Here is a 144,179-nt window from a genome sequence, read left to right as displayed (position 1 = left end):
AAGCACTGCACTTTTGAAATTCATGGAATGCAAATCTGTACCCACAGGCAGCATTCCTGCTAAATTTTATTTCTTCTGTTTTGACCTCCAAGGTCTGTGTGTGGCATCAACTTCCTGAACCAGAAATCAATGCTGCAAATAGTATCAGCATACCATTTGCCGAACATGGATTTACTGAGCAGCTGCACCATGACGTAGCTTAGAGAAAACATTGCCCTCAGGTATCATCTTAGTCAATGTAACAGTGTTTATTTTACTAGTGTAACCTTGTATCCTATTACTATTGTGCAATAAACTAAATCTTATTAAGGCAACAATCTCTTGTTAAGGGCTCCTGTTGCTTGTTCCTGTTCATTATAAACCAGATAGGACCTTAAACCTTGTCAAGGAAAGAGGATTGGTGGCAGAATCTATCTACCCATTGGTAATCAATGGTGGGCAACGTTTCCAAAGGACCAAGTGAGCTTACAGCTTTAAAGATCTTACCACTTTATAAATAATCGTGCACAATCAGCAACCATTAGCACTTGAACAAGTCAGCAGGAACTCAAGGAGGATTAAAAGGGGTAAAATAGCAGTTAATCTAAGTTAAAGCCTTCATTTAAGACCTGTTAAGATATGCAAAAAAAACTAGTGTTGGCTCGAAAGAGTTTCAAGTCTAGTGCACCTGACAATTATAAAATTTACTTGGAATCAAGAGTATTCCCAGTAAGACGTTTAGCTTGGCAGTGAATATATTGGATTTCTGTGTGTAAAACTAAAATTCCTGCGAAGCAAGTTCTAAATTAATGGTGCAAATAGATATAATTTTTTTTTTAAAAGTTGTGCATAGAGCTCACAACATGCATTGCCACCACAGTGAGCTGACAAGGCACAGTCAAGATTAGAGTGGTGCTGGAAATGCACAGCAGGTGAGGCAGCATCTGAGGAGCAGGAAAATCGGCATTTTGGGCAGGAGCCCTTCATCAGGATGATGAGTCACAGGTCCAGTCGGGCAACAAAAAGCCATAGAATTAAAGTCATAGAGCTGTACATTATAAAAAACAGACCCTTCACTCCAATTCATCCATGCCACAGATATTCTAAATAAATCTAGAAATTGCTGGAAAATCTCAGCAGGTCTGGCAGCATCTGTGAAGAGAAATCAATGTTAATGTTTCAGGTCTGGTGAGGAACAGTCACCGGACCCAAAATGTTAACTCTGATTTCTCTTCACAGATACTGCCAGGCCTGCAGAGATTTTCCAGCAATTTCTGTTTTTGCTTCTGATTTACAGCATCTGCAGTTCTGTCAGTTTTTATTAAATAAATCTAGTCCCATGTGCCAACATTTGGCCCATATCCCTCCTAACCTTTCCTATTCATTCACTCATTCTTGTTAAATATTGTAATTGTACCAGCTTCCACCACTTCTTCTAGCATCTCATTTCATACAAGCACCACCCGCTGTGTGAAAATGTTGCCCCTTAGGTCCCTTTTAAATCATTCCCCTCTCACCCTAAACCTATACCCTCTAGTTCTGGATTCCCCAACCTGGGGAAACAACTTTGTCTATTGACCCAATCCACCCCTCAGCCTCCGACGGTCCAGGGAAAATAGCCCCAGCTTATTCAGCCTCTCCCTATAACTCAAACCCTCCAACCCTGGCAACAGTCTTGTAAATCTTTTCCAAACTCTTTCAAATTTCACAACATTCTTTCGATAGGAGGGAGACCAGAATCGCACACAATATTCCAAAAGTGGCCTAACAAATGTCCTGTACAGCCGCAGCATGACCTCCCAACTTCTATGTTCAACACTCCTGACTCCTATGTTCAAATCATACCAAATGCTTTCTTCACTTGCCTATCTTCATGAGACTCCACTTTCAAGGAACTATGAACATGCACTCCAAGGTCTCTTTGTTTAGCAACACTCCCCAGGACTTTACCATTAAATGTATAAATCCTGCTCTGATTTGCCTTTCCAAAATGCAGCACCTGACATTTATCCAAATTAAATTCCATCTGCCACTTCTCAGCCCATTGGCCCATCTGCTCAAGATCCCATTATACTCTGAGGTAACTTTCTTCACTGTCCATGACACATCCAGTTTTGGTGTCATCTGCAAACTTACTAATTATATCTCCTGTGTTCATATCCAAATCACATATAAATGACGTAATGCAGTGGACCCAGCACCAATCCTTGTGGCACACCACTGGTCACATGCCTCCAGTCTAAAAAGCTTCCATGACCACCTCTGTCATCGACCTTTGAGCCAGTTCTGTATCGAAATGACTTGGTCTCCGTATATTCCATGTGATCTAACCTTGCTAACCAATCCACCATGAGGGACCTTGTCAAACACCTTACTGAAGTTCAGATAGATCACATCCACCATGCTGCCCTCATCAATTCTCTTCAGTACTTCTTCAAAAACCTCAGTCAAGTTAGTGTGACATGATTTCCCAAACACAAAGCCATGCTGACTATCCCTAATCAGTCTGTGCCTTTCCAAATACATGTACATCCTGTCCCTCCAACAACTTGCCCACCACCTATGTCAGGCTCACCCATCCATAGTTCCCTGGCTTTTCTTTACCATCTTTCTTAAATAGTGGCACTACGTTAGCCAACCTCCAGTCTTCTGGTACCTCACCTTAACAGGAACATGCTGTCTCTGGACTTTTTGTTATCTCATTTTTGAAGGCAACGAACTGTCATACAATGACAGCTGAAATATAAGAAGTGAGTTGTTGATATATTCCACTCCCTGTCATTGTGGATGAGGGAATATTAATATCAACCCAAGAACTTCTCTAATAAATGTAGCAATTTGACAATAATACAACAATAAAACAATGATAATTCTGTGTTCTATGACCCTTAGCATTTATCAATGTGAGGAACAACATTTTCTGTTATAGAGTCATAGAGATGTACAGCATGGAAACAGACCCTTCGGTCAAACTTGTCCATGCCAACCAGATATCCCAACCCAATCTAGTCCCACCCAGCCCATCCCTCCAAACCCTTCCTATTCACACATCCACCCAGATGCCTTTTAAATGTTGCAATTGTACCAGCCTCCACCACTTCCTCTGGCAGCTCATTCCATACACGTACCACCCTCTGCGTGAAAAGGTTGCCCCTTAGGTCTCTTCTATATCTTTCCCCTCTCACCCTAAATCTATGCTCTCTAGTTCTGGACACCCCCACGCCAGGGAAAAGACTTTGCCTATTTATCCTATCCATACCCCTCATAATTTTGTAAACCTCTATAAGGTCACCCCTCAGCCTCCAATGCTTCAAGAAAAACAGCCCCAGCCTGTTCAGCCTCTCCCTATGGCTCAAATATGCCAAGCTTGGCAACATCCTTGTAAATCTTTTCTGAATCCTTTCAAGTTTCACAACATCTTTGCCCTAGGAAGGAGACCAGAATTGCACGCAATATTCCAACAGTGGCCTAACCAATGTCCTGTACAGCCGTAACATGACCTCCCAACTCCTGTACTCAATACTCTGACTAATAAAGGAAAGCATACCATATACCTTCTTCACTATCCTATCTACCTGCGACTCCACTTTCAGGGAGCTATGAATCTGCACTCCAAGGTCTCTTTGTTCAGCAACACTCCCTAGGACCTTACCATTAAGTGCATAAGTCCTGCTAAGATTTACTTTCCCAAAATGCAGCACCTCACATTTATCTAAATTGAACACCATCTGCCACTTCTCAGCCCATTGGCCCATCTGATCAAGATCCTGTTGTAATCTGAGGTAACCTTCAGACACCTCCAATTTTGGTATCATCTGCAAACTTACTAACTATACTTCTTATGCTCACATCCTGATATTCAAAATTTCTATAATTTATCGTAAAGTGAATGGAATTGAGAGCATTTTTTAAAAATTGAAATCCTTAATGTTAAAAATAACCTTATTCATTCTAATTTGAAATTTACAATATATAAATGTATCTCCAAATTTATGTTTATCTAATATTCTTTTATATAAAGATTCAATTTTGTTAAAATTGTCAAGTTTCTTGCCAATGTCCTCAATGCGTTTTCCAATATTAGCTTGTCTATATCACTTACCTTCTGCTAATTGAATATTCACATAAAACTCTGATACCTGTATCCAGTTTTAGGTCAGGAACATATTTAATTTAAAGGGAGTTGATACTGAAGATAACGTACAATGTACAAACAAATTAATTAGGAACAAAAATTACCATTCAGCCTGTCTTAGCTGTTCTGCCATTTAATAAGATTTTGCTGATCTGATTGTGCTTCTACCTTCCAGTCTATGTTCTATATCCTTCAACTCCCTTGTCATTTAACAATATACCTCGCTCATCCTTAAAAATAATTAATAATCTTGCTTCCAGTATTTTCTGGGAAGAGAATTCTACAGACTCTGAGAGTCATAGAATCATAGAGATGAACAGCAGAGAAACAGCTCCTTTGGTCCAACTCGTCCTTTCCAACCAGATATCCTAAATTAATCTAGTTAAAAATCACGCAACACCAGGTTATAGTCCAACAGGTTTATTAGGAAGCACTAGCTTTCAGAGCGCTGCTCCTTCATCAGGTGGTTGTGGAGAATAAGATCATAAGACACAGAATTTATAGCAAATGTTTACAGTGTGATGTAACTGAAATTCTATATTGTAAAAGTCATGGATTGTTTATTAAGTCTCTCATCTTTTAGAATGACCATGTTGGTTTCAGTTCTTTCATGTGTAAGTCCCTTTTTTTTGAAAGTTACATTCGCAAGTGAACTTTCACAATAAGTACCATGCCGGTTCAGATAATGCATTTCTGAAAAAACTTTTAGAAATAGAATCAGTCTAAAGATTGGGGCACAGACAGCCTCACACAGGGCACTTCACACTTTCAATCCACTATGTGGGCCGACATAGCACATATTGTTAAAATTCACTTGAGAATGTAACTTTGAAAAAAAAGTTCTGAGATTTACACATGAAAGAACTGAAACCAACATCGTCATTTTAAAAGATGAGAGACTTAGCAAACAATCCAGGTCTTTTTCAATTTAGAATTTCAGTTACTGTAAACTTTTGTTATAAATTCTGTGTCTTACAATCTTATTCTCCACAACCACCAGATGAAGGAGCAGTGCTCTGAAAGCTAGTGCTTCTAAATAAACCTGTTGGATGGTAGCCTGGTGTTGTGTGGTTTTTAACTTTGTACACCCCAGTCCAATACGGCACCTCCAAATCATAAATTAACCTAATCCCATTTGCCAGCACTTAGCCCATATCCCGCTGAACCCTTGCTATTCATATAGTCATCCAGATGCCTTTTAAATGTTGTAATTGTACCAGCCCCTACTACTTCCTCTGGCAGTTCACTCCATACAAGCACCACCCTTTGCGTGAAAAGATTGTCCCTTAGGTCCCTTTAAAATCTTTCCTCTCTCATCCTAAACCTATGCCCTCCAGAGAGAAACAAAATTTTTCCTCATTTCAGTCTTAAATGGCAGACCCCTTATTTTAAAACTTCGTAGGATAGCTCTAGTCTTTTCCAGAAGGGATAACATCCTCTCCGTATCCACCCTGTCAGGTTCACACAATGCATTTTACGAACCTCTTCTTCTAATCTCCAATGAATACGCATGAAAACAGGCCTGACATCTCCAAACCTTCCTCGTGGACAATCCAGGAATCAGTCTTTGCTGTTAACTTCAAAGCCAATTCGTAACTGGACAATTGTTAGAAATAGCCAGGTTTTGTGTCCCAAGAACCAACCCGTCTTTAAACTGAACTTTTAAAGAAAACAAGCTAGCTACTGAAGTGAAAGCATTCAAACTAAGACACAAACATGATAAAGTAAATTTATGAATGTGTCAATCAAGGGTAGCTGATGCAATCAGCCCACAAAGTGGTGTGTGTCTGTTCAAAATTAAAAGACATTCTTGACTACTGCATTCCTGCCACTAAACTGTAAGTAGCAGCTGCAGCCTAATCACTGTGTACTGGATTAGTGGTGCTGGAAGAGCACAGCAGTTCAGGCAGCATCCAACGAGCAGCGAAATCGACGTTTCGGGCAAAAGCCCTTCCTCGAAGGGCTTTTGCCCGAAACGTCGATTTCGCTGCTCGTTGGATGCTGCCTGAACTGCTGTGCTCTTCCAGCACCACTAATCCAGTATTTGGCTTTCAGCATCTGCAGTCATTGTTTTTACCTAATCACTGTGGTCAGCATCCACAGCATTTAGAATTGCTGCTTCTAAAACTACCTCAGAGGGTATAATTCATGTTGATACTAATAAACCAGAAAATCTCCATAGAAATACCTTTATGTGTCGATGGGCAATTCACAAACACAGGATATGGAATGCAAAATTTTGAAAGTTCCAATCAATATGGGTTGACTTTTGTACTGTAAATATATTTTTAAGGACTTGAAGAGGTCCCACCTTCCCCAGAAATGAATCAGTGATTCAGGAATTTAAAGACCATTCCCACAACTTGTCAGCCATGCAGTCATCTGTTCCATCCCCCTTTTCCTTTGGTTATTAGCTCATGGCACCAGGAGTAACCCAGAGATTACAATCTATGAGAATTTTTTTTTATCTGTAACATATCTCCATGAATTCTTGTTGTAGGATCTCATCCCGCTTTCTACCAATTTTGTTGGTCCTAAAGGACTGCATGTCCCCAATCATCTTCAGCTCTGTGGTTGAGAATGCCAAGAATTTTCATGTGGCTGTAGCTAATCTTATAACACAGTATTTCAAAGCTTTAACATTCTTACTTTATACAGAGAGACATCTACAATTCATTGTTATTTTTACACAGACAGTTTTCAACCAGCTTAAGTGATTCAGTTTTTGCCATTAATAAGCTTGCTAAAACTTCATATATAATTTTCCCAACATCCAACTACCTTCGCATCTTTCTATTCTGTTCTCCATATTGACTTTTTCTCACTTGACTATAATTCCAATTTCTAATAAAGTTAGATGTTAGGTTTTAATAAAGTTAGGTTTTAACAATTAGAAATCTTCCAAGAAAACTATTAACCATACACCCACCAGTCACATCCTATAGTTCCTCTGGTGTCTTCTTCTCCGAGTGTCTCAGCTTATTGGATTCTTCTTGCTTCCCAATTAAAATCCTTGTTGCCCATTACCCATCAAGAACTATGTAAAGTTTCTAATCTAGCTTTGTTTTCTAACATCTACTGGTTCCCCTTTATCAACTGTACCTATTATATCCTTACAGAGCTCTAGCAAATTTGTCAACAATGATTTTCCTTTCACAAAACCAGTTGCTCAGTTTGATTGAGAAATATTCTGCTACCTCTTCTTCAATAATGGACTCTAGCATTTTCCCAATGACAGATGTTATGTTAAGTGGCCTATAGTTTCCTGCTTTCTGTCTCCTTCCCTTCTTGAATTGGGGTATCACATTAGAAGTTTATCAATCCAATGAAGTTCTCCCGGAATTTGGTGAATTCTAGAGTATTTTAACAAATGCCTCCATTATTTTTCAAACCTTTAAAATATATGGATGTTAGCTGGGTCATGTCCTATTGATTTGTCTGACTTCAGTCCCATGGGTGAAATACTTTGTCCTGTGTGATAGAGACTGTTGCAAGACATTTCCTTCCATTAATACTTTGCTTACCTGTTCTCTTTCGGGTGTTTTTAGTGTCCTCCACCAAGAAAAACAATGCAAAGTACTGTCTTACGTAATCTGCCAATTCCCTGTTCCTCATTATTAATTCCTACATTTACCTCTTCCATCTTATTTAGCCTATGTAATTTGCATGTGACTCCTATGATTATTACCTTTGTGGCAATTTAGCTCTGAGTTGCTTGTAATCCCTCAGCCAATCCTTCTTCCTAGTCCTAAATATGTCATTGGTACCTACGTGGACACTGAAAATTGGATTGTTCCCCACCCACTCCAAATTCCTCTCAGCCCAGAAGAGATGTCCTGAACCTTGACATCAGGTAAGCCACACAGCCTTTGAGACTCTGACTTTGTTGCAGAGAGCAGTATCTATTCTGCTGACTGTACTCTTCCCACCTTCAACTTCAAACAACCACAGGGAAGATGAGCAACATCTCATCCTTGATGATTTCAACTCATATCACTGTCATTATGTTCTCCCTTTGAGTCCACTGCCCTTCTATTTTTCTCTAATTTCACCTACCATATAAACTCCACTGTTCACGTTCATCAGCTGCTCAATATTGTCATTTCACATGGACACCCAACACACATTGTATCACAGGTAAGGCAACCACTAATTTCATTTAAACTGTGTTCCAATTGTGACAGAAATGAACAGACTGTACAAACAAAAAAGGTACACCAACAAATAAGGTCAGCATAGGAAAAATGGGTTAGAAGCTGAGTTAATAGTCTCTGTACCAGAATGCTTCCTGTCTTCGCATAAGATGTTTGAAAATATAACATAAATAGAAATGAATAAATATGGGCATGATAGCTGTTAGAACAAAGCAGTTGCAAGGTGACCAAGGCTGTGACCAGAACATTAAAAGGTATTGATTTTTGAAAGGCCAGGTGGAAAGAAACAGGATGTGGGGTAACACAGTTTATAAAGTTTGAGATCAACTCAATTGCAGGAATTAGTTTGGGGAAAGATAGGAAATTGCAAAGGAAACAAGTCACTGTTTGGAGTAGTTTAAAGGTCCCTGAAACTAACTACAAAGTAGAACAGAGCATGGATCAAGGCTTGCAAGAAAGATGCTGCAATAATCATGGGTGACTTTAATTTTCATACGTTTGGACAAATCAAATAGCCTCAAAGATAAGTTTATCAAAAGTATACAGAAGTGTTTTAACACAATACATCTGGAACCAACCAAGTATCAAGCTATTTTTGACTTAGTAATGTATAATGAGGCAGGATTAATTAAAAATTTACTTGTCGCAGTCCCTCTGGGTAACAATTACCACCAAAGACTTTTGTGCTCAATTTCAAAGATACAAATGTGGGTCTGTTGTTAATATTTAAATTAAAACAGTTTCAAGGCTTTAACAATGAAGACGGCTGAAGTGCCTGATGCTGAATGTAAGTGAGTGAAGAAATAGAAAGTTAAGACAAATTGCAATGTGGTTGACCATTAATTGCCCTCTGGGCAATTAGAGATGGACAATAAATTCTTGTGCAAGCAGCGAAGTCCATATACCATGAAATTATTCTTTTAAAAAGGGCTGGGAAGATGGTACAGCAGGGAGGACTTTAGATTCTTGGGATACTGAACTGACTCTGGAGGAGATGGGACCAATATAAGACAAATGGGTTACACTGTTCAGAGCCTGGACAGAGTTCCTTGCTGAAATTTTGCTAGAGCTGTTGGAGAAAATTTAGACTAACTCTGCAGGATGTGGGCATCAAGGAAAGAATATTAGAAAGTAATACTGGTTTTGCACAAAATTCTGAGAGAGGCAGGTAACACTAACATAGAGAACAGTAAGTTACGAAGTAGAGTTGAAATTGGGAGAAGGGATCAAAACATACATCAGGATTACATTGAATCTGTGTAAATGTAGAGCATATGGTTACTAGGATTGGTGGATATAGTTTGCTTTGTGGAATTATTATATTGTGGCAAAAACTGAGACTGGGCTTAAGAAAGAGTATTGAACTTTGCTGTTTAGAAAATACAGAAAAGAAAATAAAGAAAGAGGGTGCTTAAGGAGAACATTGCAATAATGGATTTTTTTAGCACTGGAAGGTTTGTAATGGAGTTCTCAAAGGGTCAATATTGGAACCTTTGCTTTTATTGATATATATATATATATATATCTATTACTTGTCTAAATATTGTTACTCAGGGGATAATTTCAAAGTTATAGAAGACACAACTTGTGGACAGTTGTATATTGTAGGGAGGACAGTGCAGAATTTCAAAAGGATATTGATACTATACAGAGTGGTTGGATAGGTGACAATCATTTAGGTAATTTTTTTTCTTCTTCCTGCCAACCCAGGTTCAATTCACGCCTCAGGTGACTGACTGTGTGGAGTTTGCACATTCTCCCCATGTCTGCGTGGGTTTCCTCCGGGTGCTTCAGTTTCATCCCACAGTCCAAAACTGTGCAGGTTAGGTGAACTGGCCATGCTAAATTGCCGTAGTGTTAGGTGAAGGGATAAATGTAGGGGAATGGGTCTGGGCGGGTTGCGGGTCGGTGTGGACTTGTTGGGCCGAAGGGCCTGTTTCCACTCTTTAAGTAATCTAAATCTAAGAGAGTAAGGCACTTGGCACAAGAACATGGAGAAACAGTATAAAATACAGGATACAAATGTAAAGAATGTCCAGGAGCAGAAAGCCTTGTGTATAGAGTCATAGAGTCATAGTGATGTACAGCATGGAAACAGACCCTTCGATCCAACCCGTCCATGCCAACCAGATATCCCAACCCAATCTAGTCCCACCTGCCACCACCCAGCCCAAATTCCTCCAAACCCTTCCTCTTCATACACCCATCCAAATTCCGCTTAAATGTTGCAATTGTACCAGCCTCCACCACATCCTCTGGCAGCTCATTCCATACATGTACCACCCTCTGCGTGAAAAAGTTGCCCCTTGGGTCTCTTTTATATCTTTCCCCTCTCACCCTAAACCTATGCCCTCTAGTTCTGGACTCCCCGATCCCCAGGGAAAATGCTTGGCCTATTTATCCCATCCATGACCCTCATAATTTTGTAAACCTCTGTAAGGTCACCCCTCAGCCTCTGAAGCTCCAGGGAAAACAGCCCCAGCCTGTTCAGCCTCTCCCTATAGCTCAAATCCTCCAACCCTGGCAATATGCTTGTAAATCTTTTCTGAACACTTTCAAGTTTCACAACATCTTCCTGATAGGAAGGAGACCAGAATTGCACGCAATATTACAACAGTGGCCTAACTAATGTCCTGTACAGCCGTAACATGACCTCCCAACTCCTGTACTCAATACTCTTGACTGATAAAGGAAAGCATTCCAAACGCCTTCTTCACTATCCTAGCTACCTGCGACTCCACTTTCAGGGAGCTATGAACCTGCACTCCAAGGTATCTTTGTTCAGCAACACTCCCTAGGACCTTACCATTAAGTGTATAAGTCCTGCTAAGATTTGTTTTCCCAAAATGCAGCACCTCGCATTTATCTGAATTAAACTCCATCTGAGACTTCTCAGCCCATTGGCCCATCTGGTCCAGATCCTGTTGTAATCTGAGGTAACCCTCTTCGCTGTCCACTACACCTCCAATTTTGGTGTCATCTGCAAATTTACTAACTGTATGTCTTATGCTCGCATCCAAATCATTTATGTAAATGACAGAAAGTAGGGGACCCAGCACCGATCCTTGTGGCACTCCACTGGTCACAGGCCTCCAGTCTGAAAAACAACCCTCCACCACCACCCTCTGTCTTCTACCTTTGAGCCAGTTCTGTATCCAAATGGCTAGTTCTCCCTGTATTCCATGAGATCTAACCTTGCTAATCAGTCTCCCATGGGGAACCTTGTCGAACGCCTTACTGAAGTCCATATAGATCACAACTACTGCTCTGCCCTCATCAATCCTCTTTGTTACTTCTTCAAAAAATTCAATCACTTTTGTAAGACATGATTTCCCATGCACAAAGCCATGTTGACTATCCCTAAGCAGTCCTTGCCTTTCCAAATACATGTACATCCTGTCCCTCAGGATTCCCTCCAACAACTTGCCCACCACTGAGGTCAGGCTCACCGGTCTATAGTTCTCTGGCTTGTCTTTACTGCCCTTCTTAAACAGTGGCACCACATTTGCCAACCTCCAGTCTTCGGGCACCTCATCTGTGGCTATCGATGATACAAATATTTCAGCAAGAGGCCCTGCAATCACTTCTCTGGCTTCCCACAGAGTTCTCAGGTACACTTGATCAGGTCCTGGGGATTTATCCACCTTTACCCTTTTCAAGACATCCAGCACTTCTTCCTCTGTAATCTGGACATTTTGCAAGATGTCACCATCTATTTCCGTACAGTCTATATCTTCCTTATCCTTTTCCACAGTAAATACTAATGCAAAATATTCATTTAGTATCACTCCCATTTTCTGTGGCTCCACACAAAGGCCTCCTTGCTGATCTTTGAAGGGCCCTATTCTCTCCCTAGTTACCCTTTTATCCTTAATTTATTTGTTAAAAACCGTTTGGATTCTCCTTAATTCTGTTTGCCAAAGCTATCTCATGTCCCCTTTTTGCCCTCCTGATTTCCCTCTTACATATACACCTACTTCCTTTATACTCTTCTAAGGATTCACTCAATCTATCCTGTCTATACCTGATATATGCTTCCCTGTTTGTCTTAACCAAACCCTCAATTTCTTTAGTCATCCAGCATTCCCTATACCTACCAGCCTTTCCTTTCACTCTGACAGGAATATATTTTCTCTGGCTTCTTGTTATCTCATTTCTGAAGGCTTTCCATTTTCCAGCCATCCATTTACCTGCGAACATCTGCCTCCAATCAGCTTTCAAAAGTTCTTGCCTAATACCATCAAAATTGGCCTTTCTCCAATTTAGAACTTCAACATTTAGATCTGGTCTATCCTTTTCCATCACGATTTTAAAACAAATAGAATTATGGTCACTGGCTCCAAAGTGCTCCCCCACTGACACCTCAGTCACCTGCCCTGCCTTATTTCCCAAGAGTAGGTCAAATTTTGCACCTTCTCTCGTAGGTACATCCACATACTGAATCAGAAAATTGTCTTGTACGCACTTAAGAAATTCCTCTCAATCTAAACGTTTAACACTATGACAGTCACAGTCTATGTTTGGAAAGTTAAAACCCCCTACCATAACTACCCTATTATTCTTACAGATAGCTGAGATCTCCTGACAAGTTTGTTTCTCAATTTCTCTCTGACTATTAGGGGGTCTATAATACAATCCCAATAAGGTGATCATCCCTTTCTCATTTCTCAGTTCCACCCAAATAACTTCCCTGGATGTATTTCCAGGAATATCCTCCCTCAGCACAGCTGTAATGCTATCCCTTATCAAAAATGCCAGTCCCACTCCTCTCTTGCCTCCCTTTCTATCCTTCCTGTAGCATTTGTATCCTGGAACATTAATCTGCCAGTCCTGCCCATCCCTGAGCCATGTTTCTGTAATTGCTATGATATCCCAGTCCTATGTTCCTAACCATGCCCTGAGTTCATCTGCCTTCCCTGTTAGGCCCCTTGCATTGAAATAAATGCAGTTTAATTTATTAGTCCTACCTTGTCCCTGCCTGCCCTGACTGTTTGACTCGCTTCTGTTTTCAACTGTACCAGTCTCAGATTGATTTCTTTCCTCACTATCTCCCTGGGTCCCACCCCCTCACCTTACTAGTTTGAATCCTCCCAAACAGTTCTAGGAAATCTCTCTGCCAGTATATTAGTCCCCTTCCAATTTAGGTGCAATCCGTCCTTCTTGTACAGGTCACTTCTACCCCAAAAGAGATTCCAATGATCCAAAAATGTGAATCCTTCTCCCATATACCAGCTCCTCAGCCATGCATTCATCTGCTCTATCCTCCTATTCCTGCCCTCACTAGCTCGTAGCACTGGGAGTAATTGAGATATTACTACCCTTGAAGACCTCCTTTTTAAATTTCTGCCTAACTCTTGTAATCTCATTTTCAGAATCTCAACCTTTTCCATTCCTATATCGTTGGCTTCAATGTGAATAATGACCTCTTGCTGGCCCCTCTCCCCTGTGAGAACATTCTGCACCTTCTCTGAGACAGCCTTGATCCTATCACCAGGGAAACAACACACCATTCTGCTTTTTCGCTGCTGGCCACAGAAATGTCTGTCTGTAGCTCGGACTACAGAATCCTCTAACACAATTGATCTCTTGGAAGCCGACGTACCCCTCGTTGCATGAGAGCCAGTCTCAATACCAGAAACTTGGCTGTTCGTGCTACGTTCCCCTGAGAATCCATCACTCCCTACATTTTCCAAAACAGCATACTTGTTTGAAAAGGGTATATCCATAACAGACTCCTGCCCCAAGTGCCTACCTCTCTTACCTTTCCTGGAGTTAACCCATCTATGTGACTGTATCTCAGATTTTCCCCCCTTCCTATACCTGCCATCCATCACATACTGTTGCTGTTGCAAATTCCTCATCGCTTCTAACTGTCTCTCCAACCGATCCATTCGATCTGATAAGATTCGCATCCAACAGCATTTATCGCAGATATAATCCGCAGTAACCCGCAAACTCTCTTTAAACTCCCACATCTGACAAGAAATACATCTCACTGCAAAGGCCATATTTTCTCCTTCACAATCTACAGTCCCAGAAAATAACACCGTCTTATTCCTCTACAAAACACTGCCCCAGGTTAAATTAAGCGTTATGGCTTATATTTTAAGTTTAATCAAGATATTTATCTCCACAAAACATATAATCAAGAAATAATCCACTGTACACATAAGTTATTTAATATGGCAGGACAATGTTAATAAAGCATACAGTATTCCAAGCTTCATAAATAGGATCACAAATAAGTTTAAGAGCCTGAAGGTTATGGTACATTTGCATAAGGCACTGCTTAGACCTCAATTGGAATATTATGTACAGTTCTGTGTGCCACATTATAATAAGGATGTGATAGTGTTAGAAAGAGTGCAGAAGACATTTACAAGAATAATTCCAGAGATAGTTCAATTAAGGGGACAGATTGGAGATGTTGAGCCAGTTTTCCTTGAAGAGGAAGAGTTATAAAATGCTTTGCAAAACAAGCAAATGTGAGAGTGAGAAAATAGATTCTTCACAGAGCAAGCAGTTATGGTCTGGAATGCACTATCTTGAAGTGTGTGGAGGAAAGTTTAGTTGAGACAGCATTAGGTAATTTTTGAAATAGAAACAATGCACAGAGATATTAGAAAAAAGTCAAAATGCTCAGTGTACCAGTGCAGATATGATGGGTTGGTTTACCTGCACTGCAATGTAACAATCTGGTGGATGCCAAATAATCGTTATAATTAGTAGGAAAATGTAAAGTGGGTTGATATTTTGACAGCCGCTTAGAAAGCTCAACGACCAGTTCTGACTGGCAGAAAGTCTAGTTTTAGCAAGCTGAAAACAAATTTACTAGCTGGCGCAACACTCTATGCTTTCTGAGGCAGCAGTGTTCAGACACCATAAGAAAGAGTATCCTCTGCTTGCAGACCCTGTATCCCTGGTATGGTCTATGAGCTGCATCTCTCTCTGCTGTTCCTAGACAGCTGCTGGTGGTGATATAGATGTTGTTTCCTATCATTTTGGACCTTGACTGATGTCTAGCCTCAGGCAATATGACTAGTACCTATGCTGGTCTGTTAAATCAGATCACACGGAGTGTAGCTCCAAAGTATCAAAGTAATCTCCCAGCATAAACACTGTGATTGACGAACTGGGGACTCGAATCCAACAGCACGAACTTTTGAAACGTGTGTTGGCTGTAATGTGATTACACCGCCAATACTTTAAGCGCTGTTTCTAAATCGCTATTTTTCTATAGCATGGGGTTGTACAAGAACACAGCCATCATGTTATAGAAGAACTGATTGTATTGAAGGTGGAAACATTGAAACATAAAAAGAGTAGTAAGAGTAGGCTATTTAATTTTTCGAGCCTGCCCCACAATTCAATATGATCATGGCTAATCACTTTGCTCAGTCCTTTGATCCCTTTATCCCTAAGAACTATATCTATTCGCTTCTTGAAAACATTCAATGTTTTGGCCTCAACTGCTTTCGTTGCAGTGACTTCTATAGCCCTAGCGCTCTCTGAATGAAGGAATTTCTCCTCATTTTATCCTAAATGATCTACCACATATCCTTAGACTGTGACCCCTGGTTCTGGATTCCTAGCCATAAGGAACATCTTTTCTGTGTTAACCCTGTCTTGTCCTGTTAGAATTTTTTAGGTTTCTGTGAACTACTATCTCATTTTTCTAACCTCCAAAGTATGTAGTCTATATTGATCCAGTTTCTCATCATATGTGAGTCCAGTTATCCTAGGAATCAGGCCAGTAACCTTTGTTGCTCTCGCTCCATAGCTAGAACACCCTTCCTCAGAGACTGAGACCAAAACTGCTCTCACTACTCCAGATGTGGTTTCAGCAATACCCTGTATGATTGCAGAAAGCTATCTCTTCTCCTGTACTTGAATCCTCTCAACACAAAGGCCAACATACCACTTGCCTTCTTCAGCAACAGCAGCACCTGCTTGATTACTTTGAGGGACTGGTGCATAATATAACCTTTACAATGAAAGACATTGCCCACAATGATCAAGCTTGTAATTAATGAACACAAATGTCTGGAATACATAAACCAGGTGTCTTTCAGGGAACAGCATTTGGAAGAATAAAGAAGATGGATTTGTGACCATAATGAACTGGAGAAGGCTCTTTGTCTTAAACTTACAATAAGGAAAAATACCCGACAACACAAACTGGAAAGAAGCTTCTGGCACCAAGAACTTAAAGAAATCATCCATATTCGCAATTGCTGAAGATGTAAGACATCAATTAAACAATCACAGTCACAGGCTAAAAACAAGTACGCCTCAAAGGCACCTTGAGGACTATAGGTTGTATGTTCCTTTAATCTCCCTTTAAACTTAGCTTACCCCTTTGCTAATTTGTGCATTTGTAAAGGTATATTTGAAGTCATGTCTATACTACTTTTCTTTGGGCTAGTGGATAATAAATTTGCTCTTCCTTCCACTCATCTAAACCTTACAATTGGTTCCTTACTGATATAATAAACATTAGGTAATAATATATTTATTCGAGAGATATAACCTCACACTAAAAAAGAAAACAAACTCTTTATTGTGGCCAACCTAGAAGGTAGATAAGGTGGAAGACAACTCCCCCTCCTCACTTAAACTAAACAAGATATTAAGTAGTAATCCATCTTTCCTGAGGGAATTGGTTGCTTGCAATCTAAATCATTACAATAGAACACTGGAGGTCAGTCAGCAGATGGTGCTATGTTTTACTCAAAATTTTGCAGGTCAAGTCAGTTTGTAATAGTCATAGAGTCATAGAGATGTACAGCACGAAAACAGATCCTTTGGTCCAACTCGTCCATGCCGACCAGATATCCTAACCTAATCTAATCCCATTTGACAGCACTTGGCCCATATCCCTCACAAACCCTTCCTATTAATATACCCATCCAGATACCTTTGAAATGTTGCAATTGTACTGGCCTCCACCACTTCCTCTGGCAGCTCATTCCATGCATGCATCACCCTCTTTATGTGAAAACATTGCCCCTTAGGTTTCTTTTATATCTTTCCCCTCTCACCCTAAACCTGTGCCCTCTGGTTCTAGACTCCCCCCATGACAAGAAAATATTTTGTCTATTTATCCTATCCATGCCCCTCATGATTTTATAAACCTCTATAAGGTCACCCCTCAGCCTCCAACGTTTCAGCAAAAACAGTCACAGCCTATTCAGCCTCTCCCTATAGCTCAAATCCTTCAACCCTGGCAACATCCTTGTAACTCTTTTCTCAACCCTTTCAAATTTCAAAACATCCTTCTGATAGGAAGGAGACCAGAATTGCACACAATATTCCAAAAGTGGCCTAACCAATGGCATGTACAACCACAACATGACCTCCCAACTCTTGTACTCAATACCCCAGGGCATCAATGTGGACTTCAACAGCTTCCTCATTTCCCCTTCCCCTACCTCATCCTAGTTTCAAACTTCCAGCTCAGCACTGTCTCCTTGACTTGTCCGGACTTGTCGAACATGCCTATCTCCTTTTCCACCTATCCACTCCACCCTCTCCTCCTTGACCTATCACCTTCATCTCCTCCCCACTCACCCATTGTACTCCATGCTACTCTCTCCCCACCCCCACCCTCCTCTAGCTTATCTCTCCATGCTTCAGGCTCACTGCCTTTATTCCTGATGAAGGGCTTTTGCGCGAAACGTTGATTTCGCTGCTCGTTGGATGTTGCCTGAACTGCTGTGCTCTTCCAGCACCACTAATCCTGTACTCAATACTCTGACCAATAAAGGAAAGCATAACAAATGCTTTCTTCACTATCCTATCTACTTGCGACTCTACTTTCAAGGAGCTATGAACCTGCACTCCAAGGTCGTTTTATTCAGCAACACACCTGAGGACCTTACCATTAAGTGTGTAAGTCCTGCTCTGCTTTGCTTTTCCAAAATGCAGCACCTCACATTTATCCATATTAAGCTCCATCTGCCACTTCACAACCATTGGCCCATCTGAGCAAGATCCCGTTGTACTCTGCAGTAACCTGCTTCACTGTCCACTACACCTCCAATTTTGGTGTCATCTGCAAACTTACTAAACATACCTAATCTGTTCACATCCAAATCATTTATATAAATGAAGAAAAGTAATGGACTCGACATCCATCCTTGTGGCACTCCACTGGTCACAGGCCTCCAGTCTAAAAAGTAACCTTCCACCCTGTCTTCTACCTTCGAGCCAGTCATGTATCCAAATGACTCATTCGCCCTGTAATCCATGAGATCTAAACTTTCTAACCAGTCTCCCATGAGGAACCTTGTTGAACAGCTTACTGAAGTCCATATAGATCACATCCACCACTTTGCCCTCGTCAATCCTCTTTGTTACTTCATCAAAAAACTCAATTACATTCCTGAGACATGATTTCTCACGCACAAATCCATATTGACTTTGACTCAGTGACAATGAAGGAATAGTAAAATAGATCTAAGTACGGGTGGTGTGTAGCTTGAAAAGGAATTGTTAGGTGATGCCTTTGCTCTTCTAGGCAGTAGAGGTCACAGGTTTGAAAGGTGCTGTCAAAAACGTCTTCGTGAGTAACTTTAGTGCATCATGTGGACGATGCACACTGTTGCCACTGTGCATTGCTGGAGTGAATCAGTGAGTATTCAGGTTGGTAAATGGGTGATCAAGCAGTTGCTTTGTCCTGGATGGTGTTGAACTTCTCAAGTGTTGTTCGATCTGCACTCATCCACGTAAGTGGAGAGTGTTGATCACACTGACTGGGACTTGGACATGGTGGATAAGCTCTGGGGAGTTTAGAAACTTAGCTACTTGCATAGATAGGGAGAAATTGATCACATAGGAGCATAGTCAAGAATCAAAGGAGACTAATTTTGGGTGAATGGCAAAAGAATTGGAATTCATTTTGGGCAAGTGCGGTATGATGAACTTGGACAGCATAAACAAGGCAAGGGAATACATGAAGCAGCAGTAAGGATCAGGATCTTGATTTGCATGTCCACCAGTCCCTTAAGGTACTGGGACAGGTAAAGTGGTTAAGGTGGCACATGGGATATCTACTTTTATTAGTCAAGGCATAAAATTTAAGAACAGGGAGATGATGCTGTAAATCTATAAAATGGTGGTTAGGCCACAGCGAGAGAACTGTGTCCAGTGCTGGAAAAGCACGAAATGTAAAACCAGAGGAGCAAGAGCGCCAACATCTCAGGTTGGGACCCTTCATCTGGACACTCCTGCTCCCCGATACCACACAACCTGCTGTGCCCCTTCCACATCGACGCTCACATACCATAAATCTGATAAGGCCTCAACTCTCTCATGTTACTACAGCAGATACACTGGGCAATAATCAAAAGTGGGAACTAGCCCAGTGACTACAATGTAAAATGACAGAGGTGCTGGTGTTGGACTGGGGTGGACAAGGTCACACGACACCAGGTTATAGTCCAACAGTTTAACTTGAAATCACAAACTTTCACAGCACATCTCCTTAATCAGTTGAAGGAGCAGCACTCAAAAGCCTGTGATTTCAAATAAACCTGCTGGACCACAACCCTGTGTCATGTGACTTTGGATGATGTAAAAACTTAAATAAAACTGCCTTCAATACGAAATAGCAAAAATGGGATGAGTTAACTGTTAAATTGTTTTTTAGAAGTTAGGACAATTTCAAGTTAGCATACATAGGATAAAGATTCAGTTAATTCTTATTAATCCAAAATAATTCAAATTGCTTCAGCTGAAAAATGGCAAGCAACATTTGTGCCACACAAATTCCAGGCAATGACCATCTCAAATAAGAGACAATTGCTCCTTGACTTCAACATTACCTGAATCCCTTCCAATCCATATCCTGGAGGTTACCACTGACCAGAAACTCAGTTAGATTTACCATATAAATACAGTGGCTACAAGAGGTCAGAGGCTAGAAATCGTGCAATAAGTAACTCACCTCCAGACACCTCAAAGTCTATCTACCATTTACACAGAATACTCCTGACTTGCCTGGATGAGTGCAGCTCCAACAACATTCAAAAAGCTTGACATCATCCAGGTCAAATCAGCCCACTGCTTGATTGGCACCATATCCAATCCCTACACCACTGACACTCAGTAGTAGCAGAGTGTTCTAGTTACACAACGCAGTGCAGAATGTTGTGCCTTCCTAACCAATGATCACTCCCATCTAGAGGACAAGGGCAGCAGATACATGGGGACACCACCATCTGCAAGCTCCCCTAGAAACCACTTGCCATCTTTACTCACTCATGGCTTGCATTTCTTGCTCATCACTAGTTGCCCTTGAGAAGGTGGATGGAGAGCTGCCTTCCCGAACTACTGCAGTCCATGTGGGGTAGGTTGACCCAAAATGCCTTTCGGTACGGAATTCAGTGACAGTGAAGGAAAGGCGATCTATTTCCGAAGTTAAAAATCACATAACACCAGGTTATAGTCTAACAGGTTTAATTGAAAGCACTAGCTTTCGGAGCACTGCTCCTTCATCAGATGGATATATTTCTAAGTCAGGATCAAGAGTGACTTGGAAGGGATCTTTCAAGTGGTGGTATTCTCATGTACCTGCTGCACTTTTCCTTCAAGATAGAAGTGTTCATGTGTATGGAAGCTGCTGTCTAAATGTCTTTGATGCTGTCCTTCCTTTAGTTAGTAGACACTGCTGCTGCTGAGCATCAGGGATGGAGGGAGTGGGTGCTTCTTGTCGATGCGATGTCAATGAAGCAGGCTGCTATGTCCTGGATGAGCTTGAGTGGTGCTGGTGTTGCACTCATTCAGGCAAGGGGGAGTATTTCATCAGACTCCTGATCATTGCCTTGCAAAATGACAGACAGACTTTGAGGAGTCAGGAAGTGAGTTACTCACTGAAGTATTCTTAGCCTCTGATCCACTCTTATAGCAACTGTGTTTATATAGAAAGTCCGATGAGTTTATGGTCAATCGTAAACCCAAGAATGTTGATCATGAGGGATTCAGTGATGGTAACACCAGTGAATGTCAAGGACCAGTGGTAGGATTGTTTCTTATTGGAGAGAAGCATTGTCTGGAATTTGCGTGGTGCAAATGTTGCTTGCCACTTGGCAGCCCAAGCTCTAAATACTGTAGAGATCATGGTCTGCTTCAGTATCTGAGGAGCTCCGAATGATGAACTTTGTTTGCCAATGATTGCATATCAGACTTGAAACTCCATCACCGTTCCTTCACTGTTGCCGGGTCAAAGTCCTGGTTTTTTTCTCTCCCGATTGGCCTGGAGCACATGGACTGTTCAAGAAAGCAGCTCACCCCGACCCTGTCAAGGGAAACCAGGCACAACCAACAATTACTGGTCAACCGATGTCCATGTTGCATGAGTGAATAAAAAAAAAGTTTTATTTTGCTTGAACAAGTGGGTTAACCCCAGACCATGAGGGACATTGAAGTGGCACTTCTAAATACTCTTCTGCAAGTCAGAAGTTTCATATTAAATTACATCAATATATTTAATACCCTTTAGCATTTGGTATTAGATCTTATTGAGATACCAGCAGGTTCTAGCTTGAGACAACACTAAAAAGGACAGATATTTCATGAATTAGATTGATGTTTTCTAAAAGCTCAAAAAGACTTGGTGCAATTATAGTAGTAACGTGTTTCTTACATCCCAATCCAAGCCCTGCTTCAACAAGTGTTGCATGTATTTTAGATATAATTTCTGTAGCAAAATTGTTTCCAGAGCATTTTTTGCAACCAGTTTTCACAGTTGGGTATCATTAAGGATGGATATGTTAATAGTAAAATTCTTCCAACTGTTTCCTTTAACTGACTTTGGTAATTCACCTGAAAATACAAGTTGCTGTCATGTCTGCAATTTGTCTGAGAAGTGAGCATTTAGATTGTGTAAATTCAATGTAATAGTGTTAGTTTTCCTTTTGCAGATGACAGAAATAGAGAAAGATGATTTGTAAAGCCTGTTTGCTTATTGTGTCGAACACACATCTATCAGATATTAAAAGACTCTAAACTCTTTAATTGTAAAACTACTAAGTCATTGCTTGTGTTCATCTTCATTCCTATAATTAGCTTAAGAACATAAAGAGGTAGGCCATTCACACTGTTGAGTCTGCTCCACTGTTCAGTGATATCATGGCTCATCTGATAATTCTCAACCCACTTGTTCTCCATAACTCTTGATTCCCTTTCTGATTGTAAATCCCTTTCTCAATCTTAAATAATGACCCAGCTCTACAATAGAGCTTTATTCCTGATGAAGGGCTTTTGCCCGAAACGTCGATTTCGCTGCTCCTGGTGCTCTTCCAGCACCACTAATCCAGAATCTGGTTTCCAGCATCTGCAGTCATTGTTTTAACCTTACCAATTCCATAGACCCACTATCCTCTGGGAGAAAAATATTCGTCCTCATCTCCTTCCAAACTGGGTGAGCCCTTACTCCGTACTATACCGTCTCTCCATAGTCTCTTCAGCAAGGAAAAACAACCTCTCAGCATCTACCCTGTCAAGTTCACTGAGAATCTTACATGTTTCAATAAAATCACCTCAAATTCTTCTAATCTCAAATGAGTACAGGTCTAACCTACTCAACCTCTCCTCATAATTATTTCCATTCATGGGTCAATCCATTGAACCTTCACTGGGCTGCCTCAAATGACTGTCTACCTTTTCTTAGAGAAAGGAACCAAACTGTTCACAGTAGTCTTGGTGTTGAATAAGTGCTTTTTATAATTTTAGCAAGAATTCCCTGTTTTTATACACTATTCATTTTGAACTAAAGGGCAACTTTTCACTTCCCTTCCCTATTACTTACTGAATGTGGCTGTAGTTTTTTGTGATTTATGCAGAAGGGCCTCAAAATCGCTCTGTGCTGCAGTTTTCTGCAGTCTTTCACCATTTAAATAATATTCAACTTTTCTATTCTTCCTGCCAAAGCGCATAACCTCAGATTTTCCCACATTACATTCCACCTGTCAAGATTTTGCCCATTCATTTAGTCTGTCTGTATCCCTCTTGCGTCATTTTGCTGTGTCATTTTTGTGTCATCTACAAACTTTGTAATAGTACATTCACTTCCCTCATTCAAGTCATTAATATACATGGGAAATAAATGCTTTCTTTTATTTAAACATAATTCCCTGTCTCAGGATGTAGTACATTAAATTCTAAGATGTCACAAAAATTCTGACTGGACAATAGTTCATGATGCTAAGGTAAGATATTAGTATGGACAGGGAACTGGCTTAGAAACAGAAACTGGAGAGTTGAGATAAACGGACCATTTTCATGTTGGCATACTGTACCCTGGGGGGTGCCACAGCAATCAATGGGGCCTCAGCTATTGACAAGCTAAATCAATAGTTGAATGAAGAGACTGAGTGTATTGTAGCCACATTTTCTGATGATACAATAATAGATGGGAAAGAATGTTGCCTGGAGGAAATGAAGGGATTAAATGTTGTCTCCCAACAATGAGCAAACCTGCCTGAGAAGGAGAAAATGCTGGGTTGCATTCTTACACTTGTTTCCAATTCCTGCTGCCATTCTATTTTCACAGAGTCCAGAAACTTGACTGACCATGCCCAGTGACATTGGGTTCACTCTTTAAATGCCTGGTCCAAATTTCCCTTCTATTGTTATTTCTATGGAGGTGGTTTGGATCCTTAATGCTTTGGGAGCCACATTAGGTATGTCAGTTTGTAAACATTAGGGACACCTGTTGGAGTAGTAGGAACATCCTGGCAAGTAAGTTTAAAAGCTCTTGCCAGCTTTAATATCATAATATTTGATAAGTTATGTCTTCAATGTTTCTGTCTTTAGAGGGTAAGAGATTAGTAAATTGACTTGTATTGTGTAAGGATTCAGATGCTCCAGAGCTCTCTTTTGAGGGGTTACATTCTGCAGTGTGGAGAAACAAATATGAATGTCTCTAGAGGACCGTCTGGTTTTAATTCCAAATTAATTTAATGTCAACACATTGCTGAAACTTTGAAGCTTTTTTCCAGTCATGATGTTCTTTTGTCCAGTATTTTAAGAGCTTGTCCCTTATTTTGAGTCTTAAAGTCCTTTAAGGAACAGCTTTTGTCTTGTATTTAGGGGAGGTGATAGCCTAATAGTAATATCCCTGGGCCTAGCAACCTGGAGAACCAGGTGATGTTCTGGGGACCTGGGTTTGTGTCCCTCCATGGGAATTGGTGGAATTTGAATTCAATAAAAATCTAGAATTAAAAAGTCTATTAATTACCATGAATCAATTGTAAGGGAAAAAAAACCCATCTGGTTCACTAACGTCCTTTAGCAAAGGAAACTGCCATCCTTACCTGGTCTGGCCTATATGTGACTCCAGACCCACAGCAATGTCGTTGACTCTTAACTGCTCTCTGGGCAATTAGGGGTGGACAATAAATGCTGGCCTGGTCAGTGATGTCCACACCCTGTGAATGAATGGAAAGGATTTCAAGGATGACTGGAAGTTGACTGTTGCATTTCCCTCTTTCTTGTCGTATGTCCCTAATGACCATCAGCCACCAGAGGGAGTTTGCTTGATTATTGTACTGCAAGTCTATGAATCAACCAGGAAAGAGTTGATAAATATATGATTCCACACAATAAGTTGCAAGTTCTGATTGCCCAACATCTTGTCCCCTCACCACTCTTATGGTGACCAGAAAACCTCATTCTCCTCCCACCCCTGCCACCGATCGCAGTACCCCACACCACCACAACCCTCTTGTGGTCACCATCACATCTTCTCCACTCTAAAGTCATCATTCACATCATAGTAAAACTTTCTTATTTTGCTTAAAACAAGTTTGTCATCCTGCTTCCTATACCGAACAGATACAGAAACAATGAGCCATATAATAGCATTGACAACCCCTTCAAATTTTCATAATTTTTTTTTTTAAGTATTCGATCTGGCAAATGTGTCAAAAAATAGGCTGCGCAGATGGCTAAATATCTATTTTGCCAAATGGCCTCATTATGAATGCTTGATAGAGTTCAAAAGCATTGAATTCAGTGCAATGGGGAACCTTTTTCACAGCTTGTAAGAGATTGCTAAGTTTGTTTGACTCATTGTTTTATGAAATTAATAAGTTTATTTCTATTTGGCTTTGTGTTTTTACTTAGTTAATTATAAATTGTGTGGCACAGAGGCTCAGTAGTTAGCACTGCTGTCTCGTAACACCAGGGACCTAGGTTCAATTCCAGCCTTGGAGTTTACATATTTTCCCTGTGTCTGTGTGGGTTTCCTCTGACTTCTCCAGTTCCTCCCACAGTACAAAGGTGCGCAGGTTTGGTGGATTGGCCATGCTAAATTACCCAAAGTGTCCAGGAATGTGTAGCTAAGATGATTTAGTCATAGGTTAAAAGGAAAGGGTAGGGGAGTGGGTCTGGGTGGGATACTCTTCAGAGAGTTGGTGTGGACTTGTTGAGCCAAATGGTCTGTTTTCACATTGTAGGGATTCTCTTCTTTTAAAAAAATGGTCTTCAGAGAATTAACATTTTCTTTAATGGGACTGTCAGTGTCAGTATTTGATTGACAGTATTTGAGAATGTAAGAAGGGCAGTTGTCTTCTGGAGAATGTTAAGAACATGATTTTCTTTTATTTTTGTGAGTATTTCAAAGATATTCATGAGTTAATACATGACTCCTGTGTGTTCTGTACACAGTGACTACCTGTGATTAGTAAACATTTATAACTGATTGTTTTGATTCATTCATGTAATGTGTATTTCACTAGTTAGGCCAACATTTACTGCACATTCATAGTTGCTGTTGAGAGGTTGGTGGTGTTGAGCTGTGTTTTAAACCATTGCAGTCCATTTATTTTTGGGAGTCACAAAATGTTATGAAGGAGTGAGTTCCAGGGTTTTGACCCAATGACAATGAAAGAACAGTGATATATTTCCAATTCAGGATAGTAAGCGGCTTGGAGAGGAATGTGCAGATGGTGATCTTCTCATTTATTTGATACCTTAGTCCCTCAAAATGCTGATGGTTTTAAGTTTGGAAGGTGCTGTATAAGGTACCTTGTTAAATTTCTACAGTGCATCTTGCAAATGGCAAACACTGTTGCCACTCTGGTCATCGAGGCAAGTGGAAAGTATTTCATTCCACTCCTGACTTGGAAATGGTGGACAGGCTTTGGCGAATCAGGAAGTGGAGTACTGTCTTCTCACCTGCTTTTCTTGCCACAGTATTTACATGGCTAACCGAGTTCAATTTCTGGACAATTGTAATCGCAATGATATTGATCGTGAATGGTGCTGAACATTGCACAATCATCAGTGAACATCTTCACTTCTGACCTTATGATAAAACAGAAGGTGGTTGGGCCCAGGACACTATCCAGAGGAGCCCAAGGCAGAGATGGCCTGACACTGAGATGACTGAGCTCCAAAATTGCCGCCATCTTCTTTTGTGCTAGGTAAGACTGCAAGCAGTGGAGAGTTTTCCCTGATTCCCATTGATTCCAGTTTTGTTAGGACTCCTTCAGCCTTCTGTCAAGTACAGTTACTCACATCTCATCTCTGGAGTTCAGCTCTTTTGTTCATGTTTGAAAGTAGCCAAGGCTGTAGTGAGGTCAGGAGCTGAATGACGTTAGCAGAACCATACTGAACATCACTAAGCACATTATTGCAAAGCAAGTATTGCCTGATAGCACTGCTCATCATTCCTCTATCACTTTACTAATGATCAAGCATAGGCTGATGAGACAACAATTGGTCAGTTTGAATTTTCCTACATTTTGTGCATAGAATGTACCTGGGAATTGGAAATATAAGAGGGTTTGAAGGCATGGTTGGGGTGTGAAGGCAGTGAGAGATGGAGGGCCTGGCAACAATGAGTTAAACTGTGCTGGTATCAACTGAAAAGGAGGCAGGCCTTCTAAATTGCTGGCCAATCCATACACTTACCACTATTTGGAAGTGGATGCTCTGAAATCAGCCCACATCCAATTGCCAGACACAAAAATAATGGGATTATTTCATATATGAAACACAAAAAATTAACATGTAGGTATTGCAAGTACCTGTGAAAGCAAATATAATGTTCGCCTTTATTGCAAGGAGAATCAAATGTTAAACCAGAGATGTTTTGTTACAGGTAAACAGAAAATCAAGGATACACCCATTGCTGTGTCCAATTTTGATATTTTCATTTCAGGAGCAGTGTACTTGCATGGGAGACAGTTTGCAGAATGCTCACCAGTTGATTCTTAGAATGAAGGGAGCATCTTATTCAGAAAGATATAGCAGGTTGAGTCTAAACCTCACAGAGTTTGGAAATATGAGTGGCAATCATATGGAAACAATAACACAGTATAAATGCAGAGCAGAAATTTAGCCTGAAACAGGGAAGGCAGTGGAACCTAAAGCTAAAGGACATAGTTTCAGAATAAGGGATCAACAATTTAAAATGGGAATAACAAGGAATTTCACAGAGTGTTGTCAGTCAGACAGAAACAGAGAGGGTGAAACACAGAGGGAGAAACAGGGAGAGAGGAGAGAGAGTAAGAGAATTAAGCAGACAAAGGGGGAGACAGAGAGAGAAATAAAGAGAGAGAAACAGAGGTGAAAAATCAGGGAGGTAGAAATAGAGGATCGAAAAAAGGGGAGAAAGAGAGAGTGAGGAACTGATTGAGAAAAACAGGGAGAAACAGAAAGGGTGAAATGGGGTGATTAACAAAGAGGGAGAAACAGAAGGAGACTAACAGAGTGGGAGAAACAGGGTAGGGCAACAGGGAGGGAGAAATAGAAAAGAGAAAAGGAGGGAACAAACAGAGGGGGGCAAAAAGGTGGTGAAACAGACGGAGAGAAGTGTGAAAGGACTAATAGAAAGCCAGGAACAGAGGTGGAGAAAGGATAAAAGATGAGGCTCAAACAGCTGGTGAAACAGAGGGAGAGAAATATAAGAGGATTAAGAGAGAGGGAGGAACAGAGGTGGAGAAACAGGGAGAGAGATAGAGGGTGGGAGAAAGAGAGAGGGAGGAATAGAGAGGAAGAAACAGAGTGGGAGATACTGAGGGAAAGGTCAGAGGGGGAGAAACAGTGAGAGAGAAACAGACAAGGAGAAGGTGAGAAATAGAGCCCCCATAGAAATAATTGGGAAGAAACAAAGGGTGAAAAGTGGACAGGTGGAGAAAGAGACTGGGGGAAAGCAAATGGGAGAAACAGATTGAATCTTAGCAGTAGAAAGTGAGAGGAAGTACCTTAAAGGGAAAAAACAAACAGTGAGAAACAGAGGGGCAGAAAGGGAGAGAGGGACAAATAGAATAAGAATCAGACAGTGTGTAAACTAGTTAAAGAAATAAAGGGTTTGGATCCTTGCGGTAAAAACTGAGAGCAAGTAAACCTGAGGGAGAAACAGAGAGGTGGAGAACAAAAAGGGAGAAACAGCTAGGGAATAACAAGAGGCAGAGAAACAGAGGATGAAACAGAGGCGGTGTAATAGACTGGGAGGTACAGCAGGAGACACAGAAAGAAGAAACAGATTGGGAGAAACAGAAAGAAAATACTGAGGGGGAGAAACTGATATGGAGCAAGAGAGAGAGAAAAGTGGAAGAGAGGAAAACAAGAGGACAAACCACATATTATTGTTGGCTCTTCAGCATTTTGAAATCTATATCTACTTAGAAACAAGGAAATATTAATTTACAATGATCGTAATTCACGAGCCTCATTGAAAAGTTTAATAAATCTACTTACTAGTCCATTCAAATGTACTCTTTCATTGCAACCATTTAATGTACATATTAATTATGTTATTGGGGATGATAATACAACTGCAATGTCCAAAATATGTAATGTTAGAATAAGTTAAATGTTTAAGAAATGCTAAGACTGTGTAAGGTCATAGAAGGCAGGGGAAGGAGAATTAATATATGTAAGTCTTGTTTTGTTGTTTGTGTTTCACATTTTGTAACGAAATGCATTTTTGAAGTGATGTTTCATTTCCTTAAAGATAGAGGCACGTAAGAACTCTTTATTTTGCATTTTTGAAAATAAATGTAAATTGAAATGATAATGAGCTGTTTTAAAACTAGTGCTTGAACTGCAGCTATATTTTTTGAAAGCAAATAACTTGACACCCATTACAGGCATCATGTAAACAACTGTTCGAACCAGCAGTAATTGAAGTTTGAGTTGCAGACAACTTGATGCCAAGGGGATGTACAGTCACAGGTTTTGCTGACAATAAGAAGTTAACTGGTCTATGGACTAGTGACGAGTTATTAACAATAGATACCTTTTTACCACTAACAACTCTGTGATTGGTTCTCAGTAACACAACAAATTGAAGCTAGGAACAATTTACAGGGAGAGAAAGATTGTCCAATTCTTCCCCAGCTCAGGAGTAGTCTCACTATTTGGCACAGTTAAAACTCACTGTAAAACTGGAGAAAAACTATTTATCATTCCCACAATGTTATTGTGAGTTTTGACTTTTAGCTGATAAGTCAGAGACTTTTAATAACTGCACCAGCCACATTATGTCTTTTATCAAACAGTGGAAGCATCTGAAGAAAGATGATTGAACCAAGGACTGGCCAGCAGAAGAGTCAAAACAATCAACTCAACGATAGAAACTGAGAACGAAGACTACCGAACTGTCCTTCTAATTTCACCCTTCTGTCCATAACCTATTTTTCCCTGTTCCCTGTGTGTAAGGAGAATATATAAAGGGATAAGAATTTTAGTTTGTGATGTTGCTTGCTGATAGTATTTTACCCATAGCTAGAGTCTAATATTTGTAATAAATAGCCTTTCTAGTTCAGTATAGAGACCTGGTTCATGTTTTTTTTATCAACTTGGGTCTGAAATTGGGTGGCATGGTGGCACAGTGGTTAGCACTGCTGCCTCACAGCGCCAGAGACCCGGGTTCAATTCCCACCTCAGGCGACTGACTGTGTGGAGTATGCACATTCTCCCCATGTCTGTGTGGGTTTCCTCCCACAGTCCAAAAAAATAGTGTGGGTTAGGCGAATTGGCCATGCTAAATTGCCTGTAGTGTTAGGTGAAGGGGTAAATGTAGGGGAATGGGTTGCGCTTCGGCGGGTCGGTGTGGACTTGTTGGGCCAAAGGGCCGGTTTCCATACTGTAAGTAATCTAACCTAAAAATTAGATAAACTGGGGAACTTTATAAAATCTTGAACATTTGTGACAACTTTAGGAATAAAGGGACTGGGTTTCCTGCGAGTTACCCTGTGAGCAACAAGTTGCTCGCAATGTCGAGAAAGGCCTTGACCGACTTCTCATGTGATTCTCCAAGATTTCTCACCATTGCCCACTTAATTCAGCGCCAATATCTTTTCCCCTGTTTAACCAAATAAAAACTTGTCCTCAAATACATCAAATAATTTACTGCAATTCAACTTGCTTGTCTTCTTTAAATGCAGAAATAGCTTTTGAGATACAAAGATAATTTGTGGTTGAGTTTCTCTTCCATTTGTCCACTTGCCAATGTATTCTTCCCTATGGCTGCTGCTGTTTGAGACACTAGTGTTACTAAGAATCCGAGCTATTCATTATATGAACCTACAAGATACTCGACTTCAAGTTATATTGGTGAAAGTGATCTGGACATCTGTAGATGCATAGAATTCGGTGACCTCTTCCTGATGTATCTAACAATGTAGTCGGCACTAAGTGATCAGCGCAAAGATTAATCTTTTATAATGGAGATACACATACCAATACTCACATGCACAGATGTAGTATAGTGCTTCTCTCTCTTCAGAAGTGTACATGCTCTCAGTTTGTGACAATGGTTGTGATGTATGAGTCATTCATTTCCTTCAACATACTGTGACAGTACAGCTCCAATTCCATTTTCTCACACATCTGACATCATATACATCTCCATGTGTGTTGAAGGCATGTGAATGTTGGAAAGCTATCCTCACCTTTAAATTTCAATTTTTATTTTGCGGTGTGATTTTAGGACTTTTTTGTGCTAAACATTGATAACACCAAGGAATGTTGCGAACTCTTCCATGTTAGATGGGATCAGAAACATATCAATATCTTTGATGTTGCCATGTATAGGCTTTACTTCAGCTGCTGTCACTTTGGACTGTAGAAAGTCAATCTCAAGTGTAGAAAATGTGAATTTGTTCTTATTAAATGTAAAAATGCATTTTGTGAGTCAAGTGAGCACTGTTAATAATAATCGATCATGTACTGCTTTATTTCTTCCATATACAATGTGAGTACCAAACGCTGCTGGGGTTATTTGATGGTATTTCCATTACTTACTGAGTTTTGTGAGGCCTATGGAGTCATGAAGTGATGTCAATAGTTATTGGATTGGAGGAAGTAGTTTCTTGTCTGGAATGATAGCTTCATTGACCACCTTAATGTATTAATATACAATCTAATTTCACCATTTCTTCATTGTGCAATGATTACAGATTCAAACAATGAGAGTGTTCGCTCAATGTCTCTAGTCATTTCAGCTGCTTTGACATTTCAGCACAGATTGCATTCAACAGCTTTTTCTAATTTTGAGAATACTGCAATATTGATGTGTCAGTACAAGGAGCAGGACAGTACCCTTTAAAGGGCGTATTTTGTCCGGGTCATCAATCATATTGATATATAAACTGGTGGAGTTTGAATCCAGGCCTTTTAAAATGGTTTACTCCTGCAAGGATTCAGACTTCAGCTCAGTAGAATGTGAACCTGTCAGGATGACTTTGTGTAGTGTATTGGAACTGTGACTTCTCCCAAAAACTGGAATAATTGAGACAATGTACATTTAAACAGTGTTGCAGCGGTGGGAGAAATTTGTAAAAAGTATCAATGGTAGAGTTTATTGTTCAAAATATATATTTTTGTGCAAACATCAATAAGAAGCAGCATTGAAATACCCATCATCTATGCTTAGCATTCCTTAAAATGACTTGCTGCATTCCTGTTTGTTATGGTATACACATGCTATGCCCCACTCTCAGGAATTGACCCTTGCACATATAAAGTTGATGAACTGCTTTCAAACAACCTTCATATTTTCCCAAAATGGTTCCCCTTTAAATACACATTACACTTTAGCTCTCAAACTTGACAGAGCATTTTGACTCAATTAACATTTCCAGTCTTGGGGCAGAGTTTTAAAGGTATCTGACCATGATGGTGACGACTTAGTTCTCTTTGGCCACAGCCCTTGTAATTGAGCTAGTCAGGTAAGTTGTGTCAGCAGCACTACATCTAAGGAAACATTGCTATGTAACTTTTTCAAAGCTAACATGACATAATTGTGGGTCCTTTATTTGTGGTTAAATCATTATTCTTCAGTAGGTGTGACTCGATCCTTGCAATTGACTACAAATTTGCACATTGCTTGTTTAGTTTAAATGTAGAATCCCATTGCTGAAATGTTGCTGAGTATTATCTAATGGGTTTATTATCTCTCTGACATCATTGGTCGAACATATATCGCTCGATAATCACATTTTGCTTTGGCCTGAAATATTTTCTGAGAGTACTAAAGTAAAAGTGTCTTTTGTGTAAGGTTATAGTTCTAAAGGAGTTCATGCTCATTGGCTCAATTCATTCTACTGATGTCATATACAGTCTATGGATGGTGACAAGGTGTCTTATTCTTGTCTTCAGAGGGAGCAGATGTGTCTATATCAGCTCCTTCACGTCCTAGTAATTATGCCTGACTAATTGAAGTTGTGCATATTTCTGTCAAGCAAGAAAATTTTTTATTATCTAAGAATAGTGCCTTTTCTGTAGATACTTCCTGGTAATGCAACCCCTCCACTAGATAGGCTCAAGACATAGCAAAGACACTGTAGGAATGGAGGCAGTAATCTACCTCTAACAACTCTACCACATACTGCTAGAGATGGCAAATACCACAACAACCAGGTGTGGTCAGCTAGTAAAATACCACAGTTATCAACCATTCTGAGCTCTGGTTTTGACCTGTGGACAGTTCTGTGATTGTGTAATATTTTAAAACAGAGTTTAGATTGATCACTGAAAATCACGTACTTGCAAGTTACATTTCGCATCAGCTGCAAACTGCAAGAATTATATTTTTTCCTATTGAGAAAGCTCATTACATTCCTGCATGGGGCTTAAAACATATTTAACTTCTAGCTGAGTAAATATATACAGTATGTGAACATTGATAGCACAACATCTGCAGGGTAGATAAATTCAGATGTTCATACAAAGTATTGCTTGCTTGAAGCTGGTGTATTCAGATTGGCAGATATTGTAAATTTCATCTAAAGCTGCCTGAAGGAGTGCCCACTGACAGATACTAGAAGTAAAATATCTATTGCAGCTGGGTGGGTAGGTCTGATGTAGGTAGAATTTTCAAACATCAGGAAGTCAACAGGGTAGGTTATGACCACCTGAATCTGTAGACAAAAACATAAGTGCCTATGATGGAGCTAGACACCAGTACCTGGTCTGTTTCAAACTCCGTGCATTATTCCTGCCAATCCTCTTCTGCTTTCCCTCCACAAATATAAAAGGAAATACCTAAGGACACTATACTGCTGAATACTAAACATGGAGCCATTGTAAACTGTGAGACCTTTAAAACAACATTGACAAGTTGATCGTATCAGCAGATAGATGTCAGATGAAATTCAATGCAGAGAAATGTGACATGATATATTTTGGTAGAAAGGACATAAAGAATGATATAAATAAAGGATACAACTCTAAATGGCATGCAGAAGCAGAGGGGCCTACGTGTACACATACATACAGCATTGCATGTGGCAGGATAAGTTCAACATCACACGACATCAGATTATAGCCCAACAGGTTTATTTGAAATCATAAGCTTTTGAAGCATAGCCCCTTCATCAGGTGGAGCAAGGATGAAGCACACAGAACACAGAATTTATAGAAAGAGAGATCTAAGACAGAGAGATCAAAAGGTCATACAAATGGTGTGAGTGGAGTGTCAAATAATAAGTCTCTGCAGGCGACCGAGGGTGTTAGACAGTGTGAGTAAAGCAGCAGAAAGTGAGGACTGCATACGCTGGAGCTCAGAGTCGAGAGTGTGGTGCTGGAAAAGCACAGCAGGTCAGGCAGAATCCGAGGAGCAGGAGAATTTACATTTCGGGCAAGAGCCCTTCATTAGGAATGAGGCCTCATTCCTGAAGAAGGGCTCTTGCCCAAAACGCCTACTCTCCTGCTCCTCGGATGCTGCCTGACCTGCTGTGCTTTTCCAGCACCACATTCTTGAGTGCGAGTAAAGTGTCAATACCTGAATAACAACTGAAGAGATGACCTAGAATCCAATTAATGAGGCAGAGAGATAATTACAAAAAAAAATTTTTAAATAAGGTGGTGCTGGAGACAAACCAAATGACTGGAATAACATGGATCAGAAACAGAAGCTGCTGGAAAAGCCCAGAAGGTCCGGCAGCATCTGTGAAGAAAAACTAGAGGAAGGATCACTGGACCCAAAACATTAACTCTGATTTTTCTTCACAGTTACCGCCAGACCCACTGCCCACTCCCAACAGCTCCGCTCTTCCTCTTGATTGACAGCATTCACAGTTTATTCAGGTTTATTTGACTGGAATAACATGATAGATATGAGAGTCGCATGCCGAGGCTCTAACCAAAGCAATAAATAATCCAAAACAATACAAACTAGCAAAGGTAGAGAGATCATAACAATTTATCAAGGTGATGGTGTCAAAACAGGACGGTAAGGAAGATTTTACAGATACGGAACAATGTGGTGCAGTCACATGTAGCGTGACATGAACCCAAGATCACCGTTGAATTTGTCTTTAAAGGTATGGAACTCGGTTATCAGTTTCTGCTCGGTGATTCCACATTTTCGTGTATCTCAAAGGCTGCCTTGGAGGATGTTCACCCGAAGATCGGAGGCTGAATGTCCTTGCTCACTGAGGGGTTACCCGACTGGGAGGGAACATCCCTCTTTGGCAATTGTTGCACGGTGTCCATTGTCATAGCGGCTGCACAGTCTCGCCAATCAATGTACCATGCCTTGGGACATCCTTGCCTGCAACGTATAAGATAGACGACATGAGTAACTGCTGTGTACATGGTGGGTGGTGTTCCCACTTGTAATGGTAGCATCCATATCAATGATCTAGCATGTCTTGCAGAGGTTGCCGGGGCAGGATTCTGTGGTGTTGTGGTCGACGTTGTCCTCAAGGCTGGATAGTTTGCTGTGAACGAGGATCTGTTTAATGTTTGGCAATTGTTTGAAGTCAAGAAGTGGAAACATGGGGATGTTCTTGGCAACTCCACAGCAGGGTAAGTTAACAGAGCAGTTAGTAAAGCATACAGTATCGCAGGTTTTATTAACAGGACTTAAATTAATACAGCAGTTATCTTGCACTTATATCAGAGAATTTTTCAGCCTCATATGGAGTACGGCATATAGTTCTGGGCCCCATATTATAGAAAAGATGTCAACTATTAGAGAGAATGTGGAAGAGGTTTATAAGAATGACTATAGGGATGTGATATATTCAATTATGAAGGTAAATTGGATAACTCTGGATTGTTTTTGTTGGAGAAGATAAAATTTGAGATAATCTGATAGAGGTGTTCAAAAGAAGTCTGCACAAAATAAATAGGGAAACAATGTTTCCACTCAGGAAAGGATTGAGAACAAGACGGCACAGATTTAAAGTATTTGGTTAAAAAATAAGTAAAAATAATATGAGGACAATCTTATTCACACAATGTGTGGTTAAGGTCTGTGAAGATACAAGAAATAAAGATGCACAATTTTGAACAATTGATAAAATTGAAGTGAATAAAACATTTTTTAAAGCATCAAACATTTAAGTCACAAAATTCCTTAACAACCCAACTTCACTATATTTCAGCAAGTTAGGATAATCTAGCCAACAATAAGAATGGTAACAAACTTCAGCAAAAAAAAACACTGAAAATAAACAGATTTTTTTTTGCCCATTGGTCTGTGTCTATAAATAATTACCTCAAAAACTAATGGATAAATTAGAGCAAAACCTGGCACACAGATAAGCCCAAGGAAGAACTGATTAGGTTTTTGACAAAGATGCAGATCCTGAAATTTGTTATAATATTCATTTATATTGGGAAATAAATTGAATTGACTTATTTTTACAACAGGTTGTGGGTAGTTTTGTTTAGAGTGTTGTTGATTGTTTGAAAATATTGTGGATTGTCTAAGATGCTGTGGTGGAATTTGTCATTGCTGTCAAAATGCATTTAGAATTTTAATGCAGGTTGTTGGATGTTGATTAGACTGAAGTGTCTTCAGTGAGGTGGAATCTCTAAAAACATTTTTTTCAGCTTTGCAACACCCTATGCTGTGTGTTGTGTGCTGTCTTCATTTGTTTGTTACATCAACTACTTCTCTTGGCTTCACCTGGAAAATTATATGGAAAATTATTTTAAAGTATTTTTAAAAGTGATGTTTCAGCCACAGTTCTAATGGGAATGGAGTCCTATTAGACAGGTGTGGGTGTGGGAGTGGGAGAGAGATTTGCAGATAGTGGTGTTCCCAGGATTCTGCTAACCATGCCCTTTTAGATGATAAAATACATGGTTTGGTAGGTTTGATTGGTTTTAATGTTGAGGGCAGGGGCATTGTTCTTTAGATTTTAATAGAATTTCAGATCACACTGCATATTAACGATCGAGCTATGTTAAATGTTACATTGTACATGACGCTAATGTTACAAAGTGATATGCTCCTTCTTGTAACATAGAAACATAGAAAATACAAGCAGGAGTAAGCCATTCAGTGCATTAAGTTGCTCATCTGATTCAGTACCCTGCACTCTATTTCTCTCCAAATCCTTTGATTTCTTCAACCCTAAGAACTATATCTAACTCCTTCTTGAAAACATTCAATGGTTTGGCCTCAACTGCTTTCTGTGACAGAGAATTCCCAGGCTCACCAATCTCTGGGTGAATAGATTTCTCCTCATCTCAGTCCTAAATGGTCTAACCCAGTTCTTTAGACTGTGATCCCGGTCTGGACTCCCTAGCCATCGGAATCATCCTTTCTGCATCAACCCTGTCTAGTCCTGTTAGAATTTTAAGGTTTCTATGAAATCCCCCCTCATTCTTCTAAAATCTAGTGAATACAATCCGAACTGATCCAAACACTCTTCATATGTTAGTCCTGCCATCAGTCTGGTAAACTTTTGCTGCACTCCCTTCATAGCTAGAACATTCTTCTTCAGATAAGGAGACCAGAACTGCACTCAGTACCCCAGGTGTGATTTCACAAAGGTTGTGTACAATTGCCATAAGGTGTCCCTTCTCCTGTTTGGTAATGAACACCAATACTTGCCCTACTATTGATGTCAGCCTAACAGGTCGATATTTCATTTATTTCTCTCAACCTCCTTTTTCAAACAGAGGGGTTACATTAACTACTCTCCAATCTATAAGATTTATCCCAGAGTATAATCATGAAACATGACCACAATGCATCCATTATCTCAAGGGCCACTTCCTCAAATACTCTGGGATATAGATTATCAAGCTCTGTGGATTTATCAGCATTTAATTCCATCAATTTCCCCAACACCAATATTGATTTCCTCAGTTCGTCACTCTAGGGAAAGTATACTTTTCTGTTTCATGATATTTTTTGGTGAAGAAAATTTGCCAGGACAATGGCAAATTGGAATTCTTTGGCCATACTCTCAATTTTAGGACAAAGAAATTGAGCAAAGCATCAGAAAGATTTCAGAGTATGAATTCACTTCTTCAAAGGACTCATAAAAGGACTTTAATGAATAATGAAAATCTCTTCAGACGTTAAAGCTTTTACGAGAAGATTCACTGTCAGGAGTGCTGAGACAATATCTAGATCATAGGGAATATTCTGGATGAGAAGTTAAGATCAGAAGAACTTTAGGATTGCAAGGGTCTCTATGCGGTGATTTATGGCTTTTAACTCTTACTCGGAACTAATTTAAATCAGTAGATTTTCCCTGATAACTTCTATCTGTTGAGTTCATGTCAGTCAATCCCACAAACGCTAAATCTTGGGATTGTAAGATTCAAATAACCAATCCACAAGGAAGGTAGGTGCCTGAGAATGTTATTTTCTTCCAAATAGTCTCCTTCAACTCAATAAGCCTTAGCTGTGCTTTAACTGTCCAAGATATTTTAAGAGCCTGAGCTTTCTCTCTACAGATCCTATACATTCCCACTTACATCTGAGAATTAGCTTTGTTGTCAGCTGTACTCAAAGGAGTGCAGAGAAAAGTTTACAAGTCACTACTCATGGCACCATCTTAGGTACAAAGGTACCTAGGGACAGATTCTTAAGTATGAATTCTTTGGGAAAAAAATTATGAAAATAAAGAAATGAAAAGTTCAACGTTACCAATCATAGGAATAAATTAGAAAAATAAAGAAATAAGAAGTTCAGAATAACAGTCCTTCTAACACTGCCCACGCTGGCACTTAGCCTCTAGTCCACACCGGGCCTTGACTCCAAACCACACCAGGCTTTACCTCGAGGCTCTTGGGGCTGGGAGATAGCTCTGTAATCATCTGAAGGCCAGAAGTCCATGCTGAAGCCATGCCAGGCCAAATGACCACCACATTGGGCAGGGAGACCCCAATGCCAGGCCAACAGGCTGCCATGTCAGGCCGAGAGGCTGCCATTATGGGCTGAGAGACCACCATGCTGAGCTCAGACATCGCCATGTTGGGTCCTTGCTGAGGCTGGGAATCTGTGTCCATGCTGAGGCTGGGAGTTCGTACCTGTGCTGAGGTTGGGTTTTCAGGATAGTGCCAAGAAGAAAGAGAAAAAAAACACAAAAGGGGAAAAAAAGAGAAGACAAGAAAAGAAGCAGTTGGTAAGGACAAGTCCGGCTAAACAGTCCTATGCCCCCGCCATCTTGGATCTGAGAGTAAATGAGAGTATACAGGATTTATTTCATTTGTAACAGAAAAACCCAAATGAGATGAATTACTAATTTTACAATTTCATTAAATGTAATTAACAAGCAATGCACTTCAAATGAATAACTGTACTATTATGCCAAAAACTTTCAAAGATGTAACAACAACTCAAATCCAGTATAATCCAGTTTCTAACTAGCCAAGAACATAGAGTCATAGAGATGTGCAACACAGAAGCAGACCCTTTAGTCCAACCCGTCCAAGCTGACCAGATAGCCCAACCCAATCTAGTCCCACCTGCCAGCACCTGGCCCATATCCCTCCAAACCCTTCCTATTCATATACCCATTCAACTGCCTTTTAAATATTGCCTCTGGCAGTTCATACCACCCTCTGCATGAAAATGTTGCCCCTTAGGTCTCTTATATCTTTCCCCTCTCACCCTAAACCTATGCCCACTAGTTGTGATTCCCCCCCCCCCCCCCCCCCCCGGGAAAAGACTCTGTCTATTTATCCCATCCATGCCCTTCATGATTTTATAAACCTCTATAAGGTCACCCCTCAGCCTCCAGTGCTCCAGGGAAAACAGTCCCAGCCTGTTCAACCTCTCCCTATAGCTCAAATCCTCCAATCCTGGCAATATCCTTGGAAATCTTTTCTGAACTCTTTCAAGTTTCACAACATTTTTCTGATAAGAAGGAGACCAGAATTGCATGCAATATTCCAACAGTGGCCTAACCAATGTCCTGTACAGTCACAACATGATCTCCCAACTCTGACCAATAAAAGAAAGCATACCAAATGCCTCCTGCACTATCCTATCTACCTGAGACTCCACTATCAAGGAGCTATGAACCTGCACTCCAAGGTCTCTTTGTTCAGCAACACTCCCTAGGAACTTACCATTAAGTGTATAAGTCCTGCTAAGATTTGCTTTCCCAAAATGCAGCACCTTACATTTATCTGAATTAAACTCCATCTGCCACTTCTCAGCCCATTGCCCCATCTGATCAAGATCCTGTTGTAATCAGAGGTAACCCTCTTCGCTGTCCACTACACCACCAAATTTGGTGTCATCTGCAAACTTACCAACTGTACTTCTTATGCTGACATCCAAATCATTACATAAATGATGAAAAGTAGTGGACCCAGCACTGATTGTTGTGGCACTCCACTGGTCACAGGCCTCCACCACTAGCATCTGTCTTCTACCTTTGAGTCAGTTCTGTATCCAAGTGGCTAGTTCTCCCTGTATTCCATGAGATCTAACCTTGTTAACAATTCTCCCATGAGGAACCTTGTCAAATGCCTTACTGGAGTCCATATAGATCACACCTACTGCTCTGCCCTCATCAATCCTCTTTGCTACTTCTTCAAAAAACTCAATCACTTTTGTGAGATATGATTTCCCATGCACAATGCCATGTTGACTATCCCTAATCAGTCCTTGCCTTTCCAAATACATGTACATCCTGTCCCTCAGGATTCCCTCCAACAACATGCCGACCACCAACATCAGGCTCACTGGTCTATAGTTCCCTGGCTTCTCCTTACCACCCTTCTTAAACAGTGGCACCACGTTAGCCAACCTCCAGTCTTCTGGCACCTCACCTGTGACTATCGATGATACGCAACATCTAAGAATAATTAAAAATAGAATATCTAACAATTTCCAAGAACATAATATCGATCAACATTTAAAGTAATGCTTTGCCTTAAAGCCCTGAATAAGTAAGTTACCTACTCCCAGTAGGAGAAAATATGTTTTGAAAAGTATGATTGAGGGTTCCTAATCCTTCTGAAATTTCAGTGAAAGTCTTAGTTTTATATTGAATGGATCCCTCCAGCTTTGCAAATATGTGTTAAGCTTCTGGTTTTTGTTCATCCCATTTTCATACGACGTTTAACATAATTCCTTTATTATCCATTGAATGTTCCTTTATGAAGTTGTGAGCTTTTATTTAGTCAACTTGTTTGTGATGATTTATTTCTTCCTTGGATATTCCTTACATGACTCCCTTCCTTTCAATCTTAAAAGTAGCCTTTGTTAAAGATTTATCAGTAAAGAAAATGTTTCATTCTCTGTCTTATCAAATATTGCTGATTTTTGATATCTCCGTGATAAAGGTCCTTGCTATCATTTATCAGTTTCATGCTTCCCATATAGCTTCTGTAATTAACGTTAGTTTTCAAACCTAGGTGTGATATTGTCCTGTATCTGTCTGAGAATTCTTTTTGGTGATTAAGCTATTGTTTATTTGATGTCTGTATTGAATACTAATCTAATAACTTAATTAATAGCAAATGTGTGTTGTCTCCATACCAATTCTAGGTATATCCTAATTTTGAAGTGGACCTTGCTGGTTTTTCCTGCTCGTTGCAAGGTGCGTTTAATGGTTAACTCTGACATGTTGAGATAGGTCCTCAGAAAATTAAATCATCAACTAGGCAAGGCAATTTGTCACAGAATGGGATATAGTCATCATCTTGACATAAAATGGAATATTTGGTAATCTTTGTAGAATATTTAGTTTAATATATGCTGACATGTGAATTCAGCAGTGGTTTGTTCAGATTTTAGAAATAGACAGAACTAAGAGATCCTACAACTACTAGATCAAATCTACACTCTGCATTTTGGCCACATCCAGTTGTGAATGGTGGAAAACACTAAAACAAGTAACAGGAGATTGAGGTTCCAGAATTAATCCAATCTTCAATGATGAGGGAACCCAGCACATCAATGCAAAACACAAGGCTGAGTTATTTGCATCTATTTTCAGCCAGAAGTGCTAAGTAGATAATCCATCATGGCCTCCTCGTGAGGTCCCCAGTATTATAGATGCAACTCTTCAGCCAACTCGATTCGTTCCACATGGAATCAAGAAATGGCTAAGAGCACTGGATACTGCAAATGTTATGGGCTCTGACAACATCCTGGCAAGCTATCCCAATACAGTTACAACACTAGCATCTATCCGAAAATATGGAAAATTGCCCAATTATGTTCTGCGCAAAAAGCAAGACAAATCCAATTCAACTGATTAATCCCATATGTCAAGTCTCGATCATGAGCACAATGATGAAAGGGATCATCATTAGTGCTATCAAGTTACAAGTGACACTCCCCAGGGCCACTCAGCTCCTGACTTCATCACAGCCTTGGTCTAAACACGAACAGAAGAGCTGAATTCCAGAAGAGAGGTGTGATTGAATGCCTAGATAAAAAGGCAGTATTTGGGAGAGTGTGGCATCAAGGAGTTCCAGTAAAATTGGTGTCAATGGGTATCGGGGCAAACTCTCCATTGGTTGAATTCATACCTGGCACATGGGAAGATAGCTGTTGTTGTTGGTAGTCAGTTATCTCAACTTCAGAATAACTTTGCAGGTGTTCATCAAGGTAGTGTCCTAGGCCCAACCATCTCCAGCTGCTTCATCAATGACCTTCCCTCCATCATGAGGTCAGAAGTGGGGATAATCACCAATGATTGCACAAGGTTCAGGACCATTCATGATTCCTCAAGTACTGAAGCAGTCTGCGTCCATAATATTCTGTCTTGGTCTGATAAATGACAAGTAATATTTGTGCCAAATAAGTGTCAGGCAATGATCATTTCCAACAAGAAAGTCTAACTATTGCCTCTTGGTAATCAAAGGCATTATGATAGTTGAACTCCGCATTGTAAGTATTGTGGTTACAAAAACAGGTCATACATTAGGAATTCTGTCGCAAGTAAGTGACCTGTTGTCTCTACAAAACCTGTTCACCAACTACAAAACAGAAGTCACATAAGGTGGAATACTTTCCTGTGCTTTGGTGAATGCAGCTCTAACAACATTCAAGAAGCTTCACACCAGCCAGAACAAATCATTCCTTTTCATAGGCTGATTGGCACACCATCCACCCACCTTTCAGTATTCACCCCCATCACACCAACACACAATGGCAGGAGTGTGTATCATGTTGATAACATACTGCAGTAACTTGCCAAGGTTCTTCCAACAAACCATTCTAAACCTGGGACCGTCACTACCTGGAATGACAAAGGCAACAGGTACTTGGCAACACCACCAGCTGCAGGTTCCCCTCAAGTCACACATCATTCTGGCTTGGAGCAACATTGTCTTCTCTTCTCTGTTGCTGGGTTACATTACTGAAACTCCCTTCCCACAACACTGTGGTATCCCTGCATCCCAAAGACTGCAGTAGTTTGAGAAGGCAGTTTGACATCATCCTCACTGCCCGCATTGCATGAACAATTTTTTTTAAATGGTGCAGCCTCGCAGACCCTGCATCTTGATGTTTGATTATTGGAGGCGTACAGTATAAACCATTCTAAAATGTCCAGGAATACATGAATAGCTGTTGCTGAATCAACAAAAATTGTGTTAAAATTCTTGACTTTTAATATTATTGATCTCATTCAGACCATCATCTTGTACTCTTGGTTGACAAAATCTACTTGATTAATAAGGTATGTAATTAGCATATCTTCTGCTTCTTCTTGTTCACTTTACTAAGCTCTTTGTTTTGGAAGTTAGCTGTTTGTTTGAATTTCTCTTCAAAGATTATCTGACATTGCAGGGTTGCTGAATGTTTTCAAATCTACCACAGTGAAGGTATTGGCCGCCCTCTGTTGGACAATTTTGTCACCTACAATATCTCCTTGCAAAACTTCAAAATGGCGGTTCCCATCTTTTCCCCATTTTCTGGTGGGTTTCCCTGGAGCAAGGCAACCATCTTTGGTCCTAGTTTGCTGAAAGGTCCAAATTGACCCTCAGCCTTGCATTGAACTAGTCCTCAAACCCCACACTGCATTGCGCTTTGCATTCAATCTGCCTCAATCTGCTCACCTGCTTAAAGGTCAGCCATTGCTCTGACTGGAATTAATCAGCAAGTATACTGTCAAGAGTTTAAGCAACTCAATTTCTTAGTATTGAATCTTCATATGAATTAGTGGCACCATATATATGGCATGGTGGCTCAGTGCCTCACTGCGCCAGGGACACAGGTTTCATTCCAGCCTTGGGCGACTGTGTGTGGAGTTTGCACACTCTCCCTGCATCTGCGCGGGTTTCCTCCGGGTGCTGCAGCTTCCTCCCACAATCCAAAGATGTGCAGGTCAGGTGAATTGACCATGCTAAATTTCCCATAATGTTCGGTGCATGAGTCAGAGGGAAATGGGTCTGGGTGGTTACTCTTCAGAGTTTCGGTGTGGACTTGTTGGGTCAAATGGCCTGTTTCCACACCATAGGGAATCTAAAAAAAGACCTCTGATGAAATCTACTGAGAGACTGGTTTCTGGAACTCATAGCCAGAGCAAACATACTCAAATAATAAGATTCTCAGGGCTGAAATAAGTATCAAAGGCTGCAAGTATCAGAAATTTACTGAGGTTTCATCTTCACTTTGCCTGAAAAAAAATCGCTTCAGCAATGGGTCCACTGCATATGATAAAGAACTGACCTGGAGCTGTTGCTAGGTCAAGTGGGGACCTGATGTAATTTATACCTGTAGAACTGTCTTCCCCGATCCCATCTAAGCTCTCATGTTAGTCCATCTATCCCCTCCAATTTGGGAAAGAGCATGGACTGCTCAGTTAGTGCACACATCCTGCCACTTTAGAGTATGTCTCACTTTATGGTTGAGCCATTGAGCCATTGCCTTTGGGAAATCTTCTGAGGAGCCTCTGCCTCAGAGTTCAACCTTGCCTCATGGTTCTTCAAAGTCAACTTTAAAAAATGTCACCCTTAAACAGGTATCTCCATCACTGCTACAACATTTGATCCGATTCTCAGGTGAGTTTTTCAAGTCATAAAACAAGCTCAGGCCAGACTGTTTAATAATTGCTAAATTAAGCTCATTGTCACACTGCACATAATGGTAAGGGTGCAGAGCAGCATACTTATGCTGTCCAGGGTTCAACTTCTTAGTAAAACACTAACATGTAACTATTGACATCACAGTGACATCACAGCTTACCTCAGAGACTCGTGTTCATTAAACCCTATCTCCAGAGAAGGTGCTATCTAATGAGCATCAGTTGAGTTGCTGGAGCACATCTTGTACATGGCAATGAAATGATCGATTATAAATTTCTGAAGTTCATTTGTACCCAAAGTTCCAATACTTTCTTAATCTCCTAATACTTTTTTTTCCTGAATCAACCTGTTCAGAGATGTTATTGCACATCACTGGAGCAGGTGGGACTTGAGCCCAGGCCTCCAGATACAGGAATAGGGACACTGGACGTCCAAAGATCAGGAGGGTGAGGTTGAAATGTTACCAAAAACACAACAAAATATTTTACAAACAACTAAAAAGGAAATGCAAGCACCTATAACCAAAAAAAAATCATCCATGGACTCCATAGCGCCAGAAAATAAACTGTTAGGCTGGGAGTCCATTAACCACAGCCATCTGTGTTTATGCAAGACTGCTGCTTCCAATACCCTCCACTCCAATTCCCATGATTAATAGGAGGACACCCGCATAGAGAACCCTCCACTGGGAATCCCCGCTGCCTGGTGACAAATAAGCACATTGAGGTGTATCCAGGCAGCAGATGTAGGAGTCATGGTGGGTGGTGTACAGCCTGTACAAAGAATGCCTCTTTGCGAGGCAGTAAGACACACTACAAATACCTAAGGGGTGGCTCAGGTTGTGGGGCACAGGCTCCTGAGGGAGGTTCAGCAACTGGGGCCAATGTGAAATTCCATCTGAGCAGAGGTATGCAGAGACAGGATTCCATTACACAACCTGAGCATTCTCCAACTGGTGCACAACGTCAGGTCCAAGCACTGCCATTTTCAGGTGACAGATGGCATTGGCTGCAAGTTGGATGTCCACCACTGCCCTGCTTGCCAATTGCAGCGGCAACCTCCAGACCAGGCCTCCACCACCCAGCACGTCTCAAATTCTTGTCACCCCCACAGTCTTCCCTTCCGCCAGCCACTCAAATCCATGATGGTGGAGGTGTGGATTCCTGAGCTGTGGCTCTCTGACAATCGCCACTACCTTCAGCAGGAAGACCCAGCCTGAATCGACCATGTTCGAGACTTTGACCAAGCTATGGTAAAAGACAGTTAGGTAGCATCCAAGGAGCAGGAGAGTCAACATTTCACTTCTGATGAAGGGCTTATGCCCGAAACATCGACTGCGTTTTTCCAGCAACACACTCTTCAATTCTGATCTCCAGCATCTGCAATCCTCATTTTCTCCTGTGCTGAAAGACAGGCAGCCACCTGAGTGAATAAACCTAGTTGTCAATAAACAGGAGCTGTGTGTCATAGTTGAGGATGTGCACCAGATGGAAAATCTTTTTATTTTAATTTGGGATGTTGTGGAGAGGGATGGGGGCACCAGCAATACCAGCATTTGTTGTCCATCCATACTTGAACTGGTTTGGTCTCAAGGCCAATTCAGAGGGCTGTTAAGTCAACAAAATTGCTTGGGTCTGGAGTCCCAAGAAGCCCAGACCAGGTAATGGCAGCTGATTTCATTCCATAAAGAACATTAGTGAACCAGAGGAATTTTTACATCAATCAACACATGGTTACAATAGACCAGGTTTTAATTGTAGTTTTTGTTGAATACAAATTTCACCATGTACCACAGAAAGATTCAAAGTCATACCCCCAGAATATTAGCCTGGCTTCTGGACAACCAGACCAGAAACACCAGAACCACGCCACCACAGCTTAATCTTTGTGTAGGATTTTATATTTTAAACATCATTCCTCTTGTGCAAGCAATGCTCGCTGACCCTGTCCACTATTTCTTTAATTTCAAAAATAAACTTTGATAAAATATACATCCATAGTCTCTACATCAGTTCATTCCTGTACAGTTATCATATGGAGAGCAAACATACATTGGAGTTTGACTTTCCTGACAGTTCCAATCAACCAAATACATTTCTTACTAATGCAAAATACTATTTACATATATTTGAGGCACTGGGAGGGTCCAGTAACTAAATGGATCCCTGTTCCACTTTGGCAGAAAGACCTCCAACAGTAGTCTATTCCCATTACGCCTTTATAGCAGCTACCCCAAGCTTAAGTACATCCCTCAGCATGTTGTCTTGGACCTTGGAATGTGCCAGCCTGCAAAACTCAGTCAAGGTTGATGTCTTGCACTGGAAGACCAACAAGTTCCAGACAGACCGAAGAGTGTTTTTCACTGAGTTGATAGTTCTCCAGGCAAGTCGATGTTTGGCTCAACGTGTGTCCTCGAGAACAGACAATAGAGCACACGGAGCTGTTCAAGATGAACCTCGACAAAAACCATTGCATTTCTTCCAAACTTCTTTTGAAAAGGCACATTCCAGCAGGAGGTATATGACTCTACCACCCACCACCCCACCCCAATAGCTACTTTAATGGAAGCATGTACTGGTGCAGAAAGTCTGGGCAGACAAGAAGGATCTCACAGGTAGTGCCTTTCTAATTACCAGCCCAGCTATGTCTTGGTGCTTGTTAGAAAGTTCTGGTGATGAGGCATTCTGCTCAGGGAACAATCTGACAGGATTCACCCTCTCCTGTTCCCACAAAGTCATGAGGATACTATGTGCTGACCACGTCCTTATGGTTTTGTGATCAAAGGTGCTTTTCTTTGCAAATTTCTTACAAAAGACAGGTGATATGGAATGGTCCAACTACTTGGAGCATTCTGTGATGCTGAGGCCAGGCCCATCTTCACAACATCAGGACAGGTAGAATCTCAGTACTTAGCACAGATCTGGCCCATTCACGTAGTGACACTTGGTGTTTGTGTACTGAGGGTCCATGCACAGCATGATGCAGCCACGCACAATGGTGATTATTACGACGAGGGCAGTGTTGGGTATATTCTTCCCCCCTTATCCAGAGTTTTGTACATTGATGTACTTATGGACATGGTCCATCATAGACTCCAGCTGAAGTGGAAGATGGCTTGGGTAACTGCAAAAGGAATGGGCCAGACCTGCACCACATACATCATCGAGAGTACCTCACACTTGATGACTAAGTTTTTACCTGCAATGGAGAGGGAGTAGTGCTCCCAAAAGCCCAGGTTCTAGCTCACCTTAGTGATACATCCCTCTCTAATTCTGGCACATGCCCAGGCCCTCTCAACCATATTCCTAGCACCTACAGGTAATCTGACCCGAAAGTGAAGAGGATAAAAGATCAGTTGGCCCAGTTCCTAAAGGACATGACCTCGTTCTTGCCTTAATTTACCTTTACTCCAAAGGTAATTTCAAACTGGCTGCAGATGCTCATGAGTCTGTTCACTGACAGCAGATCTGAGCAGAAAATGGCAATATCACCAATGTCCAGGGAGGCTTTGACCTGCAGGCCTCCACTGTCTGAAATAGCCATCCCTCTCAGACTCACATCTTTCCTGATGGGACTCGGTAAATGGCTCTATACAATACACAAATAAGGCAGCAGAGAGAGGCCTTGCCTGAGTCCAGATCTACTTAGGAAGCTTTCTGATTCCCACCCATTGAGTGAGACTGTTCTACTGATGTTAGTGTGGAGCAGCTAGATCCATTGTGCACTTCCTCCTCAAAGCCTAGTTTGGATAGCAAATCCATATGTAGGTGTGCAAAAGCCTTCTCCTGGTCCAGGCTGATAAAGGGGGCATCCTGCACATCTGCTATGTTTAAGTACAGCTGGCAGCTAATTCAGTACATGATCAGTGCTTTCAATTGTCACCAAAATATACTGAAATGAACACTGTTTGGTCACATCAAGCTAAAATATAGAAGAACACAGACGTTTTTCATAGCAACTTTATGGTTAGAAAAAAAAAAGCCAGTGAGCTATTCCAAGCAGATTTTCAATCCTCACTGGTCAGTAAACTGCTTAATAATAAATATTTTTGAGATTATCTATTCTATTTAGCAATTCAAAATAGCAAGTGGAAACCATTTAAACTCATTTAACCAGCAGAGAACGTAACGATGGAGCTGAAGTTGTATGCAGTTCTGTTTGCCACACAATGGGATGTGGTTGCCTCAAGAGGGTTTCTTGAAATTTGCTCATAGTGAGTATCAATAGCTAGGCCAGCAATTATTGCCAATCCCCAATTGTCAAGGCGGCAGTTAATAGTCAATCACATTGCTGCTGGTCTAAAGTCAGAAGTAGGCCAGATCATGTTAAATTGGCAGATTTCCCTCACTAAATGACATTGGACTACATGTGTTTTCAGGTTGCAACATTAAGATAAATAGGGTGAAACTGTCCCATTAATCTGGGAGCCAAAAGTCAGGGGGTACATTTAAGGTAAATGTGCTCAACTGCCAGCTCCTTTAAGGATTCTTTTCACCCAGAAGGTTGTGGCTATCTGAAACTCAGTACCTGAAAGAGTAGTAGAGGTGGAAACATTCAACAACTATTTACCTGAGCAGTTGGAGCACCATAGCATGCAAAGCTGTGGTGACATTCTGGAAAACAGGATTAGATGAATGTGTGATGACTGGCGTGAACACAATAGGCCTGTTTCCCTGCTTTAAAATCTCTATGATTCTAAATTAGTAAGTCTGATGAGTAATTGCAAAGGTGTTGAGCCACCTTGAAGCAGCCACCCAAGATTGAAGGCTATAGGAATCATCATATTCCAAAATAAAACAAGTGGAAAGCATTAATAAAAAGTTTTATTTTGTAAGCATTTCAAAGATCAACAAAAACACAAAGCTGCAATTTTTAGGCAATTACAGTGTGGCAATCTCAGATTCTAGCACAATGTTTGATACACCAAGAACCTTACAACAACTCAAAAGCAAATTAACTGCCCCTTCCCCAAAGCCAGATGGTGATGCGTGTCAACATGAAGTTGCTCTCACCATGCCATTTTTATTCTCTTCACTGTACCGACCAAGGCAAGCATCAAACAAAACACCACTAAAGGACAGAGACTTTGGATCACCCAAAGACACTGTTATAGTGTGTTAACTATACAAAACAAAAATAAACTGTACAGTTTAAAATCAAATTCTCATATACATAGCCTTATATATTTTAAAAAGAAGCAGTGTGTACAGGGCAAGGGTAAATGCTCTATAGCTGAGAAATGTTGCTGGAAGAAAGTTGAATAAAATTCAGTCGTCATCTTCTTCCTCTTCCTCCTCCTCTTCCTCATCCTCTTCTTCCTCATCTTCCTCCTCCTCTTCCTCCACCACCTTCTTCTTTTCTACTTTGGCAGTTGAAGCCTTCTTGGTAGAATCAGACTTTGTTTTAGCACGATATGCTGCAAGGTCCTAGAAATCAAGAATGTTTCTTTAGTTTTGCTAAAAGCAATAGGTAAGTAAATATCCACTTTTGGTTACAGTAACTATTAGCCAAGATCAATGTAATTTAATATTTGGTAAAATTTTGACTGATAATGCTCTCTACATCAATAGACCTGATACAGCATCAGTATGTGCTGACAAGGTTATGGCAAGTTTAAACATTGAATTGTGCCAAGTTGCAGAATCACATCAGGAATTTTCATCCAAATATCCAAACAGTATTACTCATTTGCAAACACTTCTTACCCCTCCTATCTTATTGCCCCCCACACCTTTCCAAATCTGCTAATTTAAAGGTCACTAAAATCACACATTAATCGCCATCAAGTTATTTTGGCACAAGGGTAGAAGGGAAACAAAAAAAGTTAGTATCTTTTGGTCAAATATTACCATTTCATATCTTTCCTTGAGTTTTGCTGCCCTCTTTTCATATGGAATCTTTTCGCTTGCAGATGTTGCATTCCAAAGCAGTCCCAACTTTCTGGCTGTATCCCCAATTGATGCTCCAGGATTTTCCTCTTTAATTTTGGGGCGCCAGTCAGAGCAGAACACAAAGAAAGCAGATCTGAAATTAATTAGAGGCAGTAAGTAAGTATTAAAAGGCAAACGTGCACAATATGAAATTGTAAACTGATCTACCAAGTAAATGCATGGAACGTTAAACCAACTTTCTTCATTGTAGCTTTGGGGATATTGCTGGCGGCAGCTGTCCCATTTGCTGAAGATAGGGCACATGCTTCAGCACGATAGTTATATGGAGGAACTTTTATTAAAAATGCATTTGAGCATTTAAACACTGTTTACAGCTCTAGTCAGTGAAGTGGCACAGTGAATGTTTCTTGAATATAGTTTCTATTGCAGATTCCTAGCAAAGAAAGCATTTTGCTTTGTAATTGTGTTAGAATATATTTTATGAAAACTTACGGAGGCCTCTTTGGTGCATTAGGGTCCTTCTTTTTCTTCATTTTCTTGGCACCTTTTGGTGGCTCATAATTCTTCATTTCTTTCTCCCAACGGATCTTGTCTTCTTTTGCCTTATCTTCAAATTTTAGTTTCTCTTTACTCGTCATGGACTGTAAAAGAATTTAACTAAAACAACATCACAAAAAAAACTGCACATTTACTTTATGCAAGATTTTTATGACCGACCAAACAAATTAAAACCTTAAGCTACATTTTTGGCAACTAAAATATCTAGCATTATTGATCCCATTCTTGCCACCATCCATGATGATTTTGTAAAACTGAATTTTCTCTTCCACGGTTTTGAGTCTAATCCAATTCCAGTTGAGGAAAGTAATGTTCCAGTAACACATTTTCCGTCTTGTTATTTTCATCAACCAAAAATTAGGGCAAAGATGGTACCTATCAGATTCATGTAATATTAACGTATGTTTTTGTTTGAAAAACACATTTGTACCAGATAAAAAAATAAACTAAAGCACAGAAGCTGTAAAGAGTATTCTGCACCTAGATACAAAAGAACAATTCTGATGCTGCAGTTAACAAGCACAAAACTGATTAGTGTCAGAGTTAATAAATACAAAAACTTGGGCAATTCACTTCAGAAGGTGCAGAGGTGATCGTCTACTACTCTAAAACACACTCTACCATTGTGAATGTTAATCCAGGATACTGTTTTAAAGTTAAATTGGTCCAGAAAAATAGCAAAGTTAGTGCAGTGGAAAATTCAACACCAATGTAAATTTGTACAGAAGAATTTCCAGAGTGAAAATGCTGAATATATATTAAGAAACAAATGGATAATAAATTAAGGGTGGGGAAGAAAATATCTGCCAATTTTCTAGATGCATGATTGAAGATGATGGACTAAATGGCCTCTATCAACACTATTAACCGAATGCCGATATTTCCAGGGCATGACCAAATATTTAAATCTAGCAAATAAATGTGTAACCCAAGTTACATGGACGTGAACGTCCCACCTTCCATCTTTCCGCACACTTCTTTGAGAATTCGGAGAAGTTGACACTTGCATCGGGATGCTTCTTCTTGTGCTCCTCACGACAAGTTTGGACGAAAAATGCATACGAGGACATTTTGCCTCGGGGTTTTTTTGGATCACCTCTTGCCATTTTGGCTTCTGTCTGAAGAACAGGAAAACGATTAATTCAATTCAGCACGATTCTTAATCTTGCACTGCTTTTAAGTTTTTTTAAAAAAAAATGAAATTGAGGCGAGGGGCTCCTGTTTTTAAAAGGGATGAATCTTAGGATCGTAATTTAATTTAATAGAACATAGCCAACTGTTCGTTTCAAGTGAGAAGAAACAGAACTTTTCGGATTATTATAAGAGATTGATAGCATATGGTGATGCTAATACAGATGAGCTATCTCGGTACCTTAAATTACCTGCGTCTGCCTGTTACGAGAAGTGTTACACTATTCAGAATTGCCTTTCATTTGAAACCTTCTCGAAACAGCAAATTGCTACCCCATTCACAAGATATGAAAAACAACCGCGCCCACATATTTCAGTATGGGACGGGGGTGGGGGAACGAACGGTACACCATTTCAAACAGCCTAAATGAAATGCATCCGACTTGGCAATTTTTGTTTGAACGTAAATCCAATCCGCAGCAAAACTTTGATTTAAAAGTAAAAAGAGACTGAACTGGTTTTCCTTTTTTTAAAAAAAATGTTTCCGGAATATCACAGCCCCACCTAAACATTTAACGCCGTTATATTGGAAAGTTTAAAAAAAAATACAAAATTAACACGAGTCTGTTTGCCAGATCACTTCGTGGCTTTTACTAGTGACATTAATCCCCACTGGTGAAGGTGAAGAAAAACAAAAAAGAAAAACTGAGAAAAACAAAATCTCCATTTTAAAAAAAATATTTTATTTTCCAAGCTTATTTTTAAAAAGTTAATCCGTTCTAAACATTTTATCCCGTTTGAAATTGCGTGGCGAAGTGCCTGTACTTCAAGCTGTAGACTGGAGCAATGGCTGAGAACAAAAAAAAGGAAAGAGGTCAAACAACAACGACAATATTTCTTCATCCATGTTGAAAAATCCTTCTTCATGAGAGAAAGTCCCCTTCAAATATCACCAAACACCGCCTTCGGACCGTTTCCAATCTGCAGGCGCCCGTTTTCCGTGTGTTTTTCTCGCCTGTGGTCTTTGCGCTGAGTGGTATATAGTTATAGTGTGGGCTTTGTACATATAGTTTAGTGTTCGAGCTGCGAATGGCCGCTTGCCTCTAACACACAGTACAGTACAGTACATGGCTCCATCTTAGCAGCGTCAGTGCGAGGCGCACACACACAGCCCAGCTCCCCTTACAGCCCACATTTCACCCCGCTAACACCGCGGAACCCCGACAAAAAGCGCACGGTTGCAGAGCCCAGAGCCCGGGCCACCCGATGCCGCCCACAGACCCGGCTGCGGAGCCACCTCCGCGGCGCTAGACGCGGTTTGGAAAAGTTGAACCCAACTCGCTCTCGACGCGCTGCTGTTTAATAATGGCTTTCCCTCAGCCGCCGTCAGCCATGTTAAACAGCGCGGCTGAGGGGAATTTTTTTTTTAAGTTTAATCCGAACGTTCTAACAGCGCCCCTTTGTAAAGTAGAATAAGAGAGTAAGACATGCCGGTTTAGGAGACGGTGGATGTTAGCCGTCAATATTGTCGAGTGTCCGCTGTCTCTCTATCTTACACACTGCCTGTCCTACAGCCGCTCGCTGCAATGGCTGTGGACGCGCTCACTGCCTGCGCACTATCCACAGTCACTGCCGCACTCCCATTGGCCACAACGCAGGCACTGCGCTCACCCATTGGCCAGTGCTCTTCCATTGTTCTGACTAGAACTGCTCCTCCATTGGATGCCAGGGGGAAAACGACGGCCGAGGGCGAAACAGCGCGCAAATACAAACCCAAACAGAGAACACACAGACGAGGCACCGAGCTCACAGACAGGCAATGAATACACTGACAGGCACTGGTCACACAGACAGGCAGTGGGTACACTGACAGGCACTGATCACACAGACAGGCAGTGGATACACTTACAGGCACTGGCCACACAGACAGGCGGGGGGACACTTACAGGCACTGATCACACAGTTAGTGGGTACACTTACAGGTACTGATCACACAGACAGGCAGTGGGTACACTTACAGGCACTGATCACATAGACAGGTAGTGGGGATACTTACAGGCACTGATCACACAGTTAGTGGGTCCACTTATAGATTCTGATCACACAGACAGGCAATGAATACACTGACAGGCACTGATCACATAGACAGGCAGTGGGGACACTGAGTGACACTGATCACACAGACAGACATTGATCACACAGAGGCACTGAGTACACTGACAGGCATTGATCACACAGGCAGTGGGGACACTTACAGGCACTGATCACACAGATAGGCAGTGAATACACTGACAGACATTGATCACACAGACAGGCAGGGGGGACATTTACAGGCACTGATCACACAGATAGGCAGTGAATACACTGAGAGGCACTGATCACACAGACAGGCAGTGCATACACTGACAGGCATTGATCACACAGAGGCACTGAGTAAACTGACAAGCACTGATCACAGAGACAGGCAGTGGGTACATTGACAAGCACTGATCACACACAGAGGCACCAAGTACACTGCCAGGCACTGATTACACAGACAGTGAGTGTACTGACAGGCGCTGATCACACACAGAGGCACAGAGTACATTGAGAGACATTGATCACACAGACAGACAGTAAATACACTGACAGGCACAAACATACTTATTGGCACACAGACACCAAGCACAAGTTCAAGCGCTGAGCACAAAAAAACAGGTATTTCCTGCTTGGAAAATACGGACAGCCATTAAGCACAGGCAGGCACTGAACAAATGAAGTTGACAGATGAGCATTGAGTACACAGACAGACATTGAACACATGTACAGAGGCACTGAACACACTGATGTACTCAGCACACAGACAGGCACTGAGCACAGCAACAAGAACTGGCCATACACAGTGGCACTGAGCTTACAAAATGGCATTAACACACTCAAAGGCACCGAGCAACTAGAACACACAAAAAATCATATAGTGTAGAAGCAGGCCATTCAGTCCATCGAGCCTCCAAAGCGCATTTCACTCAGACCAACTCCCCCCTATCCTGTCCCTGTAACCCTGCATTTCCCATGGCTAATCCACCTAACCTGCACACTACAGGCAATTTAGCATGGCCAATCCAACTAGCCTGCACATCCTTGCTCTGTGGGAGGAAACTGGAGCCCCTGGTGGAGACCCACATAGGCATAGGGAGAACGTGCAAATTCCATACAGTCACCCAAAGATGGAATCAAACCAGAAGTCCCTTGTTCTGTGAAGCAGCCATGCTATCCCTCAACCTATACACAAGCACTGAGCATTTGAAACAAGACTAATAATATTCAATATCCTTCCTGTTGTTTATTTTTTAAAATGGCCTTCATTTCCTTATTGATTATCATCTATTTGTGTTGGCATAATGCAATTCGTACCTCAATTAAATTAAACTGCTGCAGCCTGCACTTCTCAAGGAGGGAAACTACTTGCTCAGGTTATTAAAGATTGGAAGATCCAAAGTGAATAAGTATTTTGAATTCACAGGTGTACTTGTTCAATTGTGCAGTATTTGATTATGTGTAGTTTCCAGAGAAATGGAAAGAAAGCTTAAAGCATGAAGCTGTACACAGGAGAGCAGACATTTAAAATGATGTGCCTATTCAGGCATAAGAACTAATGTCTCATCACTGCATACCTCCAAGGCATAAAAAACATAATTGGTAACAAAGAAGAGTATGGTTTATATTTACTGACTGTCTGTGAGGTGTTGCATTTTGGTAAGGCAAACCGGGACAGGACTTACACAGTTAATGGTTGGGCCCTGGGTAGTGTTGTCAAACAGAGAGACCTAAGGGTTCAGGTACATAGTACATTGAAAGTTGCAACACAGGTAGACAGAGTGGTAAAGAAGGCATTTGGAATGCTTGCCTTCATTGCTCAGACCATTGCACTTAGAAGTTGGGATGTCATGTTGCGATTGTACGGGATGTTGGTGAGACCATTTTGGAATACTGTGTACAGTTCTGGTCACCTGCTGTAGGAAGGATATTATTAAATCGGAGAGGGTGCAGAAAAGATTTATAAGGATTTTACTGGGACTGGAGAGTTTGAGTTATAAACTGGGATATTTTTCATTGGAACATAGGAGGTTGAGCGTGACCATATAGAGGGTTATAAAATCATGAGGGCCATGGATACGGTGAATACAATGGTTTTTTCTTTAAGTTTGGTGTGTTCAAAACTAGAGGGCATAATTTTAAAGTGAGAGGAGAAAGATTTAAGAGGGACTGAAGGGTGACTTTCACACAGAGGGTGGTTCATGTATGGAGTGAACTGCCAAAGGAAGTGATAGATGCAGGTACAATTACAACGTTTAAAAGAGATTTGGACAGGTACATGAAAGGTTTGGAAGGATACAGGCCAAATGCAGACAAATAGGACTAGTTTAGTTTGGGAAACTTAGTTGTAATGGACAAGTTGGACCAAAGGGTCTGTTTCTGTGCAGATTGATTCTATGACTCTATTCGTCCTGTGTAGAGATTGAGTGACAAACTCTAACATGGTTATTTTTCACAACTTTTACTCCTGCAACAGACATCCTACACTTTATGTCAAATAAATTATTCTGGTTTGCAATAATGGGTCACATTCAAATATAATGTCAGGACCATCAGGCATATCTTCAAGATGGCCAATCATCTGTGGATTATTATAAGTCATGTAACTCACTAATAATTGTAATACCTCAAGTAGAATCATACTAGCAGTCCAGCTTTGGTCTTTAGAAAGTTAAAAGGTAGTTTCTAAGTCATTGCCAAAGGCTCCTCTGGGATAAAGAGATAAAGCTTTTAACAATAGATTATAAATATTAAGATTAAACAATATGCAGGAAACACGGATCTAGAAGCAGTTTGGGGAGAGATAAGAACTCATAAAGGCAAGAAGTCACCTGTGGGTGTGGGGTACAAGTTTCCTCACAGTCACCACATGGAAGGATGGTGTGTAAGTGAAGAAGCAATGGGAGCTTGTAAAATACGTATGGTGATAATCATAGAGGATTTAATCTCCCTTTAGCCTAGAAAAATCAGGTAGACAAAATAGACCAAAGAGCAGTGCTTAAAATGTTTTCAGGATAGTATCTTGGAACAGCAAGGTCTGGAGCTGACCAGAGATAGGCAATACTAGATCTGGTATTAATGCAAAGAGATAAGACTAAGTAATGATCACGTAGTGAAGATGTTCCCAGGTAACAGTAACAATAATATCTGGGAATTTTACATTTAGTTTGAGGGAGAGAGGAGTAGGTTCATGATTTTAAGTATTGTAGGTTTAAAGTATTTTAAGTCTAAATAAGGACAATTATGAGAACATGGAAAGGAGAGTTAGCTGAAGTAAACTAGTGGACTAAGTTAAGGAATAGATAAATAGAAGTGCAGTGGCAAACAATGTTTTCTTTAAATTTTTTTTCTGCTGTACGTTTGTGACAGCACCTTCTAGAAGAGCAACACAGTGGCTCAATGGTTAGCACTGCTACCTCACAGCGGCAGAGACCTGAATTCGATTCCACCCTCAGGTGACTGTCTGTGTGGAGTTTGCACATTTTCCCAATGTCTGCGTGCGTTTCCTCCTACGGTTCGAAGATGTGCTGGTTAGGTGAATTGGCTATGCTAAATTGCTCATAGTGTTCAGGGATGTGTAGGTTAGGTGCATTAGTCAGGGGTAAATGTAGAGTAATAGGGTAGGTGAACAGGTCTGGGTGGGTCACTCTTTGAAGGGTCAGTGTGGACCTGTTGGGGGCAATGGTCTGTTTCCACAATGTAGGGATTCTATGAAACAGAAGCTGTCAGCACGCTGATTGACATGCTCCAAGCAGCAGTCAATGTGCATTGAGAAACAACATTGGTTTATGGGGATATTTCAGAATACACAGAATTTAAGCATTTCAACTGAAATAATTCCATGAAGGCTGGTATCCCATCACAGGTCACCTTTTATTTACACATGCATAGTACATGAAAATTACCCACCTAGCTTAGAGCTGGCTCTTACAGTGAACAGAGCCTCAGACACACCTGTTATATCTGTCAGCCAGGACTCCTGAACAGGCCAGAATAATAGCCCCAATCAGGGAACTCACATGCTATGAGGCTGACCCGTTTCCAATCAGTACATCCCTCCCCCTCTAAGTCCTGAGACATAGGCCCATTCTTTTTCCTGTAGGTTATCTGGGGGCGTTCAGATCAGGTTCAGTTTCTCTGACTCTACTTCAGATATTAGTGACATTGTCACAAAGCTAGTCCTTTTTTTTTCCCCTAAAAGCTGTTCCTTAGTTCAAGGATACTCTGACCTTATTTTTTTCAGAGGGGTAATAAACCAGGCTGGACTCCGATCAGACTAGTTTGGTACAGAGATGAAAAGGATTTTGAGAGACCTTTTGTTTATATATAAACAGATGAGACTTCAGGCCAAAGTGGTCATGTTTTAGAAGTGACCTGGAGAATGAAAGGGGAGTGGTCAGCTCTCTAGCTGAGCGGTTTAGTTCAGTCCAGAACTGGTTGCGAGTTCAACAGTGAGCTGTGTGGAAACTCTCTCTTCTGCCCTTCTAACTTCAACCTGTAAACATCTGACCCTTTTTTGTACTGTGTTTTAAAGGGGGGTTGCTTATTGGGACTGTTGTGTATATTCAGAACAGTATATTTAGTTCTAGTTTGGATAGACTGGGTTCTGTAGGGGTTCTTTATTCTGTTCTTCGTGTTGCATTGTATAATTTTGTGAATACATTCTTTTGTCTGTTTTAAACCTGGTAGACAACCTCGCTAACTTTAATCCAGATAATTTTCACTGTGCACTTACTGAAACAAATTGCAAAGTTATGGTCTGGGCTGACTACTTAAGAATGTTTTGAGTGGTCTGACCTACTCCATAACAACATGTACTACACCGTAGCTGCCTCTTGTGTCCAGAGTGTCTCAGCTCATCTTCATCATCTTCTTCAGACAGTAACAGCACCAAAGTTGCAATATCTGTCGTGTCCATCTCATCCTCAGAAGTTGGGCGGAGGGGGAGAACCCACTGGTGCTGCAAGGCTTGCCGGCTGTTCTGAGGGACCGGATATGTTTTGGTCTTGTTCCCATTATAAGGCTGCAGCCTTCATGTGGTCCACGTGCTTGTTCAGGACTTACTTTCCTACTCAAACTTTGTACGTTACGGGACTTGACCTTGTGTTGACACTACCTCTTACCCATGCAGGACCATTCCCATGTTATGGACGCCAATCTTCATCCTCTGGAGTATATTGCCTCTCTTGCTTCGAGAAATCTTGTGTCCAGCACTGGCATTCCTAATGCCATTTCACCTTCCCCTCCAGGTCCAGGAAGATCAGGTTTGACCTGGTTGGAGTCTTCACCACATTAAGATCATAAGACCATAAGAAATAGGAGAGAAAGTAAGGCCATTCAGCCTATCGAGTCCACTCTGCCATTCAATCATGGCTGATAGCCATTTCAACACCACTTACCTGCACTCTCCCCGTATCCCGAAATTCCTTGCGAGATTAAGAATTTATCAAACTCTGCCTTGAAGACATTTAACGTCCCGGCCTCCACTGTACTCCATGGCAGTGAATTCCACAGGCCCACCATTCTCTGGCTGAAGAAATATCTCCTCATTTCCGTTCTAAATTGACCCCCTCTAATTCTAAGACTGTGCCCATGAGTCCTAGTATCCCCACCTGACAGAAACAATTTCCCAGCATCCAACCTTTTTATCCATGCATCATTAGATCTCTATTTTCTATTAGATCTCCCCTTAACCTTACAAACTCTAACAAATACAATCCCAGGACCCTCATCCATTCATCATATGTTAGGCCTACCATTCCAGGGATCACCTATGCGAATCACCGCTGGACTCACTCCAATGCTAGTATGTCCTTCCTGAGGTGTGGGGCCCAAAACTGGACACAACATTCTAAATGGGGCCTAGCCAGAGCTTTCCTCAAATCTCAATAGCACATCACTGCTTTTAGACTCCAACTCTCTTGAAATAAATGACAACATTACATTTGCTTTCTTAACCATGGACTCAACCTGCAAGTCAATCTTTAGAGAATCCTGTACTAGCACTCCCAGATCCCTTTGTACTTTGGCTTTATGAATTTTCTCACTGTTTATAAAGTAGTCCATGCCTGTGTTTTCCAAAGTGCAAAACCTCGCATTTGCTCACATTGAATTTCATCAGCCATTTCTTGAACCATTCTCCTAAACTGTCTAAATCTTTCTGTAGCCTTCCCACCTCCTCAGAACTACCTGCCTGTCCACCTAACTTTATATCATTGGTGAACCTCGCCAGAATGCTCCCAGTCTCTTCATCCAAATCATTTATATATAAAGTGAACAGCTGCAGCCCCAACACTGAACCCTGTGGGACACCATTTGTCACCAGCTGCCATTCCGATAAAGAACCTATTATCCCAACTCTCTGCCTTCTGTCAGACAGCCAATCCTCAATCCATGCCAGTAGCTCATCTCAAACACCATGGGCCCTCACCTTACGCAGCAGCCTCCTGCGAGGCACCTTATCAAAGGCCTTTTGGAAGTCTAGGTAGATAACATCCACTGGGTTTCCCTGGTCTAACCTACTTGTTACCTCTTCAAAGAATTCAAAGAATTCTAACAGGTTTGAAACTCTGCTGGAGCTATCCCTTTAGTTCTGTGAGGAGTGGTCCAGGAACCAGGACAATTGGGTATCAACTGAAGCTGTCTTCAAAGGAGCAAGAAATTCAACGTTTTGGGCATACACCCTTCATCAGGAATATGGGAGAAAAAGGGGGAGGAGAGATAAACAGGGAGTGGGGTGGGGCTGAAGGGAAGGTAGGTGGGAAGGCAATAGGTGGATGCAGTTGGGGGGTAATTGTGATAGGTTGGAGGGGAGGGTGGAGTGAATAAGTGGGAAGGGACTTCACTAGTTTCCAAAACTCCCCTCCCCCACCTCACCCCAGATCCATTACTCCAACTCGGCACAGCCCTCTTGACCTGTCTATTTTCCTGCCCACCAATCTGCTCCAGCCACCCCACCGACCTATCACTAACCCCACCCAAACCCCTCTATTTATCTTTCATCCACCGTCCCACTCCACAGTCCTGATGAAGGGCTTATGCCCGAAACATCCACTCTCCTGCTCCTCAGATGCTGTCAGACCTGCTGTGCTTTTCCACCGCCACACTTTTCAACTCTTCTACTGGTGGCACCACCGGTGGTGTATAGGCCAGTGGGAAGGCAGCTCAAGACACCTGCATTTGCCACTTGGCCTCTTGTATATTGTTCCAATTTTTAATTGTACGCACTCAGAATAAGAGCCCACCACTGAATTTGACCTGCAGCTCTGAGCAGCATGGCCCTGTCCTTTTTAAGTAGCCCAAGAAGGAGTTTGTCATCCATTACTACTACAAATCTATGTCCATAAGGGTATTGGTGGAACTTTCTCCCACCAAAGATGACCACTAAACCTTCCTTCTCTATCTGGGTGATTTTCATTCAGCATCAGCCAAAGTCCGAGGAGCATATGCTAGGCCACCGATGAGCCAATAGTACCCCAAAACTGTATGGGGAGGCACCACATATCAGCTCCACATCTCACTTGGGATCATCGTACGCCAACATTTTAAATGATGATAGCTGTTTCTTTCACTTCCCTAAAACTTACATCTTAGCTATGAGACCTTTTCCATGGCTGATCCTTTTTCAATAGCAGATGTGAGGGTGTCAGGATGGAGACTAGATTATGTATGCATTTTCTGTATAATTCACAAACCCAAGGAAAGATCTAAGCTCCAGTGCAGATATAGGAGCCGGGGCACTTTTGATCGTCCTCACTTTATCTTCCAATGATCTTGTCAATTCTGTAGCCCAAGTAAATCACTTTAGGTGCCTGGAATACACGTTGTTCCCTCCGAAAATGTACACATGCCTTAGAGAACCATTTAAATAGTATGTCCAAGTTCTCTAAATACTTTTTGTAAGTCTCCCAGTAATTAGCACGTTAATCAGATAAATGGCACGGGCTGATGATACGCCAAATGGCAGTCTTGTATATTGGTACAAACCCTTGTGGGCATTTATTGTCACATACTCTGGGAATCTTTATCTAACCACAATTGCAAGTACACATGGCTCATGTCCAGCTTCATGAAGGTCACTCCCCCTCGCCAGTTTTGTGTAGAAGTCCTCAATGTGAGGGATTGGGCACTGATCCAGCTGCAAAAAGCAGTTCACCATTTGTTTGAAATCTTCATAGAGGCGAATTGACCCATCAGACTTCACAATCGATACAACCGGTGCTATCCATTCCACCAATTAGACTGATTTGATGATTCCTTTGCTTTCCAGCCTCCAGATTTCTGTTTCTACTTTTGCCCGTAAGGCAAATGGCACTGGGCAGGCCTTGCAGAATCATGGAATTGCTTCCTGGTCAACATCTGGAAGAGCACAGCAGTTCAGGCAGCATCCAAGGAGCTTCGAAATCGACGTTTCGGGCTGGTCAACATGCAAGGTGGCCTTATCCCATTAGGTAGTTTCTAAACCTTCTAGAAAAACTTCCAGGTATTTAATTGGGACTTCACACAGGCAGCCATTTTCTAATTGAAAATCTTTCTCAATCAATTTTGCCCCATCAAGTCTGGGCCCAAGCCTTTTACTATGGTCAGCGATAACTGCACCAGCTGCTTCTTATAAGAGACCAGAATCAAAGTTATACCCTAAGGGATTCCCCGTTATGAGTTCTCAGTCAGCCAATGTCTTATGCAAATTTAAGTGTTGGAGTCCAGAGGAATTTTGATAAAGACTGGCTTCGCAATCACTGATACACTCACACAGATATCGACTGTCATTAGAACTGGGTGACCAATTTAACCAGACATCTATTTTGTTTGGTTCTGATTTGGATGTTGCCAAGCAACTTAACTGTTCCACACCAAAAGGTGTACTTTCTCAGGTGTACAATCTCCTGTATAATTGCTTATGAGTTCTCTTACTCAATTCAGGCCTTTTTTGCTGCCTTGAGTCCTCATGCCAGCAGCAACTACAATCCTTGCCGGCCCGGATCCTCAATTCAAGTTTAAGCATTTGGCTGAAGTTTGGTTTTGTTTTTTGGATTTTGCTGTGGGCTAACCTGGAGTCCCTCTGTTCAGGATATGTCCTGAGTCAGGCCATGCAACTGTTCCCCAAGTTCAATCAGCCTGGCAAGGTTATCCATTTAGGTTGGAATATTCTGTAACTCATAAACTCCACTTGCCATATTTTCTAAAGACAAAGCCAGTTGTAGTGCCTGTTTAAAGTCCAATTGAGCTTCAGCTAATAGACACTTTTTCATGAGCACGTCATTAATCTCACATACCAAGCAGTCTCTCAGCATCTCACTTAGAGAAAGAGAGAGAGAGAGAGTTAAAGATGTACATCATGGCTACAGACCCTTTGCTCCAATTCGTCTACACCAATTAGATATTCTACAATTATCTAGTCCCATTTGCCAGCACTTGGCCCATATCCCTCTAAACTCTTCCTATTCATATACCCATCCAGATGCCTTTTAAATGTTGGAATTGTATCAGCCTCCACCACTTCTTCTGGCAGCTCATTCCATACAAATACCACCCTCTGGGTGAAAAAGTTGCCCCTTAGGTCCCCTTTAAATTTTTACCCTTTCACCTTCAACCTGTGCCCTCCAGTTTTGGACCCTCCGCCTTGGGGAAAAGACCTTGTTTTTTCACTCTATCCATGCCCCTCATGCTTTTATAAACTTCTATAAAGTCACCTCTTAGCCCCCAATGCTCTGGGGAAAATACCCTCTGCATATTCACCATCACCTTATGGCTCAAACCCTCTAATCCTGACAACATCCTTGCAAACATTTTCTGAACCCTTTCAAGTTTCACAACATCCTTCTGATAGGAGGGACACCATAATTGAACACAGTATTCCAAAAGTGGCCTAACCAATGTCCTGTACAGTTGCAGTACGGCATCCCAACTCCTATACTCAATGCACTGACCAATGAAAGCAAGTGTACCAAATGCCTCCTTTCACTATCCTGTCTACCTGCAACTCCACTTTCAAGAACCTGCTCTCCAAAGTATCTTTTTCAGCAACACTCTCCAGGACCTTACCATTAAGTGTGTAAGTCCTGCCCTGATGTGCCTTTCCAAAATGTAGCACCTCACATTTATTAAAAGTAAGCATCTTTTGCCATTCCTCGGCCCATTGGCTTGTCTGACCAATATCATGTTGACCTCTGAAATAATCTTCTTGGCTGTCCACTGCACCACCTATTTTGGTGTCAACTGCAAACTTATTAACCATGCTTCCTAGGTTTACATCCAAATCATTTACATAAATGACAAAATGCAGTGGACCCAGCACCAATCCTTGCAGCACACCACTGGTCTCAGGCCTCTAGTTTGTAAAGCCATCCTCCACCATCTCTGTCTCCTACCTTTGAGCCAGTTTTGGCTAGTTCTCCCTGTATTTCATGTGATCTAACCTTGCTAACCAGTCTATAATGAGGAACCCTATCGAAAGTCTTACTGAAGTTCATATAGATCACTGCTCTGCCCTCTTTGTTACTTTTGAAAAAAAACTCAGTCAAGTTGGTGAGACATGATTTTCCATGCCCAAAGCCATGTTGACTATCCCTAATCACTCCTTGCCTTTCCAAATATATGTACATCCTGTACTTCAGAGGCCCTCCAATAACTTGTCCACCAATGTTAGACTCACCGGTCTATAGTTCCCTGACTTTTCGTTACTATCTTTCTTAAATAGTGGCACCACATTAGCCAACCTCAAGTCTTCCGGCACCTCATCTGTGGCTATCGATGATACAAATGTCTGAGCAAGGAGCCCAGCAGTCAATTCCTTAGCTTTTCACAAAGTTGTGGGGCACACCTCATCAGGTCCTGGGGATTTATCCACCTTTATGTGTTTTAAGACATCCAGCACCTCCTCCTCTGTAATATGTACATTTTTCAAGAGATCACTGTTTATTCCCCCAAGTTCCCTAGTTTCCGTATCCTTCTCCATGGTAAACCGTGATGCAAAATATTCATTTAGTATCTCCCCCATCCCCACATGCAGGTGGCCTTGTGATCTTTACAGGGCTCTATTTTCTCCCTACTTACTCTCTTGCCTTTAATGTATTTGTAGAATACCTTGGTATTTCCTTTAACCCTATTTGCTAAATCTATCTCATGTCCCCTTTTTGCCCTCTTGATTTCCCTCTTGAGTATAAACCTACTTGTTTTATACTCTTCTAGGGATTCACTCTATCCCTGCTGTCTATACCCAACAAATACTTCCTTCTTTTTCTTGACCAGAACCTCAATTTCTCTAATCAATTTCTCCAGCATTCCCTACACCTACCAGCCTTACCTTTCACCCTAACAGGAATATAGTGTCTCTGGAATCTCATTATTTCAGTTTTGAAGGCTTCCCATTTTCCAGCCGTCCCTTTAACTGTGAATAATTGCCCCCCAATCAACTTTTGAAGATTCTTGCCTAATGCTGTCAAAATTTGCCTTCCTCCAATTTTGAATTTTGACTTTTCGATCAGGTCTATCCTTTCCCATCACTATTTCAAAACTAATAGAATAATGATCACTGGTCCCATACTGCTCCCCTACTGACATCTCAGTCACTTGCCCTTACCTGTTTCCCAAGAGAAGGTCAAGTTTTGCTTCTTCTCTAGTAGATAATCCACATACTGAATAAGAAAAATTTCTTGTACATACTTAATATTTCCTCTCCACCCAAGCTCTTAACACTCAAGCAGTCCCAGTCTACGTTTGGAAATTTCAAATTCCCTACTATTACCACTTTACTATTCTTATAGATACTTAGGGTTAAACCAAAATCACATGCCTCTGCCAGTCATTTTAACCTTGCAAAAAATTCTGATGCGGATTCTCCCGTTCTCAAATTACTGAATAAAAAAGATAGCATTTCAGAATTAGAGGAGGCTTGGGGTTGTAATATACCTTAGGTAAATCCATCAACTGTTGAAAGGTTTTAGTATCTGGTGCCCCAGGGAAGGTCAAGCTTTTAATGACTGAAAAAGCTGAAGGTCCACAAGCTGTCAGGAGAATTACCCATTGCTCTATGTTTGACTCAAGGTAACTTACCTGGAAAAAATACCACATTCTTTCCACTGGGCCCAGTTTTCAACGGCAGGATCAAATGAGACAAGCTTCCCAAAGAACGGTATGATGCTAGAACTGCTTATCCCAACTCAAAAAACACTGTTGTGAGTAAATCTCTTCAAGGCCTGTTTTTCTCTTGTCACCACTGAAATAATTCCACAAAGGCTAGTATCCTTCATTAAGGTCCTTTATTTACACGTGCATTGTACATGACACTGACCCAGCTAACTCAGAGTGGGCTCTTGCAGTGAAAAAAAACCCCTGACACTCTTGTTTATATCTGTCAGCCAGGACTCCCTGTTTGCACCAGGTTAACAGTCCCAATCAGGGACTCATATTCTATGGTGTCCACCTGGCTGACCTCGTTCCAATCACTACACAAACAAGAAAGAAAAATTTGAATTGGAGGACTGCAAGAAATTGTTAGAGCTGTAGCCTGTCAAGTTCCCAAGCCCTGGTGGACTTAATCCTATGGTAAAAAAGAAATGGCTAGTTAGACTATTGATGTATTCATTTTAATTTTCCAAAATTCCTTAGATTCAAGGAAGGTGACATTATATTGGAAAATAATAAACATTCCTTTATTCACAAAGTGAGGGAAAGCAAGAAACTACAGGCTAGTCCGTTAACATATGTCATAGGGAAGATTTTTGAAGCTATTAATAAGGTTTCTATTGTAGGGAAATCATAACAAATTCAAGGGATTTAGGCAAAATCAACATTTTTTTGTGAAAGGTCAAACATTTTTCATCAATTTATTAGTCTTATGTGAGGAACTAACAAGGAGACTCATCAAAAGTTATTGTGGAAGTGAAAAGATCATGACAAAGAGGGTGGCATTTTAGTATCGATGGTGGCATTTTAGTATCGATTGTACATTGGCCAGCTAATGGGAAACAGAAAGTTGGCATAAATAGGTCATTTTCTGAATGGAAAAATGTAATGAGCGATGTGCCAGAGGGAATAGGCCTCAACTTTCTACAATTCATACAAATGACATGGATGAAGAAACCAAAGACATTGTGGCTAAATTTGCTGATGAAACAAAGATAGGTACAAAATTGATTTGTGAAGAGGGCATAAAGAGGCTATGAAAGACATAGATAGGTTATATAAATGGGCAAATTTCTATAAATGGATTACAATGAGGAAAAATATGAAATTATCCATTTGGCAGGAAGAACAAAATAATGTATACTACCTAATTGAAAAAAAACATTTGTGGAACATGGGCCCCACATGGCTGGCCAGTATTTATTGCCCAACTCTAGTTGCCCTTGATAAGGTGGTACTGAGCTGTCTTCTTGAACTGCTGCAGTCCATCTGCTGTCAGTTGACCCACAATTCCATTAGGGAGCGAATTCTAGGATTTTGACTGCTAAATGGTGAGTAATTGCAGAGCTCTGAGATACAGAGGGATGTGGTGTCTTACTGCGTGAATCATCAAAAGCTGGTATGCATGTACTGCAAGTAATTTGGAAAGCTATTGAATTCTATCATTTATTTTGAGGAACATTATATAAGAAAATAGGGAGGTTATACTTCAGTTATACAGGGCATTGATGACACCACATTAAGAGTACTGCATATGATATTAGTCTGCTTATTTAAGGAAATATGTAAATGCATTGGAAGCAGTTCAGAGAAAGTTTACTTGATGAATACCTGGATTGGGCAGGTTGTTTTGTGACAAAAGTTTGGACAGGCTCAAATAGTAAAGTTAATCAGCAATGATTTAATTAAATGTTAGATCAGGCTCGAGTGTCCAGGTAATCTGTTGCTGCTCCTAATTCGTATATTTATTTGTACGTAAATTTAGATAGGACAAAAGAATATTTAGAAGAAGAAAGTTCTTATTAATTCTCAATCAGACTCCATGATATACTGCTAGGTCCAATGCCTGAGTTTCCAATTGCTGAAGCAAATAGATTTACATTTGAATTTAGATATGACAGCTGTCATCACTTCTGTAGTTGCATTGTTGGTGTTATAGAGGTGAACCAATGGTACAGCAGATTTGGAAGAGAAGATTACTAGCTTTTGGTTTGTAGGCATGTCACGTAGAAGGGCTTCCTCCAACAGATCACTAGAATAACTGAGGTGTATCCACATAAGAATGGCAGTCTCACCATGAAGCACAAACCTGCTGTCCTCATTCAAGGTGACAGCATTCCACCAGCTGTGTCCAGTTAGTTAGAGAGCTCTGGTTACTGCCATACATTCTGTGATTTGGAGATGCCAGTGTTGGACTGGGGTGTACAAAGTTAAAAATCACACAACACCAGGTTATAGTCCAACAGGTTTAATTGGAAGCACACCAGCTTTCGGAGCGACGCTTCTTGATCAGGTGAGATCACCTGATGAAGGAGCGTCGCTCCGAAAGCTAGTGTGCTTCCAATTAAACCTGCTGGACTATAACCTGGTGTTGTGTGATTTTTAACTTTATACATTCTGTGATGTACCTCTCAAATAGACCTTCAGAGCTAATGCTGGGCAAGGTCAAATGACCAAACATTAATATATGTGATAGGTTTTAATGATATTAATGAAGGAAAGTGATGTGGAGAACTGGAGAGTTTTAGGGTGAGACTCTGTGGCTTAGGGTCTATACAGCTGATTGCACAATCACTAATAATGGAGGGATTAAGAATCGGAGACACTCAACAGACTGGAATTAGAGTTCAGAAAGGCTGTAGAACTAGAGATTACAGAGAGAGGGAGGAGCCAGCACATGGAGAGATTTGAAAACCAGGACATGTATTTTAAAATCAAAGTGTTGTTTAAGAAGGAGCTAGTGTAGAACAATAAGTATAGGAGCAATAAACCCAGTTACTCCAAAGTTCCACACGCAGCAATTGCAGCATTGACATCGGATTCTGGAAGTCACTGCCATGCATGGACCTCAGAAACCTATGCAGTCGGAAAAAAAATCAGAGGGAATGTTGTACAGGAATAATGTGTGAATGGGACTTAATGTGAGTTCGGGCAAGGTAGCAGAGATTGGAATGATCTTTAATTTATGGAGAGTTGAATTTGGGAGACTGAGCAGTAATGCATTATTATAGTCATATGTAACAGAGTTAAAAATCATATAACACCAGGTTATAGTCCAACAGGTTTATTTGGAAGGACAAGGATTTGGAGCTCTGCTCCTTTGTCAGGTAGCTAGCTACCATTTGAGGGAAAGGAGCACTCCTGAAGCTCAATAAACTGAGTGATAAAGAACTAAACTTCATACACCTTACTTGGAATGTAATTAAGAACATCTCATCATCAGCAAGACCGATGATTACCTCAGTGAACATCTGATTTTCATATGATGGTCATTCCGTCTATCCCAGACTCCAATATTTGTTAAAAATCACACAACACCAAGTGATAGTCCAACAGGTTTAATTGGTAGCTTTCGGAGCGCCGCTCCTTCATCAGGTGGTTGTGGAGGGCAAAATTGTCAGACACAGAATTTATAGCAAAGGTTTACAGTATGATGTAACTGAAATTATACATTGAATAATACCTTAATTGTTTGTTGAGGCTTTCATCTGTTAGAAAACCATGATAGTTTCACTTCTTTCATGTGTAAATCACAAAACCTTTTTTTAAAAGTTGTATTCTGCAGTTAACTGTAACAATGTTAGCTAGACAATATGTTGAAGGTGTTAGCCCCCTCTGTTCTCTGTCTTTACCATAATGTTTAGACTGATTGTAAACTAAAAAGTGAGTTAACAGAGTTTTACATGAATTCATACAGTTTTTGAGCGAAGTACAATGTAACTCTGCAAGTCCAAATTCACCCCACAAACATATGTGTATTTGTGTGCAGCTGAGTCTTTGTGTGTGTGTGTGTGTGTGTGCGCGCGTGTCTGTCTGTCTGTCTGGGAAGGGGAGGCTGTGAGTGAGATAGAGTGTATATTTGTGTGTATGTGAGTGCAGAGTGTCTTAAGTCTGTGAGGGGATACATAAGTGAGTGTGGGTGTGTGTGTGTGTCTGGGGTGGGGGTTGTGAGTGTCTGTGAGAGAGAGTGTATATGTGTGTGCATGAGTGTAGAGTGGTCTAAGTCTCTGAGAGGATGCACGTGTGAGTGTAGGAGTGTGTGTATCTGTAAGGGTGTGTGTGAGTGTCTGCGTGAATGTCTGTGTACATGTGTGTCCGTGTTTATGTGTGTATGTGTGTGTATAGGAGTGCCTGTGTGTGTATGTAGGAGTGTGTGTGTGTGTGTGTGTGTGTATAGTGCAATGGTGGTCACCTGTGGTGTGACATGAACCCAAGGTTCAGGTTGAGGCCTTCCCGTTTTTACCTCACTTAGCTATCAGTCTCTGCTTGGCCACTTTTTGTTGCTGCCTGTCCCGAAGTCCGCCTTGGAGGATGATCATCCAAAGGTCCGAGGTTGAATTTCCTGGACCGCTGAAGTGTTCCCCAACTGGGAGGGAACAATCCTGTCTGTTGATTGCTGTGCAGTGCCCATTCATCCGTTGCTGTAGCCTTTGCTCGGTTTCCCCATTGTGTATAATGTTGGTTGGAGGTCCTGCATAGAGAAGAAGTCTTGTTTGAACATGTGCATGAAGATGTCGGCATATTGGGGTGCAAATTTGGTCCCCACAGCTATTCCATGTGTCTGGATGAAGAACTGGTTGATAAAGTAGATGAGTTGTAGGATGGTGTTTGGAGATCGGCAGTTGTTGGTGTCGAGTACTGAGGCTGTTGTCGTGATGCCGTCATTGTGGGGGATGCTGGTGTAGAGCGCCGAAACATCCATTGTGACGAGGAATGTTCCCTGTTCGACTGGTCCGTGGGTGCTGTTTCTGTAAGAAATCCGTAGTGTTGCAACAGAAGCTGGGGATCTCCTGTACGACAGGTTTCAAGATGCCTTCAACATAGCCGGAGAGATTCTCACATAGGGTCCCATTGCCTGATACCATGGGATGTCCTTGTGTGTTGGCTTTGTGTACCTTTGGAAGACAGTAGAAGTCACCTAGATGAGAAATACGTGGGATGAGAGAGCATAGGGAACTCTGAAGGACTGGATCCAAAGTTCTGATCACTGTGTTTAATTCACAGGTGTGTTCTTTGGTGGGATCAGCTGGTAGTTGCCTGTAGTGTTCCTGGTTGTTCAGTTGTCGGTACACTTCCTTGCAGTAATCTGTTCTATTCTGAATGACAATGGCTCCTCCTTTATCTGCTGGTTTGATAACAATGTTGTGCTTGGTTTTGAGAGCCTGGATGGCATTGCGTTGTGAACGGGTGATATTTTGCTCTACCTTGTGGGTACGGCTGATGAAACTGGCATTTATATATTTCCTGATGGTTTGAGCATACATGTCAAGCCCAGGGTAGCGGCCCTCCGGTGGGGTCCAAGTTGCCACCTTCTTTGTTCACTCCTCTACAGATCCCTGTGATGACTGTTCCAGTTCATCAGTGGGCTCATTGGGATCATTGCTGGCATCTTGAAAGAATTCCCGGACTCTCATTCATCTGATAAACTCCTCCGTGTCTGCTGCAAGAACTAACAGGTCCATTTTGGTGGTGGGGCAGAAGTTGAGACCCTTGCTCAGGACTTCAATCTCTTCCGGTCAATCATTCAACCTCGGACCTTCGGGTGACCATCCTCCAAGGCGGACTTCGGGACAGGCAGCAGCGAAAAGTGGCCAAGCAGAGGCTGATAGCTAACTTCTGTACCCATAGGGAGGGCCTCAACCAGGACCTTGGGTTCATGTCATACTACAGGTGACCACATTGCATTATACACACATACAGACACTCCTACATACACACACAGGCACTCCTATACACACACATACACACGGACACACATGTACACAGATACGCACGTAGACACTTAAACACACACTCCCACACTCACACATGCATCCTCTCAGAGGCTTAGATCACTCTACATTCACGCACACACATATACATTCTCTCTCACAGACACTCACAACCCCCCACCCCAGACACACACACACTCCTACAGACACACACACTCCTACAGACACACACACACTCCCACACTCACACATGAACCCCCTCACAGACTTAAGACAATCTACACTCACATACACAAACATATACACTCTCTCTCTCTCTCACTCACAATTGCCCAACCCAGACAGACAGGCACACACACACACACAAAGACCCAGATGCACACATATACATATACACATACGTTTGTGGGGTGAATTTGGACTTGCAGAGTTACATTGTACTTCGCTCAAAAACTGCATGAATTCATGTAAAACTCTGTTATCTCACTTTTTAGTTTACAATCAGTCTAAACATTATGGTAAAGACAGAGAACAGAGGGGGCTAACACCTTCAACATATTGTCTAGCTAACACCCATTGTTACAGTTAACTGCAGAATGCAACTTTAAAAAAAGGTTTTGTGATTTACACATGAAAGAAGTGAAACTATCATAGTATTCTAACAGATGAAAGCCTCAACAAACAATTAAGGTATTATTCAATGTATAATTTCAGTTACATCACACTGCAAACTTCTGCTATAAATTCTGTGTCTGACAATTGTGCCCTCCACAACCACCTGATGAAGGAGCGGCGCTCCAAAAGCTAGTGCTTCCAATTAAACCTGTTGGACTATAACTTGGTGTTGTGTGATTTTTAACTTTGTGCACCCCAGTCCAACACTGGCATCTCCAAATCATGTCCATTATTTGTGTGAGGGGAGTGTACCAGTACAGTTAATATTAAGGCCTCTATCTCATCAATCTAGATTTTGCAATCATTGGAGAATTAATAGGAGTTGAGGAAGGCCATTTGCACCTTAAACCTGTCCTGCCATTCAATAAGATTTGCTCTATTTTTGTTTTCAATCTCATATTCTATCCTACTCTCAATAACTTTTAAGTCTCCTGCCCTAACAAGAACCTAACTACCTCCACCTTAAAAATATTCACTGAGCCTGCTTCCCCCACCTTCTGAGGCAGACAGTTCCAAAGTTGCATCCTCTGAGAAACATTTCTCCTCATCTCTGTCTGAAAATGGTGACTCCAATTTTCAGTACCTCCGAGTTCCAGACTCACCCAAGAGAGGAAAAATAATTTCCACATCCACCTTGTCAAGGTCATTCAGGATTTTATACACTTCAAGTCACCTCTCCAGTTTAAATTCCAGCAGAAACAGGTCCAGCCTGTCAACCGATCCTCATTATACTACCCATTTTTTTCCACTTTATGATCTAGTAAACCTCCTCTGAATCATCTCCAAAGCATTTACACCCTTCCTTGAATTAGGAACCAAAACTGCATACAATTTACAAGATGTGCTTTCACCAAAGCTTATGCTTAATGGCACATAATATCCTTACTTTTGTGTTCAATTCCTATTGTCACACAGGATAACATTCCAACAGCCTTCTCAAGTACATGTTGTATCTTCATATTGACATAGTTCCGAACATTTCAATCCCTCTGTGCCTTGGAATTCTGCAACCGTTCTCCCTTTAAGTAATACATTGCTTTTTTCATTCTTCCTTCAAAGTGAACAACTTCACATTTTCCCACATTATACTCCATCTGCCAGATATTTGCCCACTCACTCAACTATGTTGGGCAGGGCAGTGATGTGATTTGTAGGGACCTCAGTAAAGCACATTGACAAGGTTCCTTGTGATAGACTGGTTTGATGTCATGGAATGCAGGGACAACTAGCCACTTGGATACAGAACTGGCTTGAAGTTAAAAGACAGAGGGTGGTGTTGGAGGATTGCTTCTCAGACTGGAGGCGTGTGACCAGCATTGGTGCTGGGTCCACTGCTTTTTGTCATTCATATAAATGATTTGGATGTGAACATAATGGATATAGTTAGTAAGTTTTCAGATGATATCAAAATTGCTGGTGTAGTGTACAGAGAAGAATGTTACTTCAGAGTACAACAGGATCTTGATCAGATGAGCCAATGGGCCAAGGAGTGGCAGATGGAGTTTAATTTAGATAAATATGAGGTGCTGCATTTTGGAAAGGCAAACCAGGGCAGGACATATACACTTAATGGTAAGGTCCTGGGGAGTGAACAAAGAGACCTTGGAGTGCAGGCTCATAGTTGCTTGAAAGTAGAGTTGCAGATAGATAGGATAGTGAAGAAGGTGTTTGGTATGCTTTCCGTTATTAGAAAAGCATATATTTCTAATGCTTTGAGCATTGAGTATAGGAGTTGGGAGGCCATGCTACAGCTGTACAGGACATTGGTTAGGCCACTTTTGGAATATTGTGTGCAATTCTGATCTCTTCTATCAGAAGGATGGTGCGAAACTTGAAAGGGTTCAGAAAAGATTTACAAGGATGTTGCCAGGGTTTGATCTATAAGGAGAGGCTGAATAGGCTAGGGTTGTTTCCATGGAGCGTCGGAGGCTGAGGGGTGACCTTATAGAGCTTTACAAAATCAGGAGGGGCATGGATAGAATAAACAGACAATTCCTCTGGGGTGGGGTGTCCAGAACTAGAGGGCATAGGTTTAGGGTGAGAGGGCAAAAATTTAAAAGGGACCTACGGGGAAACGTCTTCATGCAGAGGGTGGTGCATGTTTGGAGTGAGCTGCCAGAGGAATTGGTGGTGGCTGGTATAATTACAACATTTAAGAGGTATCTGGATGAGCATGTTAATAGGAAGGGTTTAGAGGGATAAGGGCCGGGTACTGGCAAATGGGACTAGCTTAGTTTAGGACATCTTGTCATCATGGACAAGTTGGACCGAAGGACCTGTTTCCATGTTGTACATCTCTTTCACTCTATGACTCTGAATCTATTTGCAAACTCTTTGTCTCCTTCACAACATAAATTCCTATCTGTTTTTATGTCATCTGCAAATTTATCTCCCACAACTTTGCTTCCTTCATCAAAGTAGGCGATTTAAATTGTAAAATATTGAGACTGCAGCACAGGCCCCTATGGGACTCAACTTGACACATCATGCCAATTAACCAAAGTGCTAATTATGCATTATCTATTGATTTCTGCCAGCCAGCCAATCTTCTTCTATCCATGATACAATGTTACCCATGACACCATGAGCTTTTACCTTACACAATTATCCTTGATGTGGCACCTTATGAAATGCCTTCTGGAAATCTAAGCAGAATATCAACAACCCACAATCCACTATTCCAGCACCCCACTCTCAACTCTGATCTCCAGCATCTCCAGTCCTCACTTTCTCCTAGGATATCCACAACACATGTTACTCCTTCAAAGAACTCTCATATATTAGTTAAGCATGATTTCCCTTTGGTAATACCAAGCTGACTCTGCCTGATTACGTTGAGTGTTCCTAAATGTCCAACTATAAATCTGTAATAATCAGTTCGAACGCATTCCCCCTGACTGATTTAAGCCAATGGCCTTTTATTTTCTCTTTTCTTCCCCTTCCATTTTTGAAGTGGGGTTAAATTTGCTACTTTACTGTCTGGTGAAACATTTTCAGAATCTGGCAAATCTTAGCAAATTAACTCCAATGCACCTATCACCTCATTAGCCACTTCTTCTAAGAGCTTAGGATGAAGTCTATCTGGACCTGGAGATCTGTCAGCCCATATCCCCATGGATTTGCTTAGCACCTGAACAATATTCAGATGTGGACTGATAAATTGCAAGTAATATTTGAGCCATGCAAGTGCCAGGCAATGACTACCTCCAGTAAGGGAGAATCCTACCATCACCTTTTGACATTCAATGGCATTATCATTTTTGAAACCTCTACTAACAACATCCTGGGGATTACTAGCTACCAGGATCTGAATTAGACCATCTATTATGAATACCATGAGTACAAATCAGGTCAGAGGTTGGGAATTCTACAATGAGTAACTCATCTCCTGACTTCTTAAAACCCTTTCCATCATCAGAAGTATGATGGAATAGTCTCCATTTGCCTGGGCAAGTGCCACTGCAACAACACTGGGCAGCAAAGCAAAGCAACCCACTTGTTGGTAGCCCATCCACTAACTTCTGCATTCACTTGCTCCACCACTGATGCACAGTGGCAGAAATGTGTGTCATCTACAAGATGCACCACAGAAACTCATCAAGTTACTTTAGACATAACCTTATACTTAGAAGGACAAGTGTAGCTGAAATAAGGGAACACCACAATCTGCCATACACATCCTGGCTTGTAATTATATCATCATTGCTTCACTGTTGCAAAATCTGACTACTTTGCCACCAACCGCACTGAGTGTACCTACACCACAGGGACTTTAGCAATTCAAGAAGACAGCTTATACTCTACTTCTTAAGGACAATTAGGGACAGGCAATAAATGCTGGCTCAGCCAGCAATGCCCACATTATGTGAATGAATGAATGAAGTAATTCAAACATATCATATCATCAAGCACACCAAACAACCCTTTCCCCCTTGCATGACCCAACCTCTATTCACCTACTCCAGATCTGATTCCACGTATCCCTACAATGATCTAGCCTTCCTCTGTCCTGCACCAAAGCCAAATGCCTCTATTTTCTCTATTGTAAGAACTGAACCCCCTCACTCAAGACCTTATTCCCTATGCCATGCCTCTTGACCCAATGCAAACCATCCCTCACCATTGGATCTGAACCTTCCTGCCATCCCATCACTCTGGGAGCCAGAACTACCACCATGACCCTTGTAGGATCCAATTTCCTCTGGTGCCCCAACCTACCCAACCTTGGGAAATGCCCTTCCCACATTACACACTGGCACACTACATACCTGACACCCTACACCCTCGCATTCTATTCCCTACCCACTTGGCATGTACCAATCTGGCACCCTACTTATCTAATACCTTTCTGATGAAGGGCTTTTGCCCAGAACGTGATTTTCCTGCTCCTAGGATGCTGCCTGAACTGCTGTGCTTTTCCAGGACCACACTCTTGACTCTAATATCCAGCATTTAGAGTACTCAATTTTGCCCGAGTATCTGACACCTTACCTGCCTAAACACCCTGCACACTACCCTTCTGACACTCTAACTGCACATTTTTCTTATATATCTACTGGATATCAAATTGGCTGTCCATGTCAGACTTTTCAGATCTGAATACTGCTAGAAACACTGCTTCCCTTGACTGTTCTGGCTTGCAGATAGCTACATTGTCAGAATGGAAAATCAGCTCTGTATTTCCGAAGGAGCACTGATCAGAATCTTCTGTTAGAAATGTGGAGTTCTTCATTGCATGAAAAAAGGAGCTGAGCTGTATTCTGTAAGATGATAAATTCAATCCTCCTCTGCTTTACTTTTATAACTTGACACTTTTGTAATAAAATTTAGCATATCACTTGCTTTTCTAATTTCCTGCTGAACTGCATGTTAATTTGCTGTGATTTGTGTGCAAGGATAAAAATGTTCCCTCTGATTACCAACATTTCCCAATCTTCCAGCAATTAAAAAAAGAATCTACTTAATTGTTCGACCAAGTGTAATGTTTAATATCTCCTCACAATTTATTCCACTTCTCACTATGTTCATCTTACAACTCTGTTACAATCTCTATAGCCACATCATCACAAAATCACAGAAGTGTTATGTTGTATTATGCCATATAAGGAGACTACTTAACCCATTGTGTCTGTGCCAGTTCTCCAAATGAACATCATGACTCCTTTCTTGAGTGCAAATGGTTTCTTCCTATCTACTTTATCCAGCCCTTTCATGATTTTGAAAAGTTCTGACAGATCTTCTTTCTCTCCAAGGATCACAGCCCCAACCTCTCCAGTTTGTCTTCATAATTAATGTTTCTCATCCCTAGACCTATTCTTCTAAACCTCTTCTGCGCTCTCCAATATGTTCACTTCATTCCTCTTGTGACTCCCAGCATTGTACACCATGTTCTGGCTGAAGTCTAACAAGTGTCTCATACAAGTTCACCATCTCCTTGATCTTGGACTTCATGCCCATATTAGTAAAGCCAGAATTCTGTATGTTTAATTAACTCTAGGCTCCACATGTCCTGCCACATCCAGTATGCATACATATCCTGGTCTCTTTGTTCCACAATCCCTTTACAATTGTATCCCCCACATTAAATTTTCTATGTTCTTCCTAATAAAATACATTCCTTCATCCATGTCTGCATTGAACTTCACTGCCACCTATCTGCCACTCCGCCAACTTATCTGTGCCCTTTTGAAGTTCTATACACTTCCTCCTCACAGTTTACAGTGCTTCCACAAACATTGAAACTATCCCCTGCACACCAAGGTGTGTCATTAATATAAATGAGGAAAAATAAGTCTCAATTCTAAACCTTGTGAAACTCTACTACAAACATTCCTCCAGTCCATAAAATATGCATTGACCACTACCACTACTCTTTTTTCTATCACTTAGCTTTGTATCCATATTGCTTGTGTGCCTTCTTTCTATTAGCTAACAACAACATCATTATCCTTATCATCTCTTTCTGTTACCTCTTCTAAAAATCCAGAAAGTTAATTTAAAATGATTTCCTGTTCAAGTGTCCATGCAGACCCTTCCTCATCAACCCACTATTTTTAATATGACTACTAATTCTATCTTGAATAAATGTTTGTTGAAACTTCCCCAGCATTGATGTTAAACTGACTGGTCTATAATTGCTGGGCTTATCCTCGCCACCATTTTTGAATAACAGCATGATATTTGCAATTCTCAAGTCTTTTGGCAGCTCCCCTGAGTCTAGGGAAAATTGAAATGTTATGCCCAATTGCCTGCAATTTTCCATTCTTAATATCCTTGGCGCATGCCATCTGATCCCATTTCATGTATCAATCATCGATCATACACTTCTTCCTTATCAGTTTTTAACCGTTCTTGTGACAGTTTCCTCCTCTCCCCTTATAGCCTGGGCAGCATCTACTTCCTTGGTAAAGACAAGTGTAAAGTATTGAATTAATACCTCAAACATGTCCCCTGTCTCCATGTATATATTCAATAACTGATCTTCCTCCTTCTTTTCATGCTATCTGCTGGAATGTCATCTGGAAGACTTTGGGAATCCACTTTATGTCGCCTGCCAGTTGTTTTGTCACAATCTTTGTTGCTTCACTTGTCTGTTTTGTCATCTTCCCTCTCAATTTTTTCTATTCCTCATTGTTCTCAATTCTCAAAAAACTGGCAGGTAACATATATCTGATACTAATCAGAAGCATATGGTTTCTTATTTATTTTAAATGCTATCTCTTTTGTCAACCAGGGAGCTCTAGATTTGTTTGTTGGGAATATATCTTCACTGTACCCTAACTCTCTCCCCTTTGATGGTAGCCCATTTTTCAATTACTGTTTCCCCCACAAATCTTTTATTCCAGTCTATCGAACCAATAATATGCTTGCCCCATTGAAGTCAGCTCTCTGCCAAAGGATTGTTTTTACTCTGGATTGACCGTTAGGCCACTTTTGAAATGCTGGGTTCAATTCTGGTCTTCCTGCTATATGAAAGATGTTGTGAAACTTGAAAGAGGTCAGAAAAGATTTACAAGAATGTTGCCAGAGTTGGTAGGTTTTAGCTACAGGGAGAGGCTGAATAGACGAAGGCTATTTTCCCTGGAGCATTGGAAGCTGAGGGGTAACTTTACAGAGGATCATAAAATCATGAGGGGCATGGATAGGGTGAATAACTAAGGTCTTTTCCCTGGGGTAGGGGAGCCCAAAACCAGAAGATATAGGTTTAAGGTGAGAGGAGAAAGATTTAAAAGGGACCTAATGGACAACTTTTTCACACAGAGGGTAGTGAGTGTATAGAATGAGCAGCCAGAGGAAGTGGTGCTAACTGGTACAATTACAAACTTTAAAAGTATCTGGAAGGGTATATGAATATGAACAGTTTAGAGAAACATAGGCCAAATGCTGGCAAATGAAACTAGATTAATTTAGGACATCTGATTGGCATGGACGAGTTGGACCAAAGAGTCTGTTTCCATGGTGTACAGCTTTATGACTCTCTGACCACTATCATACTCCACCAACAATGATCACTGTCTCCCAAACATTCTCCATTGACAGTTTATCTACTTGGCCTTCCTTATTTCCAAGAACTAGATTCAACGACACATCCTTCTTTGTTGAACTGGCACATACTGCAGTAGGAAATTCTCCTGACCACAGTCTAGAAATGCTTTATCCTTGTTGACCTCACACCATCATTGTCCTAGTCCAGATTCAAGTAGTTAAAGTCCCCAATTAATGTAGGTATCTTTATAATTTCCCTGTAGGTTTGTTCCTATAGATCCTTCCTACAAGGTAATGGTCGATAGACCGCACTGAGAAAGTAAGTAATTTATTTGCTCTAGCTGAGTTGATTCTGGCCTTGATCCTTCTGGGACATCTACTTTCTCCAATACGGAAAAACTCGCCTGAACCAATACCACCACCCCTCCCCCTTCTTTCCTTTTCCATCTTTTCTGAACAACTTCTACACAGAAATATTTAACACCAGTCCTGCCCTTCCATGAGCCAGGTCTCTGTTGTTGCTATAACATCATATTTTCACGTTGCATCTGTGACTTCCTAATCTTACTTACTATACTCCGTGCCTTCATATACATGCACATTAATGTTGATGTAGATATCATTAATTTCTCTCTTAACTTAATATTCACGATACTAGCGCTGTCTGTCTCTTCAAGTATTTTGTGATCAATGGTACTTTTCCCCAATTTTTTCTCTTGAATTCCCACAACCCTGCCAAATTAGTTGAAAGCCTTACCAACAACACTATCAGAACTTCCCACAAGGAACTCAGTCTCACCTCTGTTTAGATGCAACTCCATTTGGCTTGTACAGGAGCCCGCCTCCCCAGAGTCAGTCCCAGTGTCCAGGAACCTAAAGCCCTGGATCATCTTTCTAGGGCTGTATCATCTTTCTAGTCATTGCCTTCCTCTTTTATTTTTGTAAGTATTTGCAGGTGGGACTGGAAATAATTTGAAGATTACTACATAAAAATCGAAAAAACTGCAGATGCTGTAGAGTTCTGAGGAAGGGTGGCTCAACCCAAAACATTAACTTTGATTTCTCTCCACAGATGCTGCCAGTCCTGCTGAGCTTTTCTAGCAATTTCTGTTTTTATTGTTGAAGATCACTACATTTGAAGGGAAAGGTAGGTTGGTGTGGGGGCGGAGGGAGGTAGCTATGTGCCTTAGGAGATAGGGTGGCCGGTGAATAAGTAGCGATGTAAGTCTATGAGTGGGAGAGAGGCCTGTGTTGGGTTGGGTTGCATTGGGTTGAGGACTGTTGGTTGTGGTGTTGGTGTTGAGTCGGATAGAGTTTGTATGGACGGGCAAGGTGTTTTGGGCCCAACAAGCTGAGGGACAGGGTGGGGGAGAAGTATTGGGTCAGGATAATGACATGTTAGGGTGTGGGACAGAGCAGGCCTGACAAGAGGAGGGAGGGTTATTAATTGAGCAGTAGTAGGGTCAAGTACAAGCTCATGGAACTTATGCAAGATTTATTTAAGATAGTGTGTCAAAAAAGGCAACTCAGGAACAGGATATTTTAGATTTAGTATTGTTAAATAAGGAAGGGCTAATTAATAGCCTTGTAGTAAAGGAGTCTCTAGCGATGGACAAATAATTTAAAAAGTGATCATAACATGATAGAGTTTCTTATTAAGTTCCAAAAGTAATTAGTTATGTCTGAACAAAGCAAACTATGTAAGTACGATTTGGAGATGCCAGTGTTGGACTGGGGTGTACAAAGTTAAAAATCACACAACACCAGATTATAGTCCAACAGGTTTATTTGGAAGCACTAGGTTTCGGACCACAGCTCCTTCATCAGGTGGTGTGGAGAATAAATTCTGTGTCTTACAATTTTATTCTCCACAACCACCTGATGAAGGAGCAGCGCTCCAAAAGCTAGTGCTTCCAAATAAAACTTTTGGACTATAACACAGTGTTGTATGATTTTTAACTATGTAAGTATGAGAATGAATTCATTATGCTAAATTAGAAAACCTCATTCAAACATTTGATGGCAGAAAAGCAACAAGCAATCAAAGAATTATTGCATAACTTGCTACAAATAGATAGATAAGGGTAGTAAATGCAAATATACACTATCTTTAGGACTAAAGCTTCCATGGAAAAGTGATGAAACCACAACTAACAACAAAAGTTAATAGCAACATTAGAGTAAAAGAGGAAAGGGTTTTTACAGTTGTCAAAATCATACTGAGAGGATTTTCGAATTCAGTAAATGATGATCATAATTTATTTTTAAATGACTATGTTCACTGGATATGGGCACTGTCCAGGTCAGCATTTACTTTCTATCCCTATTGCCCTTGACATAGTACTGGTGAGTCACTTCACTGAACTGCTGCAGTCCACGGGGTGTCGGCACAGCCACAGTGTTAATAAGAGAAAGATCCAAAGTTTTGACCCAGTGACAGTGAAAGAATGGTAATTGGTTCCAAACCAGGATAGTGTGCGGCTTGGAGGAAAACTTGCTGATGATCTCATGCATCTACTACCCTTGTCTACCTAATTCCTAGAGGTTGTGGATTTGGAGGACCCTTCATGAGTTGCTGTCATACATCTTGTGGTTGGCACACTCTGCTGCCATTTTGTGCAGATGGTGGATTGAATAAATATTTAAAGTGGCAGATGAGGTACCGATCAAGCAGCTTCTGTGTTTTGGGTACTGTCAAGTTTCTTGAGTGTTGTTGTAGCTGCACTAACCCAGGAAAGTGGAGAGCATTCCATTATACTCCTGACAGACTGTGGGACTGAGTGAAAGAGACAGAAGAAACAATGAAGAACAACGTACTATCACAAATATGTAATTATATTCTGTACTTTATAAAGATGGTTAATTTGAATGGATTATTATTACTCTGAACACCCAAATGGCTGATAAAATGGCTGTTGGTACATATACAGATAGGGCCAGAATCATCAGCTTGTCACAAGTCTTTGGAATCTGCCTCCGAGTGCACTGTTGGTGTTATCATGTTCCACGTGTAAGTGACATCAATACCAGTTTATATGCAGATTTCCCACTTTTATTTCAGAGTAATCAGTTATGCGTTCATTACTTAGTGGTGCCTCAGCTTTTTCTCACAGTCCATTCTGGCTCCTCATGCCAATCCACCCCAGGTGGGACAAGGGGAAAGTGGCTGCTAAGGAAGAAGAAGCACCTTGATTCCTGTTTAAGTTACTAAGAAATCTGGCCTGAGCTCAAATCAAGCCCCTTAGAATTCAGTATAATCAGCAGCAGTACGTACTTGTGTAATTACATCGGTAGCACCATGAACAGCTCCTGTGCCCTGTAACTGGGTCATGACAACACTGCAACACTGTGTTCTTGAGCATGTATACTTGTTTCTCTACCTGACGATAGCACTCACAACAAACGCACTGTTCTAAAATAGTCACAGTATTTTTAAAAATGCTGTCAGAAGTCACATGGCAGATTCTTATTGATTCACTTCAGACAGAAAAAACAGACAGACTGATGTGTTATCTCAACAGCACCATGAAGAACACTAGTTGGAATACAATTACTGTTTTGGAAATACAACGGATCCTGAAAGGCATGAGAAGTAAAAACCTTCTTAGACATCTAATGTCTGGAAGAATTCCTCACATAGTATTGCCCTGTGATTGAGTTTGCATTGAGGGCATCAAAAGTTTTCATCAAAAGTTAAAAAGCAGCAATTAAACGACTGTAAACAGCATTTGAAGTCATAACTCCCCAGGAAGTTCAGGGTCAACATCCTTCATGAATCCTTGGCTCAACTGAAAGGCTTTTCAGAAATCGATCACAGTTCAGTTGAAGAAACACAAAATACAATGGATGCTGGCCATATGCAATAAAAGCAGAAATTACTGGAGAAACTCAGCAGGTATGGCAGCATCTGTGGAGAGAGAATATTTTGTGTCCAATGACTTACATGGAACTTTAATGAAAATTCTGGGTCCTCACTACTACCTGGTAGATAGTGAAAAACATTGAAAATTCTGATGAGCAATTCCTTTGTGTCTGGAACCCTCCAAAAACATTGGAGATTTAAAGTTAGAGACAGCCAGTGGTTCCAACTCACTGAAACTTAATGGTTGCCCAGAATACATGAAACAATTAAAAACCTAAATCACAACAGCCCTGCCCCACTTCATCCCTGCGGCCCACTGACATCACCAGGCCTAGTACCTCCCACCTAACCTGACAACTCCATCCTGTCCTGAAAGTCCCTATCCCAACCTTACTCTGACCTGATACCAGCCCCTGACTTAACAGTTTCCCTAGCGTGACATCTGATACCCACCTCAACCCGACACAATCTGACATTCCCTACTCTGTGATGTTGCACACCTCCTTTCATTTCCAATTTCTTCATCAATGTTCTTCCTGCTATTGTAATTACAGATAAACAGCCTGTAGACTACTCCCATCAGTATTTTGTTTCCCCTTGCTGTTTCTTAACTCCATGCAAAGTATTTCTCCATCTTGATTTTCTGAGCCATGATCCCTTCTCTCCACTGTCTTTATACCACTCATCATTATTGGGGCCACTCCAATTCCTTCTCTATTTTGCCTAGCTCTTCTAAAAATCAAATAACCTGACGCATATTTCCAAAATTTAATTATTCTGTCATTCTTAACAATTATTAGAGGAAACCTATTAATTTCTATTTGTATTATTAAATCATTAATGCTATTGCAAATGTTTCTGTTTGCATCTCCTTTGTAAACTGCAGGCAAAATACACAAACCTACTATTAGCCTGGGTAGTAACAGTGTTCCTGGAAGATCCTATGTGAATAAGACCACTTTTTCACTTTGTCTTTTCTTTGAGAAAATTGCTTCCTTAAGTCACACTGGTGGAGGCGACTCCATATTCAGTTGTACATTTAGGAAAGTACAATAACTGGAGCAGCAAGATTCAAATTACTAGTACTAGCAACAAATTAACGTTAGATACTGATGCAATTATCTGTGTACACTGCATACCTCTGATATGGACTTGTATTGCTAATGTTATCACCCTCATCAAGATGAAGTGGGTGTGAGTGGGGCAGGTACCATTTTCATATTATCATATGAAACAACAAAGTACTAAAATGATGCATGCACACCCCACTCTCGATGCCACCTCATTCTGCCCTTGAGATGGCTGTGGTAATGAAAAGGCCATTTACATCTCCTTCTGGAAAGTACCTTTGCAAAAATTGTCTAGAGAGAGATACAGTGGTTCATCCTGAGATGCTTTGTGATGCAGGAGACTGTGCTTCATGGCGTGTTCCCTGGGATACATACACCGATATAAACATCAACTGCCAAATAGTAGACCATCAACTCAGTGAAATACATTATTTGGTCTGCCTGAAACCTTTTGATTCTCCAGTGCAAAGAGTTGTTCTCGACGGAGTGTTCCAGAGTGGTACATTCCAAGGTTCAGGACTACATGCTGAGGGATACATTGAAGGCATAGTAATGAAAGGCCACTGTCTAAGGCCTATCTGCCATAATATCCTGAGGGTCTGTTAACTTTTAGAACTCTCATAACTCATATTGGAATGCAAATAACTTCTTGTCATATTTAATAAATGTCCAATTTTGGACATGTGACGATACTACGGTTTTAAGAGGTGCATTTTGTCCTGGATTTTGTTTAATGAAGAAAGGTTGAGACAGAGGCACTGAACAGTCTACTCAAATCCATTAAACAGCTTGTGAAGGCTTGGGTTTTTTAAAAGTTGGAGCAATAAAAGCAGCCTGACTGGGTGGGGTCAAGCTCCCATAGAGCCAGGATTTTTAGTTTTAGGTTTCTGCATTGCAGGGATCTTGAAGCTGGATGTGGAAGCTCTCATTCCTCTCTCTGTTACAGCTATAAGTTGGGGTACACTTCCTGCTGCTAGAATTGCACGTGAGATAATCTATTTTACTGAATTTATCTTTGCTAAGGGTGTGTTTATGGGATGTTACTATATTGGAACAGTTAATTAATAGGAATATATCCATTATTTTCTTAAGCATTCAGAGTTACAGTTATGCTCATTCTTTTATTTTATTTTTATTTTGTCTGTATTTTGTTGGTAGTATTAAAATAAAATGTATTTTATTTTAGTCATAAGTAGTTTGACCAATTGAATTGCATCTGCAATGTAATGTCTTATACTCACCTTTAAAATCAGAAAAAGTTAGCATCTAGAATATCTTCTTAATATATTTTGATGGGGTCTGGTCTGATCCATAACATGTGGGTGAAGGCACCTAACAGCACAATGTTCCAATGTAAAATTTGATAGCTTTTATTTTATTTTCTCTATTGTCCAACTTGAAATGTTTGGTAATGCATTTATAGATAATTTACTAATAAAGTTTTTTTGGCAAAAACAGACAATGGGTTCTGTAGTGCTGGGTTTTCCAGCTCACAAGCTGTAAGGAAACAGGAAAGAAGAACTGATAAGGCATCTCTTTGGTAATTAAACTTATGTTTTGAACAAACACTTCACATGCCAATGGTTGTTTTTGCAAAATCTGTGGAATCTTAGCCTCTCAGTATGAATATTTTAGCACCAATCTTCAATTTGTAAGGAAATATTTTCAGACAATTAATTTCAATTTTGCAAGAAAGATTATGCATCATGAATATGCTTTGATGTTCAATTTAAAACCAGATGTGCTGCTCCTTCACCTATATTTACATCCTGAAATGTAGAAGCTAATGATTGTTTTTGTTGGGCCCCTATGTTTTAATAACTTCAGTGAACTCTATTCAAAATAATAAAGGATGCATCATCTGAACAGCATCACATCAAAACTCATAATTAGAGTTTTGGATTTTATCTCAGGTTGAAACATTTAATTAAATTTGTTATGTTATAGCAAGTAAACATTGTAAGATCTTCTATTGATATCTTGTGCTTCTTTCTGAATAATGTAAGAGTGGTCTCATTGAATGGCAAAGTCCAAGGACAACATCGCCAATGACTGTTCCTATTTCCTTTGCTCTTATGTTAAATTCACAGGTTGTCAGTTACATGGTCTTAGAGTCATAGAGTAATACAGCACAGAAACAGACCTTTCTGTACAACTCATCCATGCCAACAATAATCCCAAACTAAACTAGCCCCACCTACCTGTGCTTGGCCATATACCTCCAAACATTTCTTATTCATGTACTTAGCCAAATTGCCTTTAAACATTAGGAGATTTGGCATAAAAATCATGAGTTGCTAACTATTTACTAAACCTAAATATATAGATTGACAGTTATTTAATGAACTCAAAATAATGACATTTTTAATCTTGAATAGATTAACACTCTTTACAACAATTATATTACTCCTATTTAGCTGTAGCAACGTCAGGATCAAACATTCCTGGGCCTGCTCACACAAATGTGAGCCTCTCCTGGAAGGTTTAGTGCCATTCTTTTGTGTGGGTGTTGTGTGTGTGTTGTATGGGTGGGTTGTTTATATTCAGCATGGAGCTCTCTCATGGACGAATCTGTAATCAAGTCCCAGGCTCAACACAGTAATGTGCTTTGGTAGGCCTAATTTCCAGCTTCTTCCCAATCAGTTCACATGAGCAGATCTTTACTGGGTGTGCATGTGGAAAAAGAAAATGTAAAATCTTGCATTCAAAGAGACCTTGTGTGAGATTATGTGAGAGGCTGAATTTAGCTTAGAAATCATATCTCTCATGACACATTTATGAGAAGTGGCATGCCTATATGCTTGAAAGCAGTATTTAACATTTAAACATATACAAGTGATGCTACATTATCCAGCACATTCTTCCACACTGTAAGGATTCTATGATTTAAATAAATTGTTTAAAAACACAAAGAATAATTAAATAAAGAACTTGTAGGTCCCTCTAAATACAGGATTACATTCTATTCAAACACCCTGACAATCTCATCTCAAAGTCTGAAGCACAAGAAATTTCCAATGTGCTTACATATTTTACTCACTAAACAACAAAACAATTTGCATCTATATAGCACTTTTAATACTGTAAAGCATCTAATGGTTCATTGCCAGCACTATCAAGCAAAATTTAACATTAAGTTATATACAATTACAAGCCAGATAAATTAAAGCTTAGACGAGAGGTTTAAGATCTTAATGAGATATAGGGAGGGAATTCCACTGTTAGGACCTTAACAGTTGAATATATCACTACCAATGGGGAGCATTCAAAATTGGGAATGCTTACATAGTCCAAATTGGCTGAAAGCAAATATCTTGGGGAGCTGTAAGGCTGGAGAAGCTCCCAGAGATAAGGATTTGGAAACAAGTATGAGATTTTTGAAAATAATTATTAGAATCAAACTTTTTAAAATTATACTGAAAGTTAATGCTGCTTCTGTTAGATAAATCCAATGTGAGAACACCAAAACTAATATTTAGTCATAGAATTACAGAGCCATAGAGATAAACAACACAGAAACAGACCTTCCGATCCAACTCATCCATGTCAACCACATATCCTAGATAAATCTAGTCCCATTTGCCTGTATTTGGCCCATATCCCTCTCAACTCTTCCTATTCATATACCCATCCAGATGCCTTTTAAATGTTGTCATTGTGCCCAGCCTCCACCACTTCCTCCAGCAGCTCATTCCATACACACACGACCATTTGCATGAAAAAGTTGCCCCTTAGGTCCCTTTTAAATCTTTCCCCTCTCACTTTAAACTTATGGCCTCTAGTTTTGGACCCCCCCACCCTGGGGAATAAACCTTATATGTAACTTAAAATATATTTAAACATTGATTTAGAGCTTCATAGAAGACCCCGGCTCCACTTCATGCATTTAAACAGTCCATTAAATCAAAAGATTTGACAGTCTTTCAGGAAAACACACTAATTAGCTAGCTCACAAAATAGTACCAGTTAAATGGCAGCATTTTTGATGAAATTCAAAAAAATTAGAACATTAAACTCATCAGTCTGCAAAGTTAGCAAATGCATGTTTTTCTGTACAAATGGAATTTTGAATTCTTGAAGAGTAAACAGTATTTGCGAGACAATCAGGACTGCATTTCATTGCTGATCTCAGCAAGTGGGATTCTACAATTGGCTTTATCACCCACAGAGGGAGAAATTGGATTCTTACTCCTGATAATTATAATTTGCAGCAATGGATGGAAAATTAGTAGTAATGGATTGGCCCAATGTAACACACCATGCTCCATTTTCTTTTCCATTGCTTTCTGAATTGAAAATATACAAACTGCAGTCAACCCATAATCCTTAGTTTCTTCCTTCCCCATCCAACCCTGAGAAAACTGAAAATTACCGCCTGATCATTGTTGAATGACTCATGCTGATAGCTATCTTCTTGTGAGTATTGGTTGAGAAAGGGTCTAGTTTGGCTCTACTTTCTTTCTTAGCCTGCTAATGCAAGTTAACAGTTTTCAGAGGTATGAGGGGGGAGGTTTTGCCAGAAATGTTAAATCCCATCAAACTCTCCACAAACAAAAACTGGAGCTTTCAAGAGATGAAGGGAGCATCTAAGAAACACAGTAAATAAATTGCAGCATAATATTTCTGAATGTAATCTCTAATACAGGGAGCACAGAGAGAGAGGGGGACAGGACATTACAGGGAGCACACAGAGAGAGGGGGACAGGACATTACAGGGAGCACAGAGAGAGGGGGGACAGGGCATTAAAGGGAGCACCATAATTAATTGCCCAATATTCCAAACCAAACTCAATAACTTTTAAACATGATAATAGTATCATCAATTCATTTAGAGGTAAATGTATTAATCTTTGCACAAATCAAGGAGGCGATGGTAGTTTGAGGGAAGTTTACTACACAAAGTGAAGACTGACTGCTCCCAATACCAGTGTAGCATCGATCAAGTATCAAGCAAAGTTCCCTATATTCTGCCCAATAAAGACATACAGCTAAAATAAATAAATAAATAAGACTCATGTATATTGAGGGTTCTCTGGAATTATGTATCCAGCTTGACATTCCATCATGTAAAGCTCCACACTAGCTGCATTATGTTGTTAAATTGATATATGGCTCTTAACTCAGGGCCTAGGAAATTTGTAATTTATGGCTTTTGTCATGGAGAACCCATCCAAAGTCCATAATACAAAACTAAGCATTTTACAGTTAACGAAGTACTTTTGAATCATAGTCACTGTTGTACTGAGAGAAATCCAGCAGCCAATTTGGCAAAGTCTTGAAAACACGAGTAAGATAATGGACTAGATAATTGTGTTGTTACTTGGGGGATAAATATGAATTAAGATATTAAGAACTCACCCCGTATCATTAAATTATCTCCAACAAGAGGAGCAGACAAGGCAGTATTTTTACACCTCATATGACACCTTTAGGACAGTACTTTGTCCGGACTGCACTGTCGTCAGTCTAGGTTATGTGGTCAACTCTCTGAACTCACAATTTTCCCACTGAGAAGTGATTATGTTACCACTGAGTTTTGAAAATCACAAAGCTCTCAAAGCCTGGTAGGGCACTTACTGTAAATCATGTCTTTCCTGTTTGTACTTTTCCTGTGCTTCTTTCTAGCTTTTCTTGAAGTATACAGAAGTGTGAATTGCTCAAGAAAGTTTCTGACATCCTGTATGAACAGAAAGGTTAAAATTCTTTTGGTGAAGGATATGGCCAGGGAAATACAGTTACCAAGTGTAGCAAGGATGAAAGGTTTCTGTGATCAGCATTTAAACCATAGTGTCATTTTCATTCAGGTCACCAACATTGGTGTAGTGCTGGAATCTCTATCAGGAGGCATATGTTCAATCCCTATTCCTGTTGAACACATAAACAAGGATGGTTAGTGCAGTGTTCGGAAAGTGTTACCATATGGCAATCATTGCTTTAGTGTTGAACATGCTGCTTATCTGATGAACCAATTCTCCATTTACGTACCTATTCAGTTGGACAGAAAAGGTGCATGGCAATATTAAAATGGAAGCATTGAGTTCTCTCAGCAATTCAACCAACAATAACTGTTTTGAATTTTCAGTTTATACATAAAGAAAGACAGCTGCTGTAAACATTGAGATTCTATTACAAAGTATAAAGACATGGCCTTTCTCATCCTCCTCAGCTGTGTTTGTGTTTAACTTTCTTACTATTTTTGACAACGATGTTTTCAAACTACCAGTTAATATATAGTGTGCACTACCTTTTGTTCTCAGAAGTTGTCAGAAAAAAATTAACCTTCTTTCTCTTGTTATATAAAAGAAACCAAATTACTTTAAAAGATTCCTAAAGTTGCAGGATTTCACTTCTTCAGTTCTCTCCCCAAAGCTAGGTCAAACCCTAAGTGCTACAACCTCTACCACAGGTAAGAGAAGAAGGAAAGACCTGAATTCACCCCAGCCAAAATGAGGATTCAAACTCCATGTTATTGGCACCAATCTGATCCATATCAACTCTTCCATCAAATGCTTTGGCCACATACTGTGGCCTGGAGATATGGATAAAGGTGGTAGAAGCTCCAATTGCTTTCCATCTCGTGGCTGATCAGGGACCTCTCCCATTCTTACCATCTCACATTGAAGTACATTTGAAGGATTTACAAGCTGACTGCATTACAAATACATCTCTTTACAGCAAGATTTTGAGTTGGACCTGAACCCAGACCATGTATTCCTCTTTAACATCATAAAACATTTCTAGATGCTTTTGGACAACCAGGATTGTCATTATCTGCTGTCAACTAATTCTGTGAACTGTAATTACAAAGCCATGCAGGGTATTGTAACTACATTCTAATATATGTTCAAAATGGCTAACTGTGTTTATCTTTGATCAACAGATGTACAGAATAAGCATGGCAATCTACTGGGGAAACTGAGTCTGTTTTTGAGATACTTACTGTGTACAGTTTGAGGATTTAGGAGAATACGATTGCAAAATTTGGTCCATTTTCTACCATAATATACTTTATTAATTGAACTTGTACATGAACATTACAATAGAATTAAAGAAATGATGACACACAGAAGGCCATTGATATATTGTATATTTGCTAGCTCTCTGGAAGAGTAACACATCTACACTTGTGTGACAATACTGTGCCTTCAAGAGATGTTCTGTCCTGTTTCTCTTGGAGAAGGGTGTTGACACCATGGTGTCAACGTGTCTGTCTCAGAAGCAACTGGTAAACAGCTCTAAGCTTCCTAAATGTGTTTTTTAAAGTAAGATAAATGAAGCATGAGGGGTGGAGTCACACTCACATAGACCCAGGGTTTTGCTTTCAGTTGGGGAATTGGTTAGTTTGGGGAAACTGATAGATACAGCTCTCTTTCTCTCTGTTACAGTAGAAAGCTTGAATTCTCTCTCTGCTGCTAGGTTATTCTTTTGTTGCTACTTTCTCCTAGCCTGGAGTTGAGATAGCACGTGAGCAATATCTATTTTGCTAAATTTGCCTTTACTGACGCTGTGTTGAGATGCTTCTATATTGAAATGGTTGACGATTAGTAGTTAAATAACATATTATTGTATTAAGTATTTCAACAGAGTTAAAGTTATGCCAATCCTCTTTTTTGTTTGCATTTTAACTGTGTTGTAAGGGTAAAGTGTGTGTTTGCTTTAAGCCAAGTGGTGGACCAACTGAATCACATCTGGAGCACAGCAACTTATACTTGCCTCAAAATAAAATAAAAGTTAGGGTGCAGAATACCTTCTTAATATATTTTGAGGAGTTTTGTCTAGTACATAATACCTGCCAAAACAACTTTTTTTCTCTAGCCCTGCAAGTACTTTTGCTGAAACAATTAATTAATTCTCTTCTGAAATCATCCACTAAACCTGCTTCCCCAACACAATCAGGCATTGCATTCCAGATGCTAACCACTTGCTGCTTAAAAAGGTTTCACCTCCTGTCACTTCTTCATGTTAAATTGTTTCTTCTTCATGTTAAATTGGTGTCCTTTGCCTTTCCACACTTATTTCATAAGGAATAAGGAGATGTGGTTAAAACCCAGACACACACAGACACGGTGGACCAAAGGGCCTAGTCCTGTGGTGTACTGTTCTATGTTCTATATCAACTCTTGTCTAGACCCCTCATGATCCCTAAAACCTCATATCAAATTTTACTCTTCACATCTCTAAGGGGAGAAGTTTCAGAATTCCAGACTTTTCATATAGCTGAATTTCCTCATCCCTGTTTAGATTCTATTTAATTCAAATGTAGCAGTTTACACAGTGCAATACAAATCAATTAATATAAATATAGTACATGACCCTCAAGCGCACCTCACTCCACTTACAATGCAGATTTCATCTACATTTACTTTTAAAAATCTATTTCCTGATGCATATACGTCTAGGGGTTTTACAATTACCAAAGCATCTTGGAGTACAGTAGCCGGATCTCTAAACTGTACCTTTCCAGGTACTCTACGCTTCATTGTATCGCTCAGATCTGTGCCAGTTTGAAACACTTGGCCATGGATATCTGCTTACTCTGGAATACTAAAGAGTGTTTTTTGTTGATGTTGATGCTGTTCTAGCCGCAGTAGATGTTTATCTCAGTGTTTAAAAATGTGTTGCTGGAAAAGCGCAGCAGGTCAGGCAGCATCAGAGGAGAAGGAGAATCGACGTTTCGGGCATAAGCCCTTCTTCAGGAATGAGGAGGGTGTGCCAAGCAGGCTAAGATAAAAGGTAGGGAGGAGGGACTTTCGGGAGGGGCGTTGGGAATGCGATAGGTGTAAGGAGGTTAAGGTGAGGGTGATTGGCCGGAGAGGGGGTGGGGGCGGAGAGGTCGGGAAGAAGATTGCAGGTCAAGAAGGCGGTGCTGAGTCTGAGGGTTGGGACTGAGAAAAGTTGGGGGGAGGGGAATTGAGGAAGCTGGAGAATTCTGTAATCATCCCTTGTGGTTGGAGGGTTCCTAGGCAGAAGATGAATCGCTCTTCCTCCAGGCATCGTGTTGCCATGATCTTCTGCCTAGGAACCCTTCAACCACAAGGGATGAATACAGAATTCTCCAGCTTCCTCATTTCCCTTCCCCCCACCTTTTCTCAGTCCCAACCCTCAGACTCAGCACCGCCTTCTTGACCTGCAATCTTCTTCCCGACCTCTTCGCCCCCAACCCCTCTCCGGCCTATCACCCTCACCTTAACCTCCTTTCACCTATCGCATTCCCAATGCCCCTCCCCCAAGTCCCTCCTCCCTACCTTTTATCTTAGCCTGCTTGGCACACCCTCCTCATTTCTGAAGAAGGGCTTATGCCTGAAACGTTGATTCTCCTTCTCCTTTGATGCTGCCTGACCTGCTGCGCTTTTCCAGCAACACATTTTTAAGCTCTGATCCCCAGCATCTGCAGTGCTCACTTTCTCCTAGTTTATCTCAGTGTGTCATCTCTGGAATAGTTTGCTGAGTACAGACTGGTATCTTAAGGATGAACCTTGACAAATACCATTCTTTTGCGATATCCTTGAAAATGCATATTTCAGGACTAATTTTGTGCCAGATTTTTTCCACATACAGCAACTGAGCATCTCGTAGCTAAGATTTAGTTTTGTTTGTTTCTTGTATGATGTGAACCTTAACGGTTAGTCCAGCATATCTTGCTCATCCCTAATTAGCCTTTAGAAGGTTCTGGTGAGCTGATGTCTTGAACCATTGCAGTCCATTATTGTAGGAACACCCACAGTGCTCTTAGGAACAAATTCCCTTCGGAAGGGATTTTGACCCAGAAACAGAGAAGGAACAATTATAAACTTCAAAGGCAGGATGCTGTATGATTGCAAGGGAACTGTAGATAGTGGTGGTCCCACTCTTTCTGGCCTTTATCCTTCTTGGTGATGGAATTTGTGGATTTGGATGATATTGTTGAAAGTGATTTACTGCAGTGAGACCTTTAGATGGTACACACGGCTACCGCTAATTATTATTGGTAGGAGGATGAACATTGAAGACGGCAGATAGATTGCTGATCGAGCTTTGTCTTGAATGGTGTCAAGCTTCTTGAGAGTTATTAGATTTGCATCCTCCCAGTCAAGTGTGGAGTATTCCACAATATTCCTGACTTGTACCTTATAGATGATGAACAGGCTTTGAGGAGACAGGAAGTGATTTTATCACCAAAGAATTCCAACCTTTCTGTAGCCAATTCACTGTCTGGTCACTGGTACCCCTAGGATGTTGCTAGTGTAGAATTTAATGATGGTAGTGTCAAGGGGTAATGGTTAGATTCTCTCTTTTTGAAGAAGGCCATTACCTGTCACGTGTATGGTGTGATTGTAATTTGCCACTTATCAGCCCAAGCCTGAATGTGACCAGATCTTGCTTTAAATGGATACAGACTGCTTCAGTATCTGGGAGCTGAGAGTAGTGGTGCAACTATCAGTGAACTTTCCTATTTCTGACCTTATGATAGAGGGAAAGTTATTGATGGCTGTGCCTCTGAAACTATTAAGGAAGTCATGAAGAGATGTCCTGAGACTGAGATGATCAACCTCCAACAATCATAACAATCTTCTTCTTTGTGAGGTATGATTTGACTAGCAGACAGTATCCCCATCTCAATTTCCATTGATTTCAGTTTTGCTTGGAGTCCTTGATGCCATACTTGGTCAAAAGCTGCCCTGAAATCAAGAGTATGTACTGTCTTCTCATCTCTGAAGTGTTGCTCTCACATTCACTGGTTTACTACAGCTATATGATCGTTGTGAATGCTCTCGTCTCTCCAAACCTTATTCCCAGCATCTTCAGTAAACTGATCTACCAGTGAAACAGACAAGATGTCATTCAGCTCAATACTCTGAGAACATGGCCTCACCTGTACTGCCATTTAATCTAAATCATAAGACAAATTCAAACTCGTCAAGGATGCTCATCATTCTACAGACTGATTTGAGCAGAATACATGAATGTGCTCCCTGTTCAGGAAGGCTTTGGGGTGAATGCCTCCACAATCTGAGATCATCACCTCTTATCTTGCATTCTTTCTGATGAACTCATCCAAAACGTTTTCTTACAACACAGAAACAAAATACAGGAGAGAAGACAGCCTTGTCTGTTTTGAGATTTGATTGGAAAGCTTTTCATTTTAGGAGAAAGTGAGGACTGCAGATGTTGGAGATCAGAGCTGAAAAATGTGTTGCTGGAAAAGCGCAGCAGGTCAGGCAGCATCCAAGGAGCAGGAAATCGACATTTCGGGCATAAGCCCTTGTTCAAGCTTTTAATTTTAACCTGTTTGAAGCAGTGCTACGACTGAGCATAGAGCAGTTGGATCCAATTGTGGATACCCTTCTTACATACTATTTTGGACAATATGCTCATCATGAATGTGCATAGGATTCCATCAAATCCCTTCAGAAAGACTCAGCTGGTAAGGCTGTAATCTACTCTCTTGAGTTTATTCTGGAGTCTCACAAGGCCAGCAGTGAATTTGCTACTGGGTATGGCATAGGTCTGATATACATATTCAACAGCTCCAGAGTAGGCCTGACCTGACTGGTGATAGTCTTGGATTGATTTTTGTATCAAAATGAGCTATCCATTTGAAATTTCTTCCTTCACCCTTCTTTTCTTGTGCATAAAAGTGATGATGCCTTTTCTTAAAGATACTGATTGTGTTACTGTAAATATATGGCTTACTTGTAAATATATGGCTGGCTGCGAGTGTAAATATACTCGGCATTTGGAAGCCTTTGGGGATGCTCCTTTATGCGCGTGCAGGAGGAAGTCACGTGGTACTCCATTTCGCGGGCAAAACAAGGTCACGTGGTGCGCTGTTTCGCGCGCAAGGAAGTCACGTGGTACTCCGTTTCGCGGGCAAAACAAGCTCACGTGGGGTCGGACATCTGGGAACGCAAGGAGGCGGAGAATGGAGTCAGATCAACAGCCAATCAGAAGACAATCCCACCTCAGTGATTGCATGACGTTTTTTATTATATAAAAAGACTGGGTCAGGGACAGGAAGGTGTGGTACTTTCTGAACTGACACACTATATAGTTTGTCAGGGACAGAAAGGTCTAGACCTAGAGCTCTGTATGCTTTATCCATTTACTCCTAAAATAAATTAAGAGTGTGAGACTGAATATCTTCTCCTATTGCTTCATTTAAAGAACACGCAGGACTGGGCTCACACATAGAAGAAAGTAAGTTGTTAGATTGAGCCAAAGTCCGATAATTTAGTGACCCCGACGTGATGAAGACGGAGAAATGACAGAAAAGAGAGAAAAATAGAAACAACGGACAACTGACATCTGATGACAACAACAAGCGGCGCCGCATAAAAAAAGGTGAGCGGACACCTGTTTATATCGAAGTTCTGCAATTGGAAATACTAAATTATTTGTTGTCATTATACTGCAAGTGTCCTAGTAATAGTAAGTGGATAAAGTATTGATATAGTACATACAGGTTTAAAGTCCCTTGGGGTTAGAGTCCCCATAAAAGCAACAAGGTACGTACGGGTTTAAAGTCCCATGGGGTTAGAGTCCCCATAAAAGCAACAAAGTTTAATACGTACAGGTTTAAAGTCCCGTGGGGTTAGAGTCACCATAAAAGCAACAAGGTACGTAAGTGTGAGGAGGTTTAAAGTCCATTGAGCAGGATCTCATAAAAGCAACGCTCACAAATTGTGGTGTATGATTGTGTTGTATGTTTTAAAATTTATATTGGGGAATGTACGGAGGGTGGCAGAAAAGCCAGTAGTGTCTTGAAGACAGGGACAGTAGTGTCTCAGTGAGGGAGAGTTGGCAGTGGAAACCTAACAGTGACAACGACACTGCTGATAAATCTCGCTGAAAGGGTCAGTTGCTCGGGTGTACTCCATACAAACTGACTGGCCACCGGATTTGTCTCTGATTGGGTTAGCTGCTCGGTTATATTATATCCAAACCAACTGACTACTGGACGGGAGGATTAAAACAAAAATACGTAAAATGGAAGGGGAATTTGATAAAGAGTGTGAGGAATACAGAGGATGTTCTTTCGACTTAATGTTGCCCGTAAAACAGCAGTGGGGTAAAGCTAGAAGTCAGTTAGTTAGTGGGCTTGCAAAGGACAAACAAAAAACAATGATGGAGAAATATGATAAGATTTGGGAAGAATTAAAACAGGGCAAAGTCCCTAAAGATGAGGAGAGGAAGAAATTGTCACTGTTTTTAGGAAAAGCAGAAGAGGAAGCTAAATTAGAAGTTGAAGAACACATGAAGGGAAAAAAAGGGTCAATATTAGTTAGAAGAAAGTGGACAAAAGAAGGCGAGGAGAAAGAAGAGAGGAGGATTCATCTGCACAACATGACGTTAGCCTGTATGGCGGTAGAAACATTACAAAAGAGGGTGGGTGGTATCTCTATGACAAAACTGGCGAAGGAGACAGAAAAGGCAGGACCATCCACGCCATTATATTCTAAATCGCCTGGGGTACAATCACCGCTCCCATATCATGTAACACAAATGCAACTCATGTATGTTCAAGAAGGGGTGTTGGATGTCCAAGAAGTAGGAACAAGAGATTACGAAGCAGTAAAAGAGAGACTGGCGGAAGCAGTAGAAGAAAGCATCAGAAAGGTAGAAAAACTAACACTAGAAGCTGAACAGAGAGTTAAAGAAGCAGAGGATGCAAGTAGGGTGATAATGACGCACAGTAGGAACAAAGAACAGCCAAAACAGGGGAGACATTCATTATTGGAAGAGCCAGATGCTCACTCGACACCGTATAATGTTGAGAGCGAAAGGAGGGGAAGATTACATAGCTCAGGTCAGTTATTAGAAGAAGGGATCTCAGACAGAAGAAGGAGAAATTTGAGGGAAGAACAAGATAGAGACAAATTGGATGGGCGGGGAGGGGGGGGGGGGAGTCTAAAAATAGTACAGATATTGAAGACGAAGAATCCCTGACAGAGGATGACCCACACACCTACCCCATCACTTTGAAAGGCTCACTCACAATGCATACTGAACATGGCCCTCCAATGAAGCCCCTGCCTGAACCAAGTTACAACCTGGGTCACAGAGACACATTACGACAACCCATACAGTATCAGCACCACCAAATGCCATTAATATACAGAGGCTCTTATTTGGGGGATGTTTAGCAGCCCTTCACATTCACTGACATGAACTGCATCCTGGATAAAATGCCCCCACCCATGGAGGGAGGTGAACCCTGGATGACTAAATTTTGCCAATATACACTATGGCACGTTAGCTATGGGTGATTAGAGAGCATTGTTGGACAAGCAATTGAATATGTGGGAAATACACAGATTGAAGCGTCTGCGGGGACCACCTTACTACCTGATTCAGAATCGTTTGTGCTGCATGCCACCTGTGTGGGAACGGCAATGAGGGATAGATTTCCGATTCCACCGGAAGCGATGCACTCACTCACCTTCACAATGAAGGAGGGTGAGGATATGCCTGCCTTTTTGGCTAGGTGTAAGGGCACGTGGATAGATACTGCGGGGAGCCATCCAGGGTCGGGTCAGCTACAGACCACGTTATTTAGGAATGCCGTTATGGCAGGGATGCCGAAAGAAGTAAAAGAGGCAATGGAGAGTAATCCTGATATCCCAGGTTGTTCTACAGAACACTGGGAGAAACACTTGACGTACCACATGAAGCGCCACAGGACAAAACAGGATGAAGATAAACAGAGCAACAAGTCAGCTCAAGTGCAGTTGCTGAAGTTACAGCTCGATGAGGCTAGAAGGAAGGCTAATGATACAAGGAAGGCCTCCCAAAAGACGACTAATCAGATGGTTCAGCAGCCATCGCCACAAAACAACCTGCCGAGTCTAGACCCAACACCTGATTGGATGCCACCCTACCCCCACTATGGGGGCAGGCCTATAGGTGTTTTAGGAGGGATGCGTGGTAGAGGAAGGGGCTGCGGAGGACCAAGAGTTCAGCCACCCAACACCTGTTTTGAATGTGGCCAACCCGGGCATTGGAGAAGGAACTGTCCCATGCTGTGGGGACCCCAGGGATTATTCCGAGGACATCATGTCCACTCAAGTCAGCCTCCTTTTCAACAGGCTGCTCAGCCTTACTAAGCTCCAAATGCAGCTGCAGCCCCGGTGCAAGGACAGTACCCCCAGACTATGCCAGAAGGTCAGGGGTACGAATATTGACGGGGCCCGAGAATCCAGAGGCATGTGGGGTTGGCAGACCCCTATATGCAAATGAAGGTAATGGACAAGAATCTGTCTTTTTTGGTTGATACGGGTGCAAGATTTTCTACCATCACTTGTGATATACCTCGGTCAAATATGTCATCCTCCAGCGTCCAGTTAGTAGGGTTCTCGGGTAAACCAGAAAATCTGCCTTTGACATCGCCATTGATCACATCAGTGGCCGGACAGACCTTCCGTCACCAGTATATTTCATCACCTGCATGCCCTGTGAATCTGATGGGCCGCGACTTGCTGGTGAGATGTGGGGTCTCGGTTCTGTGCAGACCAGACGGGCTGGTAGTGACCTTTCCAAATGGCTATTCTGTCAACTGTTCTATGACAATGATTCACTCTGGATCCCAAATGATGCTATCACCAGACACATCACCAATGGCAGAAGGGCAGTGGGCAGATATATACTGGGGACTCCTCGAACCCGAAAACAGGCAGAACAACGGTATACAGTCTTTATACAGCTAATGGCGACCCTGGGTTCAGATGCTGCATCCCTATGCTCCTCCTGCAGATCCCCTTCATGTTACCCTGTATTATGATAGAGATGATAATGACATCTATCAGCATGCATTCTATCAGCACTTAGAAGGGACTCAATGGGATATTTCCTCTAGTTGTATTCTGATAGGGAAAGAAGGTGTGGCAGGTGTTGTTGAACTGACTGCAGAACAGTTGGAATGGTATGAGATGTCTGAAGAAGCTATCCCTCATGTCACATTGGCCGTGCATGCTAAATATCAGGCCAAGGATCTGGGACCTATCTCCAAACGTTTGATGGCGCTAACTGATTGGGTTTGGACTCAGCTACCCAGTTTACAATATTCACCATCAGAGGAAGCTTACAGAATTATGTATAGGACAACTGACAAGGTACTGCTGGAATATAGGCAGATTGAAAGGTTTCATGGCAGGGAGAAAACAGACCATCCACATGCTGCAGCGATGCTTGACACTCTAACAGATACATTGTGGTCAGCAGGTTCAACGGATGTTGATTACTGCAAACACGTCACACCAATCACATTCAATTTAATTGACCACACTCCAATTTGGCAGAGACAATATTCACGCAAACCAGAGACTGAAGCTGGCATTGCCGACACAATTGAAGGATTGTTAGCAGCAGGGGTGCTAGAACCCTCCCAGTCAGCCTGGAACACCCCTATCTTACCTGTAGAGAAGCAGAATACAGATAAATATATGGCGCATGATCTTAGACGGATCAATAGTGTCATTTCTACTCCAACAGTTCCAGTTCTAAACCCCTACACTGCGATGTCTGTGCTGACCCCTGACCATAAGTGGTTCTCGTGCACTGATCTGGCCAACACGTTTTTCTGTCTGCCCCTAGCTGATCATTTGAGGGACATTTTTTCGTTCACCTATAAAGGCCAACAACTACGTTATACAAGGGTCCCTCAAGGGTTCGTTTTGTCGCCGGGGGTGTTTAATCAGGTACTGAAACAGCAGCTGAAGGACCTGACACTCCTAAAGGAGGTGATATTGATCCAGTATGTGGATGACATTCTTTTGGCGGCACCCAACCATGTTTCTTGTCTGGCAGCCACAAAGACGTTGCTGCTTCGCATGTATAAAGTCGGTTTCAAAGTCTCACGGGCTAAATTACAATGCTGCAGACAAACGGTGTCTTTTCTGGGTAGAGTTATTTCCGCTAAGGGAACAGGTGTGTCTCCGTCTCATAGATCCTCCATTCTGCATCATACCAAACCAGTCACTGTAAAAGACATGCTCTCGTTTCTTGGGTTGGCAGGGTACAGTAGACAATTCGTTGCATCATATGGGGAGCTCACTTTCCCTCTCAAGGCCATGGTAAATGAACAAGGCATGAGAAATTTGTCGGCCCATTTGCAGTGGACCACGGAGGCAGACGAAAGTTTCATATCTCTTAAACAGGCCTTAACGCGGGCTGCTGATTTAGCGGTCCCGGATTACAAAGAGCCATTTTTCCTCGATATTTCTGAAAAATTACGCACAATAAATGGTGTTCTTTTTCAGAAAAAAGGGGGAGGCAGGCAGGTGCTGATGTATGTAAGTGTTACCCTTGACCCAATAGAGGACAGACACCCGCCATGTACAAGACATGCAGCAGGGGTAGCAAAAATTCTCCAAAAGATAGCACATATAGTCATGGGCCATTCACTAACAGTACCGACGACACATAGTATAGTGGCCTATGTGAACTCAACAGCCTTTACAATGATGTCACTGCGGCAAACCAGGTTAGAGAAAATCCTGAATGCACCACATATAACTTTTACACACGAAGGAATTAACATGGCTGACAACATGGGAGAAGGAGAGCTACACGTGTGAGGAAAGGGTACAGAGAGACGTCAAAGTTAGGGCAGACTTACAGGCAATTCCACTAGTAGACCCAGAAGAAGTGCTGTTCACAGATGGTTGCTGTTACAGACATCCAACTGAAGGACTTAAAGCAGCCTACGCAGTGGTGCGACGGACAAGTGAGGGATTTGAGGAAGTGTTGACAGGAAAAGTGACAGGCAAAGAATCAGCCCAGTTGGCTGAACTACAGGCAGTGATTGCTGCGTTAGAATGGTCAGAGGGAAACAGAGTAAATATCTACACCAACTCTGCATATGTGGCAGGGGCTATACAGGTAGAACTCAGTCAATGGATTAGAGCAGGATTCTTAACAGCAGCAAAAACCCCAATTAAACATGAAAAAGATATGAAAAGATTAGTGGAGGCCCTAATGAAACCTGCAGAAGTGGCGGTGGTCAAGTGTAGAGGACATGATAAAGCAGACACAGTAGTAGCGAAGGGTAATCAGGAAGCAGACTCAGCAGCAAAGAAAGCAGCAGGGTATACACCACAGTATATAATGATGCAAACAGAGAGAACAGTGTATGACCTGCTGCCTGCCTGCGATGCAAATGTGTTAATCAAAGAGCAGCAGAAAGCCTCTCCTCATGAACTGACTGTTTGGAGAGAGAGAGGGACCACAGAATCAGAAGGGATTTGGAGGTCACCAGACGGTAGACCAGTGCTACCCCCAGGTTTGATAGGTTCCATGCTCCAGGAAGCTCATGGGTTGATACATTGTGGAAAAACACAGATGCAGAGGTATCTGACACATTGGTGGCATACGTTCTTGCCAGCAATGATTGAAAATTATATCAGGGAATGTAGAAAGTGTACAGAATACAATGTGAGACCAACAGTGTAACCACAAGAGGGAAAATTCCCTCTTCCAAGAATGCCAGATCAGGAAATAGTGATCGACTACACTGACATGATAGAGAGAGTAAACGGATACCGGTACCTTTTGGTAGCAGTGGATGCATACACTGGTTGGCCAGAAGCGATACCTGCAAAAAACGAAGACACAAAGACAGTGATCAAATTCTTGGTAAACCAATACATTCCAATGCATGGGTTTCCAAAGGAAGTCAGGTCAGATAATGGCACACATTTCAAGAACAAAGACCTGCAAGAGGTTGAAGCAGCTTTAGGACTGAAACATGCATTTGGAACAGTGTACCATCCTCAGTCACAGAGAAAAGTAGAAAGAATGAATCAGTCCATAAAAGGAAAAATAGGAAAAGTGTGTGCCCAAACAAAGTTAAGTTGGGTGGAGGCCCTACCCTTAGCTTTACTGTCCATTAGAAGTTCAGTAAACTCCATCACAGGGTTTACCCCGTACGAGCTAACAACAGGGCAGCAGTTCCCGGGATCAGGAGCTGGAATACAGATGTTAGAGGGAGGAGGAGCCTCTCTAAGGTACAAACCTTACTATGATCAACTAACAGCTTTGGTGTCAGCTTTTTCCAAACAGGTTGGATCGGCAAAAGGGGCCCTACAGAGCCAGCCGCAATCTACCACGGATTGGGTCCTGTTGAAAGTGATCAAACGGAAATGGTCGGAGCCAAGGTGGACAGGACCTTATAAGGTCGTGGAGAGGACATCTCATGCGGTCAGACTACAGGGGAAAGGAGAAAGCTGGTACCATTGGAGTCAGTGTGCAGCCACGGAACCGCCAGCGAGAACTCTAGAGCAAATAAGAACAGAAAAAGAGTAGAAGGGTCTTAAACTTTTAACTCTTGCAGGAAGAGGTTCTGGAAAAAGGGGGAGAGGTTCTCAAGATCTCTAAGGAAGGGTTTTTCTGGTGAGCAAAAGTGAGGACAGGACCGGAACACAAGAAGAATTTGTTTAAAATATATAGGAAGGTTGCGTAACGGATGTAATGTTTATCTTTGTAAGAAGCCCACACTACCCTCGGCTGTTGAGGTTGGGAGTTTTTGCTATTCTTTTATGTATAAGTGTTATCCCGCTGTTAATAGGGGTATTAACCACGAGGGACAAACACACAGGCGAGGGAGAAAGTCCTAGGTATAAAAGAGCAATAGGGCAAGAGGTGGACAAATGTTTAAGGGAGGCGGGGAGCCAGGTACACATCAGACATGATAAAAGCCATGGTATAAATACCAGTTTGACTTATGCGAAGCAATTGACTGTGGCCACAATCCAGGGAGCTGGAGAGGATATGATGTATACCTTTGCGTACATACCAATTACTATAGATGGTGCCCGACATGGCATCATGTACTGACATGGACTGGGGTAAGATGGACGCCCAAGAAGTCGCCATCCTCAGATAATAGATGGAAGGCTTGAGACCATGTGAGCCTCACTAGGGGGCAACTCGATCATTCCTCAGAGATAAAAAATCCACTTTTGTTAACCCTAACAGGATTCATCATTAGCCCTGGTCCCGAAGAAGTATGGCATCAGTGCGAAATTGATGATAACAGTTTTTACTTTGTAATAGGTGTAGATCAATTAGGAAAGGATACCATGGGACTAATGAAGGTAACCTTGGTGGATCCTCCTACGTACCAGCCGAAAACACAACAAGCGTGGAGTTAGAACAAAGTTCAGGAGTTGTGGTGATAGATTGCAATGACATTATGAGAGATGACATTATTAGACTAGCTACCGGATATGGTGATAGGAACACGTGGCTTGACTGGATGACAGCTACCACAACCTCAATGAATATGAGTAATGGCGTTGCATGTTCCTCGGCTAGGCCAACCCTATTTACTACCCCAGCCCCATTGTTCCCTAATATAGACCCAGCAGGATTTCACTGCATGATGGCCCTCACCATGCAGGCGGACCCTCCAAATTGTACCACCTTAAGTGTTATTTTCCCACCTGTAAAGAATTCCACATTACCTCCAGTGTTTACCCCAAGGGCCAACAATTACACTTGTTTCACTCGGAGTTCTAATACAATCTTGGGAGACATGCCCACTGACTGGTGTTAGGACACGATTGATGTAACTGGCTGGCAGAATGCTAAGATAAAAGGTAGGGAGGAGGGACTTGGGGGAGGGGCGTTGGAAATTCGATAGGTGGAAGGAGGTCAAGGTGAGGGTGATAGGCCGGAGTGGGGGTGGGGGCGGAGAGGTCAGGAAGAAGATTGCAGGTTAGGAAGGCGGTGCTGAGTTCGAGGGATTTGACTGACAAGTTGGGGGGAGGGGAAATAAGGAAACTGGAGAAATCTGAGTTCATCCCTTGTGGTTGGAGGGTTCCTAGGCAGAAGATGAGGCGCTCTTCCTCCAACCATCATGTTGCTATGGTCTGGCGATGGAGGAGTCCAAGGACCACCCACCCATGCCCTCCACCTCCTCCATGTGGGACACCACCCACGCCCTCCACCTCCTCCATGATTTTCGCTTCCCCAGTCCCCAACGCCTTATCTTCACCATGGACATCCAGTCCCTGTACACCTCCATCCCCCATCCCGAAGGACTCAAAGCCCTCCGCTTCTTCCTCTCCCGCCGTACCACCAGTACCCTTCCACTGACACCCTCCTTCGACTGACCGAACTGGTCCTCACCCTGAACAACTTCTCTTGCCAATCCTCCCACTTCCTCCAAACCAAAGGAGTAGCCATGGGCACCCGCATGGGCCCCAGCTATGCCTGCCTCTTCGTAGGATATGTGGAACAGTCCATCTTCTGCAGCTACACTGGCACCACGCCCCACCTTTTCCTCCGCTACATTGATGGCTGTATTGGCGCTGCCTCGTGCTCCCACGAGGAGGTTGAACAGTTCATCCACTTTACCAACACCTTCCACCCAGACCTCAAATTCACCTGGACCGTCTCAGACTCCTCCCTCCCCTTCCTAGACCTTTCCATTTCTATCTCTGGTGACCGAATCAACACGGACATTTATTATAAACCAACCGACTCCCACAGCTACATAGACTACACCTCCTCCCACCCTGCCCCCTGTAAAAACGCCATCCCATATTCCCAATTCCTTCGTCTCCGTCGCATCTGCTCCCAGGAGGACCAGTTCCAAAACCGTACAACCCAGATGGCCTCCTTCTTCAAGGACTGCAATTTCCCCCCAGATGTGGTCGACGATGCCCTCCACCACATCTCTTCCACTTCCCGCTCCTCCGCCCTTGAGCCCCGCCCCTCCAACCACCATCAGGACAGAACCCCACTGGTCCTCACCTACCACCCCACCAACCTCCATCCGCCGTCATTTCCGCCACCTCCAAACAGACCCCACCACCAGGGATATATTTCCCTTCCCTCTCCTATCAGCGTTCCGAAAAGACCATTCCCTCCGTGACTCCCTCATCAGGTCCACACCCCCCACCAACCCAACCTCCACTCCCGGCATCTTCCCCTGCAACCGCAAGAAATGCAAAACTTGCACCCACACCTCCCCCCTTACTTCCCTCCAAGGCCCCAAGGGATACTTCCATATCCGCCACAAATTCACCTGCACCTCCACACACATCATTTATTGCATCCGCTGCACCCAATGTGGCCTCCTCTATATTGGGGAGACAGGCCGCCTACTTGCGGAACGTTTCAGAGAACACCTCTGGGACACCCGGACCAACCAACCCAACCACCCCGTGGCTCAACACTTCAACTCCCCCTCCCACTCCACAAAGGACATGCAGGTCCTCGGACTCCTCCATCGCCAGACCATAGCAACACGACGGTTGGAGGAAGAGCGCCTCATCTTCTGCCTAGGAACCCTCCAACCACAAGGGATGAACTCAGATTTCTCCAGTTTCCTCATTTCCCCTCCCCCCACCTTGTCTCAGTCAAATCCCTCGAACTCAGCACCACCTTCCTAACCTGCAATCTTCTTCCTGACCTCTCCGCCCCCACCCCACTCCGGCCTATCACCCTCACCTTGACCTCCTTCCACCTATCACATTTCCAACGCCCCTCCCCCAAGTCCCTCCTCCCTACCTTTTATCTTAGCCTGCTGGACACACTTTCCTCATTCCTGAAGAAGGGCTTATGCCCGAAACGTCGATTCTCCTGTTCCTTGGATGCTGCCTGACCTGCTGCGCTTTTCCAGCAACATATTTTCAGCTCTGATATCCAGCATCTGCAGTCCTCACTTTCTCCTGGCAGAATGCTAGCTCAATGGTTTGAGCCAGAGCTGATCTTTTTTGGTACTGTGGAGATAGAACACTACATGTTAGTCTACCTTCAGATTGGTCTGGAACCTGTGCAATGGTCCGGCTAGGGGTACCCTTATTCCTCTTAGGAGAACGACAAAAGGGAATAAATCCACATGTACAAACCCGCAGGGATTTGTTTGATGTCACATCTGACTCAACCACTTACATAGATGCAATAGGTGTTCCCCGTGGTGTGCCTGATGAATATAAATTGGCAGACCAGATAGCAGCAGGATTTGAGAATCTCCCAATTATCGGTGCTCTATTCCCAGTCACGCCGAATAAAAACGTCAACCGAATTAATTATGTACATTACAATATACTCAGGCTGGCCAATAGAACTGGAGATACCGTGGCGGGACTTTCTGAACAGTTGGCAGCGACCTACCTCATTGATGACAGTACAAAATAGAATGGCCTTAGATATGTTGTTAGCAGAAAAGGGGGGAGTGTGCTCTATGTTTGGAGATCAATGTTGTACGTTCATCCCCAACAATACGGCACCTGATGGCTCGGTAACCAGAGCCCTGGAAGGACTAAGAATCTTGTCTGAAGAAATGCATGAACATTCAGGTATTGACAACCCTCTAGGAGGCATTTACGACTCATGGTTTGGGAAATGGAAAGGATTAATTGTGTCTGTGTTTATGTCCCTCGTTGGTATGATCATTGTGTTAGTGTTGTATGGATGTTGTTGTATCCGCTGCATTAGATCTTTGTTGAACAGGGTAATTATTACAGCAATTGAAGGGAAGGCTCCTCCGCCCTAACAGATGTCACAGATGGAGATGGAAACCATGGTTCTGGCAAGAAAGGAAGCCTATGCATCGGAGAGCAAATGTGATGTATAAAACTGGTTTGTTGGTCTCATTTTCATGAGACCAAAAGGGGGACTTGTAAATATATGGCTGGCTGCGAGTGTAAATATACTCGGCATTCAGAAGCCTTTGGAGATGCTCCGTTATGCACGCGCAGGAGGAAGTCATGTGGTACTCCGTTTTGCAGGCAAAACAAGGTCACGTGGTGCGCTGTTTCGCACGCAAGGAAGTCACGTGGTACTCCGTTTCGCGGGCAAAACAAGATCACATGGTGCGCTGTTTCGTGCGCAAGGAAGTCACGTGGTATTCCGTTTCGCGGGCAAAACAAGGTCACGTGGGGTCGGACATCTGGGAATGCAAAGAGGCGGAGAATGGAGTCAGATCAACAGCCAATCAGAAGATAATCCCACCTCAGTGATTGCATGATGTTTTTTATTATATAAAAAGACTGGGTCAGGGACAGGAAGGTGTGGTACTTTCTGAACTGACACACTATATAGTTTGTCAGGGACAGAAAGGTCTAGACCCAGAGCTCTGTATGCTTTATCCATTTACTCCTAAAATAAATTAAGAGTGTGAGACTGAATATCTTCTCCTATTGCTTCATTTAAAGAACACGCAGGACTGGGCTCACACATAGAAGAAAGTAAGTTGGTAGATTGAGCCAAAGTCCGACACTACTTACTTTAAATATGCTTCCATTACACTTTCAGCATGTCCAGGTTGCTTGAGCCTCTCACAGCCAAAGTACAACTTGACAAGTACCTTGTTGTCTTTGTCAAATCATGCAGAGTTAGCAGGTGATCCAAACCTCCTCTGTTTCTGACATATGAAACCTCCTAGAATGAGAATAGGAAAGCCTGGGAGGCTGTGCTGAATGTGAGTTTCCTGCTGTGCAGCCTCATATGAAACAACTTGCTGATCCCAAATGTGTTAGCCTATGAGGCTATTAGAGTCAAGAAGTGTGGCGCTGGAAAACCACAGCAGGTCAGGCAGCATCCGAGGAGCAGGATGGATCCCTTCATCAGGAATATGCAGGGGTGAGGCGGTGGGGGGGGTGGCTGCATGGGCACTGAGAGATAAGTAGAAGGGTGATGTGGCTGGGGGCAAGGTAGCTTGTATCACCTGACCATCTTCTTCATTCGTGCTCCTGATTCTAAGCTTGTGTTCACTTTTTGAAAAAAGAAATACAAGCATATCTCATCTTGCTCCACAGACCAGTCTTTGAACCAGAAAAAAGATATTGGAGGACTCTGAGGTAACGAGTGAAGTTCCTTAACTATATCGACTGCACTGCCTGCAGTAGGATCATTTTTGGAATTTGTTTTGGAATTGAGGCACTTTCCTCTGTCTCTTAACTTCTAAATACCTTTCAAAATAACAAACCATTTGATCTTTATCTTGATTGCATCCCACCTGAGGATTGAAGAGATGTTCAATGTTATCCAATCTTTGTAACGCTCTTTGCGTTCCTTGATGTTTTCTGGGGTCAATGCCTGCCAACCCTCTAGTTCCTTATGAATAACAGTTGAACAGTGGGAGTCAGCCATTAAAGAAGAACATTGGGTTGACATACTGGTGTATCTGAGCATGAGTGCTTGAAACGCAAACAGGAAGTAATGATCAGGACTACCCCTGTATCTGCGGAATCATTTTCTACAGTTTCAGTTACGTGCGGCCCAAATGTATTATAGGGGACCTTCCAGAACCAGGGACTGGTTCTTCCAATTCTGCCAAAAATCCCTTTGAAATGAATAGGTTTGCTCCTATCCATGGTTTCGGGGCTTTCGCGGTAGGTAATGGAACGTCTCCCCCGCAGGTATGGGGGAGTAGAACTACTGTATTTAGACAATATTATTCAAGTGTAACCACATGGTGCTGCATCTGCAGCTGTTAGTGAAGACATTGTGGAGCTTGATATCTTTTATCCCCTGACTTAGCCTGAGGTAGACCACCAGCAGCATTAATGATCGATCACTAATCAAGGATAACATCAGTGAGGGCTGGGGTGAAGGGTCGGCCTCTAGGCCTCAACTGAGTTTCTTTTTCCAACCCCCAACAGATGTTGCCAGACTTCCTGATTTGTTTTTTCAAATTTCAGATTTCCAGCAGTTGTTGCTATGGCCCATATTTCATTTCCTTGGTGATCAAAGAATATAAAGCTCAGTGACTAGAGGACGCCAAACAGCACTTGATTATTTTGATTGGTAGAACTGATAAAACTGTCGTAAGTGAGCACACGCTTATTTTCACAGAGCACGTGTGTAATGGTGGCACCGAGAGAAAGGAAAACCCAGCTGAAACGAGAGTGTGACAGTTCTGAGAGACTTTCATTGATCGTGTGATCTTCATACGGGCGCCCAGAGACTTTTTTTTACAAAATTAAGACGCTCGCTGGTTTAATGTGCGGCCCTTTGGCGCGTTGTGACTGACTGTCGCATGATTGAACGGCAGGAGCAGGCGGGGGCCGGGAACCTTCGATCCTGAGCGGGGTTGCAGTCGGACCGGAAGTGGCCGGCGGAAAGCGTTGAGGAGACGTTGGTGGAGAGGCGGGAGCGGTTGGAACAGCGGCTCGCGAGACCGGGCACGAGCGGCAGGCCCCTCCCCCCCCCGACCCATAAGGAGGAGGGAGAAAGGCGACTGCTCCTGAGGTTAGCGCCGGTTTCACGTGAAGCCTCCCATGTGTTTGCAGCTCTGACGCCCGCTCGGCCTGGTTAGAAGAGGCTCGGTTAATGGAGGGGGGAGCGTGGGCTCGGCTCATGTGAGGCACCGTCTGCACCCCGCCCACCCCACGTTCCTCCTCCGCCGCCACACACGGTCAGTCTCCCGGGCCGCCGCCTTCTGAGCTGAAGCCCAGGCCCTGTGGCGTATCCACCGTTCCTGAGGTGTTTGCCCAGCTTTGGGAATTCTTTCACTCTATTCGCAGATCTCGTCTTCCTCCCACCGAACACCTTCCCGTTTAAATGATCGGAATTATTTCATTGGACCGCTGCTCCGCTCTGTGGCCTGTCGACATTTCCAGCTGGGACACAGAGAATGATCACTGTACAGGAGGAGTTCATTGAGACCCTGAAGTTCGTGCCAGTTCTTCGTGGAAACCTCTCGCCGAGGGTCATGTTTCTGCCTTTTCCCCTAATTTCCTTCAGGTAATTGTTCTGATTTGAAGAGGTTGATTGATTGAATCTGTTTCCACAGCACTCTTCAGTCCAGATCGTAATCACTCATTGTAAAGTAAAATATTTTTCCTCGTTGATTCTTTTGCCAACCACCTCGAATCTGTGCCTAGTAGACTCCAACCAATGTACTCGCAATCTCCCCATTTTGTCTTTATTGGCCCTTCACAAAGAGCTCCATCATACTAATAATAAAGTTTCTCTTGAGATGAATACCAAACGTATCCTTCGAACTGAATTTCTTTGTCCCTGGAATTTTACTCTAGAATCATTGTGATTCCAGCACAATGGTTCTTAATGAAGCCCAGGTCTGATCTGCTTTATTAACTGCTTTGCTGAACTACCCTGATGGGGTCAATGACTGTGCACATAAACTCCTATGTCCTTCTGCTCCTGCTCTCCCTTTTAAAACCATACTTTCATATCATCTACAATGTAGATGGACTCTATCCAAGCTTGGGCTAACAAGTGGCAAGTAGTATATGTGCTACAGAAGTGCCAGGCAATGACTATATTCAGTAAAAGAGAAGCTAACCAAAAGCCTAATTATTATGGTGTTACTATTGCTCAGTCACCCACTATCAATGTCCTGCAGGTAAGCATTGATTAGAAGCTGAAATGACAAGCCATTTAAATACTGTGGTTAGAGCAGGTCAGAGGCTAGGAATCTTGCATTATTCTGGCTTCCCAAAGCCTGTCCACCATCTACAAGATACAAGTCAAGACTATGGTGGAAGACTAGGCAAAAGTGAGGACTGCAGATGCTGGAAACCAGAGTTTAGGTCAGAGTGGTGCTGGAAAAGCACAACAGGTCAGGCAGCATCCGAGGAGCAGGCAAATTGATGTTTCAGGCAAAAGCACTTCGTTGGGAATGGTGGAAGACACTATCCAGGACAAATTGTCCCACATGGTTGGCATCACATCTACAATCATTTCCACCATCACCAACAGTGCAGAAGTGTGTACTATTTAAAAGATGCGCACGAGAAATTGATTAGGCACCTTATACAGTGCCTTTTTAACCCATGATGTCATCTCCACCGAGAAAGGCAGCAGGTACTTGGGAACACCATTACCTGCAAGTTCACCTCCAAATCGCATTCCATCCTTAATTGGAATTGTATACCACCATTTCTTCACTTTTGCTGGGTCAAAGTTGATAACATTTTGAATGTATCTACACTAAATGGACTGCAGTAGTTCAAGAGGAGAGCTCACCACTACCTTCGCTGGAGCAATTAGGAATGTAAAAACTGCTGGCACAGCCAATGAAACCCATGTCCCATGAATGGATTTTTAAAAAAATCATCTGCCATATATCTTTTGTTCCACCAGCTGATCTGTGTCCTTTTGAAGTTTATCATTATTCTCCTTTGCATTCGCAATATGTCAAAGCTTTGATCACCGTACAGTCATAGAGATGTACAGCACGGAAACAGACCCCTCAGTCCAACTTGACTTGTGCTGACCAGATATCCTAAAGTAATCTAGACCTATTCACCAACAGTTGGCTTACAGCGCTCCAAACCCTTCCTATTCATATACCCTTTTTAAATGTTGTAATTGCACCAGCCTCCACAACTTCCTCCGGCAGTGCATTCCATACATGCACAACCCTTTGCATGAAAAAGTTGCCCCTACGTCTCTTTTAAATCTTCCCCTGTCCCCCTAAACCTATGCCCTCTAGTTTTGGACTCCCCACAACAGGGAAAAGACTCTGTCTGCTTACCATATCCATGCCCCTCATGATTTTCTAAACCTCTACAAGGTCACCCCTCAGCATCTGATGCTCCAGGGAAAATAGCTCCAGCCTCTCCCTATAGTTCAAATCTTCCAAACCTGGCAACGTCCTCGTAAATCTTTTCTGAACCCTTTCAAGTTTCACAACATCCTTCCTACAGGAGGGAAACTAGAATTGCGCACACTGTTCCAAAAATGGCCTAATCAATGTCCTGTACAGCTGCAACATGACCTCCCAACTCCTATATTCGATGCTCTGACAATAAAGGAAAGCATACTAAATGTCGCCTTCACTATCTTATCTACCTGCACCTCCACCTTCAAGGAACAATGAACCCACAACGCTCCCCAGGACCTTTCGATTAAGTCTTGCCCTGATTTGCCTTTCCAAAATGCAGCACCTCAAATTTATCCAAATTAAACCCCATCTGCCGCTTCTTTGCCCATTGGCCCATCTGATCAAGATCCCACTATACTCTGAGGTACCTTCCTTTGCTGTCCGTGACATTTCCAATTTTGGTGTCAACTGCAAATTTACTAACTATACCTCCTATGTTCACATCCAAATCATTTATATAAATGATGAAAAGCAGTGGACCCAGCACCGATCCTTATGACGCACTACTGGTCACAGGCCTCCAGTCTGAAAAGCGACCCTCCACCACCACCCTCTGTATTCTACCTACAAGCCAGTTCTGTATCTAAATGACTAACTTTCCCTGTATTCCATGTGATCTAGCCTTGCTAACCAGTCTACTATGAGGATCCCTGTTGAATGCCTTACTGAAGTCCATATAGATCACGTCTGCTCTCCCCTCATCAATCCTCTTAATTACTCCTGAAAAAAACTCAAATCAATTAGCGAGACATTATTTCCTACACACAAAGCCATGTTGAACTATCCCTAATCAGTCTTTGCTTTTCCAAATGCATGTACATCATGGATGTGAATACCAAGGAGTCCCCTGCATGCCTCCCTTTTTATTTATTTTACCTATGTCATCTAATTGTATGAACCTAACCATTGAGATTCAGGGACCATGAGGTCATCACAACTAACAGCCCAGTGCTGATTTACATGTGGAATTTTCCACTGTGTCTCACTAGATAGCAAATGATACATGGTAAGTAATTATTGTTTCTACCCTTTTTTTTCAGTTTTATATTTAATGGTGCCACCCAGTTCGAACATTTGAATTGATAGTAGTAGAAGTTTTACCCCTTGTCTCATCACCACTAATCTAATTGTGGCCTGAACTCCACATGCCTGTTTAGCCCTGATAACTATTGACTCTCTTGTTTGTCAAGAATAATATCTACCTCTGCCTTGAAAGTATTCAAATGACCCTGTATCTGCTCTTTGGTGAAAGAACGTTCTATTGACTGTCAATGTCTGAGAGAAAAAGTTGCATCTTGTCTCCATTTTAAATGGTAAATCCCATACTTAAACAATTTTCCTAGTTCTCATTTCTCCCACAGGTGAAATATTCTTTCAACATCAACCCTGTGAGATCCTCTTAGGATCTTGCATTTCAAGAAAATTGTCTGTGTTTCTTCTGAGCTCCTATGAACATAAGCCCAGCGAATACAACTTTTCTTTATAAGATAATCCCCAATCCCAATATCAATCAAATAAACCTTCTTGGAACTATTTCTGACACCACTAACTTTTTTTTCCTTAAAACAAGGAAACCAAAACTATATACGGTATTCCAGATATGGCCTCATAAGTGCTCTCCACAACTGTTGCAAAGCATCCCTACTTGTATATTCCGTTTGCATTGCAATAAAATGTCATCCCAATCACCTTCCTAATAATTTGCTGATTTTGGTAATTTCAGCATGGATCATAATTGAATGTGAGTTCTTGGATCTTATGGCTGAGGTATGATCATCAGTCTAAAAAAGCCTAACTACAAGGTTTAGCGTTATCTGGATTTTTTGTATTTGTATATTTGTGTCTCATACAAACATTTTTTTTCTATTTTTAATCTATTAATCCTTGAAAACAAAAGTTTAAAAAATTATTTTTTCTTATCTATATAAACAGTTCAGGATCTATTATTTGCCAATTTCTGATTTCTAATTAATACCATTGTATTTAATCATTTAGTATACTGTACAAATGTAACCTGCAGATGTTTATCCAGCAAGCATTCTGGTGCAGACATGATTGGCCAAATGGCCGCTTTCTGCATCATAAGCAGCTCTGGGATATGGACTTGCAAGAAATTTATTTGCAGTGCCCAAAGACTGGCCGTCTTTTGAATTCAATGACAACATTGTATATGTTTAATCTCCTTTCCCATGTTGTATTCTACACGACTGCTGTCTGTTGATATTTACTACCTTTAAAGCAGAGGATCATGGGAAGTCTAATTCTGATTACCAACTTGAACAGTTCATTTGTTCTGCTCAGAACAATTGTCTCATAAGCATTGGTGTCCTGAAGTATAGAACTCGCCCAGGTTTTTTAAAAAATGTTTTTTTGATTAAAATGGTTTCACTGTTGAAAAATCCTGTGCTGCTAAATTTTAGTTCACTTTCTTGTGGTGTGATGGGAGCATGTATATGTGTTCAGGAGTGTATTGCCCATTGAAATTTATTTTTGCTGACTTTGCTGTATGTTGTATGGTAACACTTTGTGATATTATGGCCAATTGAAATATATAGAAATTGTGGTATCTTCTTTCAATGCATGTAATTTTAATGTCTTCATTCTTTATAACTGCAAAGTAGTTAAGCAAGGCAACAATAATTTAAAAAAATGAGGTATATATTAACTAGTTTACAAACAGTCAGGTCTTTACAGCAAATTTTTAGAGCAGGGTCAGGGTCATGCTTTGATAAAGCGGACCAGTGGTTTGTCTGAATTATTGTTTTCTATCTTAAATTTGGAACCCTGCAACAAGGACTGATTTCCTGAACAGCATTAATAATGTTTATTAAATCTGTGACTTCAGATCATGCTTCCTACTGGTGGAAGAACCTTCCCCAGGGCAAAGTAAGAAAAATTTCAAATTTTAAAAATGACAAATCTTTCATATAAAGTAGATCAACAGCCAGCCTCTTTCTAGTTCATCTAAAATAATTTTAAATATGGGATAGGCAACGACCTAGTGGTATTATCGCTGGACTGTTAATCCAGAGACCCAGGTAATTTTCTGGGGATCAAGGTTCAAATCTCACCATGGTGGAATTTGAATTCAATAAAAATCTGGAATTAAGAGTCCAGCGATGACCATGAAATCATTGTCGATTATTGGGGGAAAAAACTATCTGATCCACTAATACCCTTGAGGGAAGGAAACTGCCAACCTTGTCTGGACTAAAAGTGATTTCAGGCCCATAACAATGTGGCTGACTCTTAACTGTCTTCTGGGCAATTAAGGATGAATGCCCTTCTCCTGTAAATTTAACTTTTAAAAATTGAAAGCGATGTTAATTTTTAAAAAATCTTAAAATACAATGTATGGATCTAAAGTATTCAGAATAGGCCTGTTGGACATAACAGCAAATCAAGGGAGCCAGAGATAACAGGTAGAGGTTGGTGAGAGGTTTTGTGTATTTTTCTTTACAGTGTGCTGTCTGGGCATTTCTGTATGGTATAAAACTTTGTTTTCTCAAAAGTGTACCCATTATGATTTTAAAAAACACACAAAGTTGGGTTGATTAGTGGTTGCTTGATATCTGACCTAACAGTGGGAGCACAGTTTGGTATTCTGACTGCAATTGGATGGAATTAGGATACAGATGACAGATTATTGCATTTCTTAAACAAGGTGAGTGATTTTTAAAACTCAGTTTTGGTTATTGCAATTACAGTTGTAAATCAATCTTAATGATGTGTAGTGCCTGCATAAATTACAACATCAATCTTTTAGAGCATTCTTTTCAGCCTTTCATTTGAACCCTTTATGGTATTGGCTTTGTTCATGATTTTCAATGAAACCCTCTTTAAAATATTGGCCTTTACCAGTGTGCCAGTATTTCTTTAAAAATAACTCTAACTGTATCCTAGTATAAAATGTCTACAACAAACATAAGGCAAAATCGATATTTTTGAAGGGCTTTTTAAATGTGATAAGCAATTGGTAGTCTTTGAAATATGGTGCCACGTTTTGTATTCATTATTATTTTAAATGTGGTTTGATGTGGGAAATGGAAAATTCACAGTGGTGTCATATAAGTCAGTAGAACCAAAATCCTAGAAACCTGCAGTATGGAACAAACTGTTTCAAAATAATGCTTATATTGGCACTTTGATAGTGCCATCGTGCTTAGGTCCACAATTTTCTTTTGATGTGCAACATGGTCAGTACTTCATCAAGTACCGGGCCAACTTCCATTTGCTTATTGAATCGGCTTCCACCATTGTTTCAGACTGAGTATATTGGCTGCAGACAATTCATTGAAAAAAGTCCTCACCTTACTTCTGTATCTTTTGCAAATTATTTTATAGTCATTTCTGGTTGACTCATTTTTGTGAAGCAATGGTTTTATGTATCTTCTATATCAAAACCTCTATGCTGTTCTCACTTGTTGCTTTTCCAAGAAGAAAAGCTCAAACACTGGCAACTTAACTCTTTTAATGTAAGTGTCTCGTCCTTTGAAATCTTCTGGTCAACTTCTGTTGTATTCTTTCTAAGTCTTTTGCATTTTTCTCAATATGTGGTGCTCTGATTTGTTCTCAGTATGTCTGCTGAAGCCTAATCAGTGATTTATAAAATTCTAACATGATCAATTTCCTTTTATAAACAATAACATTATTTAAAAATACTTTTAACTCTGCATTTGACCTGATCTTACAGGGCTTCAGTTTCATTGAGCACACATAAAGAAAATTTTGGACAAAATTAGAAGTAATTCAAAAATAAAGTTTAAACAAATAAGCAGTTCTTCATAGATTCTTCATTTTTCTCTTCCTCTCTGTTCTTTCCTGCACTCCTCTCACATTTTCTACTTGTGTCTAGAAACATTGACTCCATTGATTAAGGGGTATTGTGGTATCTCATGCATTGGTGAACTCAGACAGCAAATGTTGTCAGACTTTTTAATCACATTTAATCCTGTTCCCACCAATGTCCAAGCACGCACTTGTTAGTCGAATTCATTCCATTATAATCCTGACTAATTTTAGTTCATTGAATTTCATTTTATTTCATTGGTCGATTGTTTGTTTCTCCTCAGTGAACTGTGGTTTGAGGAAAAGGCAGGAGGATTGCACTAAGTTGTGATGGTTATTTGGAGAGCCAGTATAGACTCTTTTAGCTGAAATGTTGCCTCCTGCAGCGTGACACTTCTGTGATTATTTGCTCTCCCACCATAACCTATTTAACAACACTTTTTGACAATTGGTTAACACTGCCTCACAGTGCCAGGAATCCGAGTGTAATCCCATCCTCTGGCAACTATCTGTGTGGAATTTGCATATTCTCCCTGTGTCTGCATGGGTTTCCTTTATGTGCTCCAATTTCCTCCCGTAGTCCAGAGATGTGCAGGTTAGATGAATTGGCCATACTAAATTGCCCATAGTGTCCAGGGATATGTCGGCTTTGTGGATTAGCAATGGAAATTGCAGGTTGCAGGGATAGGGTAGTGGATGCTGTTCGGAGAGTTGGTGTGGACTTGATGGGCCAAATGACCTGCTTGCACGCTGTAGAGATTCTATGATTTAATTACCTCATCAGGCTTACACATTACTACACATTATTGTGTTCTGTCTTTCGTGTGAAGGAGTAATTCTAAAGAAATTTTGCCAATCTTCTTTGGAAGAAGCAAGTTATGCTGTAGCTATTAAGAAAGTGCTAACACTGGATTGTGGTTTTCTGTTCCTGTGCACCCACATTTAAATCTATTCAAAATTGTTCAAGATTTTGATTTCAAAGGCCACCAATTCTGTTATGAAAGCCACGGATTTCATTGCAGTAGACAGGGTGGGTATCAGACTTAACCTTTTGAAGCAAGACTGTTTATATTTTACTTCTCCTTCAATGTAAATCATGCCAATTTGAGGCTTTCTTCTCCATTTTGAAAAGCTATTTTCACAGATATCTTTTAAATGTGTTACTTGCTGAATTGTAGTCACCAGTGTGGATTTTCTGCAATCAGATTTTTTTTTAAATTCCAGAGAAATTAGTTTTTCTGTCTCCTGTTAAGTGCAATGCTTCATTAAGGTTTAATTTTTAAAATTTCAATATTGAGATTGTGCAAACGTCTCTTGTGCAAGTAAAAGTAATGATGTAGGCTGTGGTTAGATCATTTATCGACTGCGCAAAAATCTAGCTATGCGTCTTAAAATAGCAGCAAGATTAATCACAATTTAGCACTCTGGTTTGCTGAGTAGCTACCAGTTACCTTAATCTGGCATTGTTGCTTAAAATATTGTAAGCTTCATATAATTTTGAACTTACTAAATGTGCATTTACAGTATGATGCTAGCAATGGGTGTCTGTATGTTGCAAGTTTGCAGTTTGATATGCCTACAAATTAGCAAAATATCAAGGTTTTATATTCTCTAACAACATCTTCAACTTTTATTTTAACAGCATATTCTGACAAGTTCCTGATGATATACTTCAAATCACCGGTGAGATGGTAAAGGTTAGCCTTTGGCTGAGCATGGCGGATAAACAGAAGACCAAGACTGGTTTGCCACTGAGTGGCCCAAGCACTGATATAAATGTATCTTCCAGCCACACGGTGGGGTATTTGGGAAAAGTCAGTAAAACTGTTTATTCCTCTCTAAACTGAGCAAAGTTCTAAATTTTATTATATTTTCAAATTATTTTGCATCTATTGTCTTGAAAAGGTGAGAGAAAGGTGGAACATTCTAAACTCAAAGTGACACGGAAATCTTGCACACAGTGCTATGGCGAAAGATTTATCTGAAGTGAAAACATGGTTACCATGGTAATCCTCTAAGTACTGAGTAGTGCTGAAACATGCACCTGCAATCACTGAGTTTTACTCTCCAACAAAAACTTGAATATGAAAGTAAACTTGGCAAAAACAATATTCTTTTTCATATTTGTTCAGCTTAAAACTGTCCTTAAGTGTGCTTTTCATCTTCTGTACTGAAGGTGAAAATTCAACCTGAAATTGTATTTTAAGTTTCTATCTGGCCATGAACAGATGGATGGTGTAAAACAGTTTTAATATTTTTAAAACAGACTTGGAATTGTATACATGACTGGTAACTTGCTCTTTTTTCCTTCTCTGCAGTTTTCTGAAAATACCTCACTCATTCAAGAGCAATATTGTCCTGCCTGTGCTGCAAAAGGAGAAAATAAAGCTTTGCGCCGATTCTATATAAGCTTAGAGGAATCTGTTCTTCTTTGTGAAAGTCCACAGGTATTGGAAATTTTAGATTCTATTGGTTGGTTTTCAGGAATCTCTCCTGAAATGCTTTTCATATTATCAGCTGCTCAAACATGTTTAGTAATATTTGAGTAATTAGTTAACATTCAGAGGTTATTCAACATTTTTGTTAGCCAATCCTAGTAATTCATTCTACCTGCACTGTCAGCAGAGTCGATATGTCGTATATGTGGTTACCATGCCATTGATCTGCAGTTTGGAAAGCATTCCAGTTTTCCAGATGTGATTTAATATGTTTGTAGTAAGATTTTAAGTAATCAAATTCGACGCATACAGATGGTATTTGCATTTGTTGTTATGTTTCTGCATTTAACAACTTTAAACTTCTTTCTAGTGTGTCTTTCCTTTGGGATGTAAACCATTGAATGAGATCCTTATTTCACCTACCTTGCCTCGATCATCAGTTCAAGCTGCGAAGAGCATATCTGGATCAGGTGCACTAGTTCCTCTGTGTAAGCGGAACGTGAAACGACAGAAAACTTCTAATTGTAATAATAAAGACATTTTCAGTGGATCTTGTATTATACCCAAGGAAGCTGCATATCAGCCAGTTGAAACTGACCTAAATAAAATTGACAGTTTTGTCCCTTGTTCAGAAAATGGGAGCAATCCTAAGTCAGTTAATTCTAGTGAAAGAAATGGCATTGTTATCCCTGATAAGACAATTCTTGGGGTACGTGGTCAATTATGTGGCAAAAGAAAGGAACCACCGTCTGAAACTGAACATTCTGGTCAGCCTAAATTGGAAGTTCCAGTTCTGCAGTCACAGGTTGAACAATTATTTCTTCAGTGGAAGAACAAATCTGCTCTCTGCTGGCTAGACTGCGTACTGATAGCTTTGGTCCATTTGAAAGTGCTAAGAAAATTAATGCCCAATCTAGGGACGGAAATGGAATCTCCATTTAAGAAACTGTACACAGAATATGATCAGGCGTGCACACTGGTATCTAACTGCCAAAGCCATTGCAAAGGTAGGAATTGATACGTGGTGTTCTGTATTACATTATGATGCCTAAATATTTATGATTTCCTTGTGTATCTGAGCCACTGCCGTGTATTGTTGCTTACTTATTACCATTTTAAACTCTAATTCTGTCCAAAGAAAAACCCTATTACAATTTACATCCCATGCCCATACCACAAGAATTCTCTGATCATATTTGTTATAGGAAAAGAGAAGCATTCCCTTCAAATCAAACAAAATTCTTGTTACTACTAATAATGTAGACTGGAGGTAGATATTTCCATCAATTCATTTCACTGAAGATTGTGATTTAAGAATTTTGTCTTGTGTATCTATTTCAGAGAAAGTAGTGATGAAGGAGTCTTGTCAAAATGCTTGTGAATTAGAACCCCTGCTCGAGCTTTGGTAAAAATATAGGACCAGGAAGCAAACATCGTCCAATTCAGAAGTTGATTATTAGGTTGAACTTAGGTTAGATTGTTATTATTACTTAAATTAAATCTTGGAGAAAGCCCAGGAGATTAGGTAACCAACTCAGGTAGCTAGCAACAATAGGATAGATTGATCCTCTGCAGGAATTTGGTGCTAGTGACAGTTTGCACAACTCTTTTTTTTTTTAAGTTAAAATGATGGTAGTTTATTTAAAAAACTAACTTTGATATACATTGTGATACTCTGGATACTTGGTATATTGCAAGGCAACACATAATTAAATAAAGCAGTTAAATATGTTTTAAACTTGATCCTTTAGTCTGAGTTCAGAGAGACTGTTTAAAGAGAGACATCTTTTTTAGCATCCATCTTGTTAAATCCTCTCAGAATTTTTATATCTTTCAATAAGGTATTCATTCATTTTTCTAAACTCAAATGGATGTAGCCCAACCTGTCTAACCTGCCCTCATAAATAATCCTGTCAAATATGGTATCAGTTGAGTGAACCTTCTTTCAATTGCTTCTCATGCATTTGCATTTTTTTTTAAATAGGAAGGCAAACACTGCATATGTGATCACTCCAATGTTATATATAATTATAGCAAAACATACTATTTTTATATTCAATTTGCTTTCAATAAATGACAACATTTCGTTTGCCTATCTTATCCTGAACCTCTGTACTCATTTTTGAGTCATGTACCAGGCTACTTGGATTCTGTCAGCACCAACAAATTTTGCAGTTTCTCTCCTTCTGTGGTTTTTTTTCTGTTCTTCCTGCCAAAGTGAACAAGTTAGCATTTTCATATATTATTTTTCAAATAGCAAATATTTGCCACTCACCTAACCTGTCCAGATGCCTGTGCAGACTCCTTATGTTCTGTTCACAAAGTGCTTTACTACCTATGCTAAGTTTGCTAGTGAGACAATCATACATTTTGTTCCTTCATCCAAGTCTTTAATAAATAATTGAGGTCGCAACACTGATACGGTACTCCACTCCACTGATGTCAGAGCTTCTGAACCTGAAGATGATACATTTATTCTCACTGTCTGCTGCCTGTTTATCAAGCAATCCTTTAACCATAAAAATGTGACCCTGTACAGCGTGAGCTCTTATTGTGCTCGTAAACATGTCAGGTGCCTTGAGGAAATCTGAGTGCAGCACATGCACACATTCTCCTTTATTCACTTGTTTACATTCTCAAATAGCTCTAATGAAAAAACATGATTTCCTTTTCTCAAAGCCGTGTTGATTTTTTACTGGAATAAGACTTCTTTAATACTGTGCTGTAACTTCCTCACTAATTTCCATCATTTTAGGCTGACCAATTGATAGTTATTTGTTTCTCTGATCCACTTTTGTTGAATGAAACAGTCCCTATTTGCTGTTTTCCAATCTGATGGAACCTTACCAGAATCCAAGGAATTTTGTAAAATTAAAACCATACATCTTCTATTAACACCCTTGAGGTATTCAGGGCTTTTCAGACTTTAGTAATAATTTTCTAGTACCCTTTCCTTGATGATGATAGTTACAAAAGTAGGACATTATAAAGCAGGCGAATTTTCAAGGCAATGAAAACCATGTGGATCACAAGAATAAGGGTAACAGTAGGCTAAAATATCCTATAGACCTTTTTTGACTTGATGTAAAATCTTTTTTTTTTAAATGAAAACACTCAATAGTATAGACCTAGTTGAAATCAATGACTAATCAGGTTAGTGGAATTTTTAACATCTTGGAGAAGAGTTTAATGTTCTGAAATGAAAAGCATTGCCTCAGAGTGTTAGCCACACCTCCCAACCCAATTGTAGGTTCCCAGAATTTCTGCATCTTACATTCTCCAAGATGATATGAGACCTTTCTTGCTTCATTCTCTGAAGGTACCACTACACAATCCTTGTACCTTTCAGGACTTCGAAACCCCCTCACAAAAAACACCTTCCGTGCTCCAGCAGTGCTGATCACAGATCCTGCACCTAATGCTGTCAATTGACAGGATCACTTTGTGCTACTTTTGTGGACCAGTTTCCCATTGAGATTTAAAGTATCTCTGGAACTTTCCAAGATTCCACAATCTTATAATATTAGATACAGCTGAATATGTTCCCTTTGATTAGCAACTAATAACTTCTACCATACCTACAAAGAACTCTTTGTCCTAGCCAGGAGGAATATCACAGTCTCGAACAAGGGATATGGAGTAGACGATCTAGGAGAATTGAGGAGAAAGTTCTTCAGCCGGAGTGATGACCTTACAAAATTTTGTACTACAAAAGTGACTGAATATCTTTAAGCTGGTAATCAATTTCTAGACAATAAAGTTGATGAGGCCATGGAGATGGAGCAGAAATATATTATAAAGATTGGGATCAGCCTGCTTGTAATGGCAGAGCAAGCTTGAGTGGTCTACTCATGCTCCTATTTCTACAACTCTAGCATTAAAGGAGATCCTGAATCAATTGAGAGATATATAAAGCAGGCTGCAGATTTACTGTCATCTGCTATGTGTGTACTGTGTAAAAATCAGTCTACTCGTGGCACTTTACATCAATCCTACAATTTTATGTGTCACTAATCCCAAATTTCAGGGAACACTTGTCAAACCTGGAACATTTACCTTATTCCCTAATTCCCAAAGCTCCATTTTCAAATACTATTTTCCTGGCATCCTCAATGTTTGCAACTTTCAGACTTTTATATTATTCTGTAACCCATGCAGGGCACTGTGATGACAAATGCTCTTTGACGCTGTTTCATTGATGCAGATGAGAATATGGGAGGGATGATGAGTATGTATACAGCTGACACAAAGATTGGCTGGGTGAGGAAGAAGGTCTTGGGTTACTGGAGGCTTTGATGATTTGGGCAGATCAGTGACAGTTGGGATTTAAACCCTGATAAGCGTGACATGATGCACTTTGAATGAAGTAACAAGGCAAGGAAGTACTCAAATGACATTACACTAGAAAACTAAGAACAACAAAAGATCTCAGAGTGCTTGTCCACAAATCCCTGAAGGTGGCAGGTGAGTTTAATAGGGTAGTTAAGGCATTTGTGACACTTGTCTTTATCATTAAGGCATAGAGTATAAGAGCATGGAGGTCTCATTGGAGGGCTTTGGTTAGGCTACATCTAAAGTACTGTGTGCAGATGTAATATTTGCATGTAGAAAGATTAAACTGGAGGAGATGCAAAGGAGATTTACCAGGTGTTGCCTGGCATGGAGCACTTTAGCTATGCAGAGAGGCTGGATAAGCTTGGTTTGTTTTCTTTGCAGCAGAGAAAGTTGAAATGCGTGGTCTTACTGTCCCTCTGCCTTGTTCTAGAAGAAAGGACGGTATAGCACAGGAACAGGCCCTTCAGCCCACCAAGACTGCACCAACACATGCCTTTTAAAAACTAAAAACTTTTTGCCTTAATGCTGTCTGTATCCCTCTATTCCCTCTCTGTTCAGATATCTGTCAAGATGCTGCTTAGATGTTGCTATTGTATCTGCCTCCACAACTTCCTCTAGTAGCACATGCCATGCATTTACCACCTTCTATTTAAAGGAGATGTTGTTTTTATTTAAACTTATCCCTTTTTACCTTAATCCTATGTCCCCTAGTGGTTTACATTTCTACCCTGGGGGAAAAAGACTCCAACTATCCTTTCTACCCATGCCTATTATAATATTGTAAACATCTATCACAGTGCCCTCATCCATCAATGTTCAAGTGAAAACAAACCAAATTTATCTAATCTCTCCTCATAGCTAACATCCTCCAACATCAAAGAACGCTTTTTATGTACCCTCTAAGCCTTCCACATCCTTCTGGTAGTGTGCAACCAGAACTGTACATAGTATTCCAAATGTGGTCGAACTAAAGTTCTGTACAGCTGCTGCATGGCTTGCCAATGTTTTATACTCTATGCCTTGACCAATGAAGGCAAGCATGCCATATTCCTTCTTGACCACCTTATTCACTTTTGTTGCCACTTTTGGGGAACTGTTGTTCTGTACACCTAGATCCTTCTGTATATTGATGCTACTGAGAATTCAGCCATTTACTGTATACCTCCCTCCTACAGTTAATCTCCCAAAATGCAACACCTTGTATTTGTCCGGATGAAACTCTTATTTGCCATTTCTCTGCTCAAGTCTCTAGCCTATCTATGTCCTGCTGTATCCTCTGGCAATTCTCTCCACCATCTGTAGCTCCCTCAACATTTGTACCATCTGCAAACTTACTGATCAGGCCACTTAATTCTCATCCAAATATATATTACAAACAGGGGTCCCAGCACTGATCCCTGCAGAATACCACTGGTCGCAGAGTTCCAATCTGAAAAGCACCCTTCTACAATGACTCTTCTGTGACTAAGTCAATTTTGTATTCAACTTAGCACTTTACGTGGTTCTCACGTGACATCACCTTTTATCAGCCTGCCATGAGAGCTTGTCAAAGGCCTTGCTAAACTCCATATTAACAATATCTACTACCCTGCTCTCATCAATCATTTTTGTCACTTTCTCATTTGTGAGTCACAACCTTCCTCACACAAAGCAATACTGCCTTTTGCTAATAAGACCATCTTTTTCCAAATGTGAGTAAATCCTGTTCCTAAGAATCTTTATCAATAATTTCCCTATCACTGATGTAAGGCTTACCAGTGTGACATTTCCTAGATTCTCTGTTGCCTTCTTTAAGCAAAGGAACAGTGACCTCTCCTGAGACTAAAGAGGAAACCGATTTTGTACAAGGCTCTAGCAATGTCCTTATCCGCTTCTTCACATTCTGGGATAAATCTCATCAGGTTCTGGGGATTTGTCCACCTTAGTGCTTTTTAACATCCAACATCACCTCTGTTTTTATATTGGTATGCTCCAGCCTATCAGCATACCTCTTTCAACTCTCACCATCCACCATGTCCTTCTCCTTTGTGAATATTGATACAAAGTATTTGTTTATGACCTCACCCACTTCCTCCGGCTCCATGCATAAATCCCTCCTTTGTCCTTGTGTGGACCTACCCTTTCCAAAGCCCCTTATGTATAAAAGCCTTGGGATGTTCCTTAATCCTGCTTGCCAAAGATGTTTTATGCCCACTTTTAGCCCTACAATTCCTTGTTTTGTTTTCTTTCCTGCTATATATGTGTTCATGGTCTTTGTCTCTCTTCAGTTTCCTATACCTTAGGTATGCCTCCATTTTCTTTCGGATTAAAGCTCTCAATTTTTCTTAATTCAAGGTTCCTAAATCTTGCCATCCTTATCCCTAATACATATAGGAATATGCTGGACCTGTACTCTAAACAACTGGCCTTTAAAAGATTCCCACATGCCAGATGTAAATTTATTCTTAAACAGCCACCCACAATCTACATTCCCCAGTTCCTGCCTAACATTGTGGTGGTTAGCCCTACCTCAGTAGCTGAAGACTACTCTTGTCCTTATCGATGGGTAACTTCAAACTTGAAAGGATTATAGTCACTATTCTCAAAATGCACCCCCATTAAAACTTTGATCACTGGGCCGCACTCATTCCTTAATGCCAGGTCTATTATGGTCCCTTCTCTCACTGCATTATTTACAAATCGATTGAAAAAACTTTCATGGACACATCTAACAAATTCGCTCCCATCCAAGCTCTGCTCTGAGCCCCAGTCAATATAAGGCAAGTTAAAATTACCCACCACCACAACCCTGTTGGTTTTCACATTTTTCTATTATCTGTCCACATATCTATTCTTCTATTGCTTGCTGGCTGTTGGGAGGCTCATAGTACAATCCAATCGAAGTGATTGCATCCTTTGTATTCCTGAGCTCTATCCATATGGCCTCACTGGACGAGCCGTCCTTGTTCTCCCTCAGTATATTGTGATAATCTCCTTTATCAGTAACACAACTCCCCCAACTCTTTTACATCCTCCTCTATCTCACCTCCTGAAACATCTAAATCCCAGAATGTTAAAGTACCAGTCTTGTCCATCTCGCTACCAAGTCTCTGTAAATAGCTACAGCATCATAGAGCTTAGATTAATACATATAACTAAGTTATCTGCAATACCTGTCACACTCCTTGCATTAAAACTTGAAGGGGGTCCTAATAGAGATTTAGAAGATCGAGGGGCAGGGACATGGTGAAAGGATAAACAGAAAGCAATTGTTCCCTTAGTGGAATGATCAATACAAAGGGGTTGTAATTTAAAGGTGAAAGGTGGTAAACTCAGAGGAGATTTGAGGAATAACATTTCATCCAGAGGGTGGTGAGGATCTGGAATGCTTAGGAGGGTAGTTAAAGCAGCTAGCCTCACCTCTAAAGTACATTTTAAAAATTACTTGGATGGGAACTTGGATGCTCTTTGGAGGGTTAGTGCAGACTTGAAGGGCCAAATGATCTCTACCCGCATTGTAGGGATTGAGAGATGTAGTGTTGAGTGATTGGGCAGGAGAAGAGTGTAGAGTTGTGTGGCTGATGGAGCTTTTAGAAATATGGGGAAGGGCAAGGCCATCAAAAGACTTGAACGGGAGGATGATTATTTCAAAATTGTGTGAAATGGGAAAGTGTACTTCAGTGAGCACAGTGTTGAACAGGACTTGATGGAAGTTAGGACGCGGAAAGCAGTTTGTTTATGGAAGATGGGAGGCCAGCCAGAAGTGTGTTGGAAAAATGAAGAGTAGAGGTAACAAACATCAAATTTATTACCACCATCTTCATGAGGTCTGACCATGTATATTAGTGTAAAATAAAAGCTCCGACCTATGCTACATACTCATGTTAATGTTTCTTTGTGACTTCTGAATTGGTTCACATTAGGTTTGGTGACTTCAGTTTCTGGTCACAAATATACAAGTAGAATTTCATGAATTTTAGATTTTCTTGATTGCTGCACTAGTAGGGACTTTCATGTTGCACTTTATGAACTATTCTTATAATTTCAGGTAATGGTTTATGGAAAATTACCCCCGAAACGCTCGGTCGCATCGAACTAACATTAAGCAATGTCCGAGAGAGTCTCTTCCAGCTTCTTCAACCAAAGTTGAAATGCGAATTGGGTAATTCTTATATATACTGTGCAACTTTATAATCTCTTTTATTTTTTATTTATTGAAGTGATTATTTTTTTAAATGCACATGCTATTAATGCAATAAAAGTTAAAAAAAATTCTGATGGTACTCAGCAGGAATGGTAACAAGTGAGAAACCAGAATGATGTTTTAGCTCCGTGACCTTTCATAAATAAAAACTGTTCAAATGCAATAGATTTTGAACCAGTAAATGGTGAGTGGATGGGAAGAAGAATAAAAGAGAAGGTTTATATTCTGGTGGAAGCCAGGAGAAGTGAAATGAGATGGTAATTGGAGCAGAAAATGTCTTGTATATAGAATGAGTTGACCAGAATTTCATCTGAATCAGCCATATAAGTACTGTGACTGCAAAAGAAGGTTAGAAGTTGGGTTTTCTGTAGTAACTCACTTTCTGACTTCCCAAAACCACCATCTGCAAGTGAGAAGTCAAGAATCAATGGAAAACTCTTCATTTTCCAGTATGCGTGTCCAATACAATTTTATACAAAATAGCCTACTTGATGAGTAACCTGCTTGACTGCCTATCAACTTCTAAGCATTCAAGGATGCAATAGAGAAACTCACCAGACCACTTCAACAGAATCTTCCAAACCCCAACCTATTCCATCTAGAAAAATAAGGGCTGTAGATGCATGGGAATGTTACGACCTGTGAATTCCCCTCCAAGCCCTGAGCTATCCTGACTTGGAAATATGCCACAATTCCAATACTGTATCTTGATCAAAATCATGGAAATCCTGAACAGCACTGAGTGTATCTGCACCCCAAAGACTGCAGCACTTCATGAAGGTCGTTCACCGTTATCTCTCGAGCAGTTAGGTTGACCAATAAATGCTGGCCTAATTAGCAACACCCAGATCCTGTGAACAAATAATTTATAATGGCCATAGTCAATTTTCAAGTAGTTTCAGTTGATAAAAGCAGAATACCTCAGTAATGATGTTTTGAACTCCATGGCTAACATTTGGGAGAAGAATTGCTAAGCAAAATGTCCTTAATATTAATCATAGTTACCCACAAGTTTTAGCAGTCATCCCATATCATATTGACGTTAACATAATTAGTGAAAATATTGGGGAAGATTGTTAAATTTTGCAGTTACTAATGTTTCCATCAGATAACTTGTGCTAGACTTCAATCAGTGCACAGGTATAATCAGAAACCAGAATATACATAACGACAATCTGCACTGATTAGGTCTGTATTCTTTTTCTCTCCCTCTCCTATTGTTAGTGAGCTATACTCTGAAATCCTCTTTCAAATGCCATCTCTCTTTGCCCCCCCACCCGCCACCTCTCCAAGAGTAGTTCTCATTGGAATTAGAATGTATATTACATGGAGCTTGTGAGAACCTAGTCTTTACTATAATATGTTAATGCATTTTCTCCTGTCTTTAGGAGTTCCCGATAGCCCAGTCTTTGCTTTTCCACAACTTCTACGGCAGGATCCATACGTTGAGGCGCTGTTCATGCAGTCGTATATTTGGAGCTTTGAATGCATGAAGTGTGGGTATAAGTACGAGGAAAGGCAAGTGTATTTTTAATTAAGTTTCATTAATGTACATCAAATCACAATAGAGGTACCAGGCTAACTGCTGGCTAGCACACATTTCCCTGTTTTGGATGTTACTTTTCAGCATTTCTCCATATTTTTACTGAAAACGTTTGTGGATTTTAGAAATTCAAAAACATTTTAGTCAGAAAACCAAAGCTTTTCAGTTGTGACACCATTAAATTTCCATTCAATTTTATCATTCATTATTTTCATTCATTAATGGCGAAACAGTGAAAGAGTAAAATCAGAATTCATTCATTTTGATTTTTAAAAAATTTGTAATCTTATGCAAATCTAATCAATTGCTAAACTAATGTTAGACAAATCTAACAGCAATAAGAACTATATAAGATTTAAAATAAAAGATTAGAACATTCGGCCATTCAACTTTGCTATTTAATAATATTGTGGAGGATGTGGTTATCACCTCAATCCCACTGTCTTGCTGTTCTTGACTCTCTTGTCTGTCATAGATCTACCTAACTCTGCCTTGAATAAATTCAGTGACACAGCCTCCACTATAGGGAATAGCTTAACAGTCTTCTTCTCTCACTAAAGATTTCTCCTAAATAAGTAAAAGTTAATGTTAATATGCAATTTATCTAAATTAAAAATATTTTGAATTTGTCTTTATGGCTATACCCTTGAAATTAAAGCAGGTAAGATGTTTATTCAAAATGTTGCAATCTAAAAAGTGGTCTTTGATCCTTTGGCTGTTTTGCTGTACAGAAGCATTATTGTGCCAGACTGGTAAATTCTTGTCCTGGAAAACAGTACTCCTTGTGTTTTCAATTTACAGATAGGCAATTATGACATCTCGAACATAGAGTCACACAGCATGGAGACAGACCCATCGATCCAACCAATCCATGCCGTATATAATCCCAAACTAAACTATTCCCACCTGCCTATTCTGGTCTGTATCCCTCCAAACCTTTCCTATTCATATACTTATCCAAATGTCTTTTAAATGTTGTAATTGTACCCACACCCGCCACTTCCTCAGGAAGTTCATTCCACATGCAAACCATCCTGTGTAAAATAATTTTCCCCTCATGTCTTTTTTTAAATCTTGCTCTTTTCACCTTTAAAAATGTGCCCCCTAAAATCCCCCATCCTAGGGAAAAGATAACTGCCATTAACTGTATCTATACCCCTCATTATTTTATAAACTTCTATAAGGTCATCTGTCAACCTCCTACACACCAGTTGAAATAGTCCCGGCCTTTCTTTATAATTCAACCCTTTCAGACCTGGCAACATCCTGGTAAATCTCTTCTAAACCCTTTCCAGCTTAATAATATCCTTTCGAAAATTGGACAACCAGAACTGAACACAGTATTCCAGGAGAGGTCTCACAATATCCTGTACAGCATCAACATGATTTCCTAACTCCTATACTCAAAGGACTGAGCAATGAAGGCAAGTGTGCCAAATGCCTTTTTATGCACCCTGTCTATGTATGACGCAAACTTCAAAAATTATGTATGTGCACCTCTAGGTTCTTCTCTTCTACTGCATTATCCAAAGCCATATCATTAATTGTATAAGTTGTTTTCTCTTTTGTTTTATGTCATTGAAAGCAACTTAAGTAATTGTTTGAGTTTTGTTTAAAGTATTTACTGCTGTCTATTCAGGTAGTGAAGAAAGACATCTTGATTAACTGATCGATGTTCCAGGTTATTTAAATCCAGAGGAGAGTATTAAATTTATAAAAGTTGTACAGTACCACTAATAAAATTCCATTTCCCGTACTGCCTTAAACTAATTGCTTCCCCTTCAAAATATTACCCAGGCTAAATTAAGTTTAAATATTGTGTATGCATTACATCATTATAAACTGAGGCATTTAAAAGGTGGACAATTTATTTCGCTATAAACATTTACCTTCAAGTATACTGTGTGTACTCAAATACAGAAGAGATTTTTACTGAAGTAAAACCTTTGCATGTGATGATAATTGAAGTTTTTTTATGATAGGTGTCGGAAAACCTTGATTACATTTATGAACATAGTTTCAGATTGGCACCCGCTGAATGCTGTTCATAAAGCAACCTGCAATAACTGTCGAGATAAAGATCAAAAAAGGAAAATGCTTTTAGATTGGTGGGTACACTGTTTATGCGTATTTATTTATATTGAATAATGATTGAAATTAGTGCTTGGAACTACTAAATTAAATTCTGTTTTTCCTAGCGTATCCTCAATATATATGCTACATTTTGTGGAAGGTCTACCACATGCAGACTTGGACAGCTACAGATTTGATTTTCAGGGCAACTCATACAGAATCTGTACCATTATTCAGTATTTGCAAGCTGTGAAACACTTTGTAACGTGGATTCAAAATTCTGATGGTATGTACTGCCTTTTCAAGCATCAGTTTTCAAGTTTTGAATTAGCTTTTTTTCTTGCTATGAATTGCTTTTCCGTTTATTGCTTGAAATGAAAATGTTGGCAAGCCAGGAAAGTGTCATTTTCTGTGCAACTGCTGGACTTGGGGTCCGTGTCCATAATTTGAGATCTAGCATTTCTTGGTATCTGCCAGGCCTAAGGTTTTTAGCCTACCCAGAAGAAAGCTGTACATATATCTGAGCACATGCATAGAGTTCCCTTCAACAGTTACAAATTTAAATGTTTAGGAGAGAGCTACTGCTCTGCCCAGCATTTCATGGAAGTGCTCAGAGGTCTGCCAGGTACTTCTCTTTTATTCTTTCTCACCCTCCACTACTTTTTCAGATTGGATTTACACTGCAAAATTAAAGTAGCAGGTTATTTTTCAGTCATCGCAGCGAGTTGAAAATACATTTTATTAAGCTAGGTGATCAGTTTTCAAAAATGGACTGATAAAATTAGGTTTAAAATGACTGTAAATTTTACTTCAGTTAATATCATTGCCATTGGGCTTGCACTTTGGTGAGTCACCTGTTGGTAAATGAAGAGAAAAATTTTACTTGAGTGTGGTACTAATTGGTGATAAGCCTTCTGGATTTGAATACGTTCTTGCCTGCTGAAGATTAACCATGATTTGGAGATGCCGGTGTTGGACTGGGGTGTACAAAGTTAAAAATCGCACAACACCAGGTTATAGTCCAACAGGTTTAATTGGAAGCACACTAACTTTCGGAGCGTCACTCCTTCATCAGGTGATAGTAGAGGGCTCAATCCTAACACACAGAATTTATAGCAAAAATTTACAGTGTGATGTAACTGAAAATTATACATTGAAAAATTGATTGTTAAGTCTTTCACCTGTTTGAATACCATATAGTTTCACTCCTTTCGTGTGTAAATCACAAAACTGCTTTTAAAAAGTTGCATTCTCAGGCTAGCTGTTAACAATGGGTGATAGCTAGACAATATGTTGAAGGTATTAGCCCCCTGTGTTCTCTGTCTATGCCATGATGTTTAGATTGATTCTAATCTAAAAAGGGAGATAACTGAGTTCTACCTGAATGCATGCAGTTTTTGAGCAAAGTACAATGTAACCCTGAAAGTACAAATTCACCCCACAAAATATATGTGTGCATGTGGGTCTTTGTCTGTGTGTGTGTCCGTCTGGGTTGGGGATTGAGAGTGTGAGAAAGTGTATGTGTGTAGTGAGTGTAGAGTTTCTTCAGTCTGTGAGGGGGTGCATGTGTGTGTGTGTGTGTGTGTGTGTGTGTGTGTGTGTGTAGGGGTGTCTGTGTATAGTGCAATGGTGGTCACCTGTAATGTGACATGAACCCAAGGTCCCGGTTGAGGCCCTCCCTATGAGTATGGAACTTAGCTATCAGCCTCTGCTCGGCCACTTTTTGCTGCTGCGTGTCCCGAAGTCCGCCTTGGAGGATGGTCACCCGAAGGTCCAAGGTCAAATGTCCTGAACCACTGAAGTGTTCCCCAACTGGGAGGGAACACTCCTGTCTGTTGATTGTTGTGCGGTGCCCATTCATCCGTTGTCGTAGCCTTTGCTCGGTTTCCCCAATGTACCATGCCTCAGGGCATCCTTGCCTGCAATGTGTAAGATGAACAACGTTGGCTGAGTCACATGAGTACCTGTCATGTACAAGGTGGGAGGTGTCCCCACACGTAATGGTGGTACTAACCAGGTTCATGCAAGACTACAGAACCGAGATGCTAGCTAGTATTTGGGGGGCAAGAAAGCTTTTATCTTTGGATATTGGGAATAGAAATGTGAAACAGAAATGGTAAATTTAATCTTCTCCTCTGGAAATGAGTTGTCCAGTGATTTACATAATCACGGACATTTGATCAGATAATCAAGATGTCTTCCTTCACAACCTGAACCAGTTGGAGTAAACATTTCTGCAGGGCTAAAGAAAGTTGTGTAAATTGTATGTGGTCTCTTCAAGAAATAAATTTATTGACAGGTTTACCTTTTTTTTGCTAATAAATTTGAAATATTGAGAAGAGCTACAGGGCAAATGGTTAGCCTAAGATCTTGAAAAGAGTATCTGAAAGCAAGGCAAGATCAAATTACATTAGAGTTTTTGAAAAGCAAATGAATGTATACCAGAAGAAGGCTAATGTGCAGGTTTATGGGGAAAAGGTAAAACTGTGGGTCTAATTTGGAAGCTAATATCTGCTGATACTCAGTGTCTCTTGCGACTGCTCATTTGCATCAATGTGGAAATACACACAAGCACAATTCCTGAAGCACCACGCATTACATAGAATTCCAGTGTGTCACATATAAAGGAACTGCACACAACTAGAAAGAGCGCCATTGAAGCAGAGATCAGCAGGAAGAATCAAAGGTGGTCCAAGCGTGCGGTAGGATAGTGAAGGGGATGGGAGTGAGTGAGGACAGTGCCCGGGATGGGGAAGTGGTGCAGCACCATCATCCCCATCCTACTTCACTCCACGCCCTACCCTTCAACGTTTACCTCTCCTACCTCCTTTGGCCCCTTAATCCCCCAAACCTGTTCACAAACCCTCTCTTTTTCCTCTTATCAACACCCCAGTTCTCTCCCTCCCCTCTCGCCCTTCCTAGCTGCACCATGTTTAAAGCTGAACTTATTTAAATGTGATGTGGAGATGCCGGTGTTGGACTGGGGTATACGAAGTTAAAAGTCACACAACACCAGGTTATATTCCAACAGGTTTATTTGGAAGTATTAGTTTTCAGAGTACTGCTCCTTCATCAGGTAACTAGTCAAGAAGCAGCACACTGAAATCTAGTACTTCCAAATAAACCTGTTGGACTGTCTCCTGGTGTTGTGATTTTTAACCTATTTAAAAACTCCTACTTATAAAATCTCAAAATTTTAGAGTTTGAAGTGTTTTTGATGCTAGAAAGTCTTACAGTTTGATTTTTGCATAAAGGATAAGGTTATACATTTACATTTCACATCTGTATGAAGATTCTGTAGTTCTGAAGCCCATGCTACACGCATGTGGCTTCACAACAGAAATTTAGGAAGAAACGTGCCAGATAGTGAGCTGGTTTACAAATTGTTTCTAATGTCTTTGGGTCTGTAATAGTTGATTTGGAGGTCCCAGTATTGGGCTGGGATGTACATAGTTAAAAAAAAACACACCACACCAGGTTATAGTCCAACAGGTTGATTTGGAAGCACTAGCTTTCGGAGTGCTGCTCCTTCAGGTGGTTGTGGAGTACAAGATCATAAGACACAGAATTTATAGCAAAAGTTTGCAGTATTACGTAACTGAAATTATATATTGAAAAAGACCTGGATTGTTTAAGTCTCTCATCTTTTAGAATGACCATGTTGGTTTCAGTTCTTTCATATGTAAATCATAAAACTTTTTTAAAAGCGACATTCTCAAGTGAACTTTAACAGTTGGTGTCATGTCGGCCCAGATAATGCATTTCAGGTGTGAGCTGCAGTTTTTGAGCAAAGTACAATGTAATTCTGCAAGTACAAATTCACCCCACAAACATGTGCGTGTCTTGGGGGGGTGTGGGGGATAGTGGTGGTGGTGTTGGTGTTGTGAGTGTCTGTGTGAGTGTGTCTAAAGAGAGACAACTCTGTGAGAGGGTGCATGTGGGAGTGTATGTGTGAGCATATGAGAGAGGTCTGTGAAGCGTGTGTGTAATAAAAATAAGTGTAGTACATATTTTCCAGTTAGTTAAAGTATTTTTTTTCAAACAACCTTTATAAGTAGCTGTTCTTGAGTTTATTTTTGGTCTTGTCTTGCAGGGTCATGGCTTGAATGTGATGACTTGAAAGGTTCTACTAGTTGTCGGCATTCAGTTTTAAATGTTCCTGCGCATGAAATTCACATTGTCATCTGGGAAAAGACTGACCTTGAAAATCCAACACAAAGCAGCACCACACTTTCATTTAGTGATTCAACCTCTGCATCTTTCCCAACCTTCAAAAGCAATGCCACTACCTCTGTATCACAGCAGCTCTGTGAAACATCATCTAACAGTCCTGTTCAGTTAAGTGCAGTCAAGAAACCAATTTTCAGTGCACATCCAGAGATTAAACCTAATGCAAACTGTGTAAAAGAAGGTGAACAAGGAACTTCAAGTAATAACTTACTTGCGAGTTTGGAACATCTGACAGATGATGCCGTGGTAACGCTGAATCTTGTAGAAGTTAAAGTCGACAATGAGCGGAAGCCAGTAGACAATACACAAATCATACCAAGTGCTGAGCAATATGATTTGCAGAATAAGGAGAAAACTCTACAAAATTCACCTCTTGTGACTCAAGTGGCTGTTGGTCATGATGTATCTGTACAACCTCGTACTGATATACAGTATTCTAAGGACATTTCCCAACAAATAAACCAGGTAACAGTCATTGAACCTGACATGCCTCAAAAATACATTTTAAAATCCAAAGCATCTTCATGGCCACCTAGACCATCGCAGCTACAAGGAATTGATGTAGCCGGTGCCTCGTCTGCTCTATTACAAAAAGATAATGTAACAAGTTCAAATTCCTCTCCTACCCAAGAAAGAAAAACTGCATCCGATTGTTCAGAAATGTCTATACAGTCTAAGGCAAGAGTACAAAAGGAAGATCACACCAAAATCCCAGTATCTGAGAACTTGAAAACGTCTACTATAAATGGGTCATCAGCTGATATTTCCCAACCTCTAGCAGCTAAAAAAAGCTTTGCTGTAGGTTGGACAAGGAACTTGTTCAACCGCCACCTTTCAACGCTGGCAGGCAATCAATCTAGAATATTGCCTCAGAATGAGGTGAAGAATGCTCACAAAGGCAATGCTTCATTGAAAATCACTGATCCAAAGTACCCTGTAAAGGACCGCTTTGATGGGTTCAAGACCAAATATTTATCAAAACGCACACAAAGCGCCAAAGAGCTATCTGTCTCTCAAGATTCAAATATTCCTACTGCTGCTTGTGTACAAAATGACAACTATTTGCCTCAAAATCCTGGTAACATGAATGAGAACTGCAAAGTATTGTTGCCTAAGACAATCTCTTCTGGTATCCATACATTAAACAAAACATTTCTTAATAATTCATCAAAATGTACTCACCCCTCAAAATCTGAAACAGGTACTTGTACTTTGAAGAATCAGTGCTCCAGTTCAAACAAGCAAACACAACTGAATTATGCCAGCTCAAAAGCTCATTGCCTTCGTCTCAAGTTGCTCAAAAAACTTCAAGACAAAAAAGATCAACTCAGTTCGCTTGAACAGCTCATGAAAACTAAGCAGGATGAATTTGATAGCGACTATGCAAGTACTTCAAGTCTTGAAGGACAGTTAAATGTTGCAAATAATGGAAGCATGTTGTATGATGATGTATTGAATGAACTTTGGCGTGAGCTTGGTGTTGAAAATGATAAGTCTGTTTATTCAGCCAGTTCAAGTGCTTCATTGAATAATAGCCCAGGCCATGATGAATTACTTGCAGAACTTTTCACCCCAGCTACAACCACTACTACATCTAATGACTTGCAAAGTAGTGACTCATGGCTTTGTGGAAGAGCAGCAAACTGTAAATTGAGTAATGAGTGTAACATAACTCCAAGGACTGTTAATGGTGATCACATATCACCTGTTTCAACTTTACAGGTGCAGAGCCATAAAATTGAATCCATTGGTAACTGTGAATCAGTTTATGAGAGTCCCACAAAGGAGGAAATGTTGGTAGATTTATTGTCCACATCCACACTGAACTCTTTAACAGGAGATCACGATGAATTACCTAACTTTGATGAAAATCTTTTTGAAAACTGTTAGGAAATGGTCATTTTGCTAAAGCAGTGAGGAAATATTGTCTCCTATAATTTAAAACTTAGAGTAAATTGTGCCCAGTCTCTTGCATGTTTAAAAAGGTATTTTTAAAATTTTGAGACAAATGAATGCATTCTGTGAATGTACCTACTTTGTTTTCAGGTAGTTTGTGGTATTTGAAGGACTTGTGAGGTTGTAATGACACTACTGAATAGAATGTTGGTAATGCATGTTTAATACATGTTGCTAACTTCCCGTTAAGAAAAAGACTGAACTGATGTTGTTCTTGACAAATGGAGTTCAACTTTCTGTCAGTGCTTACCATATTTTTGTTAAACTTAATTTGAAGTGCAATTTGTTAACCCTATTGTAAACTACAAATATTTAAATCATTTACAATGTTTATATTTCAAATATTTTGCTGAAACTTATTACAGACAGGCTAAACAAAATTGAATAAAATCAAATTATCAGTTTAGTGGAAAGAATAGACTAAGTTCAATAGCATGAAGCAATTGATCTATTGGAATAACTCCAAGTCTGTAATGGCAGCTATAATCCACTTCGTTTGGATTGTTGTTCCTGTCATCTAAATTTTGTTCAATAGATTGTCATCTTGTACATTTCCTGTAATGTGTACTTTTGACTTAAATGGAAACATGTAATGAGAAATATTTGCCACTTGTGCAATGTGGTTTAGAATTGCTGGAAATGATAGTTCTTTCAGTTAACGTTGTGAAGGGAGCTAGACTTACAATTAAAATTAGCATATCATGTAAATAAGGGCAACTTTTTGAAATATAAATTGGATCACTATTGTGATAAGTTTTAAAAAGACAAGATGCTAGAGACACGCAGGTCAATTAGGATCTGTGGAGAGAAGATTTTTCTTAATCTTCCAGGCAGGAGCCTTCTTCAGGGTTCTGTCCAACACGTCAGCTGGTTTCTCTTCATGGATGGTGTTTTTTCCAGCTTTTTAAAATTTATTTCAGAGCTCCAAAGTTTGTAGTCCCTGATTTATTTCATTTTGTATGATTCCAGTGTTGTTTCATAGGTTTTGAAAGTTCAATGTCGACATTTGTGCTCAAAGTTCTAAGATGTGGATATATTTTGTTCGGTGGTCACAAAGTTAAACTGATTTATTTAAGGGATGTTTTGATATCTAATAAAGTTTACTGTTCTTAATGTTTGTGAATTCTAATATAAGCCATGCATCTTATACTGAGAATTACACCAGTAGAATATTACTCAAGCCAGACCATCAACCCAAGACAAAGCAAATAACCATTTTAGTGAACTCTTAGTAACCCAGGGTGCTTTGTATTCTTTCCAGTGTTTGTGTAAATTATTTGTGTTGTACTTAGTTTTGAGTTCCTCTGACTTTGAAAGTTACTAGCTGGTTGGTTATTGTACTTCCAATAAAAATGTTAAGCTGGCCATGCGACCAAACAATAAACCTATTGTAATATACCTAACCTTCAGTTGGTCAATAGTCTAAATATATCTAATCCAGCACTCTGGTATTAATTCGATCTAATGTCTTGCATTTCTGGAACTGACCTTGCAAAACACACAATCGGCTCGTGGAGTAGACAATAAAGTTAATTTGAGGTGCAGAGCAGGAGGTCCTAGGGATGCAGGGTGGATAACTGAAATAGGATAAAGTGTAAATGAGCAGTTTTCTTTTGCCATTCAGTATTTCCTGAAGGAGTTTAATTGGTGGTGTGTAGTTGTGGTAACGTGTCAAAGAAAATGTTGAGGTTATGAATTGGTTCAGTTAACAATGGTTGGGTAGTCAAGAAGCTGACAGATGTAAAATTTGAGCCTTTAATGGCAAGAATATCACTTTCTTGTCTTAGGAGTTTCCCTGATGTGGTCAATGCCAGAAATCCTGAACTGGTGCATCCCAACACATTGTTCAGTGTGTGTTGTAAATCAGTACAGATTTGGAATTGAAAACCATGTAATTATGGTCCACTGGAATGATCAAGACCAAATTATTAAATGATAACTTAAAATATTGAAGGCTGTCTTATACTGATAAAACCTGGGCTAATCTTTCTATGTACCCCAGAAGTGCTCAATGTCTCAGGTACACAGCAAAGGGAAATTGATTTTGAGATCAGTCGCAGTGCAGGCCAGAGTCCCAACATATTGTCCCAAAATTTCCTGAAGTTTGGGCTGCATCCGTAGCCGATTTTAGGCTAAGTCAACCTATGGAAACGGAAAAAGGTAGGATTTGATGAGTCCCATTTTCCTTTTGGAACAGGAAGCAAATGCCTTTTAGGCACAGCATCCAGGAGAAATGGTCTCTAGGTTTCACACACAACTCTCTACCTCTTTTCCTCCCCCCCCCCAGTTTAAATTTAAAATCAGCTGTGCTCTGGCTGTCACCTGTTTGGAGCAATTCAGAAGGTACTTTTGTTCCTTTGATGGGGTCTAGTACAGAGTTTATGGATTTACTGTCTGTTATTACTTTACTGCATGCCCAGGAAAATATGTATTGTTGAATGAAATAAGTGGAAGGCATTCAGTAGAGCCCATCTCTCCAGTTTGCTTTTAACTTGATGTTATTACTATTATATACCTCTTCGTTGAAACTTTTACCTGCCAAGTAGATATTCTGTAACTGCAAAGTTAAAATAAGAAACGATTAAGAGCCTCCAACTTGCTGTAGAGAGATTTCAAGCCAATCCTCGCATCCCATCAGCCTGCTCTGAAAACTGCTTATATATTGCATGTTGTGGCAACTTTTACAACAGGAGCTTAGGCAATCCCCAAGACTAAAAACAGTCAGCATTCCAAGTAAAACAAAACGCAACATTCTTTTAAAAACAACCAAACTAATTCAACCAATCCCCTAATTTGCATGGATCCTTAAAATTCCAGGATTCAGATCTGTATCTTTACCAAAAACAAACGGTTCTTTGGATATTACCCTATTTGTATATCAAGTTTTATTAAAGTCCACCAATTAGTTTTTAAGATATATTTAAAGGCAAATAGATTAACTCAGGCAAAACATTACCTCAGCCACTGAAGGAGAACAGAAGTAAGAAGTCCAATGTCCATATCTTTATCGGTTCAAAGTATCCCATATAAGATAAATGAACTACTGTCTAAAGAGGTTTAGATTTATTCATTGGTTACAGGTGACTAAGGTTGGTAAATAAATAATTCAAGTTACACAGTATTTTGGAAATAGCTATAGAATGACAAAAGAATAGGGATAGCCCAGATAGTAAAGGATGACAAGGTCATTCATGAAAAAGGATCTGAAGTCAAAAGATCTGGAAGTAGATTTAGAATGGGTGGACATTAGGAATTGTAAAAGTCCAGAACGCTAGTGGTCATAGTTTATAGGTCTCTTACTGATAGTTATCCTGGTGGAGCCATCATTAAATAAATGGAGCTTGTGACCAAGGCAGACAATTCTAGGGGCTTCAACTTTTATATAGTGGGATAATCAAAAAGGTTAACTTGCCTTGAAGATAAAGAATGGGTCTTGTAGAATGTTCTTATGACAATTCATTGGAGCAACAAGTTGTGGAACTAACGGGGGGTGTTGGAATCAATGTTTTAAGTTTTTATTAATTAACCATATCCTGTTAAATAATTTGTAGAAGATATGTTGCAAAATGGTGATCATAATCCAATTAACTTGTATGCAAATTTGAAATTGAAATAGTCACAAACAAAAGCTTTAACATAAATTGCATGGTTTTGAGGGGAGGACTGGTTAACTGGATAAAGAGACTAATAACTATGGTAATGTCGGGCAGGAGGTTTAGAGGAATTCAAGGAAAACATTTTTTCATCTGAAGAGTGACAAATATCTGGAACTCACTGTTAAAAGTGTAGGAGACTTAATCATCACAACATTTAAGAAGCATTTAGATGATCCCTTGAAGTGCCCTTTCAAGGCAATGGACTGAATGTTGAAAAACGCAATTAGATAGTTGTGATGCAGAGATCATGGGCCAAATGCCTCTTTTCACAATAAAGCTGACTCTAAAATAAATAATGTAAACTTTTGAAGAAATAGTTTAAAAATAATGCATTCCATTTTTAACGAAAACAAAAGCTCAGTATGAAAGACCCATCTGTGGGTGCACTCAAAGCTAAGAATAGTATTAAAGGTAGAGATTTATAACATTGCAATGAACACAAAGAAGTCCTGAGGGTTGAAGTGTTGCAAAATGAGGCACCAAAAAGTTGATACAGTGGACAAAACAGTCATTTGTGTGTCACATTAACAAGGCTGATATGTGGATTGACAAAGAACAGTAATGTTTTTATGAAGCTTCAATGGAGTAGGAGTATGCTCCGAATTAAAGATTTTCAGGAAGTTTGTGAATCTGTAAATCACAGAATGAATCTATCACCCTGTGCTGTCATTCTGAAGGAGCTGCTTCATGCTACACTCCTGATATTTTCCTATAGTTGTGCAATTTCTGCTTTTTCAAATAATGTTATGATCCAGCAGTATTACTGGACAAGTCAAGATTCCATACAGGAACCTGGATTTACAGACCATATTTTCATTTGTTTTAATAAAGTGGTCCCTTACAAAAATATAAGTATGCAATGCA

At 40.8% G+C, this 144,179-nt stretch overlaps 2 protein-coding genes and 1 long non-coding RNA gene across 5 annotated transcripts; 1 reads left to right on the top strand and 2 right to left on the bottom strand.

The window, feature by feature from the left end:
* Window positions 1–49,775: 49,775 nt before the first annotated feature.
* Window positions 49,776–54,202, bottom strand: LOC140481303 (high mobility group protein B1-like). 2 transcript variants are annotated; one of them, XM_072577263.1, is made up of 5 exons: window positions 54,038–54,202; window positions 52,376–52,533; window positions 51,354–51,502; window positions 50,820–50,994; window positions 49,776–50,396 (listed from the first exon to the last, which is right to left on the bottom strand). In XM_072577263.1, the coding sequence occupies exons 2-5, from the start codon at window positions 52,523–52,525 to the stop codon at window positions 50,238–50,240; spliced, it is 633 nt and encodes a 210-aa protein (XP_072433364.1). In that variant the 5' UTR covers window positions 52,526–52,533; window positions 54,038–54,202; the 3' UTR covers window positions 49,776–50,237. The 2 variants fall into 2 exon arrangements, with proteins under 2 accessions (XP_072433364.1, XP_072433365.1); XM_072577264.1 differs by having other exon boundaries at window positions 54,042–54,183.
* A 34,775-nt stretch (window positions 54,203–88,977) lies between these two features.
* Window positions 88,978–111,479, bottom strand: LOC140481302 (uncharacterized). Of its 2 annotated transcripts, none has more exons than XR_011961502.1 (3): window positions 109,768–111,479; window positions 104,078–104,123; window positions 88,978–91,420 (listed from the first exon to the last, which is right to left on the bottom strand). It is a non-coding gene; the product is annotated as an uncharacterized lncRNA (long non-coding RNA). The 2 variants fall into 2 exon arrangements; XR_011961501.1 differs by lacking the exon at window positions 88,978–91,420 and adding an exon at window positions 94,941–101,301.
* Window positions 111,480–111,687: 208 nt separating this feature from the next.
* uspl1 (ubiquitin specific peptidase like 1) lies at window positions 111,688–141,062 on the top strand. The gene is made up of 9 exons (XM_072577262.1): window positions 111,688–112,228; window positions 120,544–120,715; window positions 121,220–121,348; window positions 121,710–122,346; window positions 129,702–129,815; window positions 131,246–131,375; window positions 133,383–133,508; window positions 133,599–133,759; window positions 137,567–141,062. The coding sequence occupies exons 2-9, from the start codon at window positions 120,590–120,592 to the stop codon at window positions 139,591–139,593; spliced, it is 3,450 nt and encodes a 1,149-aa protein (XP_072433363.1). The 5' UTR covers window positions 111,688–112,228; window positions 120,544–120,589; the 3' UTR covers window positions 139,594–141,062.
* Window positions 141,063–144,179: the final 3,117 nt, after the last annotated feature.

Source organism: Chiloscyllium punctatum, chromosome 9, assembly GCF_047496795.1.
Source record: "Chiloscyllium punctatum isolate Juve2018m chromosome 9, sChiPun1.3, whole genome shotgun sequence".
In the NCBI taxonomy this organism is placed as follows: Eukaryota; Metazoa; Chordata; class Chondrichthyes; order Orectolobiformes; family Hemiscylliidae; genus Chiloscyllium; species Chiloscyllium punctatum.
The sequence above is the reverse complement of the archived record's forward strand: the minus strand, read 5'-3'. Positions and strand labels throughout refer to the sequence as shown.

Coding starts and splice junctions, on each gene's coding strand:
- LOC140481303 (XM_072577263.1), bottom strand. CDS start 52,525: ATGGCAAGAGGTGATCCAAAAAAACCCCGAGGCAAAATGTCCTCGTAT. Junction 51,503..52,375: donor AGTGTGCGGAAAGATGGAAG/GTGGGACGTTCA, acceptor ATTCTTTTACAG/TCCATGACGAGTAAAGAGAA. Junction 50,995..51,353: donor AATGCACCAAAGAGGCCTCC/GTAAGTTTTCAT, acceptor AATTAATTTCAG/ATCTGCTTTCTTTGTGTTCT.
- uspl1 (XM_072577262.1), top strand. CDS start 120,590: ATGGTAAAGGTTAGCCTTTGGCTGAGCATGGCGGATAAACAGAAGACC. Junction 129,816..131,245: donor AAAGTTGAAATGCGAATTGG/GTAATTCTTATA, acceptor TCCTGTCTTTAG/GAGTTCCCGATAGCCCAGTC. Junction 133,509..133,598: donor AGGAAAATGCTTTTAGATTG/GTGGGTACACTG, acceptor TGTTTTTCCTAG/CGTATCCTCAATATATATGC.